This window comes from Callithrix jacchus, chromosome 2 (assembly GCF_049354715.1).
Source record: "Callithrix jacchus isolate 240 chromosome 2, calJac240_pri, whole genome shotgun sequence".
Lineage (NCBI taxonomy): Eukaryota > Metazoa > Chordata > Mammalia > Primates > Cebidae > Callithrix > Callithrix jacchus.
The window spans coordinates 152,619,945-152,764,123 of NC_133503.1; the positions used below are offsets into that span (position 1 = coordinate 152,619,945).

The following is a 144,179-nucleotide window of genomic DNA, read 5'->3' on the forward strand; positions in this document are numbered from 1 at the left end:
AGGGGACATTTGGTTGAAGATAGGGTGACTATATTCTTATATTCTAGAGGACACCACTTATTTTTGTCTTCCTGGAACCCGGTCCCAGTGCAGCTTGCCATCTTCCTTCAGAGAGTCGCCCTTTGCCTCTCTCCAGCCCTTAGAATTCTGGTGGAGCTATTGATCACAGTGCCTGCCTCCCCCTCCACAGCTAGCACATGGCCCAGACCTGGCCAATCAAAGTGCCCCATCCACCAGGCCAGCCACAGAAATTAACTGAGCCAGGACGCTCCGAGACAGAGAACTCCTTGGAGTTGCTAAGCGCCGATGCACTCAAAATTGATTTATTAAAAAACTAGTAAGATGAAAGCTTCAGGGCCCTTGCTTGCATGGGGCCCCTTCTGAGACCCTGAGAACATCCTCACACTTGTCTTCCCATTTTGTGGCAATGAAACAGCTAGAGGCACTTTTGAAATCTGGTGAAGGAGAAATTGAATCAGGGACACATTTAGTTTGGGTTTAGGTTTTACTGGGACATAGTTATGCTAGTTTGGGTTTAATGGGACATATTTACGTTATTCACTGCCAGTTATGTATACAGGAAAATTACTGCTAGCAAGTTACTCCTGATGCCATAGTTTAGTAAGTGACAAAGTTAAGACTCAGACCAAAGTCTTTCCAACTCTACTGTTAATGACCTTAATACTTTCATGATGTTTTTCAGCTGGTTAGGAATCCATCTTGGACCTTTGGGCTCTTTATCTCAAAGCATGATCGCTCTTCAGCACAAAGAGCACCTGGCTCCAATATATTTTTTTGGTCTCATTACCCACCTGCCACCCTGTAGGTTCTCTTCTCAGGCCTCCTGCACTCCCTGCTTTTGCCAGCCCATACCTCTGCAAGGGCTCCTCCTCTGCCTGATCCCATCTATGCATTTCTTGTTCATTTGTTGCTGATTTTACATGAAATACCTACTTAAAGAAAATATACAATTTATAACATATTCCTACAAGAACAGTGGCAACTAACTGGTTAATAAGTGTCATCATTTCAAAGATTATTCAACATTAGTGACTGAACAAGAAAACTTGAAATGTCTAAGACCTAACAGCTCATTTATATGTGAAACACACTTGATAGAGGGTTTCTCAAAGTTAACAATTCTAAAAGTTTACAAGTCATTAAAGTGAAAGAAACTTTTCTTAACTATCAATAATTAAAGATGAATTGAGGTCCATCTTTAGAGGGAAGAGTGGATTGTCATTTTCTATTTTAAAAAATATTTTGGCAGGACATGGTGGCTGGAATCTGTAATCCCAGATATTTGAGAGGCTGAGGCAGAGGCCAAGAGTTCAAGACCAGTCTGGGCAACATAGCAAGATCTTACCTCTTAAAAAAAATAAAATAAAATACTTTTAATACTACCATATGAAAAAGAGATCAGAGAAAATGAAGCCAAAAACTGTAGAGGAAAGAAGTATTATAAAGAATGTCAATTAACCAATTTTTGTTATATTTCTGAATTTTGTGTTTGTAGCATTTGTCATATTTTGTAATTTTTAATTTCCATTTTTAATTCCATTTGTGAGTACATAGCAGGTGTACACATTTATGGGGTATATGAGATGTTTTGATGTAGGCATGCAATAAGTAATAATCACATCATGGAAAGTTAGGTATTCATCCCCTCAAGCATTTATACTTTGTGTTACAAATAATCCAATTGCACTCTTTTAGTTATTTTTAAATGCACGGTTATTACTGACTATAGGCACCCTGTCGTGCTTTCAAACACTAGGTTTTATTCATTCTTTCTATTTTTTTATGCCCATTAACCATCCCCACTGCACTCCCCTCTCCCACTATCCTTCCCAGCTTCTGGTAACCATCCTTCTGCTCTCTAGCTCCACCAGTTCAATTGTTTTGATTTTTAGATGCCACAAATAAGTGAGAACATGTGGTGTTTATCTTTCTGTGCCTGGTTTACTTCACTTAGCATAATGACCCCCAGTCCCATCCATGTCATTGTAATTGACAGAATCTCATTCTTTTTTGTGGCTGAGTAGTACTTCATTGTGTGTAAGTACTACCACATTTTCTTTATTCATCTGATGATGGACACTTAGGGGTTGCTTCCAAATCTTGGCTATTGTGCACAGTGCTGCACAAACATGGAAGTGCAGATGTCTCTTTGATAGATCGATTTCTTTTCTTTGGGGTATATACCCAGCAGTAGAATTGCTGGATCATGTGACAGTTTTATTTTTAGGTTGGTTGGTTGGTTGGTTGGCTGGTTGGTTGGTTTGAAATGGAGTTTCGCTCTTGTTGCCCAGGCTGGAGTGCAATGGCACAATCTTGACTCACTGCAACCTCCGCTTTCTGGGTTCAAGCAATTCTCCTGCCTCAGCCTCCCGATTAGCTGGGATTATAGGTGCCCATCCCCATGCCCAGCTAATTTTTCTATTATTAGTAGAGAGAGGGTTTCAGCATGTTGGTCAGGCTGGTCTCAAACTCCTGACCTCAGGTGATCCACCTGCCTCCACCTCCCAAAGTACTGGTATTATAGGTGTAAGCCACCGTGCCTGGCCCTATTTTTAGTTTTTTGAGGAATCTCTGAACTGTTCTCCCTAGTGGTTGTACTAATTTACATTCTCACAAACAGTTTACAAGGGTTCCCTTTTCTCCACATCCTTGCCAGCATTTGTTACTGCCTGTCTTTTGGATATAAGCCATTTTCACTGGGATAAGATGATACATCATTGTAGTTTTGATTTGCATTTCTCTGATGATCAGTGATGTTGAAGACCTTTTCATATGTCTTTTTGCCATTTGCATATCTTCTTTTGAGAAATAGAGACCTTTTGCCCATTTTTAATCAAATTATTAGATTTTTTTCTTTAGAGTTGTTTGAAGTCAGATGGGTAGTTTGCAAACATTTTCTCCCATTCTGTGGGTTGTTTCTTCACTTTGTTGATTGTTTCCTTTAGTGTGAAGAAGCTTTTTAATTTGATGTGATCCCATTTGTTCATTTTTGCTTTGATTGCCTGTGCTTATGAGGTATTGCTCAAGAAATTTTTGGAGTTTCCCCAATGTTCTCTTGTAATAGTTTCATAGTATGAGGTCTTAGATTTAGGTCTGTAATCTGTTTTTATTTGATTTTTTATATGGTGATAGGGGTCTAGTTTTATTCTTCCTCATTTGGATATCGAGTTTTCCCAACACTATGTATTGAAGAGACTGTCTTTTCCCAATCATGTATTATTAGCACCTTTGTTGAAAATGAGTTCACTGTAGATGTGTGTATTTGTTTCTGATTTCCCTATTCTGCTCCATTGGTCTATGTATCTGTTTTTATGCCAGTACCATGCTGTTTTGGTGACTATAGCTCTGTAATATAATTTGATGTTAGATAATGTGATTCCTCCAGTTTTGTTCTTTTTGCTTAGGTTAGCTTTGGCTATGTTGATACATATAAATTTTAGGATTTTTTTTCTATTTCTGTGAAGAATGTCATCAGTAGTTTTATAAGAATTGTGTTGAATCTGTAGATGGCTATGGTTAGTATGAACATTTTAACAATGTTAATTCTTATAATCCATGAACATGGAATAGCTTTTTCTTTCTTCGTGTCTTCTTCAATTTATTTTATTAGTAGTAGTGTTCTATAGTTTTGTTATAGTGCTCTTTCACGTCTTTGGTTAATTACTAGGTATTAAATTTTGTTTATGGCTGTTATAAATGGGACTTTTTTTTATGCTACTTATTTTTGTACATTGATTTTGTATCCTGCAACTTTACTGAATTAGTTTTTTGGTCGAGTGTTTAGGTTTTCCCAAATACAAGATCATATTATCTGCAAACAAGGATAATTTGACTTCTTATTTTCTAATTTGGATATACTTTATTTCTTTCCCCTTTCTGATTTCTCTAGCTAGGACTTCCAGTACTGTTGAAAAACAGTGGTGAAAAATGGGCATTCTTATCATGTTTCAGATCTTAAAGGAAAGGCTTTCACTTTTTTCCTATTCAGTATGATACTAACTGTAGGTCTGTCATATACGGCTTTTATTAAGTTAACATATGTTTCTTCCATACTTAGTTTTTTGAGGATTTTTATCATAAAAGGATGTTGAATTTTATCAAATGCCTTTTTTAGCATCTATCAAAATGATCATATGGTTTTTGTCCTTCATTCTGTTGATATGATGTATTGCATTGATTGATATGGGTGTATTTAACCATCCTTGCATCCCAGAAATAAACCCCACTTGGTCATAATGAATGATGTTTTAAATGTATTATTACATTCACTTTGTTAGTACTTTGTTGAGGATTTTTGCGTCAATATTCAGCAAAGATATCAGCCTGTAGTTTTTCCGATTTTGTTACATCTTTGTCTGGGTTTGGTTTCAGGGTAAAACTGGCCTTGTAAAATGAGTTTGGCAGTGTTCCTTCCTCCTCTGTTTTTCAGAATAGTTTGAGTAGGATTGGTATTATTTCTTCTTTAAATGGTTGGTGAAACCCAGCAGGAAAGCCATCAGGTCCCAAGCTTTTCTTTACTGGGGACTTTTTTTACAGTTTCAATCTTGTTTTTTGTTATTGGTCTGTTCAGCTTTTTGATTTCTTCATGGTTCAATCTTGGTAGGTTGTATGTGTCTAGGAATTTGTCCATTTCTTCTAGATTTTTCAATTTATTTGTATATAGTTGCTCCTGGTAGCCAATAACGGTCCTTTGAATTTCTGCAATATTGATTGTAATGTCTCCTTTTTCATCTCTGACTTGCTTGGATCCTCTTTTTTTTCTTAGTTAGTTGGACTAAAAGTTTGTCAGTTTTGTTTAACTTTTCAAAAAACCAACTGCTTGTTTCATTGATCTTTTGTATTTTCTTCATTTCAATTTCATTTATTTCTGCTCTAGTCTATTTTTTTCCTTCTAATTGGATTATGGTTTGTTCTTGCTTTTTAGTTCTTTAAGATGCATTGTTAGATTGTTTATTTGAGGTTGTTCTTTTTTGATGTGGGCATTTAAATAGCTATAAATGACCCCCTTAATACCTCTTAGTACTGCTTCTGCTGTATCCTATAGATATTAGCATGTTGTGTTTCCATTATCATTTGTTTCAAGAAATTTTCCAATTTTCTTCGTAATTTCTTCATTGACCCACTGGTCATTAGGGGCATATTGTTTAATTTCCATGTGTTTGTAGTTTCCAAAATTCCTCTTGTTATTAATTTCTAGTTTTATTCCATTGTGGTCAGAGAATATGCTTAGTTTAATTTTGGCCAGGTGCAGTTGCTCACACCTGTAATCCCAGCACTTTGGGAGGCTGAGGCAGGCAGATTGGGGAATTCAAGACCAGCCTGGCCAATATGGTAAAACCCCATCTCTACTAAAAACACAAAACAATTAGTTGGACGTGGTGGCAGGCATCTGTAATCCCAGCTACTTGGGAGGCTGAGGCAGGGAGAATTGCTTGAACCCGGGAGGTGAAGGTTGCACTGAGCTGAGATCATGCCATCGCACTACAGCCTGGGCAACAGAACAAGACTCTGTCTAAAAAAAAAAAAAATTAGTTTAATTTTCTTGGATGTTTTAAGTCTTGTTCTGTGCCAGGTACAGTGGCTCATGCCTGTAATCCTAACAGTTTGGGAGACTGAGGCAAGTGGATCACTTGAGGTCAGGAGTTTAAGACCAGCCTGGGCAGTATGGTGAAATCTCATCTTTACTAGACGTACAAACATTAGCCGAGCATGCTGGCACATGGCTGTAGTCCCAACTATTTGGGAGGCTGAGGCAGGAGAATCGCTTTAACCTGGGAGGTGGAGGTTGCAGTGAGCCAAGATCACACCACTGCACTCCAGCCTGGATGACAGAGCAAGACTCTGTTTCAAAAAAAAAGACTTGTTTTCTGACCTAATATATGATCTATCCTTGAGAATGATCACTGTGCTTAGGAAAAGAAAGTGTATTCTGCAGCCACTGGATGAAATATTCTGTAAATAACTATTAGATCCATTAGGTCTATAGTGCGGATTAAGTCCAATGTTTATTTGTTGTTTTTCTGTCTGGAAGATGTATCCAATGCTGAAAGTGGGGAGTTTAAGTCTCCAGCTATTATTGTAATGGGGCCTATGTCTGTCTTTAGCTCTAACAATATTTGCTTTATATATCTGGGTGCTCCAGTGTTCAGTGCATACAGATTCAAAATTGTTATATCCTCTTGCTACACTGACCTCTTTATCATTATATAGTGACCTTCTTTGTCTCTTCTTATAATTTTGTCTTAAAATATATTTATCTGATATATCTACTCTCTCTCTTTTTTTATTTCTTTTGGCATGGAATATCTTTTTACATCCCTTTATCTTCAGGCTATTTGTGTCTTTATAGGTGAAGTGTGTTTCTTGTAGGCAACAGGTCACTGGGTCTTTTTTAAAAAAAATATATCAATTCAGTTACTCTATGTCTCCTAATTGGAGAGTTTAGTCCATTTACATTCAGTATTATTTTGGTAAGTAAGGACTTACTCCTGCCATTTTGTTATTTGTCTTCTGGTTGTTTTGTGGTCTTCTCTTCCTTTTTGTTTCCTTTCTGTCTTCCTTTTAGTGAAGGTGATTTTCTCTGGTGATATGATTTAGTTTCCTGTTTTTTATTTTTTGTGTCTCCATTGTATGTTTTTTGGCTTAAGGTTACCAAGAGGCTTGCAAATACTATCTTATAAGCAATTATTTTAAGCTAACAATTTAACACCGTTTGCATAAACAAACAAGCAAAAAAAAACTAACTAATAAAGACTGTATGCCTTAACTTCATTGTCCCACCTTTTAATATTTTGTTGTTTCTATTTATATCTTATTGTACTGTCTATATTGAAATACTGCTGTAGTTATTTTTGTTGGTTCATTGTTCAATCTTTCTACCTAAGATAAGTATAGTTTATACACCACAATTACAGTGTTATAATATTCTGTTTTTTTCTGTGTAGTCACAATTACCAGTGAGTTTAGTACCCTCAGATGATTTCTTATTGATATTAACATGTCTTTCTTTCTGATTGAATATAGAGTACAGCCCTACAGGGTCCCGTGAGCTCCTCTCTGCTGGTGGGAGACGAGAAACTGTAGAAATAAAAGACACAAGACACATAGATGGAGAAAAGAGAGTTAGGGCCCAGGGGTCCACTACCCAAATCATGAAGACCAGCAGTGGCCCTGAGTGCCTGGACACTCTGACTTTTATTGAGTAAAAAGCAGGGGGAAGGGCAGGTAGGATGAGGTAATGGTGGTCAGTGGTAGGGTCAGGTAAATCAGGTGTCTTGGAGATAGGGGGCCCAGGACTTTAAAGTAGCCCAGGTGAGGAGAAAACCTAAGGCATCAGCACTTTTTTCATACTTGTCAAGAAATAACAAGGTCACTAAGATTTATGTTACTATTACTAATTCTTATCCTCTAATAAAAAGAGGAACCAGGTGCAGAAGCAGAACTTGAAAGTAGCCATGGAACATGACTGCTGAAGCACAGCACCACATAGAGACAATTAAGTCCCCAGATGTCTGTGGGCCTCCCTGACAGCCGTCAGGGTTACCACAAGAGCTTGGAGAAGCAGAGTTTTCTCATCACTCTCCCAAGCAAGGAGACATCTCAGCCATGTCAGATGTCTCCTTCCCTAGCTGGCTAAACAGTGGGTGCTTTCACAGTGCTGACATTGTCACACAGCCAAGGTGTCCTCCAGCAGCCCTTATGCAGGTGTGAGAGGACTTAGAGCATTTTGCTTTAGGGTCATCACTTTTCCAATGCCACTTCAGTCCCATGCTTCTTGACTTGAGACTTGGTAAGAATAAAGATTATATGATTATATAGATGTATATATTTGTGATTATATATTATTATATATAGGAATAACTATGTAACTATATCTCTAGTTCTTTTCTAATTCTATGTTTATATGAGAACATGCTGAGGCTTCAGACCCTTGCCTTGGCTCTTGTGGGGTTTCCCCCCAACAACTGAAGTACTCCCTTTAGCATTTCTTGTGGGACAAGTCTGGTGTTGATCAAATCTCTCAGCTTTTGTTTATCTGGGAAAGTCTTTATTTCTCCTTCATATCTGAAGAAAATTTTCCCCAGATATACTATTCTAGGATAAAAGGTTTTTTCCTTCAGCAGTTTGAATATGTCATGCCAATCTCCCCTGGCCTGTAAGGTTTCTACTGAAAAGTCTGCCACCAGGCATATTGGAACTCCAGTTTCTGTTATTTGTTTCTTTTCCCTTGCTGCTTTAAAATCTTTTCTTTATTCTTGACCTTTGAGAGTTTCATTTTTAAATGGAGGTAGTCTTGTGTTAAATCCGTTTGGTGTTCTATAACCTTCACGTACTTGGATATTGACATTTTCTTCTAGGTTTGGAAGGTTCTCTGTTATTATCTTTTGAATAAACTTTCTACCCCTGTCTCTTTATCTGCCTCCTCTTTAAAGTCAATAACTTTTTGCCATTTTGAGGCTTTTTTTTTTTAGGTCTTATAGGCATGCTTCTTTTTTTAAATTATTTTTTCTTTCATCTCCTCTGACTGTGTATTTTCAAATAGCCTGTCTTCAAGCTCACTAATTCTTTCTTCTGCTTGATCAATTCTGCTATTAAGACACTCTGATGCATTCTTCAGTATGCCAGTTGCATTTTTCAGCTCCAGAATTTTTGTTTATTTTTAATTATTTCAATCTCTTTGTTAAATTTACCTGATAACATTCTGCATTCATTCCTTCTCTGTGTTATCTTGCATTTTAATTTCCTCAACACAGCTATTTTGAATTCTCTGTCTGAAAGGTCGCATATCTCTATTTCTCCAGGATTGGTCCCTGGTACTTTATTTAGTTCCCTTGATGAGGAGGTCAGATTTTCCTAGATGGTATTGATACAGGTAGACGTTCTTCAGTGTCTGAGCATTGAAAGTGGGTATTTATTGTAGTCTTTGTATTCTGAGTTTGTTTATACCTGTCCTTCTTGAGATGGCTTTCCAGATATTCTAAAGGACTTGATTGTTGTAATCTAAGCTGTATCTGATTTAGGGGCTACCCCAAGCCCAGTAACACTGTGGTTCTTGCACACTCATAGAAGTATTGCCTTGATGGTTCTGGATACAATCCAGAAGAATTTTCTTGATTACAAGTAGAGACTCTTGTTCTCTTCTCTTGCTTTCTTCCAAATGAATACAATACCTCTCTTTTTGCTATGAGCCACCTGCAGCTGTGGGTGATGTGACGCAACACCCCTGTGGCCACCACCACCAGTACTGCACTGGGTCAGACCTAAAGACAGCACAGTACTACTCCCTGGCTATGGCCTATGTTCAAGGCCCTGGAGCTCAGGGCTCTGGGGCTCTACAATCACCAGATAGCAAAGCCAGCCAGGCCTATGTTCTTTTCACTGCAGCAAAGTCCCACAGGCCCCAGGTAGTTCCAGAGGTGCCATCCAGGAGCCAAGGACTAGAGTCAAAAACATTAGGTGTCTACCTGGTATTTTACTGTACTATGGCTAAGCTGGCACCAAACCACAAGATGCAGTTCTTCCCATGCTTCCCTCCGCTTTTCAAAGGCAGGGAAGCCTCACCCCATGACCACCACCAACACTGGCCCAGAGGGAGTACTGCCAGGCCACCATCAATGTCCCAAGATCCAAGTGCCTTTCAGTCAGCTTGTGGTGAATGCTGCCTGGCCTGGGGCTCACCTTCATGGCAGTGGGCTCCACTCTGGTCCAGCATAGGTCCAGAAATGCCACCTAAGAGTCAAGTCCTGAAATCAGAGACCTCCAAGAGCCCATTTGTGTTCTACTCCACTGTGGCTGAGCTGGTATGTAAGGTGCAAGACAAAGCCTGCTTTGCTTTTCCCTGCACTTTTCTCAAGTGGAAGAAATCTTGCCCTGTATCAACCGTAGCTTGGAGTGTGCTCAGTCTTACCTGAAGCCAGCAAGTCTCAGTGGTTCACCCAAGGCCCTTGATGTAGTATCTGGGCATCGCACTAATTTAGGGCACAAGAGCTCTTCAGTTAACAGGTGATAAATACTTCCAGGATTAGATCCTTCCCTTCAAGGCAACACATTCTCTTCTGGCCCAGGATGTGTCTAGAAATGTCATCCAGGAACTAAAGTCTGGAAAGGAGGCCTCACAACTCTGACTAGTACCCTATCCTGCTATGGGTTGAGCTGGTATCCAAGATGCAAGACAAAGTCCTCCCCATTCTTCCCTCACCTTTCCTCAAGTGGAGGGAAGTGGTCTCTTTTGGAAATGCCAACTATGCAGCCTGGGGTTAGCAGAGGGTGATACCAGTACTCCCTTAGCTGCTCTGGCTGGGGTCTCAGTAGGTCACATGCCCCCTTAGTCCGCTGTCTCTGGGCCCAGTTCAACACTATGAGTTTCAGTCCTTGTGGCCTAGACTACCTTTCAAGTTTATTTAGGGCCCCAGAACACTTTAGCCCACAGTGGTGAGGCTTTCAGGAACTCAAGTTCAGATCACTGGGATCAGCAATTCTTCTCTGGCTAGGGCTGGTTTAAATGCTGCCTCTGTGGTGGGCATCAGCTGAGTTTGGTCCAGTTTTGTTTTCTGTTATAATAGTGCAGCACTGAGTTCAATGCCTTATAAATGCTTCAATCTCCCTCTCCCAAGTGCATCAAAACACTCCCCACACCATGCCGCCACTGCCAAGGGTTGGGGAAGGAGTGGCTGTATGAGTCCATTCTTGCATTGCTATGAACCTGAGACTGGGTAATTTATAAAGAAAAAATGTTTAATTGACTCACAGTTCTGCCGGCTATACAGGAAGCATGGCTGGAGAGGCCTCAGGAAACTTACAATTATGGTAGAAGGAAAAGGGGAAGAAGACACATTTTACATGCCAGAGGAGGAGGAAGAGAGTAAAGGGGAGGTGCTAATCACTATTAAACAACCAAATCTCATGAGAATTCTATCTGAGACAGCACTAGTGGAAATATTCTAAACCATTAGAAACCACCCCCATGATCCAATCACCTCCCATCAGGCCCCACCTCCAACACTGGGGATTACAATTCAACATGAGATTTGGGTGGGCATACAGATGCCACTAATATCAGTGGAATTAACGATTCAAGACTGTTTTTTCTATGTTTTCAGTGTCCCTTTAAGTAATACGAAATTAAAACCAGGTATCGTGAGTGCTCACCTGAATTTTTGTTCTTATGAAGGTGTTTTTTTAACACAGATAGTTGTTAAACTGGTGCCCTTGATGGGGAAATGATAGGTGGAGCCATCTATTTTGACTTCTTGCCTGTCATCTTTTTAAATTTTGCAATTTTTTGTGATCTTTCTCATTCTAAATATTCTCTTTCTTTCGTGATTTTGAATTTTCCTTAGAGACCCCCAAAATGCATACATTTTAGGCTCCACAAAACACAAATCACTCCAACAAAGCAGGGATGGCATATTCATTTGATATAGTTGCTTTAACAAACTACCACAACTTAGAGGCTTAAACAATGCATATGTATTATCTCACAGTTGTGTAGCTCAAAAGTCCAACATGGGTCTCACTGGGCTAAAATTAGTGGCAGAGCCACATTCCTTCTGGAGCCTCTAGGGGAAAATTGGTTTCCTTTTTTTCCAGATTCTAGAGGTTTCCCCCATTCCTTGGCTTGTGGCCCCTTTCTCCATCTTCAAAGCCAGCCACAGCAGTTGAGTCCTCACATCATATCACTCTGGCCTTCTGTGACATTTTCCTCTGACTCTCTTCTGCCTCTCTTCTGCTTCTAAGGACCCTAGTAATAACATTGAGCCATCCTAGATAATCCAGGATAATCTCTTTATTTTAAAATCAGTTGATTAACCATTTTAATTTCATCTGCAGTCTTAATTCCCTTTTGCCCTGTAAGGAAATGCATTTACAGGTTTCTGAGATTAAGATATTAGCTTTTTCAGGGGCTTTTCTTCTGCCTATCATGGAAGGTATAATCCTGGATCGGGCATCTCACACCCACACCTGCACCTGTACCCACATCCACTCCCAAACAAAGAGGCCATCAACAGAAGAGAAGGGTCAACTTCAGGAGATAAGGTCAGGTATGACTGCGTGAGAGAAAGAGAGACCTGATGACACTGAGTCCCTGACTCCACCTCCTGCTCTACCTTGCAGTTGATCAATCAACTTCCTTTGCCACTTGGGCCAACTCGAGTTCAGTTCCTGTCACTTGCCACTAGCCAAGTACTGATTAATACAGCAGTTACTTACTGAGAGTCTGCTATGAGGCAAGACTGTGTGAAATAACTTACAAGTACTTGTTGTTTTTAATACTCATAATCACTCTGAAAAATATTATTTTTTGCATTTTAAAACTACCTTGCCCCAGGTCATCCACTAAGGTTCACTAAGTCTTCCCAATGGATGTTAGCAAAGTTTATACAGTTGGCTCTATCCTTGAGTTCTGCATCTGCTAATTCAACCAACCATGGATCAAAAATACTATTTAAGAACCAATGAAGAAACAATAAAAAATAAATTAAAAAGAATAACATAACTATTTACATAGCATTTATATTGTATTAAGTATTATAAGTAATCCAGAGGTGATTTAAAGTATACGGGAGGATTTATACATGTTATATGCAAATACTATGCCATTTTACATTAGTTACTTGAGCATCTTAGGATCTTGGTATCCATGGGGGTCCTGGAACCAATCTCCCATGTATATCAAGGAAGGATATTGAAAATGAAGCTCCTCCTCTGTAGGTTTCTTATATCTAGAAGTCCTCCACTAGCGCTTCAGCAACTGTGGTTGCCTCAAGGTCTGTCCTCTCCTTCTTTAAGCCAAAAAGATTGCAGGTTTTCTGTCGGAGTTTTAGCTGTTCCTGATTAAGGCTTCACTTAGAAGCCATGAAAACAGGAAACTCAGCCAGTTCCATTCATTTCTTCCAGGGCCAACTCCCCTCACAATTTTGCTGGGTGGCCTCTCTCCAGTACACCTCTTCTGACTTCTCCATCTGCATGACAAATTGCAATTTGAATGTCTTAAATTCAACATCTAAAGACAAGCTCTTTTCCCCTGCCCCCCAAAAATACTCTTCCTTTTGGATTTCTCCTTAACATCTCAATGTATTCCCACGACAATTAACTTACGTCTTTTTCATTCCTTTCTAGTATTACTGCAACATTTTAATTGCCTCCCTATTTCTCAGTTTGCCCCCTCCAATCTTTTTCTTTTTTAATTTTTAAAAATAATAGAGCTGGGGTCTCACTATGTTGGCCAAGTTGATCTTGGACTCTTGGCCTCAAGCAATCCTTTCACTTTGGTTTCCCAAAGTGGTAGGAGTACAGGTGTTAGCCACTGTGCCCAGCCCAATATTTTCTTTATACTGTGGCCTAAGTGTAGCCTTCAGTAGTTCCTTGGCCTCCAGGAAAGCATTCCAGATGTTTAGCTAGATTCTCAAGATCTTTACCTCCTTTCTAGCCTTTTATTTTTTTATCTTTTTTTTTTCTTTTGAGACACAGTCTCACTCTGTCACCCAGACTAGAGTGCAGACGTGCGATCTCAACTCACTGCAACCTCCACCCTAAGGGTTCAATTCTTGTTCCTCAGCCTCCTGAGTAGCTGGGGCTACAGGCATGTGCCACCACACCTAGTGAATATTGTATTTTTAGTAGAGACAGGGTTTCGCCACATTGGCTGGGCTGATCTTGAACTCCTGACCTCAAGTGATCCTCACATATTGGCCTCCCAAAGTGTTAGGATTACAGGCATGAGCCACCACAACCAGCCTTCCTAACCTTTATCTATTCCTCCATATGCACTTCTCCAATGCCATTTGCATGCTAGCCCCTCTATTGAAACACCCTTTCTTCCACCATACAGCTAACACCGAATTGTTCTTCAAAACAAGAATCAAATTATTTTCCTTTCCTTTTCTCCTTTTCTTTTTCTTTCTTTTTTTTTTTTTTTTTTTGAGATGGGGTCTCACTCTGTTACCCAGGTTGGAGTGCAGTGGTGCAACTGCAGCCTCTAACTCAAGCAATCCTCTCATCTCAGCCTCATAGGTAGCTGGGATTACAAGTGCATACCACTGTACCAGCATGAATCAGATTCTTCTATTGACTTGCTTTTATGCATGTCATAGCACTCATGATGCTGCCTTGTTAACTTTGCCGTCTCCTCACTAGATGAAGAGCTTCGTGGAGGATAGGGCTCCTTTTTCAATATCTGCGTTCCCAAATACAAAAATATTCCCAGATACACAACAGCTGAAATTATGTATTAGAGTCCATAAATATTTGCTGGGCAAATGAATGAAACAAATGTTTAAATAATGGAAGAGTGGCCATATTATACATCTACTTCCTTGGTGGATGCTTCTACCCGAGACTTTTCCTTGGTCACAGAATTTTAGTTCTTCCAATCTTTACTTTGGTAAACCTCATACACACACAAACACACACACACACACACATATATATAAGAAAAACTGAGGGTGTATATATATATATATATATATATATATATACTGTGAAGTATATGTATATATGTGTATATATATATGAAGAACTGGGGGTGTATATATATACATATATATGAATATGAATATATATGTATATATATATATATGAAGAACCTGGGGCATATATATATATGTGTGTATATATAAATACACCCCCAATTCTTCACATATCCTTGAACCTGAATCGGACATATATATATATACACCCCCAGGTTCTTCACATATCCTTGAACCTGAATTGGACATCCCTAAAGCAAGTATCTCACTCATGGTTCATTCTAATATAGTGGCCATTGATTGAGTCATCTGAAAGTTTTTTTACTTTTATTTTTTGAAAGAGTCTCACTCTGTCACCAGGCTGGACTGCAGTGGCACAAGCTTGGCTCACTGCCACCTCTGCCTCCCAGGTTCAAATGATTCTCCTGCCTCAGCTTCCCAAGTACCTGATATTACAGGCGCACACCACCACGCCTGGCTAATTTTTGTATTAACAAACAGGGTTTCACCATGTTGGCCAGGCTGGTCTCGAACTCCTGACCTCAAGTGATCTGCCTGTCTTGGCCTCCCAAAGTGCTGAGATTACAGGTGTGAGCCACCCACCATGTCCAGCCTGAAAGATTTTTAACAGTTTGGAGAGTAAAAGGAACTCAATACATCTGCACTATGTCATCAGATTTACCAAATTCCTAATCATAATTGGGAAGAGCACCCACATTTTTCATATATCTAAGAGTTCCCTTTGAATCTGGTCACCTTCACTCTTTTGATTACAAGTACATGAACCTACAAATTAACAAAGTAAGAAAAAAACACATCTACTTTGGAAGAGGCATTACAAAAAAAAAAGTTAAACTAAATGCAAATAGAAAATACAAAAATACGTTTCACATTTCTAATACAAAATAAGTATCTGCTCTCAAAAGAAATGCAGATCCATAAGGAAGTAAAGTATATAAAGACTTGAGTTAAAGGTTGGAGATAGCTTAAGAACCCTGCCAGGTATATAACTCATTTCTCTTACCTAAAAACCAACAATGAGAACCACTCAACATTTTATGGCAATGGGAAAGAAATGAAAGAGTATGATAGAATGAATGAATGAATGAATGAATGAATGAATGAATGAAAGGTCAATGAATCTAGTGAAAAATTATATAGTAATTAACACCATAATTTAAACCTGTGCCAAAATAAAATAGGAGATGGAGATGGAATTCATCCAAACAATTTGTTTGACATGTGCAAGATAATTTGAATCAGAAGAAAAGTCTTTTTAATACAAAATGACAACCAAAATCCAAACTGGGCTCAAGATTTTAAACACATGCATTTTTTTTCTAAGTTGCTTTGCAATATAATGCCACCTGAGGGCACCAGAGCATTAAAAATCTTTTTTAATCATACTTTCTGCTGAAATAAAATGTTCAAATTCTTTCAATTAACTTTTTTTTTTTTTCTTTTTTGAGACGGAGTTTCGCTGTTGTTAGCCAGGCTGGAGTACAATGGCGCAATCTCGGCTCACCGCAACCTCTGCCTCCCGGGCTCAGGCAATTCTCCTGCCTCAGCCTCCTGAGTAGCTGGGATTACAGGCACGCACCACCGTGCCCAGCTAATTTTTTATATTTTTAGTAGAGACGGGGTTTCACCATGTTGACCAGGATGGTCACGATCTCTTGACCTCGTGATCCACCCGCCTCGGCCTCCCAAAGTGCTGGGATTACAGGCATGAGCCACCTGGCCTGGCTCAATTAACATTTATTAAGCAGTTGTATATTTTTTGGTTTTGTAGAGACAAGGTTGCCCAGACTGGTCACAAACTCCTGACCTCAAGTAATCCTCCTGCCTCAGCTTCCCAAAGAGCTAGAATTAAAGGCATGAGACACCACACCCAGCCACTGTTACATGTTTTATGGACAAGAGGCTGTAACAAGGACACAAAGATAAATGAATCATGATCACTGGTCTTGGTCAGTGAGCTCAAGATCTGAAGGGGGTGACCTTAGAGCTACAGAGGAGAATGTCATAGTTTGAGTTACTTACTGACATCAGGTATGAGCACATCCAATCTCATTGACAGTTGTTCTCTAAGTAGGGCCCAGACTCCTAGGAGTCTCTCAGATCCTCTTGGGGTTGATTAAGGTAAAAAAAATTCCATTATAATAGTAAAATGTTTTTGCTTTCATTTTTTTTAAGGCATGTAGAGAGGTATTTTCCAAAAGCTGTATGACATGTGACAATGCCGTTGCTATGCTGAGGTATGGTTTGGCTTCGTGTCCCCACCCAAATCTCATCTTAAATTGTAATCTTGTAATCCCCACGTCATTGGAGGGACCTAGTGGGAGGTAATTGAATCATGGGGCAGTTTTCCCCCCATGCTGTTCTTGTGACAGTGAGTGCATTCTAATGAAATCTGATGGTTTTATAAGGGGCTTCACACTTTGCTGGGCACTGATTCTCCTGCCACCCTGTAAAAAGTTGCCTTCTACCATGATTGTTAAGTTTCCTGAGGCTTCCCCAGCCATGCAGAACTATGAGTCAATTAAACCTGTTTTATTTATAAATTACCCAGTCTTGGGTATTTCTTCATAGCATCATGAGAATGGACTAATACAGCTGACTAATGGAATGTATACTTATAAATTGTGTTTTTAAAGAAATCATCAAAAGAGTAAGTTTAGGATATAAATTTGTGTACTTTTAGAGATTAGCTCTGTTTTCTGCACTTCCATAGGGCTCTTAGAAACTATTTTTAGTAATATCACTATGATCTCTATAACCTTTCTTTCCAATAAATTATTTTGAAACTCAGAAATTTTTCTTATACCTCTGTAGAAAAACACTATTAAACAGACTTTGATGTCTTATTTTGCAATATTTTAAAATTCTTTAGAACTTTTCTAAATTTTTATTTTTACCTAAACTATTTCAGTTTAATATTTTATACTAAAATTAGTGGCCAGGAGCAGTGGCTCACACCTGTAATCCCAGCACTTTGGGAGATCAAGGCAGGTGGATCACTTGAGTCAGGAATTCGAGACCAGCCTGGCCAACATGGTGAAACCCATCTCTACTAAAAATACAAAACTTAGCTGGGCATGGTGGTGTGTGCCTGTAGTCCCAGATACTCAGAAGGTGAGGTAGGAGAATCACTTGAACCTGGGAAGCAGAGGCTGCAGTGAGCCAAGATTGCGCCGCTGCACTCCAGCCTGGGTGACAGAGCAAGTAAAACTCCATCTCAAAAAAAAATTAAAAACGAAAAGTATAATTAGCAAAAATATATTTTTACTTTCCTTATAGTTAAGAAGATAAGCTGGCTAAAAATAAAGATTAGAAGACTTGGTTTCTCCATCAATAGCTGCACCATCAACATCTAAAAATGTTCAAAGAATGAAATTGACACCAAAGTATTTTCTAACTCATGGAAAAAGAAAAATTTACTTCAAATAAACTGGGCAAAATTATAAATAAACAAAAAGTACAAAGAAAGCTACTGTGATAGTTAATTTTAGATAATTTGTCAATTTAAAAATTTAGTTGCAAACATGAAGACTCAATTAACAGCTTATTTGCAGACTTGTACTTGCTTTACAAATGGGCAAATCTACAAATGTGGCTGGACCTGCTGTTTTACTTGTATTCATGTGATACCAGCACCAACCAATTAACAAAGAATATCTTATTTTATGCGAATAATTGCCAACAAACATAAGTGATGCTGAAATAGTCAAAGCACTAAATAACCTTTTGGAATTACACGATTTTTACTGAAACAATTGTGTCAAATACTTGCACTGATGGTGCACAATGGATAAAACTGCTGGTATCTTAACATGAATCAAGAATATTCATGATGGCACCAAAGAGTATCAGTAATCATTATATTTCTTAGCTCCAAGGTTTTTAATAGTAAAGAGGGAAAAGTGCCAGCTTTACTTACAGATGTTCTACATAAAACAGTAAAAATTATTAATTTTATTAAGTTTCAAACCTTGAGAACATCTTTTTCATATTCTGTGTGATTGCAATGGGACATACACCTAAAGCTAAATATTCCAGGTCATACTACTCATATTTTGCTATTTAGAAAGCATGAAGCAAATAAATTACACTAGAATATCTAAGGGAGAAGTAGTTTACATGACATGACATTTTGATGAGCTGCAATAAAAAAATGACAATCTTAAAAGCATGAGTCAGCACGGCTGGGCACAGTTGTTCACACCTGTAATCCCAGCACTTTGGGAGGCCGAGGTGGGTGGATCACCTGAGGCCAGGAGTTTGAGACCAGCCTAGCCACTGTAGTGAAACCTTATCCCTACTACAAACACAAAAAAAATTAGCTGGACATGGTGGTACACACCTATAATCCCAGCTACTCAGGAGGCTGAGGCATGAGGATCACTTGAATACAGGAGGTGGAGGTTGCAGTGAGCTGAGATTGTGCCACTGCACTGCAGCCTGGATGACAAAGCAAGACCCTGTCTCAAAACAAACAACAAAAAAGTATGAGTCAACAAATTTCATGTACTTAAAACTATAAAACCAAAATTTAAAAGATCATTACAGTCATCTTGGTCAAGATTTTCCCAAATGCAAGATCCTCCACAGTATCTAGGAAGATTGGTCACACATATCCTGCTGAAACACTACCACTACTCATTCCCTTTGAAGCAAATCTTTTTAAGCATTCTGGTAGAAAGAGTATTTTTCCCTCAGCAAACAGGAATCTGCATCCTTTCAACATGCTTGGATCAGCCCTCATTGCATTCCTCTTCAATGCAACCCACCCTGCATTGAGAGATAGGCAGAGAATGTAACTTCTCCCTATAACAACCTCCAAGTCAAAACTTCTCGATTTGATATAATGGAAAGAACATTGCTATAGACTGAATGTTTATGTCCACCCAAAATTCATACATTGAAACCTTTTCCCCTAATGTGATAGTAGTTGGAAGCAAAGCCTTTGAGAGGTGATTAGGTGACTAATCCCTTTGAGAGGGATTGGTGCCTTTTTAATAAAAGAGACTTTGGAGTGCTTCCTTCACCCTTCCATTATGTGAGGAAGTGATTCCTCTTTGGACGCTAAATCTGCTGAAGTCTTGATCTTAGACTTTCCAGCCTCCAGAACGTGAGAAATAAAATTCTGTTGTTTATAAGACCCAGATGTTATGGAATTTTTGTTATAGCAGACTGAATGGACTAAGACATACACTGAATTAGGAAATTAGACCTCATTCAAGTTCCAGTACACTCACACACCTGCAAGGTGACGACGAGCAAATTACTAACTTCCTTGAGTTTCAGTTTGTGAAAACGGAGAATAGGCTGGGTGCAGTAGCTCACGCCTTTAATCCCAACACTTTGGGAGGCCAATGCAGGCAGATCACCATCCTGGCCAACATGGCAAAACCCTGTCTCTACTAAAAATACAAAAATTAGCCGGGCATGGTGGCATGCGCCTGTAATCCCAGCTGCTGGGAAGGCTGAGGCGGAAGAATCTCTTGAACCTGGGAGGCAGAGGTTGCAGTGAGCCGAGATCACGCCATTGCACTCCAGCCTGGCAACAAGAGCAAAACTCCATCTCAGAAAAAAAAAAAAAAGAAAGGGAGAACAATAACTCTTTCAACCACATCCCAGCAACTGGTGCAAAGATCACTGTAGAATATGTTTAAAACTTCTTGGTAAACATAAAACTAGTGTTCATCCATGCATCACACATTTATTTAGAAAGACACCTTGCTAGATGTCTTTCCATGGAGCCATATGGGAGAATTGTTTAAAGCTACTATTGCTGAACATTGACTGTGTGCCAATGTCTCATTCATGATTTCACCTTTTTTTTTTTTTTCAGTTCTTTCCAACAATTTAATGGGATAGCTCAAAATGGTATACCATTTTATATCTAAGGAAATTGAGGCACATACAAGCCAGGTAACTTAACCCAAGTCACACAAAAACTACCTAGTTGATCCCTCTTTTCCTAACAGCCCTTCAAATACTGGAAGTCAGCTTTCCTACTTACTGTTTACTTGCTTTATCTTTGGGGACCCCTACACACACATTTATCTTTTGCTCAGAACAGCCTTGCCAGAAGCCCGCTCAGAATCCTGGAGTCAATTGGTCACTGGATCTTTTGAGACTCAAGGATGCCTATGCTAATCAGGTTCAGCAAGACAAATGTCTGTGAAATAAATGCAACTCAGCCTGCATTAAGAGATATGCTAGGACAATCTAACCTCTCTTCATAACTACCTCCAAGTCAAAAAGAATGGAACAGCTTGAAAATTTGTCAAAGTTAACAACTGCAATTTCAGCAGAACACTTGTACACCAAAGAGCTAAAGATCAACACTAACAATCAGTGCTTTTTGCTACATTTTTTTTTTTTTTTTTTTTTTTTTGATTCGGAGTCTCGCTGTCTCCCAGGCTGGCATGATCTCGGCTCACTGCAACCTCTGCCTCCCAGGTCCAAGTGATTCTCCTGCCTCAGCCTCCTGAGTAGCTGGGACTACAGGCACCAGCCACCACGTCCAGCTAAGTTTAGTATTTTTAGTAGAGATGAGGTTTCACTCTGTTGGCCAGGCTGGTGTCAAACTCCTGACCTCAGGTGATCCACTTGTCTCCACCTCCCAAAGTGCTGGGATTATAGGTGCGAGCCACCTCACCCAGCCTTAGTGTTACTTTAGAATTTCTCACTAAAGTCACATCTTAATAAACAAATGTGATTTTTATTTTTTAATATGCTAAAACTGGATCATCCAAATGACTACTGGATGACTAGCTTCACAGTAGTCACTTTGGTGGGCTCTGCATTTATTTAATAACACTCAGCATAGGACCAGGCACATAGAAGGCATTCAGTCAATGTAGGAATGATTCTGGTAATGCTGCCATTGCTTAGAGCATTTGTGGAATTATTCTTTTGCTATGTCTTATGAAGTCAAAACATTTTAAATATCTTGTTTGTTTTGGAGGTTTTTTAGTTATTTTTTTCTTTTGTTATATCTTAAATATCTTTAATGGTAGCAGTTCTTGGCCTTAGCGAACATGGCTTGGCAAATTGTAAAACTCTTTCTCCCACTGTGAAACAAACCACAGAAAACTACATTAAACATATAAATTTATTACATTTTTAGAAATGCCAAAAGCACCTATTCAAAATGAAGTATTTTGCTTTTCTGGACACACATTTTCAGGTTCTGAGAATGTGCCTAGGCTACCCAGAAAATACAAGGCTTGTCTTCCCTGGACTTAGTTATATATGGAAACAGACGTAGATGAAATAGAGGATGTTTCTTGAGGCAGGACCACATTTTTTATATGTTTGGGTCTCTTCATTCACTAGCACTACATTTTGTTTATAGTAATTGCTCAATAATTACTCAACTAATTTTCAGTATAAATTACTTTGGAATTTGGAATAGGCTTATTAAAAGAGATACAAATTACTCATTAGAACCTCATATTTAAGAGGTCACTATGTGATAGTGTTATTAAAGGACTGCCATAGGCAATTTTTTTTTTTTTTGCTGTGTAAACTTCCCAGCAACTTTGTTTACAAGGCAATTTCTCTAATTCAGGGCAGATCCTTGTTCAACCTTTCCCCTATCCCAACATGTCAGGAAGTTTGCCTCTTTCCTTACTTACATATACTCCTCTAGATGACTCTTCACTTAAAGTGACACCTGAATGATGTATTTACAAGTTCTCCCTCCTGCCTTATCCTGCAGTTTTAAGAAATCATATGTATGGATCTTAGTGTTACTTAAGGGTCTTTAAATGGAAGAAGCATTAAGTCTGACATTCCAGTTCTGACATCTTTGATGGCTCCCCACTGCTTGCAGGATAAAATCAACATTTGGTCAAAATGACAGAGGATCCTTCATGACCTGGCTCCTGCTGTGTCACCAGCCTCATTTCCCTTTCCTCCCCTTATACCTATACTGAACTCCAAAAGGTTTCCTGAACTCAATGGGTTATAGTGTGCCTATTGTTAATCAATCATTAAAACCAAACGATGACATCCTCCGGAAAGCTTTCCCTGAGCTGTCCTACTCTTCCCTATGCTCTGTACACAGTACATACTGAAAAACTCATTTGCAGTAGTCTGTTCTACAAGATTTTGATCAATTTCAGCACAAGGGTTATCTTTCTTCTTTGTACTTTCAGTACAAGGCCTAGCCTAGCAGGCCCTTATTTACTGACATTATTGCCTTAATTTAGTAAAAGGAGAAGAATTTAATACAATCTAAAGAGAAAGCAAAATATTGTTCTAATTTGGAAAGTTGTAGTTACAAGAAATATTAACTACCAAAGAAATTATTAAACACATTTTAATGTAACTAGTGAAGGCCTTCTCTATTTACTCATCATCATGAATCATATCCTTCTCGTGGAGGTTAGATAGGCTGGGCTGTTTGAACTTTGTTTAGCCTTGCCTCTAGCTAGGTCTAGAAGGGTTCTCAGTGCTTCCTGCAGCAACTTGTTCTTTATTCTTTTCTATGGATTTAGATATCATGTGGTACCTCTGGAGTGGTTTCACTGGCTGTGGAAGGTGTTTCCTAATTCCCAGATCTCAGATCCAATACACTGACTTCACATCTTTACCCCATCACAGAAATTATTCCCTCATCCCCACCCTAGAAAGAATTTGAGTACTGCCCTCTATGCCTAGTTCTGTTAGTCTGAAGCATGTGTTAAGGATAAGATATTAACTTCATCACCTAAAGCGCTCTGCTATCCAAGCTATTGTGTCTCACCAGCACCTATTCAACTTTGAGTACGAACCTCAAAATTATGGCAACCTGATGCCTTATCACAGCAACTTCAATATCAAACCCTACGCTCTTGTTTCAAAGCTCTTATCCTATGCTATTGTTTCCTGCTGCTGGTAAAGTGACGCCTCTAGTTCTCAATTCATGTTCTCCAACAATGTCTCCACTTTGGAGAAAAATAAGCCATAATTTCCACCAAAAGAAGGCAAGGGTCTTCTGTTAAAATACGTGGTCCTTGTTAGTGTTAGCACAATCCAATTGAGGAAAAAAAGAGTTTTTATCTTCAAAAATACTCAAAGCAGAGAATGCTTGCAGAGTGACAGAAGAAATTACATCACTTTTAGAGAAAGGTCTGTCCTTTGAAAGCTGTCTTTACGTTTCACAAGTTTTCTCACTTTCTCAATCTCTATATTGCACTGATAAATTTGCACTTCCTTCCTTGTGATTTAGGACGCCCTATATTTCATCCTGTGTGGACACATTACAATCATGTTTTAGAAATGGGAAAAATATTGTCTTAAAAGTTAAGCTTCCTTACATTCAGAATGTCTGTATTAAAATTAAAAAATTGTAGGCTTTCAAATATTGCCCCAGAACTGGGCGGTATGGGGGAAAGCATTTTGCAAGACTGAAAAATCACAAGGGTAATGGTGTAAAGATCAAATATGACAACCCAACTTTCACTTTCCTTAAGTTTCCAAAGGACTAGTTTTTAATATTTAGAACAAGGACCAGCACTACCCAGTTGGTTTTATTGGAAAAGACACACCTACTGGTTTAGTGTCTGTGGCTATTTTGGTACTATTGAGGAGAAACAAAAATCACATGGCCTAAAATATTAACCATCTAGCCTTTTACAGAAAAAGTTTGCCAACACTCAATTTAGAAAACAATCTTCAAAAAATAAATTGCAGACATCTTAATAGATGACATGAGCCTCTATGTCTCTATTTGGGGATACAGAATTTTCTAGACTCACTTCTCAGTAGCCAGGTTCTTTTCATTCTGTCAAATGACACTCTAACATTCAATAAACCAAAATAACTTTTAAAAAGCTAAACAATGTCAGGACATTAAAGCCAGATTTGAGGGAGAATAAATACCTCTTCACCTCGCCAAGTCAATTTCTCATAATGCAACTGTACCTGCTTATTACAGTACCCAGATTGACATTTCATTGTTTTCCCTTCTGCTAGTTTTCCCTTCTTTCCAGCCATTAAAGAAAACCACATTAGGGCCAGGCACGACGGCTCACATCTGTACTTTCAGCACTATGGAAGGCTGAGTCAGGCAGATCACTTGCGGCCAGGAGTTCGAGACCAGCATGACCAAAATGGTGACACCCTCATCTCTATTAAAAATACAAAAACTAGCCAGGCATGGTGGCGCATACCTGTAATCCCAGCAACACGGAAGGCTGAGGCACAAGAATTGCTTGAACCCGGGAGACGGAGGTTGCAGTGAGCCATGTTCACACAACTGCACTCTAGCCTGAGCAAGAGTGAACTATCTCAAAAAAATAATAATAATTGAAATTAAAATGGCACTAAGTCTATGACAAAATTATATTCCCTACAGAGGAAAGGTACACTCTGGCATCTAAGTAAAAATTACATTACAGAATCATAAACCTCTCACACAAAAACTGACACATACAACATACAATCTAATTTTCTCAAGGTATCAGTGTCTACTAGACAACTAGTTTTAGGTTATCGAGTGCCCAGTTTTTAAAAGATTAAAAAACTGAAGTAAGGCAAAAGAATTATATACTCTTGCCAGGCACAGTGGCTCATGCCTGTAATCCCAGCATTTTGGGAGGCCAAGGCAGGAGGATCACTTGAGCCCAGGAGAGTTTGAGACCAGCTTGGGCAACACAGCAATAATACCTGGTCCCTTTTTTTTTTTTTTTTTCCTGAGACAGAGTTCTCACTCTGTCAAGCAGTGTAGGCTGGAGTGCAGTGGAGCGATCTTGGCTCACTGCAACCTCCGTCTCCCAGGTTCAAGTGATTCTCTTGCCTCAGCCTCCTGAGTAGCTGGGACTACAGGCATGTGCTGCCATGCCTGGCTACTTTTTGTATTTTTAGTAGATACGGGGTTTCACTATGTTGGCCAGGCTGGTCTTGAACTCCAGACCTCGTGATCTGCCTGCCTTGGCCTCCCAAACGGCTGGGATTACAGGTGTGAGCCACAACATCCACCTGACCCTGTCTCTTTAATAAAATTAAAAAGTGTGGGGGGGGGGAGGTTACATACTGTTGTCACAATTCTCCAGCTCATTACCTTTGTTCACCTTTAGCATTCCAAAAAATGAGGGAAAACCTTGAGAGAAATGGAATGCAAGTATCAAGTTAAACCTTTGCTTAATTAATGTGCTTACCTACCTTATTTCCACAAAAAGCATGAAGTGACATGACTAACAAAGGCAATTCTATTTTGAAAGATTTGAAAGCAGGAAAACTCATTCTTGCAATTAAGTTCACAGGACTGTGACTTACCGTTTCAATGATTACATTTCAGACCTCTGATAAAACTCATTTTAACGGCTGAATAAAATCAAGCTTAGATCATAACTGAACATAATACCTAATGAAGCACAGATAAAACAGTGGTAATTTACTGTAAGAACTCAAACAGATATTTCACACTATTTACAACCACTTAGAATAGTAGCCGCCCATTTAACAACAGTTAACTTTTTAAAACTAGGTACTACCTGCTACTGGGGGAGGTAAAGGTCCATTTGAACTAAGTGTCACTAGCAGCGAATTAACAGCTAAATTTATGGAACATCTGTTATGAACCAGGATTTACACCAGGTCCTTTTCATTATTCTTTTCATCCTCACAGCAACACTGTGGAATATATTAAGTTGCATAAAGTCACAGCTAAAGCTGGGCACAGCAGCTCATGCCTGTAATCCCAGCACTTTTGGAAGCCAAAGCAGGTAGATCACGAGGCCAAGTTTGAGGCCAACCTGGCCAACATGGCAAAACCCCACATCTACTAAAAATACAAAACTTAGGTTGGGCTGGTGGTGTGCACCTATAATTCCAGCCACTTAAGAGGCTGAGGCATGACAATTGCTTGAACCTAGAAAGCAGACTTTGCAGTAAGCAGAGATTGCACCACTGCACTCTAGCCTGGGTGACAGAGCAAGACTCAAAAAGAGAGTCACAGCTAAAAAGGGACAAACTGGTTTTAAACCCAAGTGTGACTACTTCCACTATACTGGTTGCCGGGCACGGTGACTCATGTCTATAATCCCAGCACTATGGAAGGCCTGAGCGGGCAGATCTCACTTGAGGTCAGGAGTTTGAGACCAACCTGGCCAATGTGGCAAAACCCCATCTCTAAAAATATGAAATTTAGCTGGGCATGGTGGTGAATGCCTGTAATCTAAGCTACTTGGGAGGCTGATGCTTGAGAATCACTCAAATACAGGAGGCAGAGGTTGCAGTGAGCCAAGATTGGGCCACTGCACTCCATTCTGGGCAAGAGTGAGAGGCTCTGTCTCCCACACACACACAAAAAAAAGCATTGTGGAAACAGGATTTTTAAATATTACAAAGTCAACATAAACACAAGTATTTTTTGAAGGTCCCCAATGATACCAATGGTATAGTTAAGTGTGGGCCCCATCACTACACATGCTCTTATATATATTGCAAGGTGGGACACTGTTGCACTGAACATGCTTCAGCAGTGTCCTTCAACCAGACCTAATGATATAATACACTGTAGCTTCAATTGTGTCACAGTAGTTCTACAAAACAAATACTCCATAAGGGTAGGTGGAATGAATTTAAAGTTTCTACGTTAACTCTGTAAGTGAACAAACATCCACAATTACAAAACTTGTTAAACTAGGTAATTACAATACATTCTCAAGTCCTGAACTACAAATTTTTCGGGTCCACATGTCCTGTAATTACACAAATATATGTATTTTTCCCCCCTTTTGAGACAGAGTCTTGCTCTGTCACCCAGGCTGGAATGCTGTGGTACAATCTTGGCTCACGGCAACCTCCACCTCCCAGGTTCAAGCGATTCTCCTGCCTCAGCCTCCCAAGTAGCTGGAATCACAGGCATGTGCCACCACATACCACTACATTTTGTATTTCTAGTAGAGATGGGGTTTCACCAACTTGGCCAGGATGGTCTCGAATTTCTGACCTCAGATGATCTGCTGGACTTCGCCTCTCAAAGTGCTAGGATTACAGGCATGAGCTACTATGCCTGGACTATCCTCATTATCTGTATCAACTTAGTTTACATAATTATTGAGCATTCAATTATCTAATATCAGATTAAAGACGGGGTGTTAAAAACAAGTTAAGATATTCCTAAATTTAAAATGTCTATATAACCACATTATAATGGTATATATAAACACTAGCAAAAAAAGGACTAAAAGTATTTTAGGGGGAACCAGATCCTTCAACATACTGAATTTCATTAATATAAATCTGATTTTATTAAGTCAATCTGATTTTTTAGATTAACACTACTAAGTTTATTTCAATTCTAACAAATTATCTGTGGAAATTAATATTCTAATCCTTATACTAAAATCAAGCAAATAATTTTTAAAATGCTACTTTAAATCATTAACCCTAGGTAATTTTGCTTAATTATATTTTATACCAAAATAAGGGGGGCTGGTAAAGAATTAGTGACAGGGACTTAAAAGGAACCAAGAAATTTGGGGGAAGAAATTATGTTCACTTAGTTGTAGGTGAAAACACTGTAAATTGTATGCTTTACCTGCTTAAGTCAATTTATACCTCAATAGACTGTTTTAAAAAAAAAAAAAAAGCTACAGAAAAAATAAGCTTTAAAGAGCCAAAATTGCTTTTCAGATTTCCAGGGCCTAGTTCTGAGTTCAGCAAGCCCACAATATATCTAATTTAACTAGTTTCTGTACTTGTAGGCTCCTTTTCAAATATGGTCCAAGCTCTTTATCAGCTGCCCATTAGACAGCAAGCTAGAACTACATTAAACTGTTTTTTTTGTTTGTTTGTTTGTTTGTTTTTTGTGAGACTGAGTTTCACTCTTGTTACCCAGGCTGGAGTGCGATGGCAGGATCTCGGCTCACCGCAATCTCCGCCTCCTGGGTTCAGGCAATTCTCCCGCCTCAGCCTCCTGAGTAGCTGGATTACAGGCACGCGCCACCATGCCCAGCTAATTTTTTGCATTTTTAGTAGAGACAGGGTTTCACCATGTTGACCAGGATGGTCACAATCTCTTGACCTCGTGATCCACCCGCCTCGGCCTCCCAAAGTGCTGGGATTACAGGCTTGAGCCACCGCGCCCGGCCCTAACTGTTCTCTTAAGCTACATGCATGGCTCCAACCCCTCATAACCAAGCTTGTTAATGTCATTAGCTTAATGCATAGAATAACCATACCACTGTACTTTACCATATTTATAAAGAGTAAATTACTAAACACATTCCATATCACAATGTATGAAAGCACAATAAACATGAGTTAACTGCTGGTAAATGGGAATTAAGGCAGAAAAAAAATTGTCTTAATATAAGAAAGATGCCAAAAACCAAAATTACAGAATCTTTCTGAAAGTAGTAAGGTAGATCTCAAATGTAGACCACATTCCTCAGGTTCCTTCTAGCTTGTTTTTGCAAATACAGGTTGTATCTAATAGATTTCATTAATCTATTAAGCAAATAGTACAATATAAGAGTCTCAAAGACATTCAATATGTGATACTGACAGCTTTGTGAAAGCATGCTTTACATTGTCCTGTGGCTAATACTAACTACATTTAACTTTAGCTGATTAGATTGAATTGTGGCAAATTATATAGTAAAAGCTTATTTTAAGAATAAGGTGTATTTAATATTTTATTACCATTCTAACACTTCCTCAAGTTTTGTGGGAGTGTGCTAGTGTGTTGTTTTTGTTTTAATTTCCCCATCACCACCAGTCTCAGAGGGAACAAAAAAATACAGCTTCTGGTGAAAGGTGGGGAGTCCGGGTAGGGTATTTAAGTAGAAATAGCAAAAAAACACTGCAGCCATCTGCGAAAACACCATTTTAAAAAACAACAAACACTTAGGATTAAATCTGACATAAAACCTCAAACATGTTTGCCCTAAGACAATGCTCTTTACAATTAGAATATATTTAAACATGAGGGAGAGCTAAAAGCAAATGAGGGTAAACAAAACCAGAAAAATTAAAATACAAATATACACAGAGCCAAAATATCCTTTCAGTCAGCAGCAAAACAGAAATAATTCCAAAATTAATGTGCAAATGAAAATAGCTGGTTAACAGTCATTCATTTAATAAACTTGTATATTTGATAATGAAAAGGCTTAGCTTTCCTTTTCTAACCTCAGAAAGTAATCACCTTCTTTAATAAGGTATTACTTTGAAAAGTATGACTTCAACAAGTGAATGCATCATGTTTAGAGTGTGTTTATATTTAGAAACAATACCTTGAACACTAAACAACAATATTCTGAAAATCGAGTTTATTTTCCATGTGGACAGATCCAGTCAGTGTGATCAGTTTTTCTGCATGTGTAATAATTTATCAAAATAAGTTTTCCCACAAGACTCTTTTCCATCATCAACTCTGAAAACCCTGGTCTGACAACATACCCAAATAAAGCTTTTGAAAATCACCTCTTAAAATTTGGAAGAAAATGTGGCAAGTCTTTCCTGTGACATTTACTGGACTACAAATGGCTAAAGAGCATTATGTTTTAAAAGGTGAATAGTACAACAGCTGAGTTCAGGAAATTGTTTTAGTGCACTTTGCTCCAGTTTTAGCCAACATGCTACATTTTCCTTTTTGGTTTTTTGTTTTTCTGTTTTTTTTGTGACGGGAGGAGAGGGGGACCACACAAAGGTGGCTTGAGGATTTCCATTGTACGAAAAAGGTAAGACTCTGCAAGCAAAACAGTGTAAGCTGCCTTTTTTCTTAAGACCTGGACATTTTAAGACAGAAGCTTTGCAAAACATTACACAATTTTTTATTATTAAATGAGAAAATCTCATTTGTTACATCGTCACATTGCTAGTCAGAGAAATGTTGCAGTGATGAAGAAAGTCAATGCTGGACCAACCAAAGTCCTCATTCCTACAACATTCATTTACAAAGAAATAATGTTCAACACAGCCCAACAAAACATTCTTGGTTTTCTTCATATTGAAGTCCCCCAAAAAATCCTCTTCTAATGGGGTATTTCACTACATAAATTATAGTTCTTCATTTTTACAATTCACCCCAAACTGTATGAGAGATGTATCACACTAAGATTTCTAAAGCTGTTAGGAAATCTTTCACACATCGTCGTCATCTGATGTGTCACTGCTACTTGTTTCTGTGTCATCATTCTCAACTGTGGGTTTGAAAGTGCTGTTCTTCCAGGGTCCAAACTTGAAGTCACAGATCAGGCCATTTTTCAAAATACCATTTTTTCTAAGACCATTCTTCTGTAACTAAAATGTTAAAAGCAAAATAAATTATCCCTCAAGAGTTGCAAACCTACTGTAATAATTAAATATAAGCATAAAGATAATAAAATTGTATCATATCCCAAAAATTTCACAAGTAATGATATTTCCAAAAAACATTCTGGATCCAGACAAAGTAGATATGAGTAGTAATTGTCACACTGATTAAGGTACTAAACTTTTCCCCATTTTTATTACCTCAAGTGAAAACTAATAAATACCTTCAGGGACTGCACAGAATAAAATCAGAAACCATTAAGCTATATCTGTTACTTTTATTATTCTGACCTAAATTAATACACCCCACAATCTGCTTTATTCACAGTCTGTAAAGTAGAATGAGGTATACAAAGTTACAAAATAACCTCTTAACCAGAGATATAGATACTAGAAAAAATACAGTTCTGAAAATGAGAGATCATAACTAAAAGGTTAGTTGGTAGTAAGAATTCGGTTAAAAGATCATCAAAGAGGAAAAAAAGATAGTTGGCTCAAATTAGAAATGATTTAAAGATAGAAAATAAGCCCAGAGTAGAGGCACAAGCCAGTAGTCCCCACTACTCAGGAAGCTGAGGCAAGAGTTTGCTTGAGCCCGTAAGTTTGAGGATGCAATGAGCTACGATTGGTCACTGCACCCCAGCCTGGATGACAGAGTGAGACACCAACTCTTTAAATAAATAAAATAAAATAAACAAACCAAAAAAAAAGAAAACAAACAAACAAAAAAGACCTAAATAAATAAATAAATAAAATGATGGATTTGGAAAAAACATTTCAACTTCCTAATGCTCTAACAAACATTCCCTATTACTCTTTCAGAAAGGTAACTAGGGAGACATTAAGCAAGATGTTTTAGAATATGAAATGCTCTTGTGCAAGAAAAGGATAAAAGGTAAAGATACTTCAGGAAGCTACTAACACACTCTACTTCTTATCACTCTTGCTCCTCCCGACCCAAACACACACACACACACACACACAAGCCAAAACAAAACACAAAAGGTCTGGAAAATTACTATCATGGACATCACTTACACTAATTCCTATGCACACTCAACAGTTTAAAGTCACTATTGCAGACCTGTAAAAATAATTCAATCAGGCACAGTAGTTCGTGCCTGTAGTCCCAGCTACTCCAGAGGAACACCTGGCACCCAGGAGTTCTAGAGGCCAGCTGGACAACACAGCAAAAGCCTGTCTCTTTTTTTTTTTTTTTTTATTTTAAAAGGCAATTCTGACCTATTGTGATAAATTCCTAAATAAAAATTTTATAATCTTCCTCACTCCATGCTTACATATAACTATGTTGTTCTAAATGAGGGCAATTTAAAAGTGAAATTGTATGATTTAGGTTTTCTTACCTGTTCACTAATAACTTGGAATTCTCTCATTTCATCCTCAGTTAAGGGAGCACATGTTTCATCATTTTCACTGTCTTCCTGCCAGCCCATTTCCTTTAACAATCTGAAAAGGAGAGGATATTAAGTTTAATTTAAAGCTTACCCTGAGCAGGACAGTTTCATTTATATTAGGTATAAGAAAACATGACCCAAGATCCATTATACAAAGTCTCCAAGACACATCAAAAGGATTTTTGAGCTCAGGTTTTGAATATCTTTCTGAATATGAATAAACAGGTAAGATTAAGTCTAATAAACTTTGATAGTAAAATTAGAATGAACTCCTTGACTGCTTAATCTTTGATGTCAAAGGCTCTTCTCAGGCTGGACACTTGTAACAGACCTGAAGCAAGTATGCTAAATTCTTACACTAAAAGTAACAGCAATACCCCTTTCTCTTTTCTTCAGTACCACCAAAATCCACCGTATTTCTGGTTACTCATTAGGTTTTCTACTTGGGTAATCATAAACACTGGAGCAATACAAACTGCATTTGACTGGGAAACCTCCAAGCTTGTTTCTTATATGGCCATATATCTTATATTGACATGAAAGCGTTTGTTTCTTAAAAATGAAATCCCTAAGTACTTCTGTTACTCCTAGGAGGAGTCTTCAAAAAGTTCATTTAAAAATGTGTATCATGGAAAAATTATAAAAGAATTTCAAGAAAAAATTCTGCACCAAAAAAAATTTGTGCTAACTTGTGGTAGATCTAGTTTAAGGCATCATAAAGGGTAAAAAGACATCAGTTTAAGAAAAGCCCCTATCAGATCAACATGAATTCTGCCAAATCGAAGCAAGAACAAACATCAAATTGATGGTGAAACTTGGGTAGAAGAATGGTGAAATCGTTGATGCTTTATGAAAAGTTTATGGGGACAATACCCCAAAGAAACCAGCAATTTCAAATAGATAACCAATTTTAAGAAAAGATGAGGTAATTCTGAAGATGAAGACCTCAAAGAAGCAGCAGTAGACCATCGAGATTGACTGGCAAGGAAAAATTTAATCTTGTTAATATCCCAACTGAAGAGGACCAATGTTAACAACAGAAATAGCCAACACCACAGACAAGACATCTCACTTGGTTCGGCTTACATAATTCTGACTGAAAAATTAAAGTTGAGCAAACTTTCCACTCAATATGTGCCCAGGTCATCTGCAGACAAAAACAGAGCTTTCAATGGAAAGTTTAAACAACTGGAATCAAGATTCTGCGACATTTCTTCAAAGAACTGCACATGATTTTACCAGTATGATCCAGAAGACAAATCACAATCAAAGCACTAGCTACCAAGAAGTGGAAGTGATCCACTCAAAGCAAAAGAGTATGAGCGTTTTGAGAAGAAAAGCTAAAGTTTTAGCAGAAAAATGCCTAAAAAAGCCTCACCAGAGAGTCCTTAACCACAACAATACTCCTACTCATTCCTCTCATCAAACAAGGACACTTCTGCAAAGTTTCAATAAATCATTAGACATGAACCTTTCAGTCCAACTTTGGCTCCTTCTGACTTCCCAGTTTCCTAATCTTAAAACAAGTTTTAGAGGGGGCCCATTTTTCTTCAGTTAGTGTAAAAAAGACAGCACTGACATGGTTAAATTGCCAGGGCCCTCAGTTCTTCAGGGATGATCTAAATGACTGGTATCATTGCTTGAAAAGGAGTCTTGAATTTGATGGAGTTATGCTGAGAAACAGTTAATATTTTTTGGTTTTATCACTTAATTACATTGTTCCACAAACTTTTAATTCCCCTCTTATTTACACCTGCTCATCTTTAATTTGTGCCTGTTACACATTAGTGGCTTATAGACTTTTCTTTTTTTTTTTTTTTTTTTTTTGAGATGGAGTCTCACTCTGTCACCCAGGCTGGAGTACAGTGGCACGATCTCAGCTCACTGCAACCTTCACCACCTGGGTTTAAGCAATTCTCTGCCTCAGCCTCCCGAGTACCTGGGATTACAGGCAAGTAACCACCACACCCAGCCAATTTTTTGTATTTTTAGTAGAGATGGGGTTTCACTATCTTGGCCAGGCTGGTCTTAAACTCCTGACCTTGTGATCCACCTGCCTCAGCCTCCCAAAGTGGTGAGATTACAGGTGTGAGCCGCCGCACTCAGCCCCCTTGCAGACTTTTATGCCTTTTTTCAAAGAGTCTCTCATAATATCTGAGACCCTGAATAAAACATAACATGATATTCACATTTTACAGATGAAGACTGAAGATCACATAAGTAAAATGTGATGCCTACTTGATGGCAAAGAGAAACAGAATTTTGGTTTTCTGCCTCCCAAATTAGTATGTATTGCACAGCACCTTGTTGCTTCTGAACCAGAATGTCACAGTCAGCATCAATCATTTCTTCTTCCATTGCCACAACTTCTTCCAATGCACTGTCTTTACTCTTTAATCTGGATGGCCTCATTTTGGAATAGCATTTCTATTCACTGACACCTGACACAGAGAATATACTAGACTAGCCAAACAATGTAACTGCTCTTTTGCTGGATCCAAACTTTTACCTGTTTTACTTTTAAACTGAATGGTAACTAAGCAATAACACAGGTGGAAAAAATTATGAACTATTATGAAAGAGAATATAACAGAATGCAAGTACTTCCAATTCTCCACCAGAGGCTGTAGCTTTTAACTGTTCCTGAAATAGCTTTCAAAATAATCTAACCAGTCAGGGCGGCTCATGCCTGTAATTCCAGTCTCTTTAAGAAACCAAGGTGGGAGGATCGCTTGAGCCCATGAGTAAGACCAGCCTGAGCAACAAAGTGAGACCCCATTTCTACAAAAAAATAATAAAAATAAAAACAAATAATTTGGGTGTTTCACTTTCCCCCATAAATATGCAAACATGTGCCACATATTTACATTTCAGTCAGATAACTGCACATATGATGCATAATCCCATGAGATTGTAATGCCATTTTTTTACTGTACTTCTGTATATTTTTAGATATGCTTAGATATAAAAATACATACCAATGCATTATAATTACAAATAATGTACAATATTCAGTACAGTAACATGCTATACAGGTTTGCAGTCTAGAATTAACAGTCTATACCATATAGCCTAGGTATGTAGGTTATACCATCTAGTTTGTGTAAGTACACTCTATGAGTTTCACACCATGACAAAAATCACCTAACAACACATTTATCAGAATATATCCCTATCATTAAGCAATGCATGACTGACTATATTACTGTAACACTCATCTGTACTTTGCTTTTTCATTTAAATTATTCTTTCCCACTCTCCTTCAAACTATTGCCAAATCATCCTGATACCTGTTTCATAATTACCATCCTTTGATAAATATTTCAGTGTCTTCTCATTTTCTAGAGAACAAACTCCTTAATTGTGTTTGTGCCATGGTCACAAATACAAATTCCTCAGTAGAGAAAATCTAGGATTAGAAGTTAGAAGACCTAGGCCACAGTTTCTACACTACCACAAGCCAAGTATAAGAGATCTCTTATATAAGTATCTCTTATACTTATATACTCTTCTAAGTCCTGCCTTTTCAATATGATCTTTAACTTCAGTAAGTAAACTGCCTACTCCTGTCAAAATATTCCACTCAACACCCTCAAAACAAACTAAGTAATACACCACTCTAACCATGTCTTCACATCCCTTCTTTTTCCAAAATACTATCTAACACCCTTGCCCTTATTTGTGTCTAACCCCTTCACGATTTAATTTAGGTCCAAAGTAAAACTTTCTGACTAGGGCCAGGCATGATGGTTCATGCTAATCCCAGCAATTCAAGAGGCCAAGGCAGGAGGATTGCTTGACACTAGGAGTTCAAGACCAGCCTGGGCAATATAATGAAACCACGTCTTTAAAAAATAAATATTTATATGAGTGGGTGAGAGGAAGAAAGGAAAGGAAGGATGGAGGGAGGGAAAGAAGGAAAGGAAAGGAAGAAAAGAAAAAAAGGAAAAAGGAAGGAAGGAAAGAAAGAAACCTCTTACTGGTACCCAAGTCATAACGATCTCTATCCCTAAACCCACTGAATTTCTTTGGCATTTATTTCCACTAATTCATTTGGTGCTTGCTTAAACAAGCTGACAACTATATCCCTTTGATGTTGAGGCTACCCTCAATACCCTGATAAAGTTGCTAAAACTTGACATTAAAAATGAGTATTTCGTATTTTAATGTTGGAAAATAATGATCTTTAAAAAGCCTATCACTGTCCCATGATTGTTAAATTCAACTAATATTAGTATTTATATGTATATAACTTAAGAAATCACAATTAAAGTTTACAGAAAATATAAAGCAATGGAAAAGAAATATCATTGCATTTTGACATGGAAAAAAAAAACCCTAAAATCTAAAAGCCATGAACTCTCTTTAGAATGGGGGAAAAGGTATTCATATATGTCTTTGAAACATTTACAAACACATATTCTACTTAAACATCAAGAAAACTCAAGCTAAGAAATTTAAATAAAAACAGTTCCGTATCAACACCTTGACTTCCTCCCTTTATTGTCTTAGGATCTTTTTCAGCATGTGCAATATTTCTTCAAAACGATCCCTCTATTCCAACTAGCTGCTACCAAATCTGAAATATTGAATCCACAATTTTATTCTATTCTTGGCAAATAACAAAATGTTCTTATCGTCTGTCCCCTTCATCTTCATGTTCATACTAATGGTATTCCTATGCATAACTAACTCTCTCTCTTTAACCAAGTTTTTTCCCCTAAAATATACATTTTGTTATAAAATTTCATTATCTAATTTAGATTAGATATAATAAATTAAATATATAAATATGATTGCCTTATTTTATAACAAAACAGGAATAGATGGGGGGGGGCAAAAAACTTGGTTAAAAACTTTCAGAGTAACCTAAATAAAGAGAAGTATCCATTCTTTCAAAAAGACAAAATAATCCATAAAGTCTCAAAAAAATTAATAATCAAGTAGGTTATCACTGATATCATCTCTTCATGCAGTATGGGTTTCTCTCCCTCACTCTAGAGCTTACTCCAATTTAGGATGTTTTGGTCTTTTTTATTTTTTGAGATGGAGTCTTGCTCTGTCGTCCAGGCTAGAAAGCGCAGTAACACGATCTCAGCTCACCATAACTTCCACCTTCTGGGTTCTAGAGATTCTTGTGCCTCAGCCTCTTCAGTAGCTGAAAATACAGACACACACCACCAAGCCTGGCTAATTTTTGAATTTTTAGTGGAGATGGTGTTTCACCATGTTGGCCAGTCTGGTCTCACACTCCTGGCCTCAAGTGACCCACATGCCTCAGCCTCCCAAAGTGCTGGGATAGAGGTGTGAGCCACAGTGCCCAGCCAGATGTTTTCATCTTGATTTGCCTTAGTTTCTAAATCTCATCCTCTCCATTTTCTCCTGTTAGTAGTCACAGAGAACCAAATTCTGTTAAGTTATGAAACTAAAGTCTCTCTTTCCTAAGTCTTCTTGAATGAAACAAGAAGCCACCAAAATGCTTCCTGCACTAAATTCTGCTCTGCAGACTAAAAAGTAAAATAGTTAAAACATTCAATATGTCTATTAGAGGCTGTAATAAATATTTTCTAAAGGTATAAGCCAACTGTTTTTTGCTACTAAGTACTGAAGGGAAATATGAAGATATCAGGTGTCAACTTTCTCACTATGGCCTTAATGAATAGATTCTGTGGGTTAAAACCTCTTGTAACTGTATTCTTTCATTGTCTAATCTCTACCTCCCTAAGCGGTAACTCATCTTTTACTATCACTAGAATATCTGATTTGTGTATTACTCTGCTTTCTACACACAGGCCTTTTTCTTTTCTACCAATTGTGTTACTAGAATTGTTTCAACGATCACTGGTGAGAGTGCCAATTACCAGAATGTTTTTGTATGTAACCGATTATTTTAAATACGTATGTCATTTGACCAATGAAATTCACTCCTAGTAAACTGTTACCTACACATTTATACATATATTCGAGAATATAAACTTATACTTTTCTTTTCTCTTCTGATAACAGCATTATTTGGAATAAGGGGGAAGAGGGGACGGGGACAAAAGAGGAAGAGAGAGGAAGGGAAGAGAAAAGGAGACAAAAGAGAGAGGACGTGAACACACATAAACCTTGATACAGAAAAATAGTTTCACAATTTATATCCATACTATAGAATAGTGGATTCAAATGGGGGATGGGGAGAAACAAGATGATTCACAGAATGACAAAATCATTCTGAAATTTCAATTACTGTTAATCTTTTTAAAAAAAGAATTCACGTTTACTAAATTTTTTCTGTATTTGACTCATAGAATGATGAAATCATCCTGAAATTTCAATTACTGTTAATCTTTTTAAAAAAGAATTCATGTTTACTAATTTTTTTCTGTATTTGATATTTCAGCCATCACTCAGCCTATCAGTCACAAGTCATAAACTTATTATGTGGTAACCTGAAGTTCCATAATTTAGGAGGCAATAAGAATAGGGTCGTTACTTATTCATCCATTCACATTAAATGTACAGTAAGAAATTATATTTTATCTAAACAAGTGAATTTATAAATATCTGGTTAAGTTAGTTATAAATTAGTCTAGCTAAATTAATTTTCAAGTGCATTTATCAACAACCCAATAAATTATTTTAGGAGAAAATTAAGTCCAAATATAAAAATACGAAGATTACAATTTTTCTTTCTTTCTTTTTTTTTTTTTTGTTTTTTTTTTTTTTTTTTGAGACAGTCTCACTCCGTTGCCCAGGCTAGAGTGCAGTGGCACGATCTCGGCTCACTGCAGCCTCTGCCTCCTGGGTTCAGGTGATTCTTCTACCTCAGCCATCTGAATAGCTGGTATTACAGGCATGCGTCTCACCATACCCAGCTAATTTTTGTATTGTTAGTAAAGACAGGGTTTCACCATGTTGGCCAGGCTGCTCTCAAACTTCTAACCTCAAGTAACCCACCCACCTTGGCCTCCCAAAGTGCTGGGTTTGCAGGCATGAGCCACCACACCCACCCTACAAAATTAAAACAAATACCTAAAAATTCACATACAGTAGTTACGGTTACATTTAAGAAGCAAAACAGTACATGATTTGGAGAAGGGGAACAAAAATGATCACACAGATAATATAATGTATGATTAAAGACAGAAGGATAAAGGATTTATTCTGAACCGATCTAAGAAAAAAAAAAAAGCGGGGAGGGAGAAGGGCTGGTCATGTTGGCTTTAATCCCAGAACTTTGGGAGGCTGAGCCAGGAGGATTGCTTGAGCCCAAGAGTTTGAGATCAGCCTAGGCAACATGGCGTAACCCCGTCTCTACAAAAAAAGTTAGCCAGGCATGGTGGGTATGCACCCATAGCCCCAGCTATTCAAATGGCTGAGGAGGGACCATCACTTGAGCAGTATCAGTGAACCATCACTGCGTCACTGCACTCCAGGCTAGACAAAGGAATAAGACCCTGCCTCAAAAAAAAGAAAAGAATGTGAGAAGATCTAGCCAGGTGGCTCATGTCTCTAATCTCAGCACTCTAGAGGCCGAGGCAGGAGTATCACTTGACTCCAGGAGTTTGAGACCAGCCTAATAAACACAGTGAGACCTCATACTTTTTTTTAATGGGGTGAGTATAACTTTTGGCAGTAGAAATATAAACTAAACTATTAAGCATTTGAAAAAATTGGAAATAAAAAGCAAAAGCAAAATATTCCCAGCAGCTGGGCGCAGTGACTCAAGCCTGTAATCCCAGCACTTTGGGAGGCCGAGGCGGGTGGATCACGAGGTCAAGAGATTGAGACCATTTCTGTCAACATGGTGAAACCCCGTCTCTACTAAAAATGCAAAAAATTAGCTGGGCATGGTGGCGCGTGCTTGTAATCCTAGCTACTCAGGAGGCTGAGGCAGGAGAATTGCCTGAACCCAGGGGGCGGAGGTTGCGGTGAGCCGAGATTGCGCCATTGCACTCCAGCCTGGGTAACAAGAGCGAAACTCCGTCTCAAAAAAAAAAAAAATTCCCTCAAAATAAGTACAGATTTACAAAACAGGTAGAAAAATACTGCAATGTTTACTTCACTCATTCATTTAACAAATTTAAGCAAAGTAATGTGCCAAGCACCATTCTAGGTGCTAGATACAGTAGTGAACAAAATGGACAAAATGTCTGGCCTTGGCTGGGCACGGTAACTCATGCCTGTAATCCCAGCACTTTGAGAGGAAAGGCGGGCAAATCACGAGGTCATGAGATCAAGACCATCCAGGTCAACGTGGTGAAACCCCGTCTCTACTAAAAATACAAAAGTTAGCTGGGTATGGTTGTGCATGCCTCTAAGTCCCAGCTACTTGGGAGGCTAAGGCAGGAGAATCACTTGAACCCAGGAGGCAGAGGTTGCAGTGAGCCAAGACCAAGCCATTGCACTCCAGCTTGGGCAACAAGAGCTAAACTCCATTTCAAACAAACAAACAAACAAAAAACGTTTACAATAAAAACTAAACCACAGGCTGGGTACTATGGTTCATGCCTATACACCTAGCACTTTGGGAGGGCAAGGCAGGAGGATCACTTCCACTCAGGAGTTTGAGGCTAGCCTACGGAACACGGCAAAATGTTCATCTCTACAAAAAAAACACAAAATGAGCTGGGTATGGTGGTACACACCAGTGGTCCCAGCTACTTGGGAGGCTGAGGTGGAGGGATCACTTGAGTCTGGGAGGCCAGGATTACAGTAAGCTGATAAGGCACCACTGCACTCCATTCAGCCTGGATGACAGAGTGAGACACTGTCTCAAAAAATAAATCACATACTGGGACAATTAGCTATCCATGTGGGAAACACATGAGAAAGAATAAATTTGGACTCCTACCTCACATCATCCAGAAAACATGCATAAACCATACAAGGAAAAAAATAATGAACTGTACTTCATCAAAATTAAAACTTTCTGCCCTTCAAAGTGCACCACTGAAGCTGAGTGTGGTGGTACAAGCCTGTAATCCCAGTTACTAAGGAGGATTACTCCAGTCTGGGCAACATAGAAAGACCTCATTTCAAAAGGCACCTGTGGGTAGGAGGTGGTTGCACTACTGAGAGAATGAAAAACTCACAAAATGGGAGAAATTATCTGCCAATCATATACATAAGAGACTTATTTGCAAATATATAAAGAACTCTTACAACTTAGTAATAAGAAAAAGTAATTTTTAAATGGGCAAAGTATTTAAATAGGTATTTCTCCCAAAAGAGGATAAATGGCAAACAAGCACATAAAAAGATATTAAACACTATTAGTCATTAGGGAAATGTACACTAAAAACTATAAAAAGAAATCATACTTCATACCCACTAGAAGACTGTAATCAAAGATAGATGGTACCAAATGCTGGTACGAATATAGAGAAATTGCTAATGAGGAAGTAAAATGACAGTCATTTTAGAAAATAGTTTGGCAGTTTCTAAAAATGTGAAACACAGAGCTAACATAAGCCCCAACAATTCAACTCCTAGGTATCTACCCAACAGAAATAAAAACGTATCCACACAAGAACTTATATATGAATGTTCACAGCAGCATTATCCAAAACAGTCAGAGTAGATTATATTGGACTAGAGCCTATTGTTTAAAAAAAGAGGTGAAACAACTGATATTCATCAACTGATGAACAAAAAAGCAGTATAGTCATACAATATACTATTCAATAACTTAAAAAAACCCATAGTACTGACATGTACTTACAATGCAAATAAATCTTGAAAATATTATATTTAGTGAAAGCAGCTAGACATCAAACATCACATACTATATTTTACTACCTATATAAAATACCCATACAAGGCAAATCTATAGAAAGAAAAAGAAGAGGAGCTACCTAGGATAGAGTGCAAATGAAAAGTAAATGCAAATGAACAAAGGGCTACTTTGAATATATTAAAATATCATCTGTACATCAAATGGATGAAATTTTTGTCATAAGATATATCTCAATAAACCTGTTAAATCAAACAAAAACTCTATATAGAAATCCCGAATACAGAAAATGTTGAGGAAAAAGTAAAAACGAATACTAGCCTGTGTTCTGCCTCAAGCGAACTTGAAAGAACATCAGTTTGTGGGAAGGTTGAAGATCGAATGATCTGTTGGGAAATCACCGAGGCATTGCCATTCTCTTGAGGAATTTCATTTTCATCGAAGTTTCGGTTTATATCCCTTTCTTGGTGAGTACTATTGCTGTTATGTAAATTAAATGAGTCGTCATCCTGATTTTTTAGAGGGTTCAAAAAAAAAAAAAAAAAAGAATGAGTTCTAAAGAATACAGTTATTAAAAACTTTTTCCTAACTAAGCTTCCATTGAAAATATATAACCGTGGCCAGGCACAGTGACGCCTGTAAGCCACTTTGGGAGGCCGAGGTGGGCAGATCACCTGAGGTCAGGAGTTCGAAACCAGCCTGGCCAAAATGGTGAAACCCCATCTCTACTAAAAATACAAAAAAAATTAGCTGGGCATGGTGACAATGCCTGTAGTCCCAGCTGCTTGGGAGGTGGAGGCAGAAGAATTGCTTTAACCCAGGAGGTAAAGGTTGCAGTGAGCCAAGATCATGCCATTGCACTCCAGCCTGGGCGACAAGAGTGAAACTTTATCTCAATCCATCAATCAATGTAATACTTTTAATTATTAAGTTTAGAAATGGAAAACTAAGCTGGGATGGATATCCAAAGCTTTCTTGCCCTAAGTATTCATAGGTATACAACAATGACAAAACTTTAAAAGCATGAAGGCAGACAAGATGGGAGAAGCAAAAGAAAACAGAGATAAACAAGAATGTTTTTTAAATTTACTTTTCCATAGGTACTACAGAATGAAGCAAATCTACTTTAGAAAGGAAGTCACAGCCAGGCACGGTGGCTCATGCCTGTAATCCCAACACTTTGGGAGGCCGAGGCAGGCGGATCACCTGAGGTCAAAAGTTCAAGAGCAGTCTGGCCAACATGGTGAAACATCGTCTCTACAAAAAATACAAAAATTAGCCAGGCCTGGTGACACATGCCTGTAGTCCCAGCTACTGGGAAGGCTGAGGTGCAAGAATCGCTTGAACCTGGGAAGCAGAGGTTGCAGTAGGCCAAGATACGCCATTGCACTCCAGCTTGGGTGACAGAGTGAGACTTCATCTCAAACAAACAAGGGGCAGTCGAGGGGAGAGGATAAGTCATTATTTATGCAAATGGATTTCCAATCTTCTTTCCAAGGAGATGATTCTAATGTATTCCAAGGTCCAAATACATGCTCAAGTATTTCAATGACATATCAGTATCACATATTGCTATAAATTAAATTACCTTCTCTGAGCCAGCACGGCTTTCATCTTCATGTTCCTCTTCTACTCTGTCTCTTTTCAGTGCTTTCAAAAATTCACTCTTCTTATCAGTGCGCATTCGTGTCAGTTTGGTTAGACGAGGCTGCTGATTAAGTTTATCAACAGGAGAAGAGGAATTTGAACGATTACACTAAGAGGAAATTCAAAAATAATGATAAATATGTAGTCAAGGAATCAATGTAAGCATAAAATTCACTACTACCACAGCTTCCTATTTTACATTTATTCACAAAACAAAATTGATTGTCCATGTGAAAGTCTAGTTCTTTCTATTCCTATTTTTTCCCCTACTGAATGAGTCAACAAAAGAATTTTCTTATCCCACAAACAATGAAGGTCTGATAATACTCAGAAATACGATTTTAAATTAGGCATCATTATTTTATAAATACATCCTAGAATTATTTAAATTTTTTTATAATACACAAAAGAGCAACTTTTCAAACTGTGTTAATCAGAGTTCTAGAGTTCAGTAACAGCTCCAATAAGATCTATTTTATAATTATTTATACACATATATAGGGTTTATCAGAGTGGATCTCACCTGGAAAGATGTTTGTGAGAGGGCAGGGAGGGGAGGAGAAAGAGAGAATCCTTTTGTTTTTGGTTCTTTGGTGTTTTGACAGTGGAAGAGAAACAAAGTTAGAACTCTGTGTCACAGGAATTATTAGTCACAGAAACAAACCATAATAATGCTTACTTGCTGGCATTAATGTTTGTATATTATAACTAATCTCAGCAGAATTAACCAGCTAGGAGTGCTAGTCCTTCCCTCAAAGTTCAAAAATTCCGTGTCTGAGATCATAAATAAAAAGTAGTATATGAGGGGTTATGATGTTCCAATATGGTACCCAAAGCAATTTCAGGTATAATAATATAAATATTCCGGGTGTCCTTTAACACTAGACTGGTCAGGGAACCCTCTGTTCTGGAGTTTCAAAAGCTTGATCAAATGAGAAAGAAATACTGAACTCCAGGTATTCAGTCAGTACCATAACAATACACACCTTTCTCTCTTGTTCCTCCTCTCTCCTCGCTTCAATGTTAACACTAATAAAGTATCCATCATCCCCAAAAGACATTATACAATACAAATCCTTATTATTAAGTTCACTCCTACAGCATAACTATCACAAGTATCAAATAACATTGCAATCTTCATAATTATTTTCTTTAAAATTACTCTTGGTCCAGGTGTGGTGGCTCATGCCCGTAATTCCAGCAACTTTGAGAAGCTGAGGAGAGAGGATCACTTGATTCCAGGAGTTTGAGACCAGCCTGGACAACATAGAAAGACCTTCATCTCTACAAAAAGTAGAAAATTAGCCAGCCCAGTGGCAAGCACCTGTAGTCCTAGAGGATCAGGAGGCTGAGATGGGGGGATTGCTTAAGCCCAGGAGATCGAGACTGCAGTGAGCCACAAGTGAACCATTGTTCTCCAGCCTGAGCAACAGAGACGCTATCCCTCCCACCACCCCTCAAAAAATTATTCTTTATGTTTTTTAGATGTTTGGAAATTCCTCCCCAACCCCCCCCCCCTTTTTGAGACAGGATCTCGCTCTGTTACCCAGACTGGAGTACAGTGGCACCATCACAGCTTGCTGCATCCTTGACATTCCGAGACTCAGGTGTTCCTCCCACCTCGGCCTCCCAAGATCTGGAACCAACGATGCATTTCTTTTTTTAAAGTAGAGACGGGGTTTCACTGCATTGCCCAGGCTGGTCTCAAATACCTGGGCCCAAGTGATCCTCCTGTCCCCCTTCCCAAAGTGTTGGGATTATAGGCATGGGCTACCACACCCAGCTGGGAATTTTCATTTTGAATATTTAAATGATTCCTACTTTCCCAAAGTGCAAACTGGTTAACAAATGAAGTATATGCATCCAGTTTCTGAAGGAATGAAACTATCTTATTTTAATGTATTCATTTAATGAATTTCTAACTTTTAATCTTTGTTAAATTATCATGATTAAAATGTTACATTCCTCAAGAGTAATTTTTAATGCCATACCTCTTTCACTGAATTTGTTGATGGACTAAAATTCTTGGCAGTTGATTTAAAAGCATTAAAGTTGCCAACACCATATGTAGATTCATGAGGGAAAGAAGTTCCAACTTTATTTTCTTTTGTCTGGCTTTTCCATTGTGTAGGCTAAAGAAACACACACAAACATTAATGGCTATCAAAAACAGGCTATAGGAGAAAGACAAAAACAGTGACTATTATAAAACAAAAATGACTACACTAGACTCATAAAAACAATTATTTTTGTATCACACTGCATTATTCCTACATAGTTCTCTGTCCCTTTCTTTTTCTACAAATAAAATTAAAACTGAGCATTTAGATAACTAAATTGCTATTTTTTCCAAAGCTACATAAACATTTAAGTTTTCAAAACCTAAAACTGAGCACCAGTTAAAACAACGTTATATATTATCATTAATACATCACCAATACATCTAGCAAGAAAAGAAATTATAAGTTTCACTTACTACTACTAAACAATAGAAACACACACACCACATCAAAGATAATTAAGAGCACATATGGGTCCACTCTTGCCACCTAGAACTCAGCACCCCATGAAGTACCTCTATACACACTTTAAATTCTTTAACATTTTCCCCTCTAGTACATAATTTGGTATCAACTCAAAACTTACATTTGTGGTAATTTAGAACTTACTTTTGTAGGTGGAGCAGCAGGTTTAGGGACTAAACCTTTATAAACACTTGGACCAGTTCCATTCTTAACTGGCTGTGACTGAAGATTTCCTACTACTGGGAATCCAGACAGCTGTAAGTCTTTTGTATTACCTTTCTTAATGACCAGCATCCTTGGAGCTCTAGATTTAGGATTCGGAGGATATTCTGCATAAATAAAGCATGACCAAGAGTCACTCACAATTTCAAATTAGTACTGAATAAAACCACCAAAAGAACTGTATATTCCAAACATTTTTTTTTTTAACTAATAGCTGTCCCCTGGGTAAAATAATTAAACTAAATAAGAACAAACTATATTCAAACTTAAGAAGTAAAGCTAAAACATTATCCCAGAGTATAGGACGAATTGGGCAATGTCAAGTAATACAGATAAATTCTGATAGACAGTGGCCCAGAATGTCAAAACCAAGACAAATTACATTCTATCATGCCTTGCATTCACTATAAAAAATTGCACATTTCATCCTAATGACTCTTAAGACTTAGAATATAAAATACATTTCTATTTTACCCTTCCCCATTTGAAAAGAGAATTAAAATTTCAATTTTTTCATGTTTTTACTCAACTTACAAAGTTATTACCAATAAGCAAGAAATTATATTCCTTTTATGTCTAAATACTTCAGTTATGACTAAGAAAAAAGAATTGTATTTCATGATATAAATTCATCCGTGTATTTATTGACCATTTATCTACATTCAAAGCATTATATGAATACAGAGCAACCAACTCAATCCTGATTTCTGAAGATTGTAATACAAATAATTGCTAAAGGCAGACTTTTCTCAAGACTACTGCAGTTGCTAAAAATAAACACTATTCCTGTACTTTAATCAATGTGTGTTATGTAATCAAACAGATGTTGCAGTGAAGTATGTCTTCTCTTACAAAAACTTTGAAAGCATCAGTTTCACAGTTGGAATGCTTAGAATTAAAGAGAGAAATCCCAGAAATTCCAAATTAAAATGAGTTCTGCAAATTACATAAGATCATGTTTATTAGTGGGCTGGGTAGGTATCTGCAATGATTCCTTCCCCAAAACCTACCTAATGCATCATCTCAAAACCCAAAACTAAATATGAACTCCTAGGGAAACCCAGAGGGACTTTACAGTTCATGGGAGGATTCAATCTCTCCAAAAGATAAAGCTAGTATGGTGCTTCACCTACTTGAAATGCTAAAGGATAAAAAGAACAAGGGCTAAAAATAACCTGAGAAAAGGTTCGTATTTCCAAAAACTCAACACATGTTGACTTAATAGATTAAAGATTCAAACTTCCCGACAGTCAAAAAAAAAAAGCCTAGTATCATCTCTGGCACATAAAAACACAGAAAGTATTACTACCAAAGTATAGCTTTTCTGAAGATATTACACAATAAAGTTAACAAAACAAATAACAATCTTAAACAAAGGACAGTCAAGAATTGTACTACACAATGTAAGATTTCCAATTTTTTTGGTAAACAGATGATGATGACATGGATAAAGTACAAAACAAAGATTCTTGAAATTAATTAATAAACTGTAAGAGAAAATCATAGCATGTAACTCAAAAAAGTAAAACCCAGGAATCCGAAGAATGATCAATGCTAACAAAATGGAGAAAGGTGATCTCATCTGAGAGGAATTAAGGTATTAAAGCAGGGGCAGTTCTATCACTGTACACAAGAAAGTCTAAACACGGCCAACAGAGACTTCTAGTTCAATGTAACTGACTAAGCACATAAGTTTATCTTCTTCTAAATTCTTATGTTAAAATTACTGTGAGAGGAAACCAAACACAACTATACAAAGTAAAAGTAGTCAAATCTAAAAAAATAATTTCAACACGCATTTCTAGAGAAGTAACAAGTTTCAATTTACACATAAGAACCTAACAGCCAAGGAAGGATCTAATCTACCATACAACCTTGAGACTGGGACTTAAAATTGACAGATATGGCAGAGGGCAGAAATGCAACTTTGACAAATAAAAATTAAATAATTCAAGACAAGATCCTTATAAATTCTAAAGAATGTACTTTAGGCAGAAGGAAAATGATCCCATGTGGAAGGCTGAAGACACAAGATTTAAAAAAATTTTACACATATGCAAGCAATGAGAAGCAGACTGGTGTGGTGGCTCATGCCTGTAATCCCAGCACTTTGGGAGACCAGGGTGAGAGGACTGCTTAAGGCCAAAAGTCCACCTGCCTGAGCAATATAGTGAAACTCCGTTTCTACAAAAAAATTTTTTTAGTTAGCCAGACATAGTGATGTGCACCTATGGGGGGAGGGCTGACATAGGAGGACTGCTTGAGCTCAGGAGGTTGAGGCTGCAGTGAGCTGTGATGGCACCACTATACTCCAGTCTGGGCCACTGAGTGGGACCCTGTCTCAAAACAAAAACAAGGAAGCAAAAGAGAAACTAGATAGGCAAGTAGATAAACTGTCTGTAAGCCTCAATATAGTTCCCGAGTACAAATTTCACCTTCCCTAAACTGGATTCCTAGACACCTAGGAATAACAAATATTCTGGCTGGTTCCTCAATGAGGTCTTCAGTGCAAAGAATGACGAAATATCCTATAAAGAAGAAAAGTGAATCCTAAGAAATCATTCACAGAAGAGTAGGTAGCAGAGTAAGAGATGACAAAGGTCCCTGAAGAAAGATGACAGGGACTGAGAGGGAAGCGGAGAGATAAGCCAATATTGTGTTTATTAAGAATTCGTATTAGGCTGGGCACAGTGACTCACGCCTGTAATCCCAGCACTTTAGGAGGCCGAGGTGGGCTGATTACGAAGTCAAGAGTTCAAGACCAGCGTGGCCAACATAATGAAACCCCGTCTCTACTAAAAATACAAAAAATTACTCAGTCATGGTGGCGGGCACCTGTAATCCCAGCTACTCAGACAACTGAGGAAGGAGCATCGACTGAATCCAGTAAGTGGAGGTTGCATTGAGCCAAGATCATGCCATTGCACTGCAGCACGGGCGACAGTGCAAGACTCCATCTAAAAAAAAAAAAAAAAAATTCAGCAGGGCGAGGTGGCTCATGCCTGTAATCCCAGCACTTTGGGAGGCCGAGGCGGGTGGATCACGAGGTCAAGAGATGGAGACCATCTGGCCAACATGGTGAAACCCCGACTCTACTAAAAAAAATATTAGCTGGGCAAGGTGGCGGGTGCCTGTAATCCCAGCTACTCAGGAGGCTGAGGATTGCCTGAACCCAGGAGGCAGAGGTTGTGGTAAGCCGAGATCGCACCATTGCACTCCAGCCTGGGTAACAAGAGCGAAACTCCGTCTCAAAAAAACAAAAAAAAGGTGCTCTTTTGCAAGAATTTCAGGTTGCTTAACCTGGAATTAGATAGCAAGGGGGAAAAAAGAATTTTAGGTTGACCTGTAAGAATAAGAAAAACCTAAGACAGACATGATAACAACCAATCTATGTCCTGTATAACAATTCTGAATAATTGACATAAACCTGCTCATTTAAGAAAAAGAAGTGTTCTAAATGGTAACAATAACCTGTAAGAAATGGAAGAAGTGATGTGGCACTAAAAGGCAAGACTTAATTTGCATCACTTTTACCCATTTTATATTATTTATAAAATTGGCTCATCTATTCATAGATTTTCTCCACAAATTCTCCTGGAAAAACCTTACCAAATATTTAAGGTCTTAGAGTCAAACATTATCCAATATTTGCTTTGTTCCTTGGTTAACTATATGAACAAGACCCCAAATGTTTTTATTTTAAAAGAGAAAACTTATATATTGATGAAGGAACTCAAGACTTATATAAAAGAATGAGAAAATAAGTGAATTCCTTCTATAAGTTTCATGTACTTAAGACCTAAAGCTCACCTACACAGGTATTCTCATGTTCAAATTTAAGTTCAGAAACAACTGAAGGCAAATATGATATCCTCACAAATAACTGTAGCCTGACAGTAACTGATCTTTTTATTTTTGTAGAGACAAGGTCTCACTAGCTGCCTAGGCTGGTCTCGAACTCTTGGCTTTAAGTGATCTTCCCACCTCAGTCTTCCAAAGGGCTAGGATTCAAGGCCTCAGCCACCACTCCTGGCCCTATAACTGACTTTAAATAGTAAATATAACTTTAATGTCTTATTATTCATGCTCTCCCCACAGCTATGAATGTAAGAATTAGTTTTCTTCTATAACTGCAGTGGTGACGGGGAACTGGCCCAATTCTCAGGAAGACAAATTAGAATCAAAATAGTGCCACATTTAATACAAAGTAAATTGGCCACACAGATAATTCAGAGCTAACATTTCAATTCTTCATCTGTTTTCTTTCACTACACTCTCCATATAGCTACCTTCTACATACATGAAGTTTCTAACTCAATCACGACATTTAACTACTTCATTCTTTGGCCCACTACCTAGAAATCCATTTTTTTGCCTTTTAACAATTCTACAACTAGAATCTCTTTCATTTATGGGATTTGAACAACATAATTAGCTGATATTTATTAAACACCTGTGACATAACCAAAGATTTTTACATAGTAGACAATTTAACCTTAACAATGCTTTTCTCATTATGATTTTTGTGGTCATCCTCACCTCGCAGATAAGTAAATTCACTCAGATTAAGAAATCTGCCCAAAATCTAAATAATCAATAAGCAAAAGATCTAATGTTAGGGCCACATCTGATTCTAAACTCAATACTCTTAACCATTTTATTAATGAAGAAAATGGAAATTATTCTTGTGCCAGACATTTCAAAATGTTTATCATTCCAACTAAAAATACTAATAAACCTACATTGAATGGTTGGGATAAGAGGCTTTTAAGTGTGCAATACACCAAGTGACCTCAAGAGTCACCATCACATTGATGCCAGTTACTAATTTAGTTTCCTATTATTTTGACACAAAAGGCAAAGTATAAACAAAAGCATGTAGCCAAGTGAAGGGTAATTAGTATCTAAATTAATCAAGTTTTCTCTTTTCTTTCTTTGGAGAAAGGGTCTTGCTCTGTTGCCCAGGATGCAGTGTAGCAGCATAATCATAGCTTACAGCAACCTGGAAATCATGGGGTCAAGCAATCCTCCCACCTCAGCTTCCCAAGGTAACTAGGACTATAGACATACCAAACCACGTCCAGTTAATTTTTTTTTTTTTTTTTTTTTTTTTTTGTAGAGATGAGAGTCTTACTATTTGAGCTCCTGGCCTCAAGTGATCCTCCCATTCCATGCTCCAAAAATGCTAGGATTACAGGCATGAGCCACTGCACCCAGCAAGCTTTCAAATAATTTGAAAACTTGGCTCACAAGTCATAAGACAATAGTATACACAGACCAAATGCAACAAATCTATACCACAGAAATTTAAACAAGTTCCTATTGTAAACACTAATTTTAATACCAAAAAATACATAATCTGTTTAAGATCATTTTTATAATGATTGGTGCTATTTGAATTTTGTTGGTTTTTAATGTGTGGGTTTTTGTTTTCGTTTTTTTTTGGACACAAGTGTTGCTTTGTCACCCAGGCTGGAGTGCAGTGGTGCAATCTTGGCTCACTGCAACTGCAACCTCTGCCTCCCCAGTTCAAGCGATTCTCATGCCTCTGCCTCCAAAGTAGCTGGGATTATAGACATGCCACCATGCCCGGCTAATTTTTGTATTTTTAGCAGAAACTGGTTTTACTATGTTGGCCAGGCTGGTCTTGAACTCCTGACCTCTGATGATCCACCCACCTTGGCCTCCCAAAGTGCTGGGATTACAGGCATGAGCAACGACACCTGAATGAATTAATGTTCTCATTTAATTGGCAAATCTATTTCAGTTTACAATACTATGAGTTTTAGTCAAATGAGTTTCACTTATAATTTATATCAATAGCAATCAATATGGTATTTTTATTTTCCCTTTAATGGGGGTTCCCAACATTATTAATATAAAGAACACACTTAAAGAAATGCACTTCACAAATATAAACAATGTCCATGGTGAACAAGTAGTAATTCTAACTTAGACCAAATAAAATGTATTTGTGTCTAGTTTTATCAAGTTGTCTACTCAAATCCTATTAATTTTCCTTTTTCAACCTTGAACACATGTTGCATGACTTTTTTCTTCTTAAAACACTGTTTTCATAAGATATTTTAAAAAGTGGAAGTCATTTCAATATAAAAACAAAGCAATTCATCAATAGAATACTGTCAAAGAAACTCAATGAAGAATTTTCCCCTCCCTTAATTCTGTTTACCAAAGTTCCTATTAATAAAATCAACCCCACTGGCTTTCATTATAATTTACTTCACTGAATGCTATTATTTCACTCAATCTGTATGCTTGTGGCAAGTATCATCAGAATTCTCTAGAAAACGACCCATCTATATTAACTGGTCACTAATTTGCTTTGATTTAGAATGCTCAACAAACCAAAAGAACTATAAACAATGAACCTTTATGCTCTTAAGCAGTGTATCAAACATGAGCTAATATTGAGAAAGCTCATCAAACTACCAAGGAGCTGAAAAAAATACAAATGCTGAGCTGGAAGAAGACCATGCTTAAGCTAATTATTAGTCACTAAAATTTCTCATTATTTAATATCATAAGTAAATGTTAAGCTCTGCCAGTAATATGTTGTCAACATACTAACACAAAAACAGCCTATAGGACTTCTAAATACACACAATCAGTAGCCACTAATTATTAATGCAACTCAACTCAATTGTAAACAAACACTTGAACGTACATCACTCTTTCCTCCTCATCCAAAAAATGAATCAATCAAACAATTATATTAAATTCTCATGGCAGCTTGAATTTCTGTTTTAAATTATTAAGAGCATGGAAATGGACTATTTAATAACCATTAATCTTATGCATCAAACAGATGATCCTGGTTAAGATAAAAACACTATAGAAATCACAGATACAAGCTGCATGAAGGTGTTTCCAGTAAACCCAACTAGGCTCTAAGCAGAATTCAATTTATGTAGCTATATTATAAATGGCTTAATTACTTTCCCCACAGGGTATTTCTCAAATTGGAGTATCATGTTTAAGTCTGCCAGTTTTTGATCTACAAAATTATAGTTTCTGGGACAAATTGCTTTTTCTTTTTATAAATATTATATTTTCATTAGTAAATTTTTACTTACCTGGAAGGAAGTAGCACTAGAAAAGTTCTATTGAAGTCTTTCCTAAAATTCTCTTGTCTTCCTCAGGAACATAGCTATTTTAAATGTTGCAATAGGGAAAACAATACTTGGGAACCCAGGGGGGAAAGTGAGAGAGGAATAGTAAAGTCTGATACAATGAGAGTTTCATTGTATTCCTATGGGCAGTACTGGGAATTTTAACCATTAACCATTCCACAATTAACCATTTCTTTTTTTGTTTATGCAGACACATTTCTTAGTTTACCTAAACACAGTAAAGAGTACATCTTCCTTTTGAACATCTTTTCAACTAGTACTCAAAATCCTTAGACCAACCCTGAAACAGTAGAACCAAAATCTTTATATTAATACATTTTATTCTTATTATTTTCAAATATGTCTTTGTCTCTAAATCATTTCTACGATTATTAAATCAACCCAGGATCAGTACCAATATTATCTATAGTTTTATATGACAAACACTCACTGGCATTCTTGATTTTTAAAATTTACTTTCATTCTAATCAAATCCAAATTATTCCTAATTCCTTAAGAGATTCTATTTAACACCTTCCAGGTGGTTCTATATTCTTATGCAATCAGCTGTTCCCAGAAAAACTGAATAATAAGGAAACATACCTAAGAGAGGAGCTTGGGAGATTTTTTTGGTTGGGTATGTGTGTGTCTGGGCGTGTAGGCCTGGGGAGAGTGGCAGAAATACTAATTTGCAATACAGAAAAAACAATGCCATTCACATGGTTCTAACAAAAGTGCCTGACCACCCCCACCCCCACCCTCAAAAAGCCCTTAAATAAAGAGGGAGAGCAAAAGAAAACAAAATAATTCCCGAGTTTCACCTCATACATACAATACAGCACAGGAAGTGGCAAAGTTTAAAATAATGCCTTTACTGTTACGACTAGTATGCTGTCATAAGCCACAATCCTTTCATTTTAGTGAGTTGTTGATTTTCAATAGAAAAATACAAATGAGTATGTGTTTAAGTTCCAACATGGATTGAGCACCTCTGAATTTGGTATCAAATAATTAAATTTATTTTTCAGATGTCAAATCTTAGTATTAAAAAATTTTTCCATTATTTTAAACTTCACTTAAATCTTTAAAAACCTGTCTAAATTGTACTATGAGTTCAGTGTAATCTTCTTTAAAATGCTATCAAATTGAATTGTCAGCACTCTTTTTTTTTTTAAATGGGGGGTGGGTTATTACCAGAACTCTCATTAAGTTTTGAAAATCAGAGGCAAATAATTTCAAATATAAACTAACTCCACAAGCAAATTTATTCAATTATCTTTAACAGTCTATAATATACATATAACCATTTTCACAGGTAAAAACATTAACTTCATGTCACACTATGATCAAAAGTACTTTGACAGTTGAAGTTTTCAACTTCAAACAACTAAAAATTAAGTTTTTGTTTCCTTAGGATTATCTGGCTGCTCTCAAAACTTATAATCATTTTTTAAAAGTCATATTCGAGTATGTTTAATGATACTAATATGTGCAAAGCAACTACTTCGAATCAAATTCTTCTATTCCAAATCTCCTTTCTAAAGATGTGTTACCTTTTTTGTAGCTAAGCACATCCAATACAAATATTTTAAAAATAAAGTTTTGTTCTAGCCTATTTTTTAAAATACAAAAAAGTGAAATCTATAAATATCAACATTTTGTGCCCCTCAAATACAGATAAAAAATTACTTACCCCACACACCTGCAGCTAAAGATTTATTGTGATTTGGTTCTCTCTCATATTCAGGATTTAAAGACGGCTGGAAGAAAATTGGAATAAACATTTCACATTTTAAAAATAAATCCTTTAAAAGCAATCTCAAAATCATACATGCTGTAAACTGATGAATCAAATATGACCAACTCTTAGCTACAGGTTCTTAGTACAGAAAAGCTATAAAATCTGAAACTTTTTGAGTACCAGTGTGACATTCTGCCTACTTACTGAAGCACTTGGATTTTGGATTTTCAGATAAAGAACGTTGAACTACTAAATATAAAATCTGAAAAGATCAAAAATCCAAAACAGTTCTGGTCCCAAGCATTGCAGATTAAGGACATTCAGCCTGTATTAAAGATGAAGTATTCATAAAGCTTACTCTCAGCTTACTCTGCTAACCATTAAAATAGTTACTATCTATACTCATTGCTAGCCAGAGGTAACTACAGTGTTTAATATTTTCCATATCCATAACTAAGAAATAAGCCAGAATTTAAAAACAGGCTTCTTCTGTCTATGGAGTAGCCATTGTCTTATTCCTTAACATTCTTAATAAACTTGATTTAAACAAACACACACACACATACTCTTTCTTTCTCTCTTTCTCTCTCTCTCTCTCTCTCTCTCTCTCTCTCTCAAAAGAATGGAGGTCTTTGGATCAGGCTGAGAAATAATCCCTCCTTAGCATAAGGCTGAGATCAGAGAAGAGGAAAATCAGATCAATTTATTTATTTATTTATTTATTTTGAGATGCAGTCTTACTCTATCAACCAGGCTGGAGTAAAGTGATGTGATCTCGGCTCACTGTAACTTCTACCTCCTGGGTTCAAGCAATTCTCCTGTCTCAGCCTCCCAAGTAGCTGAGAGTACAGGCGAGCAGCACCATGCCCAACTAACTTTTGTATTTTTAGTAGAGGCAGGGTTTCATCACATTGGCCAGGCCAATCTCAAACTCCTGGTTTCAAGTGATCAACCTGATTCAGCCTCCCAAAGTGCTGGGATTACAGGAGTGAGCCACTACACCCGGCCTAATAAGAATTTTTAATTTTTAATAAAAATTCTGTAGATGTGGGGTCTTGCTATGTTGCCCAGCCTGGTCTCAAATTCATGGCCTCACTTGATCTCCCCACCTCAGCCTCCTAAAGTGCTGGGATAACAGGCATGAAGAGCCCCCAGTTCTTAAAGTTTTCATCACTAGTTAACACACTCACTATCAAAGCCAAGTCCAAATTTGTATTTCAACAAGTGATGTTCAGGATTAAACTGAACTTCATCTCACTAAAAAGAAAAGTGAGATGAGTACTGAATAGGTACTCTAAAGCGAATCTTGCTAGATGCATTTATCCTCCAAAATCCTAACTTTCTAGTATTCTATCAGTATTTTTCATATTCCTAGCACACAAACTGCCACATTTAAAGAAGGTACTTAATATATATTAAATAAAATGAATTCTAATATATTTTAATCACCTAGAAATGATTAGTAACACTGTACTGAGATTATTATAAAGCAAGTATATACATGCATACCCCTATGATTTCTTCAGAGGTACAAACTAAACAGAAGATTTTGGTTGTAGTTACATGCGCATAGCATCTTTAAAGTATATTATTAAAAATTACACTCTGCCAAGTCTAGGATTATAATAATGATAACTTATCTTGAGAATGGGGGTGGGATATAAAAATCATAGCAGCAATTAGTTTTTACTGAGTACTTACTATGTGTCACACAGTTTTAATTTAATTGTATTACTAATTTAACCCTCACAACATTATAAAAGTACTATTACCATTCACAGTTTGTTTATACAGTTGACCCTTGAACATCACAGGTTTGAACTGTGCAAATCCCCTTATATCTAGATTTTCTTCCAGCTGTGCCACCTGAAACAGCAAGCAAGACCAACCCCTTCTCTTTCTCCTTAGCCTACTGAACATGAAGACAAGGATCAAGACCTTTATGATGACCCATTTCCACTTAATGAATAGTAAACACATTTCCTCTTCCTTATGATTTTAATATTTTTCTCTAGCTTACTGAGAACACAGTATGTATTACACATAAAAAATATGTACTGATCAACTTTATATTACCATCAAGAGTTTGGTCAGCAGTAGGCTACTAGCAGGTTTTGAGAGCAGTCAAGTTATACGCAGATTAGACTCCGAGGGGAGATCAGTACCCCTAACCTCTGTGTTATCCAAGGGTCAACTGTATTGTAAAATTTCAATGTTATGGTGATTACTGACTGGAAAAAGCAGATCACTAACATGGGAATACAGAGTAATTACACAGTTACTTGATAATAGGACCTAAGAGTAATCTTTTATTTTTCTATCACTCATCACTTCCTGCCCTAATCCAATCTATCAAATTTTTCCTTACTGAAACCTTCCGTCCAAACTACTGCTAAATTATATCCAAAAACTATCTATTTTCACTTATCTCAACTACCCAGTTCAAGCCAATATTTTTTCCTGAATCATTCTCTCCTCCTCTCCTACGATAATCCATTCAAGACCTAAGAACTGTAAAAACTAACATAACATCACAACTCTTCTCTAAACAAGCTTCTCATTAACCTTGAAATCAAACTAAAATTCTGTACTTTGATGACCTGCAAAAATTCCATTCAATTTAAATCCTTTCCTATCTCTCTATCCTAACTTTTATCCCTTAAACATAACAAGGTTCACTGTGATGGCTCATGCCTATAATCCCAGCCCTTTGGGAGGCAGGGGTGGGAGGACTGCTTGAGGCCAAAAGTTCAGGACCAGCCAGGCCAACATAGTGAGCTGGGTGTGGTGGTGTGCATCTATCTGTAGCCCTAGAGGGAGTTACTCGAGAGGCTGAGGCAAGAGGACTGCTTGAGTCCAGAAGTTTGACGATACAGTGAACAGTAACTGTGCCACTGCACTCCAGCCTAGGCAAAAGAATACAGACCCTGCCCTGTCTCAATACCACCACCACCACCACCCCAACACACACGCAAACATGAAAAAAATAAGATAAACCAAGGATTCTCCCATCCTGGCATGAGCTCTCCCCTTCTTCCTTAACAAAACTTGCTCCTTATTATGTCCTAAATTAAATGTCACTTCCTGTCTAAATTCGCTAAAAAACATGACTTGCTTAGAGAACAGAAACTCAGTAAACTGAGTAAGGACTTTGCCTATTTTAATCTGGTATGTATTCTGAGTGCCAAGAACACCAACTGACTCAAGAATCACTCAAATATACTGAATAAGAATTGACAATATATAAAAAGATAAAGTGGGAATTCTACCTAGCTTTTAAATTTCATGAGTCACACGATCTAAATATGACTGTACACTACATCAATTTTTCTGTAATTTAAGAAATATACTATTTTGGCCAGATGCAGTGGCTCTTGCCGGTAATCCCAACACTTTGGGAGGCTGAGGCAGGCGGATCACCTAAGGTCAGGAGTTCAAGACTGGCCTGGCCAACAAGGTAAAACCCTGTCTCTACTAAAAATACGAAAAGTAGCTGGGCATGGTGGCAGGCACCTGTAATACTAGCTACTCAGGAGGCTGAAGCAGGAGAATCGCTTGAACCCAGGAGGCGGAGGTTGCAGTGAGCTGAGATCATGCCACTGCACTCCAGCATGGGCGACAAGAACAAAACTCCATCTCAAAGAAACCCAAAAACAAACAAACAAAAAAACAGTATTTAGACAAATCATATGTGAGACTTAGGAACAAGAAAAAAAGGCTTTGTTTTCATACTTATTTTTAGTAGTAGACTTAACATTCATGATGTATCTGACCTCGAATAACAATTTCTTTGCCTTCCTGAGCACAAAAAAAAAAAGAAAGAAAGAAATCTGAATAAAGAAATAGCTGAAAAGACAAGGAGAACAATCTTGGGATGAACTTAAGAGTCATACACAAATAACCAAGTTATTATTTAAAAGCAACATCTAAAATAAAATGTATTGGTAAAATATGCTTTCCAAATCTTGACAGCTTTTTAGAGACATTAGGCACTTGAAAATACAGCACTAAGCTCATCTACTAGTTCTAAGAAAAACTTCAAATTTCTATGAAGAGTAACAAAACATAAATACACCAAAAACTTTTTAAACCTACATGGTTAGGACTCTGGAATAAACAGCAACACAAGGCTTAAAAAGAAAGAATGGGATAAAGAAAATGGGGTATGGGGGTTAGAAGGATAAAAAACAAAAAGCCCTCACAAAATACAAGGATTAAAAATTGGACAAACGGCAAGGCATGGTGGCTCATGACTATAATCCCAACACTTTGGGAAGCCAAGGCAGGCGGATCCCCTGAGGTCAGGAGTTCAAGACCAGCCTGATCAACGTGGTGAAACCCTGTCGCTACAAAAATACAAAATTTAGCTGGGCCCGGTGGCAGGTACCTGTAATCCCAGCTAGTGGGTGGGCTGAGGCAGGAGGATCACCTGAAGCCAGGAGGCAGAGGTTGCAGTGAGCCGAGATTGAGCCACTGCACTCTAGTCTGGGCAACAGAGCGAGACTCCATCTCAAAAACATACAAACGTACATACATAGATACATAAAAATATACATATAGGACAAATACCTACAGGAATGTGATCCCTGCAGAAAATGAGCTATACTGATAAAATACCATAATAGTACCTTGATGGTATAATAGCACTTACGGAAACTTCATTTGTATAGAAGTTACAGGAAACTTACAAAATCCTCAGCTTCAAACTGTTTGCGTTCTCTCTTGTCTTCTTTCCTCCCGGTTTCATTGTCAGGTATGTTGTTTTCATGTAGTCCTTGGCTTTTTCCAGAATGGAAAATACTGCTACGAGAGCGGGAACTCCCACCATGGTATCCCCCACGATGATTTATGTTTTCCGTACCATTTCTTCCATGTGTACGCCATCCATTTTTTTCTTTCCTTCCAAAGTTACCTTTATTTGGTAATAGTAAAGTAATGTAAATTCAAAGAAGAAAGTTAGGCTTAAGGAGTTAATCACATCAAAATATTCTTTAAAAATCATAAAGTTAGCCATAAACATCATTCCTTGGCAAATTTTACCTCCATTAGGACGTCCAATAGCAGAATCAAAGCCATCTGAAGAGTTGTGTCGTCGACGATTCACATCATAACGATTCTCTGTCCATGCAAAGTTTTCAGAATGTTTCTCAAAATTCAATGACGACTGAAACAAATTATAAAAAATACAGGTAAGCATTTACAAAACCTAAATATAACTTTAAAAACCAGTAATACTCCAATTTCACTTATTTCCAAGAATTTTAAATGGTTAAGAGAAACATTTTGCAGTTATTTTCAAGGTATTTGATAATTGGGTAACTCTAAATATGTATGATGGATTCACTGTTGGTCCATTTTCTTCTACCTAATGGAAACAAGCACACGTTCTTAGAAAGAGTTCAACATCTTTTTTTCCAAAAAACATAAAGGTAAAATGCCATTACAATGGAAAACAAGTTAAAATATGATATGCTTCTTGTATAACAAAACGTTAAGTGTAGTGTATCACATACTACTTGATATAAACATTTCCACTGCAGCTCAAAGTTCTCTTCTACATCAGAGATAAACTGTCAAATGAATCTTCAGTTTTAAGTTCCTTAAAGTTATTTCCACATTCCTTTTCCCCAAACCAAATGTATTTAAAAAGGTATCAAAATAAAAGAACGTACAATGCTATTCCAAAATATTAGAAATACAGAAAAGTTCTAACAATGTATAAAAGTCACTAGCCCCAATATCAATCTATTAATCTGATAAAAGTCACAATCAAAACTCCTAACAGTTTAAGAATTTAAACAGATGGACTCAGTAATCTAAAAAGAAAATGCATGAAAATTATCAAAAAATGTTTGAAAAGGGCCGAAACTGTGGCACGCACCTGCAATCCCAGAACTTTGGGAGGCCGAGGCAGGCAGCTCACCTGAAGTCAGGAGTTCAAGACCAGCCTGGCCAACATGGGGAAACCCCGTCTCTACTAAAATTAGCTATATGTGGTAGCACACGCCTGTTGTCCCAGCTGTTCAAGAGGGTGAGACAGGAGAATTTGCCTGAACCTAGGAGGCGGAGGCTACAGTGAGCTGAGATCACACCACTGCACTTCAGCCTGGACAAGACAGAGAAAGACTGTCTCAAAAAGAAAAGAAAACAGAGCTCTATAAGTCAATACAAATAAAGACAACCCAATGGGAAAAATGAGTAAAGGATACAAAAAGGCAATTCTCAAAAATATGAAGAGCCGGGCCACGCACAGTGGCTCACGCCTGTAATCCCAGCACTTTGGGAGGCCAAGGCAGGCGGATCGCGAGGTCAAGAGATCAAGACCATCCTGGCCAACATGGTGAAATCCCGTCTCTACTAAAAATACAAAAAAAAAATTAGCTGGGCATGGTGGCGCACGCCTGTAGTCCCAGCTACTCGGGAGGCTGAGGCAGGAGAATTGCTTGAACCCTGGAGGCGGAGGTTGCAGTGAGCGGAGGTGGCGCCACTGCACTCTAGCCTGGCGCCTGGTGATGGAGCAAGACTCTGTCTCAAAAAAAAAAAAAAAATGAAGAGCCACCAATCACATGAAAACATAGTCAGGTTCTCTTGTAATCAAAATGCAAAATCAGAACAAAGTTGGCAACTCTTGCCCATTGGGAAAAATATAATGATAGTAAAGGTTGAAAAAGACAGATAATTGGTTTTTTTGTTTTTTTGTTTTTTTTTGGAGATGGAGTCTCACTGTCGCCCATGCTGGAGTGCAGTGGCGCGATCATGGCTCACTGCAACCTCCCCCTCCCAGGTTCAAGTGATTCTTGTGCCTCAGCCTTGAGGAGTAGCTGGAATTACAGGCACCACCACCACACCCAGTTAATTTTTGTATTTTTAGTAGAAATGAGATTACACCATATCAGCCAGGCTGGTCTTGAACTCCTGACTTCAAGTGATCACCCACCTTGGTTTCCTAAAGTGCTGGGATTACAGGCGTGAGCCACCACGCCAGGGCCAGACAATTATTTATTACTAGGTTAGAAAACACACACACATTTATATGTATACTTACTTCTCTCTCACTCAGTAGGGACTGAAATGCAAATGTGTATCTGTACTTATGTCATCTTTAAAGTCTTTATAGTTATATTAGTTCTTTTTTTTTCAGTCTTGCCTGTATTTCAGTGGATTCTAGCACCATATAGTATATTTAAGTTTTTTTGTATTATGCCCCAAAAATAAGCAGATGACATTTATACTACAAATATTTTTCTACAGCTTGATTTTTTTTTAAGTTCCTTACAGAAATTTCTCCTGCTGAAATCTGGGTAAAATAAAGAATGAGTTGGGGGGGTGATGTTTTTCCCCTTAGAGACAGAGAAATATTTGCAATATAAATGGCATCTGCACAGTTCTGGGGTGCCATACAAAAAAATTTAAATAAAAAATATAAATGTTAAACATAACCCCTAATATGAAAGGAGCTATAAATCACTATGAAATAGACTACATCATGGGCTGGGCATGGTGGCTCATGCCTGTAATCTCAGCACTTTGGAGGCCAAGGCGGGCAGATCACAAGGTCAGGAGATAGAGACCATCCTGGCTAACACGGTGAAACCCCATCTCTACTAAAAATACAAAAATCAGCCAAGTGTGGTGGCGTGCGCTTACAGTCCCAGCTACTCGGGAAGCTGAGGCAGGAGAATCACTTGAACTCAGGAAGCAGACGTTGCAGTGAGCTAAGATTGCGCCATTGCACTCCAGCCTGGTGACGGAAGGAGACTCCGTCTCAGGAAAGGAAAAAGGAAAAAGAAAAAAGGAAAGGGAAGGAAAAGAAAGAAAAAAGAAAAGAAGAGAAAAGAAACAGACTACATTAACAAGCAATTCTGAGAAAGTTTCTAACACAAAAACATGCTCAATCGTAATTAAGTGATGCAAATCAAAATGAAATACCATCATTCATCTAATTTCACAAAAATGTAAAAATGAAAACATCCAGGGTTGCTGAGACTGAAAAAAACAAAATTGTAATGGGATTTTAGGTAGATTCAAACTATTTGGCGAGCAATTGGGCATTACCTACCAAAATGTACAAACATTCTGACCCAGCAATTCTGCTGCTAGATATTTACCTTAGCATTATATTCAAGAAATGCCCAGGTATTTCTACAGCTGAGTCCATTAATAGGTAATTATATAATTCATGTAAATCCACTCAATAGTTTATACAGCCACTGAAAAGAGATGAATTCCCTATGACTGACTATAGAAAGACGCTAGAGATGGTATCCTTGAAGAAAAGGAAAAAAAAAAAAAAGCTATCTCATCTGTTTATCCAAACTAGGATAAAAACATATTCTGGCATATGCATAAAAGCATCCTAACATTTCACTTCTGAAACCTAGTCTGCTATCCTAATAATCAAGAAAAGAAAGTTATGAAACTGATGAATTTTCAAGTCTGACACATTCAGCTTCCTATTCCAGCTCTAGTACTTTTCAGCAAATTTCTTAATCTCTCAACCTGAGTTCCCTCACCTGTAAATGATGGGCTAGAGGGAGATAAGAGTGTCTACCATGTTAAGATTTTTGTTACCTTTTATAGTGTTTTATTACAACAAGTAAGGCAAAGACCAACTTCCCGCTTACGTTGTCTGTCTTTCTGGATTGTTTTTAAAAAAAAATAGTTTTAAGGCCAGGTGCAGTGTCTCAAGCCTATAATCCCAGCCTGGGCAACATAGTGAGAACCTGTTTCTACAAAAATTAAAAATTAAAAAAACTAACTTTAAAAAATTAATAAAAAATTTTAAGATTAAAATTAGAAAAAAAACTTTTAATATTTTCTCTAAAGCCCAGAATACCCAAATAAACAATAAGCCAAAAAATCTACATGGTAAACCTCCACGGAAGTTTCAATGAACACTGCCTATGTGCCTTCAGAAGAGCAAAAATCAAAATAAAAGTTTCAATGAACTCAACTAGCAATCTGATTGAATTTTCTGATCCTTTTAGGTTAAAAGTACAAATAGCATACATTTTCATCACAAGCTGACATTGCTCACACAGTCAAAGGAAAGTTTTGGTACAATAATACTAATTTTTTTAACACTGCCATAAAAGAATAAAAAATGTTGCTACTACACATTAGAGATAACTACAGATTAGTGAATGCAAATATGAAAATGCATTAATCATAGTAAAGTTTAACCATAACACATTTTTTATTTTGTTCTGTTCTTCTGTTTACAAAGAAAAAAATCCTCCAGATTTCTATTTCATACCATTCATCTACCCTTTTAATACCACACACCCCTGAAACCTTTTATCAAATAATTATGAAAATACAGCATCCTGTTTACAGGGATTATTCTGTCATCCTTCCTAGCATAACCTATGGAATCTGCTACTTATCTAAATTTTTCAGTATCTGTAACTGCTTTCGTTCAATATTCTTTCAGCAATACTTTCAAACTGCTGGTCAGGACTTATTAACGAATTATGAGATCAGTCACGACGGGCATTTTTTTAATGGAATAGAAAAAGAGAAAACCACAGAAGAAAACATTAGTGCACCATAGGTATATGAAATTTGTATTGTGTAAAATATCCTTCTCACTGCAGGTCACAACAGTTTAAAAGTCACTGCTCTAAATCAAAGATTTATAATCAGCCCCATGCAGTTCAAAATTTTACCACATGATGGGGCTAAAGTTCCACACATCGCAAAACTACCACTGTACAGTTCTGAAAACATTTTTACCCTTAATTCAAGTCTTCATGTCATCTTTTCAAACAAAAAATAAATACTACCATTTAATTTAAATAGAGAATGCAATAGTAATTAATGTCTGTTCCAGTTAGGAAGAGATTAAAGAGAAATGATGTGGGTAAACAAGTCTATGGCAGAAAATGAGATTAATTACAAACAGAATTCATAAACAATGATTCTGAAAGAGGAAAGAATAAGATGAGAAGGTATAATAAAAGTATCACTGGAAGGTATGTGTTTGTCAAAACCACTCTGGGCAAAGAAACAAATCTTAAATACTGCTAGTTAAGAGTTTAAATTGGGCCGGGCACAATGGCTCATGCCTATAATCCTAGCACTTTGGGAGGCCGAGGCAGGTCGATCACCTGAGGTCAGGAGTTCAAGACCAGCCTGGACAACATGGTGAAACAGCACCTCTACCAAAAATACAAAATCCAAAAATCAGCTGGATGTGATGGTGGGCACCTGTAATCCTAGCTACTCAGAAGGCTAAGGCAGGAGGATCATTTGAAGCCAGGAGGTAGAGGTTGCAGTGAGCCATGATCAGGCCCCTGCATTCCAGCCTTGGTGACAGAGGAAGACTCCATCTCAAAAAAAAAGAAAAAAGTTTGAATTGTCAACTATTTTCTAAAGATAATTTTCAATTAGAAAAATTCTGCATTTAGAATTGGCAGTTCCAAATTCTAAGAATCAAAATCATCATCATTATGAAGAACTATACAAATTAAGAGTCAGGTTCCAAAAAGCACTAAGAAGTTCAATGCACATTAACAATTATCAGCTAGGCTCAATGGCTCACACGCGTAATCTCAACACTTTGGGAGGCCAAGGCAGAATGATCTCCTCAGCTCAGGAATTTGAGACCAGTGGGCAAGATAGTGAAACCCTTTTTTTTTTTTTTTTAGTTTTAGTTTTTTAAATTACTAATCTTAACCTCAAGTTAACATTTAAATGAAGACAAGAAACATTTACAATTTTTTTAATGTTTTATTTATCTTTCCAGATGCTTTTTTTTTTTTTTTTTGAGACAGAATCTCGCTCTTGTTGCCCAAGCTGGAGTGCAATGGCACGATCTCAGCTCACTGTAACCTCGGCCTCCCAGATTCAAGCGATTCTCCTGCTTCAGCCTTCCAAGTAACTAGTATTACAGGCACACACCATGACATCTGGCTAATTTTGCATTTTTAGTAGAGACATGGTTTCTCCATGTTGGCCAGGCTGGTCTCGAACTCCTGACCTCAGGTGATCTACCCACCTTGGCCTCCCTAAGTGCTGAGATTACAGGTATGAGCCACCACGCCTGGTCTCAAGTCCCTTTTTTACATACAGTCAATGAATTTTTACTTATTTTGCAGAATTCCAAAATGAGTCCTATGGAAAGATCACAGAATAGCAGATGCATTCTGGATTCGAATCTAGGCTCACACTAATCAGCTATGTGAAGACAGTCAATTGAGTTAAACTTCCAAAATCTGTATAAAATAAGAAGGTTTCAATGATTGCTACGATCCATCTTCAAAACCTAAAATTCTATTCTAACAAAGAATTTTGTCATTTCAGTGTATCTTTTCAACACATGGCCAAAATTTATTAGGACCTGGTTAAGTCCTTATTGGAGAAAAAAAAAATCCAAATTACAATTGTTTCCGGGCCAGGTGCCATGGCTCACACCTGTTATCCCAGCACTCTGGGAGGCAGAGGTAGGTAAATCACTTGAGCTAAAACCAAGTTATCAAGTCCCTGTGATAACTCAAGTTTATGTTAATGGCCACTTAGACTGGGGCCCCTGATAGTCTCAGCATAGGGCAGTAACAGGAAAAATCAAGGGATTAGAGGGTATAAACTTTCAGCCCAAACCACAGACCAATTGCTGAACACATGAAAGTACTGGGAGGGTGATATACTCAGACATGGCATGAACGGTCCACACACCACCTCCCGTCACCCAATACGTCACCATATCAATCTATTCACCTGTATTCTTTATAATAAACCAGCAAAAGTCGTTTCCCTGAATTCTTTGAGCCATCCTAGCAAATGGTTCAGATCCAGTGGGGTGGTTGCAGAAACCCTGGTTTGAAACCAGTGAGAAGTAGTGGTGACTACTGGGACTGGCTAGTAGCATCTGAAGTGAAGGCAGTCTTGTGGGACTGTGGGATCTGACACCATGCCAAGCAGACAGTGTCAGTCAGAACTGAAATAAATTATAGGATACCCAGGTAATGTCTGCTACTGCTTTGGGGTGGGGAGCGGGGGGAACTTCAACGTATTTGGCCACAGATATGTTCTGTGTTGAGAGTAGAGAAGAAAAACCGTTTTTGGTGTTTTTTTTTTTCCTTTTGCATAGGTCAAAGTCTAGAAAAGCCAAAACACCTACAGAAATTACCTTCCATCATGACTGAACCAAAAGTATAAATTACTATAAAAAATTTTATAAGTGATAAGAAATTAACTAGTATTTATAAGAAAGATAATCTTTAATAAACTCAATCTGTGTGAAAATTTTCATTTATTTTATTTGGTTATTTACTTTTGTAGAGAGGCAGGGTTTCACCATGTTGCCCAGGCTGCTCTCAAACTCCTGGCCTCAAGAGATTCCAGCTTCAGCCTCCCAAAGTGCTGGGATTATAGGTGTGAGCCATCGCATCTGGCCCAAGAAAATTAATATGCTATTTCTGAAAATATTATTATATTGGCTCTTTGTATTCTCGTATCATTATGTAGAGGCAAATATTTAGACAGTTACAGGTGGATCTCTGATCATCTGCAGTCTACACACTAGATAGTGGTGGAAGGAAGGCCCATCATAAAGATCCCCTACTAACAAAATGACCTAATCAAAAAGTTATTACTTTTTATCAGAATATGCCACTATTTTCCACTTTGTAATCAGACTATTAACTCACACCTGTAATCTCAGCACTTCGGGAGGCCAAAGCAGGCAGGTCACCTGAGGTGAGGAGTTCCAGATCAGCCTGGACAATATGGTGAAACCTCCTCTGTACTAAAAATACAAAAATTAGCTAGGCCTGGTGGTGGGCATCTGTAACCTTAAGCTACTCAGAAGGCTGAGGCAGGAGAATCACTTCCACCTGGAAGGTGGAGGCTGCAGTGAGCGAGTTCTCACCATTGCACTCCAGCCTGCACGACAAGAGCAAACCTCCATCTCCAAAAAAAAAAAAAACGTGATAACCTGCTTTTTTGCCAGCTAAAACTAACTCAGACTAAAAGTTGTTCAGGCTTTATGTTAGCTTTTTGAGCCAGACAGATTCCATCTTAGCTTCTTCATTTTAGTTTTTTTCCCACCATTAAGTATGTAACTATAGTACATAGCTGGAGCAGGCTGACACTGGGCACCTCCAGGAATGCATTTGTTGATAAAAGGCCGAGTTACCAACAGAGCCTGGGAATGCAGGTGCTGTCGAGTGCCCAGAGCCCCCATTATCTGTAAGTTGTATGTCTTTTATGACAACTTTACCCCTTGCACCTGGCACTGTTTTATTTCTCATGTACTAGTTTATTTTTGGACTTTTTGCTTATTCTGCTTTTGTGAAAAATTTGCTTCAGCTAGATTCCTCCCCCTCCCCTTTACGTAGAGTATGAAAGACCACCTAACTTTTTCTTAGGGGCCAGAGAATTTTGGGCGTTAGCCACCTCTTGGTCGCTGGCATAATAAAGGACTCATAATTCAATCTCTGAGTGTGGTGCATTCCTTGACTTGCTCGGGTACAACAAAGAAAAGAAATCACTAGTGGCATATAATCTATCAAAAAAGCCCATTTCTAGCATCTGTTTCAAAAATTTCTTAGCACATCTTAAAAACAGACAATTTTAATACTTTGCAATCAACCACCCTGAATGTCTCTAAATGTATCTGTAAAAAACTATTCTATTTTTATTTATATAAGTAAAATGAACATTCCTTAGTGAGTCCTAATATATAATGATATTACAAAGTTCACATTATTCCTGAAATTTTAGTCATGAGTCATTCATAAGCCTTATTTATGCAGAGGAAAAAGGGTTCCAGATATATGAAAAGGCTTTGAAAAATCTTGATAGGGAAAAAGTAAAGCAGGTTATCAAAAAAAAAAAAGTACAGAAATACAAAGTTTTCAGATTTTCTTGAATAAATGTTTCTTCCTTTGCTATGTGCCCTAAAATAATTTTCAGACTTTTAGTGTTTTTTGTTTTATTTTGTTTCTGAGGCAGTCTCCCTCCACCCAGTGTGGACTGCAGTGGCGCAATCTTGGCTCCCCGCAACCTCGGCCTCCCGGGTTCAAGCAATTCTCATGCCTGAGTCTCCTGAGTAGCTGGGATTACATGCCACCACACCTGGCTAATTTTTGTATTTTAGTAAAGATGGGGTTTGGCCATGTTGGCCAGGCCGGTCTTTTATTCATGACCTCAAGTGATCTACCCACGTCTGCCTCCCAACATGCTGGGATTACAGGTGTGAGCGACCACACCCGGCCACAGTGTTTTGTTTTTTGTTTTTGCCACTTGTACTTGTTTAGAACTACTAAAACTCAATTCCAAGAGTCTGTAGCACTTGAGCTACAATTCACTACCCGTTCCCCCATCTAATTTGGGCAGCTGTGATCAAGAAGACAGGTTTCCATCCCCTCAATCTCCTAAACAAGGGGTACATACCCCTTACTAGGAGAGGCAGGCTGCCAACATTTCTCACCCTCTCCAATTCCAACTGAAGAAGTTACATTCCTGATAACTACAGTCAAGAAATCTAGGGCTACTTTATTTCACCCAAACCCCACTCATAGAATGAAGGCTCTACCCCAGGTTCATGAGCACAAGAACACTGAGGCCCCAAATGCTCTTGCTCCAGCTATCTAATAGGTAGTAGTTTGGCACTTTAACAAACTGAGAAGACTCAGGCTATTGCGTCATCCAATGCGTGGAGTAGTGACTCAAAGATTTTGCCAAGAGTGAGACGCAGTCTCTCAAAGGAACTAGCTTTATTCAAACAGTAAGAGCCCTCTCAAAAACATAGAGATACTGGTAGTAAGAAAATAAGAGGCAGGTAGCTAAGCTGAATAACAGGCCAGCTAGTTCTGAATGAACCTGGGAAAGAGATACTTAAGAAGAGCCCCACTAGGGTCAGAACCAACCTCAGGAGATTGGGCCCAAAAACCTCTCCTGCCATAACTAAAGTGGATCACAGCACAGATCAATTTAAGCCCCTGCGCATTAATGAAAACAATAGAGCAATCAGCTGGGAACTAATGGAGACTAACAGATAGGTCTGATACCAAATGAGGCAAACGGCTTTACAGAAAGATGAGGAAAGACAGAGAACGCAGATAAATCACCCTCATTCCAAAGTGACTGTGCAGAAACCCTTTATACTCTGCACCTCAATCATTTTACTTTACATCATGGATAAAGGAGGTCAATATTTAAAATGAGTACAGCAGGAACTAAGAATAATTCTAAATCACCACATTCATGGAATTATGAACAAATTATATAATGTTCAGCAAAGCACTTTGCGAACTGAAGTACACCATGTATGTTATCAATATTAACAAGGCAATCCATATAAGAGTAAAAAACAGTATAGAAAAAGGTAAGATGCTCTGTTCAAAGTATGTGACTGTTCTAAACTAAAATTTGTGAAAGACTGATTGCCACCAAAGACAACTTTGAAATAAATGGCTTAGTACACTGATGGTATAATTTAAAAAAAAAAAAACTGCCTTTTTAACTAATAGAACGAGTTGGGCATGGTGACACAAGCCTGTAATCCCACAACTTGGGCGAATCACTTGACATCAAGATTTCAAGACCAACCTAGCCAACACGGCAAAGCCTCTATTATTAATAAATACACAAAATTTAGTCAGGCATGGTGGCCCACACCTATTAATCCCAGCTACTTAGGAGGCTGAAGCACACCAACTGCTTGAACCCAGCAGGGGTAGGCTGCAGTGAGCCGAGATTGTGTAAAGCTCTGCCTCAAAAAAAAAAAAAAAAAATTTAATAGAACCAACAAATTAAATAACTTAGATGGTAATATAAATGTTGGGGTTTTTCTTGTTTTTGTTTGAGATGGAGTTTGGCTTTTGTCCAGGCTGGAGTGCAATGGCGCAATCTCAGCTCACCACAACCTCCACCCCCCGGGTTCAAGCAATTCTCCTGCCTCAGCCTCCTGAGTAGCTGGGATTACAGGCATGTGCCACCACACCTGGCTAATTTTATATTTTCAGTAGAGATGGGATTTTTCCATGTTGGTCAGGCTGGTCTGGAACTCCTGACCTCAGGTGATCCGCCTGCCTTGGCCTCCCAAAGTGCTGGAATTACAGGCGTGAGCCACCACACCTGGCCATAAAAAGTACTTCTCTGCAAAGATATTATTACTCCTCCATGACTTAATTACATTTGTATAGAAAATGAATGCAAGAGAAGCACACAGAAAGACAAAAAGAGAGATGCAAAAAGAGTACCTTTGTTGATGATGGTGGAGTAGGGAAATTAAGCCAGGCTGGAGCAAAGTCATGCTGCGCCATTTAGGTCCAGTCTCTCCAACTCAGTGAAACAAGGCTTCAACACCTCATGGCAAGTCCCTGTCACATAAAAATGGAAGGAATTAGACCTGCAGCTCCTGGCCAAAATTATCACCTTTACATTACAATGATCATACTACTATAGGATTCTATTTGTAATGAAAATCTAGAAAAGACAAAACTATAGTGATAGAAAATAGATCAGCTTGGAAGGGGAATGACTGTACGAAACGAGGGAATTGTCTGGGTAACTATTATCTTGATTGTAATGGTTATTACAACTGTACATATTTGTCAAACCCCAAATTATAAACTTAAAACTGGTGTTTTCATAAAGTATACCTCAGTATAGCTTTTTATTAAAAAAATCAAATAGATGACTAGACATCAAGTGTTTACTGATATAACCCAAAATGAAATACAGAGTACCATCTATGATGTAGTCTTGTGCCTACCCAAAACAAAATGTGAAATCTGATTTAACTACCCATTACCAGGACATTCAAGATGGAGAACAAGTCAGAAAACATCTAGGGGAAGTATACACCAAATCCAGATCATGGGGTAAACCTAAAAGTTAAATGAGCTGGTTTCTACAACAAATAGTGGCTTTTAGTGGGCAGATGAACTAAATACATCCTGAACCTTGTATGAATCCTTTATGTGAACGAGCCAACCTTATAAAACACAAAAGAAAATTATGAAACAATCAGAACTTTGAACATAAGCTGGATATTACTAAATAGTACTAAGAAATAGTCACTTTAGATATAATAATGGTATGGTTATGATGTTTTAAAAGGAAGACATAGGCCGGGCACAGTGGCTCACTCATGCCTGTAATGTAGTACTTTGGGAGGCCAAGGTGGGCAGATCACCTGAGGTCAGGAGTTCGAGACCAGCCTGGCCAACAGAGTGAAACCCTGTCGCTACTAAAAATTCAATAAAGAAAAGTTAGCTGGGCATGGTGGCGTGTGTCTGTAATCCCAGCTACTCAGAAGGCTGAGGCAGAAGAATCATTTGAACCTGGGAGATGGAGGTTACAATGAGCCAAGATTCTGCCACTACACCCCAACCTGGGCAACAAGAGCAAAACACCGTCTCCAAAACAAAAACAAAAAAAAAAAAAAAAAAGAAAGAAAGAAATGTAGAAATGTTAAGATGTTGTCACCAGATATAAAAAGTAAATACAACTAGTATAAAATTGACAATGGAAGTGAAAATGTTTAAATGCTCCTATGGCACATGGGAGAAAACCTTAAGAGAAATTCTGAAACAACACTCATGAACAAAATACAAGTTTTAAGACTATGTTAACCAAAATATACTGCACATCACAAAAATTCAGGCATTCAGAGTTCTATTTATTCCTATTTGCATTAAATTTCAAAGTTCTGTGGAATAAAAATGAAAACTAAATGGTGCTTTGTGATACACTTTAACAACAACTTTATGTTGAAAACACTTAAAACTGTAGTTTCAGTAATTCAGTGGGAACGAAAAGCTTGTTCCAAATAAAAATTCATAATAAACTTCAGAGAACTTAAGCATAATTTTTAAAGTTGATCACTTTTCAAAAAGGTATTATACAAAATGATTAAGTAAACAGTTATGTAACAAAAATTATCCCTGGAGGCAAATCACTAAAATCACCTATTCATTTCTGCAATGTCTTTACATTAACTTTAATTTAAATCTAGTTCCTGAAGTATGGGCCTGGTGTGGAGGTTCACATCTGTAATCCCAGCACTTTTGGAAGTGAGGTGGAGGGATCCTTGAGCCCAAGAGTTCAAGGCCAGTGTAGGCAACATAGTAAGACTCCCATCTCTACAAAAAAAATTTTTTTAATTAGCTGGGTGTGGTGGTCCATGCCTGCAGTCCCAGCTAGTAGGGAGCCTGAGGGAAGAGGATTGCTTGAGCCCAGGAGTTCTAGGCTGCAGTGAGCTATGTTCACACCACTGCACTCCAGCCCAGGTGACAGAGAAAACCCTATCTCAAAAAAAAAAAAAAGAAGTTAACTCATGTTCTGAAAAAAGGTAAAAGAGCAATATTAATTGTTATGGCACTTACACAAGTATATAAAGGCAAATTAAAGTTTCACAAGTTCCACACTACTCATCTTAACTGCACTGTGCCATCTAATTTTGTCTCATCTTCCTTCACAGTTCATGTTTGAACTGTGTACCAATCAAAAAGATTTGTATGTTGAACTCATAACCCCCAATACCTCAAATGTAGCGTATCTGCAGATAAAGTTTTTAAAGAAGTGATTACAAATGAGACAATTAGAATGAGTTCTATTCCCATCAGACTGTACCCTTGTAAGAAGAAATTTGGACACATGCAGATAAAAGGATCATTTGAAGAGCCGGCAAGCATGCAGTCATTTGCAAGCCAAGGAGAGAGGTATCAGAAGCAATCAACCCTCTGCTGATGCCTCTTATCCTGAACTTAGAACCTCCAAAACTGAGAAAACAAATTTGTTGTTTAAGCCATCCAGTCTGTGGTATTTGGTTCTGGCAGCCCTAATACAAACAACTAAAACTAATACAAACAACTTTAGAAATAAAACGTTTATGTATTAAATATTTCCTTTACACATCTAACAACCAGGTACATACAGGAGACAACTACCTTCCACCCCAAAAAAGGCAAAATCAACAGTCCCACAAACAATCCATGAGTCAGGGTTCCACAGCTTTTTAAAAATCTTCTACTGGTTGCCCACTGCTAAATTTGACTAGCTTAAAAAAAATTAAAAATAAATAAATCTACTGTAGATTTGAATATCCCAGGTAGACATAGAGTTTAAGATACATAAACACTGCTAGTAGGAAAATCCTAATTTTTTTTCTCTGCCACCCAATTTACAATTTGTTCATGACATCCACGGAGAATAAAAATTTCCCCAGGAGAAAAAGATGGTTCTGAAAAAAAATAAAACCTAAGTGTACATCTCTAAGTGCACATGCCTAACTTTTAATTTAAAAAAAAAAAAAAATTTTTTTTCAGACTTAAAAAGAATACACTTTGACAAAAAAACACACAAATAGATGGGACATTTTCTAAGTCTTGTTATATTTTCTATTTTTTATTTTCTAGTTATATTTTCTATTTCTTTTATTTCTGACCCTACCAAACTGTGCCATGTTATCAAAGAAAAACTTAACTCAAATTTATTCCATCAGAATGAATAACAAACTGTCTTTATAATTTCAGAAAACTTTAAGCTTTAAAATCACAAAGGCCATCAAAAACACCCCAAATCAACCAATAGCTAAGGAATTCTAACCTCAATAAACTAAGGAATACAACCAGAGTACAGAGTAAAAACCCTCAATAAAACACTAGGAAATCAAATCTAGCAGCATATTAAAAGGATCAAACACCATACATAGTATTTCCCCCGGAATGCAAGAGTGATTCAACATACAAAAATCAATAATACACTACACTAATAACATGAAAAATACCAAACGCTCATCTTAATTGATGTAGAAAAAGCATTAGACAAAATCCAGCACCCTTTCATTATATACTCAACAAACCAGAAGGAAACTTGCCCAACCTGATAAATAGCATCTACAAAAAACCCCCCAGCACATCATCCCCACTGGTAAAAGACTGAAAGCTTTCGCCTTAAGATCAGGAACAAGACAAGAATGCCTGCTTTCACAAGCTCTATTCAACACTGTAGTAGATGTCCTAAGCACAGCAACTAGGCAAGAAAAGAAATGAAAGTAATCCTGAGTCAGCACAGTGCAAAGGACCTGTAGTTCCAGATATTTGGGAGGCTGGGACGGGAGGATTCCGAGCCCTGCAGTTTGAGGTTGTAGAATGCTATAATGGTACCTGTGAAGAGAGCACTGCACTCCAACCTGGGGAACACAGTGAGAAAGTTTTTTTTTTTTTTTAAAGGCATCCAAATTGAAAAGGAAGAAGCAATTTGTTCCCTCCTGTTCCTCTTGAATTGCTTGTTTTCAAACGAATAGATGAAACAAAAGCAAACTCTTTGAGGTTTTTAACTTTAAAAAACATGTTATTTCACTGAATTGTCTGCTTCACTGTTTTAACGTAATTAACAAAACTTTATTAATATGTAGTAGACATCTATGGAGTGCTAACTGATTTACAGACTTCCCTTGTTGATTCTGCTTCAGTGGTACTTAAGCATTGCATAGAAATCTGTCTTCAAATAAATACTAAAAGTTATGGTCATCAGATAAGGATGGTAAATGCCCTACTATTTAAAAAAGAAAAAAGGCCGGGCGCGGTGGCTCAAGCCTGTTATCCCAGCACTTTGGGAGGCCGAGGCGGGTGGATCACGAAGTCAAGAGATTGAGACCATCTTGGTCAACATGGTGAAACCCCTTCTCTACTAAAAATACAAAAAATTAGCTGGGCATGGTGGTACGTGCCTGTAATCCCAGCTACTCAGGAGGCTGAGGCAGGAGAATTGCCTGAACGCAGGAGGCGGAGGTTGCGGTGAGCCGAGATCGCGCCGTTGCACTCCAGCCTGGGTAACAAGAGCGAAACTCCGTCTCAAAAAAAAAAAAAAATAATAAATAAATAATAAAAAGAAAAAGAAAAAAGAAAAAAACACCTGACTAAGGAACACAGCCTCTAAAGGGTAGTAAAAAAAAGTCTATTGCTTCCCTATGTTTTAGATTTTTGGTCCAATGTCTTATCTGTTATCAAACGATCTGCTTAGATACAGATCAGATTATCTGAAATATGAACTGCATTCATAAATTTTTAAGAAATCTGGGTTATCAGTTTAAAAACTTCCATTTTAATGTTCCTCTAATCTGAAGTTTGTTAGACCCCATCCTCTTCAGTTCACCTCTTAAGTTGTCAGTACCTTTCTATGCTTTTTTTCTCTTTTTTGAGACAGAATCTTGCTCTTTCACCCAGGCTGTACAGTGGTGCAATCTTGGGTCACTGCAACTTCTCTCCTAGGTTCAAGCAGTTCTCGTGTCTCAGCCTCCCAAGTAGCTGGGATTACAGGTGTGTACTACCATGCCTGGCTAATTTTTTTGTATTTTTAATAGAGTCAGGGTTTTGCCATGTTGCCTAGGCAGGTTTTGAACTCCTGACCTCAAGTGATCTGCCCACCTCAGCCTCTCAAAAGTATGAAAAGTACAGGTGTGAGCCACAGCACCAGACCCTTTCTATGCTTTACTTAGACTTTTATCATAAAAATCAGAGCAAGAAATTAAAAAAATTATTCTATTTGTTAAATTATTCCATATGAAATTGCTATACATGTAAGTGCATATACACATATACATAAATATGGTATGTTCAGCCTCCTAAAAAGAAAAAAAAATAAGCTGAAAAAAGCATGATAATCTGGAAACAAGATGCTTTTAATTCTCAATTTTTGAGACTAATAATATTAAAGATGCAACACAAAATATAATTGAACTTCAAAACTTACAATGAACTTAACTTTCATATAAACTTCACTACCACAAAAAAATAAGCTTGACCCTCCATAAAGTAAACAAATATCTACTTATTGAGCTGTTCTTTCCTCATAACACTGAAGCAGGCTGAGTCATTCCTGAAATGTATTCTAATCAGCCTATGAAATCTGTTTTTGTTTTAGATTGGCAAGTTTTAGTTTGGAAATATACTGCAAACAATATGAACTCATTGGGATAAAATTTAAATCACCTTATTTATTGAACAGCTAATAATAATATGAGCAATACGGCCTAAGCACTGGAAGCTTGATTCAAGGCTCAAAAGAGGGCATTCCTGCCTCTAACAGTTTACAATCTAATAGAGTTAACAAGTAAATGTAGGCCAGGCAAGGTGGCTCATGCCCGTAATCTTAGAACTTTGGGAGGCTGAGGCGGAGTGGGGGATGACTTCAAGCCAGGAGTTCAAGACCAGCCTGACCAACATGGTAAAACCCCCTTCTCTACAGGCGTGGTGGCACACACCTGTAATCCCAGCTACTCAGGAGGCTAAGGGCAGAAGAACTACTTGAACCCAGGAGAAGGTTGCAGTGAGCCAATATCGCCCCACTGCACTCCTGCCTGGTGACAGAGCTAGACTACATCACAAAAAAAAAAAAAAAAGGTAAATGTAATACAAGATTGCTGCCTCAAATCCTCTTAGAAATGTAGACACAAGCAACATTTTCTCTGAAATATTTACCAAAAGTCATCACTTCAAGGGTTCAAATGATATAAACAGATGAGCTTAAAAAAAAAAATGCTGCCAGGCACAGTGGCTCACGCCTGCAATGCCAGCAACTCTGGGAGGCCAAGGTGAGCAGATCACTGCAGGTCAGGAGTTCAAGACCAGCCTGGCCAACATGGTGAAACCCCATCTCTACTAAAGATACAGAAAATTAGCCAGGCATGGTGGCACTCACCAGTAGTCCCAGCTACTCAGGAGTCTGAGGCAGGAGAACTGCATGAACCCAGGAGGTGGAGGTTGCAGTGAGCCAAGATTACGCCATTGCACTCTAGCCTGGGTGACAGAACGAGACTCTGTCTAATTAAAAAAAAAAAAATTATTTGCTCAAGACACAAAAACTACATGCTTTTTATTTTGTGTTAATAAAATATAAAATAATATAAAACATAAAATGCTTTATATTTTGTGTTAATTAAGCAGAAAATGTACCTTCTCAAGCACTAACAAAGAAAGAACATGGAATTTATCACTGTTTCTCCCTGCCTGTATCCATGCCTTGGCCAGCAGATAATTGTAAAATTAAAAAAAGAAAAGAGAAAGGAAAGGAAAGGAGAGGGAACAGAGGAGGAAGGGAGGCAAAGAGGAAGGGAGAAAGGCAGGAAGGCTGGCAAGAAGGCAGGCAGGCAGGCAACAGTCACTTTGTCTTAAGAATTTCAAGTTAAGGGCCTGGCTCAGTAGCTCACGCCTGCAATCCTAGCACTTTGGGAGGCAGAGGCAGGTAGATCACTTGAAGTCAGGAGTTCCAAAAATAAAATACCATTCTGTTATAAATACATCTAACACCACTAGGGCTAGTCACTAAACTCTCAACGTACCGTCAAGCCAGGAACAAATATGTCAACCCAATACCACTTAATAATACAATCCAGGTCTATCTAAATTCAAGTAGAGAAAGTAGTATGGGGACAGTACAGGGTCTTGAACAGCACACAGCAGCATGAGAAATCAGAACTCAATGCAGCAGGCCAGGGAAGTACTTACAAGTTTTAAAGTTACAATTACATGTCTGGAAGTATGCTTTCAGAAAATAAATCTGATAGCAATGTGTATAATGAAGGGGATTATCAGCTTTAAATTCTTATCTCATTCAGTTCACTGAATAATATTTGACACCTATGGCCACTTTTCTTTCCAGTGCTAACCCAATGCACCACATTACTGGTTCCCCCCATATCCCTATGGCTACTCCTCCTCAGTTTCATCAGGCTCTGCCCAACCCTAATATTCATATATCCCAATGTCTAGCCCTAGTTCTAATACTAGTAATATAAAACTATAAATAAAACTATTAAAAAAAGTCAGAAACCAAATAAATACTATGACACAGCTGAGTTTTGTTGTATTTACAACACAGGAAGGAGTATGGTTACATACAAGTATTCTATATGTTAAAAGAACATAAATACTGTGGAATTGATATAGGATTCTGAAAGAACACAGAAAAGAATTGTACTGAATGTACCCTGCCATTGTAAATGTACTCTTTCATTCTGTTTGAGAAATGTTTGTTGGAGTCCAAATCATGATCAACTCATATCAAATCCCACTTTATCATCATGAGATAAAGTAAGATTTTTCCTGTTTAACGGATGCCTATTACCTAAGGAAACAAACACTTTAAGCATAAGATTGTCGCAACTGCAAAGCCAAACAATATATTGATGACTGGATAAAAACCAAAATGTGAAGCAACTGACATTTGGAGTACCAAAAAGAGGTATATAATTACTAATATTCATTTATGTACTTTGAGATGGAGTCTCACCGCACCCAGGATGAAGTGCAATGCCACAACCTCAGCTCACTGCAACTTCTGCCTCCCAAGTTCAAGCAATTCTCCTGCCTCAGCATCCCTAGTAGCTGCGATTACAGGCACGTGCTACCACACCCGGCTAATTTATGTATTTTCAGTAGAGATGAGATTTCACCATGTTGGCCAGGCTGGTCTCGAACTCCTGACCTCCAGCAATCTGCCTCATCGGCCTTCCAAAGTGTTGGGATTACAGGTGTGAGCCACCTCACCTGGCCTAATAAATATTTGTAAAGAACTACAGAAAACTAAGCAAACTATGATGATTACTAACACAATGGAAATTTTAAAATACTCGATTTACACAAGATATTATACTTGCTTATTCTGTTCATTAGTATTCACTACAAATATAACAGGATTTCAAGTTCATGATGGCATCCTGACTTGAAAGATCCTATTAAAAAGGCAAAAAAGTATTAATTAATGTTAATTTTTAAAAAGTCAAGAAGAACAATGGAGTTAAAGGATAATAAAGAAATAAAACTGTGATAATGAAAAGGCCATGAGACACTTCATGAAATTTTTGGAATGAGGTAAATGGAAGCATAACTGATAAAACAAAACAATGAAAGCCAAGGCCTAGAATACATGTGGGAGGTAGAATACAGTGGGAAACTGATTGGCTCCCTAGAATGCTGAAATTATCTAGGACTGTAAAACTGCGGATACAAAAAACGGCAGAGTGGGAACTGGGATTGAAAAGAAGTAACTGAAAAATCTGAACGCACAATAGTCTACATGAGTAAGAACTAACACATAAACATAACACCACCAAAACAAAAAGGAAAGGTAGATTCTCTCAAAAACATAAATAAGGAGCAAATATGGGTTCTGGCACCAAAAGATATTTGGTTTTTCAAGGTCCTACTACATTAACAGCCATTCAATAAGCACTGTTCACATACACGTAACTCTCAAACAACTTTTTACTGCATCATTCTTAAATATTAATAATCATCAAACATTTTAAGAAAAGTAGCGAATGAAAGATCATTTTTAAAAACTATGAACAAAAAGGAAACAAAGAATTTAAGAAATAGCAAGATAAATGTGTTCTTCAGAAGCAAGGACAAAGAACAACTTCTAGAAAGAAAACAATACCTGCCTACAAATAAAGAAAAAAATGAGACATTAAGCAAAAAAAAAAAAAAAAAAATTTAAAGCAAAAAAACTGAAGCAGGCCAGGCATGGTGGCTCCCACTTGTAATCCCAGCACTTTGGGAGGCTGATACAGGCAGATTACCTGAGGTCAGGAGTTCTAGACCACCCTGGCCAACATGGCAAAACCCCATCTCTACCAAAAATACAAAAAACTAGCCAGCCATGGTGGTGGGCACCTATAATCCCAGCTGCTTGGGAAGCAGGGGCAGAAAAACTGCTTGAACCCAGGAAGCAGAGGTTGCAGTGAGCTGGGATAGTGCCACTGCACGCCAGCATGGGTGACAGAGCAAGACTCTGTATTTAAAAAAAAAAAAAAATTGAAGCAAAAGACGTGTTTTTTGGTTTGTTTTACCATTTTATGAAGCCTCATCACCCACCCTCAAAAAGCCCACTAGCCTGCTTCCTAAGAGTTCCTGCTCTGAGCACGGAAACAAAGATTCTAAAATGATTCCTTCTCCTCAAATGAAGGAGGATAATGTATAGGGAAGCCCTGTGAACTGTAAGGCTACTAAATAAATTACTTTAAAAAAAAAAAAATGAACTGGGGGTGATGGCCAGGCTCACTTGAGGTCAGGAATTCAAGATCAGCCTGGGCAACATAGTGAAACTTGTCTCTACTAAAATTCAAAACAGGCAGGGTGTGGTGAGTCACACCTATGTATCAGCTCTGTGAAGAGTCTGAGGCCAAAGTGAATCACTTGAGGCCAGGAGTTCAAGACCAGCCTGGCCAACACAGTGAAACCCCATCTTTACTAAAACTACAAAAATTAGCTGGGTGTGGTGGTGCATGCCTGTAATCCCAGCTACTCAAGAAGGTGAGGCAGGAGAATCGCATGAACCCAGGAGGCAGAGGTTGCAGTGAGCCAAGATCAAGCCACTGCACTCTAGCCTGGGCAACAGAGAGAGACTCCGTCTCAAAAATATATATAAAATAATAAAATTCAAAACAATTAGCCAGGCATGGTGGCACACGCCTGTGGTCCCAGCTACTTGGGGGGGCTGAGGCAGGAGAATGGCTTGAGCCTGGCAAATCAAGGTTGCAGTGATCTCTGATTGTTCCACTGTACCACTGCAGCCTAGGCGACAGAGTGTAACCCTATTGCCAAAAATTAAAAAAATGATTATGACAATTTTGTTAAAATCCTAGTCCTTTTAGCACCATGAAGGCAAATTTGTTCAGTGGTTGTCATTTATAGCATCTGATGCTATACAACACAAAATAGGTAGAAAAGCAAAGGTGCAGTAAGGTAATGCTTACCCTGAAATTATCAAAATGTGAAATCCACAAGATTAAGTTTGCTCTAATATGAATTTGATAACAAATTAATTTCATAACTGGTTACTTTCTGTTGAAACTCCACATCAGTAAAGAAATCTTGACTCTGAAGCCAGGCATGGTGGCTTACACCTGTAATCCCCCCACTTTAGGGAAGGTCAGGACAGGAGGATCACTTGATGCCAGGAGTTTGAGACCAGCCTGGGCAAACAGAGAACCCATGGATCTACTTTTTTTTTTTTTTTTTTTTTTGAGACGGAGTTTCGCTCCTGATACCCAGGCTGGAGTGCAATGGCGCAATCTCGGCTCACCGCAACCTCTGCCTCCTGGGTTCAGGCAATTCTCCTGCCTCAGCCTCCTGAGTAGCTGGGATTACAGGCACGCGCCACCATGCCCAGCTAATTTTTTGTATTTTTATCAGAGACGGGGTTTCACCATGTTGACCAGGATGGTCTCGATCTCTTGACCTCGTGATCCACCCGCCTCGGCCTCCCAAAGTGCTGGGATTACAGGCTTGAGCCACCGCGCCCGGCCGAACCCATAGATCTAAAAAAAAAAATTATGTAAATAAAAAAATAAATCTTGACTTTGAAAACCAAAGTGGGTAGTCAGAGATAGAAAATGCTGACAAAAAGTAACCACCATACAGAAGGAAAAGGAAATACTGAGAGCCTATGTGCAGATGTCATATTGACTTTTACGTCTCAACCCTTGCCTTTTTTTGGGCGGGGGGTGGGGGAGATAGTTTTTGCTCTGTCACCCAGGCTGAAGTGCAATGGTACAATCTCAGCTCACTGCAACCTCTGCCTCCCTGGTTCAAGAGATTCTTCTGCCTCAGCCTCCCAAGTAGCTGGGACTAAAGGCGCGTACCACCACACCCAGCTAATTTTTGTATTTTTAGTAGAGATGGGGTTTACACCACATTGGCCAGGAGGGTCTCAAACTCCTGACCTCAGGTGATCTGCCAACCTCGGCCTCCCAAAGTGCTGGGATTACAGGGGTGAGCCACCATGCACAGCTGAAAAACTTATTTTAATATTAATTTCACAAATAAAAAACCTTTGGGCTTAAATTGGTTGTGGCTAAGACATCACAGCTAGCTCCTAATGAGCTTCAATTCAAATATAAGCAAATACATCTTACTCCAGTCTTTTTTCAGCTACATTATGGTACAAAATTCAGTTTTAAAACTGTAACTTCAGTATCAACAACAAAATAGGCTTTATAATTTGCATGTCCAAGGCTAATCAACTTCCTAGAATTAAAAAATCATACTTAAACAAAATGTTAATTATAAAATTTCTGCTGGGCATGGTGGCTCATGCCTTTAATTCCAGCACTTTTGGGAGGCCAAGGCAGGTGAATCACCTGAGGTCAGGAGTTTGTGACCAGCCTGCTCAGCATGATGAAACCCCGTCTCTACTACAAAAAATTTGCCAGGTGTGTGGTGGTGTGTGCCTGTAATCCCAGCTACTTGGGAGGATGAGGCAGGAGAATTGCTTGAACTCAGGAGGCAAAGGTTGTAGTGAGCCAAAATCGCGCCACCGCACTCTAGCCTAGGAAACAAAGAGCGAAACTCTGTCAATAAATAAATATAAATTAATTAATTAATTTTCTAGGCCAGATGTGGTATACCTTGGGAAGCCAAAGCAAAAGATCATTCATGCCCAAAAGTTGGAGACCAGCCTGGGCAACATAAAAAGACCCCATCTCCATAAAATATACAAGAAATTAGCCAGGCATGGTGGCATGTGCATATAGTCCCAGCTGCTCAAGAGGCTGAGGTGGGAGGATCGCTTGCACCCGAAAGGTCAGTAAGCTGTGACTGTGTCACTGCACTCTAGCCTGGGCAACAGACCCTATCTCAAAAAGAAAAAAAAAAACTCACTAGAAAAATAGGTAAAGGATACAAATAAAGTTCAAAGAAACAGATCTTTAAATTTCATTCTCATCCCCCACCCCCCGCACCGGCCAAAAAAAAAATCATCTTCAAAATCCTAAAAACAGAACTACTATATAATCCAGCAAGCCCACTGCTGGGTATATATCCAAAAGAAAAGACATCAGTATATGGAAAAGACATCTGTATTCCCATGTTTACTGCAGTAATATTTCCAACAGCCAAGATATAGAATCAACCTTACTGTCAATCAACGAATGAATGGACACTGAAAACATGGTATGTATATGGCAATGGAATATTATTCAGCCATAAAAAAGAATGAAATCCTGTCACTTCCAACAAGGATGGAACCAGAGGACATTATGTTAAATGAAATAAGCCAGACACAGAAAAACAAATACTGCCATATTCTCATATGTAGGAGGTTAAAAAAAAACAACACTGAACTCAGAGATGGAGTAGAATGATGGTTACCAGAGGCTGGGGAGTGGGAAGGTTGGAGACAAAGTGGGTACAAAAATACAGTTAGATAGAAGGAATATGACCTAGTATTTAGTAGCACAACAGGGCAACTACAATTAACAATAATTATATATTCCAGAATAATTAAAAGAATGGAGTTGGAATGTTCCTAATATAAAAAATTATGAATGCTTGAGGTGATATTCCAATTACCCTGATTTGATCATTACACACTGTATGTCTGTATCAAAATCAGATGTCCTCCTTAAATATGTGTAAGTATTATGCATCCATAGGGAAAAATATTTTTTTTTTACAAAAGGCAAAATGCCAAAGAAAGAAGTCTGATACCTCATTAGTACTAGAAATTTACATTGGTATACCTCCCCCAAATTACACTCAGGAATTCACTTACAAGAATTTGCCTTTTATTTACAAGTATACACTAGTGCTACTCATAATAGCAAAAAAGAAACAAAAACAAGAAACAGCCAAATGTACATCAATAGAGGTCTAGTCAGACTACCATGCAGCCACTAAAAAGAATGAGGTAACTTTACACATATTAATATGGAATAACTTTCTAAGTTCCTTAAGTAAAAAAAGACTGTAGAGCAAAGTAGTCATGATGCTATAACTTGTATTAGAAAGCAAAAGAATGTGTTTTTACATTTATCTCTAAAATACATAAGTAACTAAAAACAGTCTTCTCAGAGGGGAACAACTGCTGAGCAATAGGATTAAAGGGATGACTTTTACCTAAACCTCTTGCAGTACACTTTTTCTAATTTGTACTGTGTGCATAAATTCAAAACAACTTTAAATCTTTTTTAGTCTGACTCCATTTTATCGTTTCCTGAATACTTAAACTGTTTTGGGCAGGTTTTTTTGAGAGGAAGTTTCACTCTTCTTGCCCAGGCTGGAGTGCAATGACACAATCTCAGCTCACCACAACCTCACCTCCCAGGTTCAAGCAATTCTCCTGCCTCAGCCTCCTGAGTTGCTGGGATTACAGGCATACACCACCTCGGCAGGATAATTTTTTATTTTTAGTAGAGAAGGGGTTTCTCCATGTTGGTCAGGCTGGTCTCGAACTCCTGACCTCAGGTGATCCGCCTGCCTTGGCCTCCCAAAGTGCTGGGATTACAGATGTGAGCCACTATGCCCAGCTTCCCCCGACCTAATCCACAACCGAAACTGAGTTAGGCTGAAGAACAATCATCCCAAGAGCAGGAAACAAGTTTCAACCAGTTAATTTTTTAAATGAGCCTAATCCTACGAACCACACAGACAGAACACTTTTTTTTTTTTAAGCTGTTGCCTCTATTGCCCAGGCTTGAGTGCAGTGGCATGATCTTGGCTCACTGCAACCTCCACCTACTGGGCTCAAGCAATCTTCCCGTCTCAGCCCAAGCAGGTGGGACTACAGGCACATACCACCACACCCAGGTAGTTTTTCTATTTTTTTGGAGAGATGGGGTTTCACCATGTTGCCTAGGCTGGTCTCAAATTCCTGAACTCAAGTGATCTACCTTGACCTCCCAAAGTGCTGGGATTACAGGAGTGAGCCACGGCACTCAGCTTAGGCAGTTTTTTTTTGTTTTTTTTTTTCCCCCTGAGACAGTGTTTCACTCTTGTCACCCAGGCTGGAGTGCAATGGCATCATCTTGACTCACCGTAACCTTCACCTCACAGTTCAAGAGATTCTCCTGCCTCAGCCTCCCAAGTAGCTGAGATTGCAGGCGCCCGCCACCGCGCCCACCTAAATTTTTGTATTTTTAGTAGAGACAGGGTTTCACCAAGTTGGCCAGGCTGGTCTCAAACTCCTGACTTTAGGTGATCCACCCACCTGTGCCTCCCAAAGGGCTGGGATTACAGACCAGCAGTTTCTTTAGAATTCATCTCATTTAGTCCTTTCATCCCATCCCCAGAAAGTTAGTATTACCTTCTTTTTAAAACAAGAAGTGTCTATATAAAGTCCATTTTAAAGTTCCCAAGGTCACAATACTAGTCAGTAGTAGCTGACGCTCTTAACCACTATGCATATATATGCATACTATAAATAACATAGGATACATTAGGCAGAGATCTTACCTAATACAAAACATGAGCCTTCATAATAGACATGTAAGTAACTCCTAAATTTTAAGTTTTACTCAGGCAGTGGCTTGTGCTACTGTTATGCCAAACAGTACAAAATACAGGTCTCAATCACCTAGACAGGTAAAGATGAGCAGTGTGACCTACCATGGCAATCCTCAAACAGATTACTGTCCTCTTGGCAAATTAAGTACTCAGCCGTACTTAATAGGACTAAAGTGAAAACGTTTGCATTCACTTTTCACCATTTCCATTTGTTCCTAGAAAAGGAACTCATTTCAACCAGAGATAGACACAAGAATAATTCATGTGAAAAATGTGAAACTACCAGTCAAGTTAAAAGGAAAAAAATTAAGGCAGCTCAGGTGAGTGCATTTTTCAAGTAGTTTTCAATCTACCCAGTGTTCCAGAAACAATTTCATCACTCTCTTGAGAATACTCACCTGTAATAGCCTCAAATTTAGCATCCTTCTAAGAGCTTTAGTAAATAAGGTCCATGGTAAAGGATCTGTGGCATGCTTTTCTTATACAGTACCAAAACAAGATCACACAGGTAAACTTTGTAATACCAAAAATAATTAAAGCTCTGTCGACATTTATCTGACTTAGTTCCCTCCTCAAATAAAGACATAACTACAAATGAACTACCATGGCCTTTCTGATAATTAGAAGTCTTAAATTCTGTTCACTCATGTATTTCAAAACCGCTCCTTAAAACTTAAAGATAAATGTATTTTGTTTGTTTCTTCAAAACTGAGAGGAAAAATTACCTAAGTTACAAGCGTTTTGACTCCACACTTCAAAATTAAGGAGAATTTTTAAAAGGCAAGGGTCACAGCAAACAAGTCATTATCAGGCAGTCCCTTCAAAAAGCTAAGAGAGAGGCCAGGCAAGGAGGTTCACACCTGTAATTCAACCACGTTGGACAGGTGGTGCAGGCAAATCACTTGAGGTCAGGAAGTTCAAGACCAGCCTAGCCAATATGGCAAAACCCCACCTCTACTAAAAATAGAAAACTTAGCTAGGCATGGTAGCAAGCACCTGTAATTCCAGCTACTTGGGAAGCTGAGCCACAACAATCACTTGAACTGAGGATTCAGAGGTTGTAGTAAGCCAAGGTCACACCACGGCACTCCAGCCTGAGTAACAAAGTGAGACTCTGTCTCCAAAAAAAAAGAGCAGCCTGGCACAGTGGCTCACACCTGTAACCCGAGCACTTGGAGGCCAAGGGAGGCAGATCACTTGAACCTAAGAGTTCAAGACCAGTCTAGGCAACATGGCAAAACCCCATCTCTACCAAAAAATACAAAAATTAGCCAAGCATGGTGGTATGCACCTGTACTCCCAGCTACCCAGGAGGCTAAGGTAGGAAGATTGCTTGAGTCCAGGAGGTCAAGACTGCAGTCAGCCATGATCACAGACCGCACTCTAGCCTGGGTGACAGAGCAAGACCTTGTCTCAGAAAAAAAAAAAAAAAATGCTAATAGCAAATCCAAAGCCAGTCTTGAATCCAGCAGACAAAAAGCTCATATAACAAATAATTTAAGTCTAGGTACATAAAATAGTTTTTTGTTTTCTTAATTGAGATGGAGTCTTGCTCTGTCACCTAGGCTGAAGAACAGTGGCAGGATCTCAGCTCACTGCAACCTCCATCTCCTGAGTTCAAGTGGTTCTCCCACCTCGGCCTCCCAGTAGTTGGGATTACAGTCACTTGCCACCACACTCAGCTAACTTTTGTATTTTTAGTAGAGACAGGGTTTCCCCATGTTGGCCAGGTAGGCTCGAACTCCTCACCTCAGGTGATCCACCTGCCTCAGCCTCCCACTAGGCCTCCCAAAGTGCTGGGATTACAAGTATGAGCCACCACGCCCAGCCGATAAAAGAGCTTCTAAATGACAACAAATCAACTCCCCTATAATTCAATAGCAAATTCCACCTAGTCCCCAAGCAGTTAAAAATAGCTCTATAATAGAAACAACCACATATACCCAATACCCCCCTTAAAAAAATGCAAGGCTAAATTATTTAAAGATGTTAATAGTTCTCTTTTACTATGCAAATAAGTGCACTGAGACCACAACAATAAACAAATAAGACAAGGTCCCTGTTCTCAATGAGCTTATGCGACAAGACAGGCGCAGAGTAAACAAGATAATTATAGACTGTGCTTTAAATGAAATAAGATGATATAGAATAGTAAGAGAAATCAAAGAGTATTGAATAGAGCTGCCCACTTTACACAGAACGATAAGAGAAATCTCAGAGAAGCTAAGGTTTGAGCTAAAATTGAGCTAACAAGGGATGAACAGAGGAAGAAGGAACAAATATAAAGAAAAATGCTTTGTGTGTTCAACAGAAAGAAAGCCAAACACCAATGGGCCAGTAAGACAGTAAGTAATGTGCCAGAGAAAGAGAAGGAACAAATAAACAATGCAGATCCTGGCGGGCTATAGAGTATGCATGTTATTTTTAGAACCAATAGAAAGACATTAAAACATTTTAATCACAAAAATCAAACAATCTTGAATATTTTTTTTTGAGACCGGAGTTTCTTGTTGCCCAGGCTGGAGGGCAATAGTGCAATCTTAGTGATTCTCCCGCCTCAGCCTCCTGAGTAGCTGGAATTACAGGCATGCACCACCACGCCCAGCTAATTTTGTATTTTTAGTAGAGACAGGGTTTCTCCATGTTGGTCAGGCTGGGCTCGAACCCCTGAATATCATTTTTAAAGGATCACTCTGCTCCGTGGATAATAAACTAGAGTACACGATGGTACAGGAATAAAGTTAAAGGCTACCACAGTTGTTCTAGTGAAAAAAGAAAGTTGGGCCAGGCATGGTGGCTTATGCCTCTAATCCCAGCACTTTGGAAGGCCAAGGTGGCTGGATCACCTGAGGCCAGGAGTTCGAGACCTCCCTGACCAACACAGTGAATCCCTGCCTCTACTAAAAATCCAAAATTAGCTGGTCTGGGCATGATGGCTCACACCTATAATCCCAGCACTTTCGGAGGCCAAGGTGGGCAGATCACCTGAGGTCAGGAGGTCGAGACCAAACTGGGCAAGATGACAAAACCCCATCTCTACCAAAAATACAAAAATTAGCTGGGTGCAGTGGCAGGCACCTGTTACTCAGGAGGCTGAGGCATGAAAATCACTTGAACTGGGAGGCAGAGGTTGCAGTGAACCGAGATAGCATCACTACACTCCAGCCTGGGGAACATACAGCCCAGCAAGACTGTCTTCAAAAAATTAGCCACGTGTGGTGGTGCATGCCTGTAATCCCAACTACTTGGAAGGCTGAAGCAGGAGAATCGCTTGAACCAGGAGGTAGAGGCTGCAGTAAGCCAAGATCACACCATTGCACTCCAGCCTGGGCAACAAGAGCAAAACTTCGTCCAAAAAAAAAACAGAAAACAAAAGGATTGGACAGTCTAGTAGCAGTGAGATAGAAATAAATATTTGGGATATTTTGAAGGTAGAACAAATAATTTGGATTTTTTTTTTTTTTTTTTTGATTTTTTGGTAGAGATGGGGTTTCATTATATTGGCCAGGCTAGTCTCAAACTCCTGACCTCAAGTGATCCACCCACCTACTGAGATTACAGGCATGAGCCACTGAGCCCAGCCTCAATAATTTTAAATCATATATACATATATACATATACATTATATCTATACATATGTTACATATATATAATGTATATGTTTCTGCTTATTCTGTCCCTTCAATTTATATATACCTATCCTCCAATTCATAATCTCTCCCTCCTGGTTGATCATATAGTTAGTCTTCAAACACTATCACCTGTGACCAGCCACAACGCCACTATCTGTATTATTTTACAATTTCAAAACATTTAGCATCCATTATTTCACTTTAATAACAACTCTCTGAAGCACTGTTTTAAAGAGTAAGAATTAAGTCAAAAGACTATGTTAATCAATATCACATTGCTATTATATTATGTAACAGATGGCATGAAATCATTAATTCAAATTCAAGGACTCTCTTTATTCTCTATTCACAGAACTTCACAGCAAACTACATAGACAGAGGAATCTTACATTTTTGCCTTCTTCACTAGAAAATGCCCAGCACCAATGATACCACAGACACTCAAAACATTTGCTGAGGCAAAGGAAATCTCTAGCACATAATTAGCACTCAAGAGAGAAGAGTCCCAAATCCCGCTGTTGAGATAATATATTACAGTAAATAAGTTGATACTTTTACATCCTTTCTCATTTCCAATATAGAAATGTTGTCATTTTCTAAGTACCTGCAAGTATGAATTAGATATCTAACATTTCAAGCCACTCAAAAGATTGATATATGAATTCAAGATGACATTATTTTGCAACAGTCTTACTTCACACACCCACAAAAACAATTTCCCTATTACTACAAATTTCCTATATAAGATTTTAGAAAACGTAAGACATTCTATGTTAAAGCAAAAAGAAAATGTCAAATACTATTTTATTTACGGACTAGTATTCCATGGAGTTAGCATAAAACACACACACACACACACACACACACACTTGTCTCTCAATGAGTACAGAAATAGACATAATTCATTTCAAAATAGGAATTTCAAGTTGATTCAGTGAGAAACGAAATCTTTTCAACAAATGAAACTTGCACAACTGGACATTTATATGAAAAAAAATTGGGGCTGGGCACAGTAGCACCTTAAATTCCTGAACTCAAGTGACCATCCCACCTCAGTCTCCCAGGTAGCTGGGAATGCAACAAAGAACTGGGCTAATTTTTAAGTTTTTTGTGCTGGATTACAGGTATGAGCCACAAGCCAAGCCCAGGTTCTCACTTTCAAAAAAAATATGAGTCTTAAAAACTTATTTTTGCACCAAAAGCGTAGAAAAAAATTTAAATATGTCTTTAAAATATAATTTGAAAATTGAATTAAGAATTATAGGGGTCTGGGCACAATAGCTCATGCCTGTAATCCCAACAGTTTGGGAGGCCAAGACAGGAGGAACACAGGAACCTAGGAGTTCAAGACTAGCCTGGTAAACACAGCAAAGCTCTGTCTCTATAAAACATTAAAAAAAAAAATTAGCTGGGCATGGTGACATGTACCTGTAGTGAGGACTGCTAGGGCCTAGGAGGTTGAGGTTGCAGTGGGACGATTGCACCACTGCACTCCAGCCTGGGTGCCAGAGTGACATCCTGGCTCAAAAATAAACAAACAAATAAGAATTAAAGAGAACAAGCCGGCACAGAGGCTCATGCCTGTAATCCCAGTACTCTGGGAGGCCGAGGCAGGCAGATCACTTCATATCAGGAGATCGAGACCAGCCTGGCCAACACAGTGAAACCCCATCTCTACTAAAAACATGAAACTTAGCCGGGGGCATGATGACAGGCGCTGGTAATCTCAGCTACTCAGGAGGCTGAGGCAGGAGAATCGCTTGAACACAGGAAGCAGAGGTTGCAGTGAGCTGACATCATGAGGGAAACTCCGTCTCAAAAAACTAATAAAATAATTAAAGGGAAGAAAATGAAAAGATCAAAAGCACTGCACCCACCAGGCTGTGAAAAAAAAAAAGTGAAGAACAAGAAACTGAATGACATATCCTGTATATAGAAAGATGCAGAAAGGGCTGGGCGCAGTGGCTCATGCCTGTAATCCCAGCACTTTGGAAGGTGGAGGTGGGCGGATCACCAGGTCAGGAGTTTGAGACCAGCCTGGCCAATATGGTGAAACCCAGTCTCTAATAAAAATAGAAAATTAGCCAGGCGTGGAGGCACATGCCTGTAAGCCCACCGAAGCTGAGGCAGTTGAATCGCCTGAACCCAAGAGGCAGAGGCTGCAGTGAGCTGAGATCGTGCCACTGCACTCCAGCATGGGCAACAAGACTGTGTCTCAAAAAAAGAAAGATGCAAAAACTAGCAATTATTTGCAGAGTTATACAGCAAGAAGTCTGTTAACTATTCTGATTGGTGGGGAGCTGATAAAATGGGAAAAGCAAAGCAAGCAGCAGGTAAAACTGAAAAACATTCATAACCATAAAACAGTTTATCAGTAACTATTAACATTTTGTTTTTCAACATTTCTGTTGAAGATAATGGACCTACTTTCCAGAAAAATGCATTGAAATGCCCACAAAATTACCAATTTCAAAGAACTCTCAGAAACCACTGTCTCGGTCGGGCGTGATGACTCACACCTGTAATTCCAGCACTTTGGGAGGCTGAGGCGGGTGTATCACCTGAGGTCAGGAGTTCAAGACCAGCCTGGCCAACATAGTAAAATCCCGTCTCTACTAAAAACACAAAATTGGCCAGGCATGGTGGTGCACACCTGCAATCCCAGCTACTTGGGAGGCTGAGGCACAAGAATCGCTTACGCCTGGGAGGTAGAGATTGCAGTGAGCCAAGATCATGCCACTGAACTCCAGACTGGGCAACAGAGTAAGACTCCATCTCAAAAAATAATAATAATAATAATTAAATAAATAAAATGAATGAATGAATGAATGAATGGAAACCACTGTCTCCCATTCCATAAAACGAAATAGAATTTCTGTTAAGAACCTGTGACAAGCCGGGAACATGGCTCATTCCTGTAATCCCAGAACTTTGGGAGGCCGAGGCAGGTGAATCACCTGAGCTCAGGAGTTCAATGCCAGCCTAGCCAACATGGGGAAAACCCCATCTCTACTAAAAATACAAAAATTAGCCCGGCGTGGTGGCGCACACCTATAGTTCCAGCTACTTAAGAGGGTGAGGAGTGGCCGGGCGCGGTGGCTCAAGCCTGTAATCCCAGCACTTTGGGAGGCCGAGGCGGGTGGATCATGAGGTCAAGAGATCGAGACCATACTGATCAACATGGTGAAACCCCGTCTCTACTAAAAATACAAAAAATTAGCTGGGCATGGTGGCGTGTGCCTGTAGTCCCAGCTACTCAGGAGGCTGAGGCAGGAGAATTGCCTGAACCCAGGAGGCAGAGGTTGCAGTGAGCCAAGATGGAACCATTGCACTCCAGCCTGGGTAACAAGAGCGAAACTTCGTCTCAAAAAAAAAAAAAAAAAAAGAGGCTGAGGAGAAAGAAAAAAGAACCAGCTGGGCGAGGTGGGTCACGCACATGATGTCAACACATTGGGAGGCCAAAGTAAGTAAATCACCTGAGGTCAGGAGTTCAAGACCAGACTGGCCAATGTGGTGAAACCCTGCCTCTACTAAAAATACAAAAATTAGCCAGGCATGGTGGAAGGCACCTGTAGTCTCAGCTACTCAGGAGACTGAAACAGGAGAATTGCTTGAACCCGGGAGGCAGAGGTTGAAGTGAGCTGAGATCATGCCACTGCACTCCAGCCGGGGCGACAGAGCAAGACTCTGTCTCAGAAATAAAAAATTAAAAAAAACCTCTAACATACAAAACATTAATTTTAAAAAGGAGGGCGACAGGTCATAGAGGCTCATGCCTATTATCCCAACACTTTGGGAGCCTGAGGCACAAGACTCACCTAAGGCAGGGGTTTAAAACATCCTAGAGAACATTTTAAAAAGAGGGTGAGGGGCAGGGAATACACCTCTTTTCAACCTGCTCTAAATACCCCAAATATGTGAGCCTATGGGCTGTTAAGTAACACAACCAAGATCTACATTGTAGGCAGGTTTCTCTGGCCATGGAAGAGACTTTGGAAAGGGGAGAATGGGACTGAGGGCAAACACAGGTGAGTTAATAGCTTGCTTCCTGAGTCAAGGGCCAAGCTAGTATAATAAATTAAACTAGAAATGGCAAGGCATAGATGTATTCATAAACATAAAAGAGAAGAAGTCAACAATGCAATCTTCAGGTTAGCATAAATGGGATGCCGGTAATACCAACAGCAGAAATGATACAGAAGGAAGAAATCAAGCCTGACACAGTGGTTCACACCTGTAATTCAAGCACCTTAGTAGGCTGAGGCAGACAGATTGCTTGACCTCAGGAGTTCAAGACCAGCCTGGGCAATATGATGAAACCCTCTCTCTACCAAAAACACAAAAAAATAGCTGGGCATGATGGTGTATGCCTACAGTCCCAACTACTAGGAAGGCTGAGGTAGGAGGATCGCTTGAACCCTGGAGGCAGGCAGCAGTGAGTCAAGACTGGCCACTGTACTCCAGCCTGGGCAACAGTTAGCAAGACTCCATCTCAAAAGGGAAGAACTCATTTGAGAGAGTATGCTAAGTATTGGTCTGACATGTAAAATGTACTAAACAGAATCTTAATACACGATTAAAACTTTACATCTGGCCGGGCATGGTGGCTCACACCTGTAATTCCAGCACTTTGGGAGGCCAAGGTGGGTGGATCACCTGAGGTCAGGAGTTCAAGACCAGCCTGACCAACATGGAGAAACTCTGTCTATACTAAAAAATACAAAAATTAGTTGGGTGTGGTGGTGGGCACCTGTAATCCCAGCTACTCGGGAGGCTGAGGCAGGATGATCACTTGAACCCAGGAGGCGAAGGTTGCAGTGAGCCACTGCACTCCAGCCAGAGCGACAGTGAGACATTGTCTCAGAACAAAAAACAAAACAAAAAAAATCTTTACCTCTGTATTACACTTCACAATTTTCAAAAATCCTCCATATACATTTCCATCAGTTTAATGAAGAAATCAAGGCCAAAAGAGGTTAAGTGAATATACAGTCACACAGGCCTTTTTCTAGATATTCCATATCCTAAACCAAGTCCCCTTTCAAACTCTAAGCCGTTACCCTTTTTCTACATCACTGCCTTACCTGGTTCTAAACCATTACCTCAACACTCAACACTGATAGATCTAAAATGCCTAAGCATTTGATTAACATTTTTATCAAAAAAGAAACAGAAAAGATGGTTTGGTTAAACGAAGTTAAATAATCTGACCAGGCACAATGGCTCACACCTATAATTCCAGCACTTTGTGAGGCTGAGGCAGGTGATCACCTTAGGTCAGGAGTTCAAGATCAGCCTGGTCAAAATGGCGAAACTCCGTCTCTACAAAAAATTAGCTGGGTGTGGTGGTGAGTACCTATAATCCCAGTTGCTTGGGAGGCTAAGGCACAAGAATGGCTTGAACCTGGGACACAGAGGTTGTAGTGAGCCGAGACAATGCCACCACACTCCAGCCTGGATGACAGCGAGACTCTGTCTTAAAAAAAAAAAAAAAGTTAAATAATCTGGCCTGGTTTTAGAATCTTTCCTCACTTGCTTATTTTACTTTCAGATTAGAAGTCCTCCTCAATTATCCCTTTCTTGCAGCTCGCCTGAATTTTTTCTTTCTGCTCAGTCTTCCTGTTCTTTCTCTATTAATCCTCTCCATCAATTTTAACATATCAGCAGCTCCAAGCAAAAAAATTCATGTTAACTATTTCAATTCAAAAACAGACGTAAGGGGCCAGGTGCAGTGGCTCACACCCGTAATCTCAGCACTTTGGGAGGCCGAGGTAGGCAGATACCTAAGGTCAGAAGTTCGAGACCAGCCTGACCAACATGGTGAAACCCCATCTCTACTAAAAATACAATTATTAGCTGGGGCTGGTGGCACATGCCAGTCATCCCAGCTACTTAGGAGGCTGAGGCAGGAGAATCACTTGAACTGGTGAAGCAGAGGTTGCAGTGAGCCATGATCAAGACATTACACTCCAGCCTGGGCAACAAGTGTAAAACTGTCTCAAAAAAAAAAAAAGACAAAAAACAGAGACACAGTAAAACAAAGCTATACATATACTCCATGCCTGTGGAAAGAGGCTATGGGTGAAAGAAAAATACAGCAAGGCCAGGCACTGTGGCTCACACCTGTAATCCCAGCACTCTCGGAGGTCAAGGCAGGAGGAATCCTTGATCCCAGGAGTTCAAGACTACCTGAGCTACAATCACGCCATTACACTCCAATCTGGGTAAGAGAGCCAGACCCTGTCTCAAACATAAACACACACACACACATCCACATTTAATTTTAGCTAACCAAAGATATCACCCAAAGTTACTAGCAAATAGCAAAACAGCAGTATCTCTTAAACTATTTCCAAACTCCATTAGTAGTCTGTAATCAACATCAACTAGAGAAAAGCAGTACATAAAAAAAAAAAACAAAAATATCAAACATGTTCAAATCAAAGAATTAATAAAGTAAAATCCTAAAGAAAGCAGTGTAAGTATAGCACAGTGCTGGGTAATGTGCTCTGGAGTCAGACTGCTTGAACATTTATTTGGTCAAGATGACAATTCTTTTTTTTTTTTTTTCTGAGACGGAGTTTCGCTCGTTACCCAGGCTGGAGTGCAATGGCTCGATCTCGGCTCACCGCAACCTCCGCCTCCTGGGTTCAGGCAATTCTCCTGCCTCAGCCTCCTGAGTAGCTGGGATTACAGGCATGCACCACCATGCCCAGCTAATTTTTTGTATTTTTAGTAGAGATGCGGTTTCACCATGTTGACCAAGATGGTCGATCTCTTGACTTCATGATCCACCCGCCTCGGCCTCCCAAAGAGCTGGGATTAAAGGCTTGAGCCACCACGCCCGGTCCAAGATGACCATTCTAACAAAGTTAACTTTCTTTCAGTCTCCACCTCCCTAAATGCTCATTTTCTCATCTATACCACAGTGACTATAATAGTACTTTCCTCATGGGATTAAGAATTAAGTAAAATATGCCACATAAATTACACAGCAAAACGTATGAGACCATCATCATCTAATAAATGTTGGCCACTATTATTTTTAGATCTACCATTTAGAAAAGGAGAAAAAAGGAAAATATAAAGAGTAGGGAAGATAAAAGAAAATGTGATGTGACTTTTGGGGAAAAGCAGCAGTCCAGCAATAGCTCCAGTTACTAACAGGTGGAACTATTTATTTCAATCTCCAGCAAATAAAATACTGAAAATAATCTGTCAAAATGTTCAAATAAATCTGTCCTTGAAGAACTGTTCACAAATGTTATGGACTATTTATGGATTAAATTTAATTGTTAAAAACTCTGATCTCAGCTGGGCATGGCAGTTCACGCCTGTAATCGCAGCACTTTAAGAGGCAAAGGTGGGCAGATCACTGGAGTCAGGAGTTTGAGACCAGACTGACCAACATGGAGAAACCCTGTCTCTACTAAAAAAAAAAAACTGAAAAATTAGCCAGGCATGGCAGCACATGCCTGTAATCCCAGCTAATCGGGAGGATGAAGCAGGAAAATTGCTTGAACCTGGGAGACAGAGGTTGCAGTGATCTGAGATCCCACCATTGTACTCTAGCCTGGGCAACAAGAGGGAAACTCCATCTCAAAAAACAACTATGTCTGGAGTAATCTTTATCCTGACACTACTGTTTAAGGTAACTATTTCAGTAATGGCAATTTAGAAGAAAAGAAGGCCGGACGTAGTGGTTCATGCCTGTAATCCCAGCACTTTGGGAGGCCGAGGCAGGCAAATCACCTGAGGTCAGGAGTTCGAGACCAGCCTGATCAACATGGTGAAATGCTGGCTGTACTAAAAACACAAAAAAGTAGCCGGGTGTGGTGACAGGCACCTGTAATCCCAGCTACTTGGGAGGCTGAGGCAGGAGAATCACTTGAACACAGGCGGAGGCTGCAGTGAGCAGAGATTGCGTCACTGCGCAGTAGCCTGGGTGCAACAGAGTCAAGACTCTATCTCCAAAAAAAAAAAAAAAGAGAACAATCACAAATAATAAATGCTATATGGTTTTCTAGGAATAATGATCATTGGACTCCAGTTCAACTTCTTAATCATATTTAAGATGCAGTCTTAGACAAGTAACTTGAAAGGTCATTGAATTGAGGAATGCACAACATACAGGCTCTCCCAAATGAAGGGGAGTAGAATCTTCTCACAAATTTTATAAATCAAGGTAGACATTTAGAATTACTACACACAGGTCTGACAGAGAAAACACATCATACCTAGTCTATTATGACCAAGGGAATTACTGAACTCTCTAATATCAATTTCAGAGAAGAAAAATGCTCTATTTTACACTAACACCTCTTTGGCTCTATTGCTAGCAGAATTTCAACAGTTAAAGCAAAAAAAAAAAATTCAAAATAAGCAACTGACAAGTTACTATGTTAGGCCACCTTGGCAAAGGTTCAAAAATTATAATCTTGGCCAGACCCAGTGGCTCACACCTGTAATCCCATAATTTTAGGAGGCCAAAGCATGGGGATCACCTGAGGTCAGGAGTTTGAGACCAATCTGACTAACACGAAGAAACCCTGCCAAAAACACAGAATTAGCCGGATGTGGTGGCGCAATGCCTGTAATCCCAGCTACTGGTGAGGCTGATGCAGGAAAATCCCTTGAACCCAGGAGGCAGAGGTTGCAATGAGTAGAGATCGTGCCATTGTACTCCAGCCTGGGCAACAAGAATAAAACTCCATCGCCCCCCCCAAAATAATTACAATCTTTCATCTCAGAAAAATAACTAATTGAAATACACTCTAATTTTAGTTATACCGATGTGTTCACTAGTATTAACTGCCTAAAAATTAAATTTTGTCATTAGAGAAAAAAAATTAAATTTTAGTGTATCTCTTCAAAAATACTCCTGAATGCCTGTGATTCACTGAAAAATTAAATGTCGTAATTAATGGTAACTGAAAACACCATTTAATCCTGAAAAATACAAACACTAAAGATTAACTCTCCCACCTGTCAAAACAATTTCTATTATAGCAATTAATATTCACAACTTTTTTTTAAAAAAGCTTTGTTTATAAACTTAGGCCACCATTACCACTTGAGTGAAAAAAAAATAATGTATACTCATATTTTTTTAAGTTATTTTAAAGGTTCTTAATTTAGTTGCTCAGTTCCTCTCAGCTTCTGGTCCTGGTAATACCCGCTTTTTTTGAAAGTAATGTCTTAAGGAATAATTTGAAATACAAAACCAACTGTTTCAAAAGCTTAATTTCTGTAATGGATTAGTATGTTAGGAACAGTTATGCCTGAAAACAAGCTGGTTCATGAAATACATTAAAAGCCACTACCTGTAATATAACCAACTATGTGACTCCAAATGCAACACTACACTGCATTTGGAATGCAGGCTAAACTCACATTTGAAAAGTAAACTGGCTATCAAGACACATATATTTAGAATGCAAATTAGCTAGAAAGACACGTGGTGAATTATTTGTTGGATTTTTTCTACCTTTCTACCACTATGAATGAATCTATCAAAGTCTAAGGCGAATACTGGCCATATGAATTTAGCTTTTTACTCAAAAAGCACAAAAACTTGTAGCTTAGGACTGTTTCAATCTGAAATATTCCTAAGCCTTAAAAGTTTTTTCTGAATTTCAGTTTACTCAGACAATGGTTAATAGCTGTTTTCAGACTCTCCAGGAAACTGAAACCAAGCAATACTCCTTGCAAGAAACTGAAAGGCTTCCAAGAAAAACATAGGATATACTCGACTCTCATTACAGTTTACAAATGAACATTTGATTTGCCATAATAGTACTTACAAATTCCAACAGGACTGCACAGGAAGGTGTTGGTTTTTTCTCTGTAATCTTTGTTTTCCAGTTTGTATTTTTATTTTGTATCCTCTGAAATAATATCGAAGTTCTTTGAAGATATTTAACCTACGACTATTTGACATAGAGTTACTTCAAGTCAGCTACCCATACTTCTGTTTTAAAGTTTTCATATGGCTATTTCCCGAATTAGCCAAGTTCTTTAGATTTAAGAACAGTCTTTGTATTATTCCATGTACTTGCCACTGTTGTACTTGTCCACTCTAGATGAAATATCCAATTTATGAGCCAAAAAGCAGAAACAAAAAGAAAATTTCACATCTGAAGAGCATTCCTAAACATCAGCATTTACAGAGACACACATAGCTATCTCAATACTACCATGCTGTTGGGAAACTGCAGCATCTTAAATTTCCACGTAAGTAAAAGATAAAAGGAAAAAAACTGTGGATTCTTTCAATGTCTTCATTTAGAAAAAGTGTCCCATTGTGACATGACAGAGCTGAAGTCAAAAAATCCTAAAATTTTCAATAAAGGTAAAAATAAACTGCCATGAAACTTCAGTAACACTCAGGCATTTGAAACTGCTGCAACTACTCAGTACACAAATCAACGTCTCTCACAGTTTCGGCTGAAGAACCCCAACAACGGAGTGGGGGAGGGGGAGGCAAAAAATTACCACCAGCTGAAATACTGTAACCAGTTATATAATCCGTTTGAACCAAAATACTGAAGAAATGCTGCCCGGGTCTCTAAGTGGCTTGCTGAATTGTTCACTACTATCAATTCACTTCATAGACGATTCTTGCCAATTTTAATAAACTTCTGGGGCAAAATTATCCAAAAACATTGTAAATCCAAAATGGCCACTTAAAATATCCGGGGCCTTTTACACAAAACCTAGAAGATGATCTTCATATCTGAGTAATTCAATCACCTGTAAAAGTCATAAAAAAAATTATATATTGAGTTTTGATTTTGAGCTACAAAAAAATCAATACCCACCTTAAAAAGTCAACCTCTGGAAAGAAAATCACTTCTGTACAACCCTGCAGGAGAGAAAAGCGCTTTGCCCAAGCAAGCACCCGATAAAAGTCTACTGAATGAACAAGACATCGGAGTAGAGGGAGGGAAAAACGGTAGGTGACGGTATTCCGGAGGGCAAAGGCTGATTTCACCTGGGAAGGGGTGTAGACCCAATATTGTGGGATTACATAAGCAAACCTTCTTACACTTCTCGAATAAATATTAAAACTATGAAACTGGCACACAATCTTCCAAAAGACCTTCTCCAACCCTATTCGATGTACCAAGGGAAAACGAATAGACAGGTGTGCTGCCACGGAGCATTAGTAAACGTAACTCAGAGAATGAGAAGTATAGAGACGCTCCCTCCAAATCAGAACGTCTCTAAGAGGAGGCATATTTCCCCCAGTAAGGCCAGTAAGGTGAACGAGAAGTAGGGCAAACCCGCTTCTTAAATGCTCCTGAGGAGACTTCCCCACCTCTGAGGGAGCAGGGGGCTAAAAGGTGTAGGTTCCCACTTCCTCGAATAGAGAAAACAGATTTCTCTCCCCGAACTGTGGGGGTGGAAGGTACCGGGCCCTTTTCATAAACCACAGAAAGAATGGTTCTTTCCCAAAAAAGCCCAGGTCCCCCTCAGACCCCACAGGACTTGGAGAAACAAAGTAGCCTTCTCCCCAGTCCAAGGCAAGTGCCACGGACCTGGGAGAGGCGGGGAAAGCTGAGGCGCCGCTGAAGAAACCGCGGAAGGCCACAACTCGGCCTCGACTCCCTCAGCCCTGAGAGGGGTAGTGGTGCAAACGCAGGCGAGCGTGTGCGAGAGGCTGGGGGAAAGAAGGCCGAACACCGAGGGCGTCGGACCCGCTCCCAGCCTCCGCCAAACGCCAAACACCCCCCCCAGCCAGCCGCCGGAGCTAAGCCACCCACCCCCTCCTCACAACCGCCACCTCCCCACTCCACCCGGGCCGAGTCAATAGCTACAGGGGCCTATCTGCGCCTCCCTCTCCTCTCACTCCCTGCTCCCCGCCGCCCCTCCGTCCGTGGGCAGCCTCATACCTCGCGCCGCCAACGCCGCTCCCGACCCCTCAAACCCCAACACGGACACAGGCACCCCCCTCCTACCCCGGACTCGGGCGTGGAGCCTAGAGGACGCTGTTACCTTCTGCCGCACCAGAGGTGCCCCTGGCCTGGGGGTGCCGCCGCGCTCGATCCCGGGAGAAGGTTTTCGGTACTTTGAATAATCCCCTTTTGCCGCTTTTCCCTCCCCCACAACCAGTCTCAGTCCCAAAATGGCGCCGACCCGATCCGCAATGTTCTGCGCCAAGTCTCGCGAGATTGTGGAAGGTGGCGAGGCGGGGAAGGAACTAGAGGGGTTGAGGGGACCGGGGGAAGGCGGGGCGAGGAGAAGGAGGGAGAAAGGGTGTGGAAGAAGCGCTGCGAACGAACCTACTGGGCGGGACAGCAGGAAGAGCGCCTCCACCACAGAACCTTCTGGCCCAAGTAACCGCTCACGCCGCGATCAAAGAAGCTCCGCCCTCTACGTCGGGCGCCTGGGGGGGGGGGGGGAGAAGGCGTGGCTATGCCTGGAGGCGGGGCTTCGAGGAGGCCCCGGAGCAGCTGCGCGCGGGGGGTGGTGGCTCCGCGCGGTGACGTCAGGAGCAGCTGGAGTCGGGGATTACCCCCTGCTGCTGACGTGAGGACTGTGAACAATCGGGAACGTTCGGTGGAAGGGGGAATTCCCCGCCGCTCCCTGAGGAGCCCCCTCCTCCCGCACTTCCCCCCGCCCGGACTGCCTCAGAGCCGGGGCTGGTGGGGCCGCGGGAAGGGCGAGAGGGGGGCGCTGCGCCGGGAGGCCGCCGCGCGGGCTCGGGTGGCGCGCGCCGCAGTATCTTCCCCCGGGTCTAAGCTCCCGAAGCCGCGCTGCAGCTCCTCCGAGCTTTGAGCTGCGGAAGACGCTGCGGCGAGCGCCTCTCGCCGGGTACCGCGCTCGGGCCTGGGTGAATCTGCGCTCACACCGCGCCTATGCCCAGCCGTGTGCCGGCGGAACGTCGGCCAGGTCGGCGCCGGAGCGATCGGGCGAGCTGAGGGGAAGCTCCACCGCGGCAGGCGAACGCGGACTGTGTCTGGCCTGAGAGGTGCACACGAGAGGCCTGCAGCGGAGGAAAGCCGACCTGCTGGGAACCAAACCCAGACTCTCTTGAGGATAGAAATGGCTGCTAAATATAATTGTGCTATTTTTCTTTCTACTGCATCTCCGCGTAGGCGAATTATTTCGACGGCCAGAGTCTCAGACCACCACATAGCCCATTCGAGTCTCTAAAATAATCAATGATGTTCACAGTTGTTTCTCTAATTGTGACACCTTTTCGCCTTATAACCAACCGTAGCCTCCCTTTTAAACCTGGGAAGTTGGCATTTCAGGAGAAAGGAAAGTCACATTTGTTTAGAGGGAAGGTGTGGGGAGGTCATCTCAAAGAGAGAAAGTCTGAAAAATAAAAAATATTTGGATTTTGACTCTCCCCTAAGCCACAAGGACTTCGTAACGTAGAAACTTCATGGTATTTGTACATGCATTATGGGGTTTGTAGTTTAATGGAATGTTTCTAAGAGATACCTGAAAAACTGGTGGAATGTAAACTCACTAAAATTTACTGTCCCCAACCTTTTGTTTAAATCTTTATTGGGAGTTGACCACTTTGAGCAATTAATAATGCTCCTCTGGGGAGCAAAGGAAAGGGGATTAACACTTGCTAGATGCCTTCCCCAAGCCAGGCATTTTAATCCTTATAGCACCCTCTGAGGTGGGTACTATTTTGCTCAGTTTGCAGGTAAGGAAACTGGTTGGGATTGACGTATTTAACTTACAGAATGTGGAAGGTGGGCGTCACAACTTGGCTGCACCATTTAAACTCAAGTCTGTTAGGGGCTTGATCCACTTTTTTTTCTCTACACCACATTGTTTTCATAGAAGCAACTTATGTATTAGGAGAGGAACTGCTCGTGCATTTATTTGTAAGCGTGATGTCAAACCTAGAAAAAATAAAGGAAACAAAACAAGGAAAAAACTGCTAACTTGGACCCACAATTTGTGCCTTTCGTGTGACAGAAGACACTATAAAGTTGAACAGCTAACAGTGAAACAGAGGAACAATTGTAATATATCACAAGCAAGTTTATATATATATATATATATATATATATATTCGGTTATTTTTAGTATATATTTTATTTGCATAATAAAATAAAAAGAGCTCTTACAAATTATTAAGGAAAAGATAACCAACACCCATTCTTAAAAAGTTAACGGCAGGCCAGGCACGTTGGCTCACGCTCATAATCCCAACACTTCAGGAGGCTGAGGCAGGAGGATCACTTGAGGTCAGGTGACCAACACTGCAAAACCCCCTCTCTACTAAAAATACAAAAATTAGCTGGGCGTAGTGGCAGACCCCTGTAGTCCCAGCTACTCCATAGGTGCGATCTTGGTTCACTGCAAATTTTGCCTCCTGGGTTCAGGTAATTCTCATACCTCAGTCTCCACTGCACTCCAACCCGGGTGACAGAGGAGACCTTGTCTTGATACAAAGTCAGCCAGGCGCAGTGGCTCACACCTGTAATCCCAGCATTGGGGAGGCCAAAGCCGGCAGATCACCTGAGGTTGGGAGTTTCAGACCAGTCTGACCAACATGGAGAAATAAAATTACTAAAAATACAAAATTAGACTAGATGTGGTGGCTCACAGCTCTAATCTCAGCACTTGGGAGACCAAGGCAGATGGATCACCTGAGGTCAGGATTTCAAGGCCAGCTTTACCAACATAGTGAAACCTCATCTCTACTAAAAATACAAAAATTAGCTGGGCATGGTGGTGCCCAGTTGTAATCCCAGCTACTCAGGGGGCTGAGGCATGAGTATCGCTTGAAACTGGGAGGCAGAGGTTGCAGTGAGCTGAGATTGTGCCAGTGCATTCCAGCCTGGGAGACAGAGTGAGACTCAATCTCAAAGAAAAAAAAACAAACAAAAAAATGCCAAATTAGCTGGACATTGTGGCCCATGCCTATAATCCCTCAGGAAGCTGAGGCAGAAAAATCTCTTGAACCTAAGAGGCGGAGGTTGCAGTGTGCCAAGATGATTGCAGTGTGCTGAGATGGTGCCATTGCACTTCAGCCTGGGCAACAAGAGTGAAATTCCGTGTTGGATATGGGTTCTCGGTATTATAAAGGATCAACACTGAGACAAAGGGACCAGTTTTACTTTATGCAGAAAGAGTGGGCCCTGATAGCAGTCTTGCCACAAGAGCATGACAGCACACTTGGACAAAGGAGTCAGGATTATTTATAATCTGACACGTCCACCCTGCTGCTGTGTCTGGTTTCCATTGGCTGGAATGGGACCTCACATTCTATTCTTGACCCCATTGATTAACAGCTTGAGACTTTCCTAAATAGGCTAGGGAAACAGAGAACAAAGAAAAAGGAAGTTGCTCACTAGATGATCAGGGAAGTGCTTCCAAACAAGGAATGGCATGAACTATGGGCTGGAACTCGCCCGGGCCTGTCGAGGCTTGCCTGAGTAGGCTAAAGCAGCTAACTGGAAAAGTATAGGGGCTTTTAGGGGCTAATAGTGGATAGAGAGTTTTGGAGTGAGAAATTATTATCCTTTCAGACCTTAAGATGGAAACTTTGAAGAAAAATTTCTCCACTTCTCACACTCCATCTCAAAAAAAGAAGGGTATGGTGGTTGGTGCATCTAATTTCAGCTACTAGGGAGGCTGAAACAGGAAAATCACTTGAACCTGGGAGGTGGAGGTTGCAGTGAGGCAAGATCACACCATTGCACTCCAGCCCGGGTGACAGTGTGAGACTCTGTCTCAAAAAAAAAAAAAAAAAAAAATGGTTATAAGGACTAGGCACTTATTTGCATTAACCATATCAAGAATGAAATTCTTAATATGAGCATGCCTTTCTGGAAGATAATTTGGCTTTCATAAAAATGTTAAAGTCTTTAAGATACCCTTTAAGCAGTTATTTTACATCTTGGAATTTATTTTAATAAAAGAATAGGAAAGGTGTCCAAGAATTTATGAAGCTGTTCATTGATAACTTGTTTAAAATCTGACACAAAAAATAGGCTGGTCCAAGTGCAGTGGTGTTTTCAACTAATTAATCACAACTGGTTACAGATTTTTTTGTTCCTTCTCCACTCCGACTGTTTCACTTGACTAGCCTTACCAAAAAAAGAAAATGAGAGAAGAAAACCACACACAAAAAAAGAAACAACCTAAATGTCTATAAATAAAGAAATTGACAAAGTAAATTATATCCATAAAGTGGAATATGAAGCCATTAACAATGATATTTATAAACAGATAGTCACATGTAAAGATGCTTACAACACGCTATTAAGAAAAATGGGCCAGGCTCAGAGGCTCACGCCTGTAATCCCAACCCTTTGGGAGGTCAAGGCAGGTGGATCACGAGGTCAGGAGTTCAAGACCAGCCTGACCAACATGCTGAAACCCTGTTTCTACTAAAAATACAATAATTAGCCAGGCATGGTGGTGCGCGCCTGTAATCCCAGCTACTCAGGAGGCTGAGGCAAGAGAATCGCTTGAACCCAGGAGGCAGAGGTTGCAGTGAACCAAGATCAAGCAACTGCACTCCAGCCTGGGTGACAAAGCAAGACTCCATCTCAAAAAAAAAGAAAAAAGAGATAGATTACAAAACTGTGTATGTAATATCCCATTATTGTCAAATAAAAAAGTATTATCAAAGGAAAAGTTTTGACAGACTAGACACAAAACGTTAACAATGCTTATTTCTAGGTGGCGGACTAATAGAAGTTCTTTATTCTTCATACTCGCTAAGAGCATGTATTACTTTTTTTCAAAATGGAGTCTTGCTGTCACCCAGGCTGGAGTGCAGTGGCGTGATCTTGTCTCACTGCAATCTCTGCTTCCTGGACTCAATCCAGGATCAGGTGATCCATCCACCATGGCCTCTCAAAGTGCTAGGATTACAGGCGGGAGCCACTGTGCCTGGCTTACTTTTCTAATTATAGGGAAAAAAAAAGCTATATCCATGTCCACTCTGAGGAGACTAAAAAAAAATTTTAAGAAACAAAGCACACCTGTAATCCCAGGACTTTAGGAAGCCAAGGAGGGTGGATCAGGAGGGCGGGAGTTTGAGATCAGCCTGACTAGCATGATAAAACATCATCTCTACTAAAAATACACAAATTAGCTGGGCATGGTGGCGTGTGCCTGTAATCCCAGCTACACAGGAGACTAAGGCAGGAGAATCGCTTGAACCCAGGAGGCGGAGATTGCAGCGAGCCAAGATCATGCCACTTAACTCCAGCCTGGGTGACAGAGCTAGACTCCATTTAAAAAAAAAGAAAAGAAAAAAAAAAGCTACTTAATAAATACAAGGACCTGTCTCCAACCAGTAACATGTTTTCCATTACTTTATTTTATTCATTTAGTGAAATCTAAACAAGGGACTTATCACATAATAGATTATTTTAATCTGTTAATGCACATAGCGTTATAGTAGTTTAAGGGAAGAGAACTAAAATTGCTTTAGCCAATGAATTTTTGTTCATTTGTTTTTTATTTATGCAGGGTCTCATTCTGTAAACCAGGCTGGAGTGTAATGGCATGATCGCAACTCACAACTCATGGCAGCCTTGACTTCCCAGGCTCAAGCTATCCTTTTTTATTTATTTTTTTTTTTTTTGGTAGGGACAGGGTCTTGTTGCCCAGCTCAAACTCCTGAGCTCAAGTAATCCTCCTGCCTCAGCCTCCCAAAGCGCTAGGACTAAAGGTGTCACCCACCACACCCAGATTTACTACATGCTTCTTAATCCAAAGAGATGCATGGGTTGACAAATATTCCTCCCTGCTCCAGTTATGGGTGGCCCAATTTCCCTAACTGGCACTTCCACCTCTGTGCCACTCCCTCTGTACTAGGAGGTATGCAAGAACACCAACATGTTCACAATTACCAGCAAAATTTTTAAATTTTCTTTCTAATATGTTACTTTCAAAACACTGCCTCTGTAAGTGGGTTTATTATTTTGAACCTACAGCAAGAATATAAACATGTAAATTCTTGTAGGCAAGGTGAAGAATACATTTTATAGTGTTTAAAAGAGTTGTGGTCTATTTCAATAGGTTATATCTTGCATCTCTGGAAATGGAACAGAATACAGGGAACTCTGGAGATGTAGCTGACTCCCTGAACCTTGCTAAAGACTGGGTGACACAAGGAGAAACCCAGTCCAGCACTGGGCTACTTTACTCCTTCCTGACTCTGTGTACAATAAACATGTGGAGCAGATATTAGGGGTGTTCTGTTTGTTATGTCCTCTAGATACGGCAACATACACTGCAACCCCAACTTCCTGTTTCTGTCTAATATACTCTGGAGTGAAAGGAATGAAGTATGGCCAATGAACGATTGAAGAGAAGGGCAAACACAGGTGGTAGAATTTCCCTATTATTTATTCTCTTAGGTTTCCAAGTTCAGTTTTGCATAGCATCCTCCACTTTTAACTTTGGTTACCCATTTTAGGAAAGGAAATCCATCATATCTTTCAGAAATTTGATTGAATTCGTAGCTTCCCAGTGCAACTAAGTGGCAACCCTCCCAACGACTCTACTTAAATGGATTAATATTTCTTAAAATATTGAGTCTAATTGCCTAATGAGCATATAGGGATACAGACAGGAGAATCCCTTGAGTCCAGGAGTTTGACATCAGCCTGGGCAACATAAGACCCCGTCTCTATTCTAAGAAACATTTTTTTTTTTTTTTGAGATGGAGTCTCACTCTATCGCCAGGCTGGAGTGCAGTGGCAGGATCCCAGCTTACTGCAACTTCCATTTTCTATTTAAAGCAATCCCTAGTAGCTAGGACTACAGGCAAGCACCACCACACATGGCTAATTTTTTGTGTTTCTAGTAGAGATGGGGTTTCACCATGTTGGCCAGGATGGTCTGGATCTCTTGACCTCGTGATCCGCCTGCCTCAGCCTTCCAAAGTGCTGGGATTACAGGCATGAGCCACCACACCTGGCCTCTAAGAAATATTATTTTTAAAAAGATTTCTCATTTTGGTATCTAGTATTGAGGTTTAAGTTTCACAACTAGTGTTGTCATAGATCACTTCAACTTTAGTGAGACTAGGACTTGTTTTCACACTAACCAGCTTTTTAAAAACTTCAGTCCAGGTGTAGTGGCTCATGCTTGTAATCCCAGCACTTTGGGAGGCCGAGACTGGTGGATGACAAGCTCGGGAGTTTGAGACTACCCTGGACAACATGGCAAAACCCTGTCTTTACACAAAATACAAAAATTAACAGGGTGTGGTGGCCTGTGCCTGGAGTCCCAGCTGCTTGGTGGACAGAAACAGAAGGATTGCTTGAAATTCAGAGGTCAAGGAAGCTGCAGTGAGTGGATATCACGCCTCTGCACTGCAGCCTAAGTGACAAAGACCCTGTCTCAAAAAAAAAAAAAAATCAAGAAAAAGCATATGTTAGAAATAAGATCCTACTCTACTTCAAAATTAAACTTTTAAAATTATTATTATTTTGAGACAGAGTCTCACTCTGTGGCCCAGGCTAGAATACAGTGGTTTTTGTATTTTTATAAAGTCTGGGTTTCACCATGTTGCCCAGGCTGATCTCAAACTTCTGGGCTCAAGTGACCCACTGCTCAAGCTACCCTACGGTTTGTCTTAAGAATGCTACTATTTTCACTTCAACAGACTTAGATTAATATGGTTTCCACATAGTAGTGGAAAGAGCATGGGCTTGGAGTTAAACAGACCTAGGCTTGAATCCTATCTCACTTCAGTTCAGATTTATTTCATGTTTGGTGCTGCTGCTGTGCTCTCTGTTGTGGATACAGAAGTGATTAGGATATAGTTCCTGCCTCCAAATTCCTACCACCTGAGGGATAAAACTGACATAATATCTATGTTCACTGCTGTACCCTACAGTACATAGCAATAGTAGCCACTCAATAAATATTTGTCAAGTGAATACATTTCAAGATGTTTTGCTAGGTGATATTATAGAGGCGTGTACAGGTACTGTGGGATGTCTTTTAAGAAAAGGTTTTCAAAGCTAAGTCTGGCAAATTGAACAGAATTCTAGGAGGCAGGGGCCTTCAGGGCAGAAACTGTTGCATAACTAGAAGCACAAGGATGAAAGTATGCCACAAAGGGGCTGGGCAAGGTGGCTCACACCTGTAATTCCAGCACTTTGGGAGGCCGAGGCAGGCGAATCACCTGAGATCGGGAGTTGGAGACTGGCCTAACATGGAGAAATCCCATCTCCGCTAAAAATACAAAAAGTATTAGCTGGGTGTAGTGGTGTGCTCCTGTAATTCCAGAAGAATCGCTTGAACCTGGGAGGCGGAGATTACAGTGAGCCAAAATCGTGCCATTGCACTTCAGCCTGGGTGACAGAGTGAGACGCTCTCATAAAACAAAAACAAAACAAAAAAAAAACCCAGAAACCCACAGCAAAGCATTTTCAAAGATGAGAAGTAACTGTTACTACCCAGGCTGCTGGTAGCCCAGAGAGGGTTGAGATAGCATCACAAGGGCCTCAACACTGGGCTACGAAGACCAAATGTTTATCCTAAAGGCTTTGGAAAGTCTTTTAAGCAGGAGAAACTCATGACTGGATTCATGCTTTCAAAAGAGTCTTCTTGTGATCCCCTGGAAAAATGAGTCTACAGGAAGAGAAAGAAGCTAAGAACCTATTGCAGTAATACAGGTGAAAGATGATGGTGGCTGGGACTGCTCTGGCCTCCTTTCCGTTTTCCCCACACACCATGATTATCCCTGATGAAAAAGATCATGCACACTGTTGCTTCTGCCTGAAACACATGTGCTCTTCCACTTTGTGTCACCAACTCTTACAAGCTTTTAGGTCTCAACCTAAATGTCACTTTTATAGACAGCTATACTGACTATCTAGTTCCCCTGCTCTCCCTTATTGCACTGATCATAATTATAAGTTAAAGTTATTAATAATTTGTAAGTTTACTTAGCCAGGCATGGTTGTTCACACCTGTAACCCAGAACTTTGGGAGGCCAAGGCAGACAGATTACCAGAGGTCAGGAGTTCAAGCCCAGCCTGGTCAACATGATGAAATCCTGTCTCTACTAAAAATACAACAATTAGCTGGGTGTGGTTGTGGGTGCCTGTAATCCCAGCCACTCAGGAGGCTGAGGCAGGAGAACCACTTGAACCTGGGAGGCAGATCGAGCCATTGCACTCCCGCTTAGGGAAGAAGAGGAAGCTCCTTCTCAAAAAAAAAAAAGAAAGAAACATTTTAAAATAAGATTATTGACTGGGCGAGGTGGCTCACGCCTGTAATAATCCTACCACTTTGGGAGGCCGAGGCAGGCGGATCACCTGAGGTCAGGAGTTCAAGACCAGCCTGGCCAAAATGGTGAAACCCCGTCTCAAAATAAAGTAAAATAAAATAAAATAAGATTATTTATTTAATAGTTGCCTCACCCACTGCACTCTAGGTTTCATGGGAGTTGAATGAGCAAATAAATGAATGAGCAGAGAGTGGTGGAGCAACATGAATCTATTCAAGAATAGGATATAGAACTCAGAAAATGTGATGTTTCAAACGTTTGTGAAGACAAGGCAGAAAAAAAAATGTCAGTGATGATACTCAGTTCCTAATTTAGGCACTTGGGTGGCTGTTAATGGTGAGTTAACTGAGGCCCAAAAACAAGTTAGATGGAAGACAGAAATCCTGAGTTCAGTTTGGGACATTGTGATATTATGAAATACATATATGGTCTTGTCCCAGCTTCCTGGCATGCAACTCTAAAAATCCGTGAAATCTCTAAACTGGTACATGACTTTTTGTATGCTAGTAAATTGACTGATGGCTGGGTATTCCTGGGTAGCCTTAGTATAGGATTGGTTGCAGAGAGAACCCACCTTGTAATTAGAGGGTTGAGATTTTCCAGTCTCACCCTTCAACCTCTGGGAAGGCTAGAGGTTAAGCTGATCACCAAAGCACCAAAAGCCAATGATTTAATCATGCCCATGTAATGAGGTCTCCACAGAAACCCAAAGTCTCACTCTGTTGCCCAGGCTGGAGTGCAGTGGCACCTCGGTTTCGGCTCACTGCAACCTCCACCTCCTGGGTTCAAGTGAGTTTCTTGCCTCAGCTTCCCAAGTAGCTGGGATTACAGGCGCTTGCCACCATGCCCAGCTAATTATTGTATTTTTAGTAGAGATGGGGTTTCATCATATTGGCCAACCTGGTCTCAAACTCCTGACCTCAGATGATCCACCTGCCTCAGCCGCCCAAAGTGCTGGGATTACAGGCATGAGCCACCATGCCTAGCTGACAAGTTTTTCGTTTGCTCTTTTTATTTGTTTTATCCAAAAGGACAAGTTTTTAAAAGCTTATGAATAGCTTAACATGTGGAGGCTCCTGGAGAGTGGTGTGTTCAAAGAGGTCTCAGAAGCTCCTTCCCCCTTACTGATTTCCATGTAATAGCCTTTATAATAAACCGGTAAACATAAGTAAGTGTTTCTCTGAGTTCCGTGAACCACTCTGGCAAATTAATCAAACTCAAGGAGAGGGCCATGGGAACTCAGATTTATAGCCAGGAGGTCAGAAGCACAGATAAAACAACCAGGTAGGGTGAGAATTGAATGGAAGGGCACTGGTGTCCTCTGAAAATTCCACAGCGGAATTGATTGGTTGTTGGTAGGGGGAAATCTCCACACACTTTTTCATGACCAGAGGTCACAGAAGTCTTTAGTCATGTTGAGTGAAACAGTAGAAAAAACACCTTGGTTTTGTTTAGTTTTGTTTTCCTATATCGATGGAGACACATAGTGTGAATCTCAGATCACAAACTGAAGTCAGCAAGAAATGAAACTCGGCAAAATTTTCACAGTAAGCTGTATACTCCAGTGTTAACCTCAGTCAATTTTAGGAGGTTTCCCTTTTGCCTCCAGTTGTCTTATTTGGAAATAGGTAGCTTATGTAGTGCTAATAATTCAGGAAAGGATAAGGTTTCACATCATCTTGGAGTCAAAGTTCGGATCTGCTGAGAGATCTTTCTGCTGAATTAATGCTGATCATTGACTCAAAAAAGTTCTACCCTTGGCTGGTCGAGGTGGTTTACACCTGTAATTCCAGCATGCCTGTAAGGCCAGGCCAAGGCGGGTGGATCACAAGGTCAGGAGTTCGAGACCAGCCTGGCCAATATGGTGAAGAAACCCCATCTCTACTAAAAATACAAAAATTAGCCAGGTGTGGTGGCAGGCACCTGTCATCTCAGCTACTCAGGAGGCTGAGGTAGGACAACCGCTTGAACCCGGGAGGCGGAGGTTGCAGTGAGCCGAGATTGTGACACTCTACTCCAGCCTGGGTGACAGAGCGAGAATCCATCTAAAAAAAAAAAAAAAGTTCCACTCTTGAGTCATCCCTTCATAGTGGCCCCGGAAATTAAGATTCCAATAACATACAGTGGGAAAATTTGGAAGAGAGAACAGCAGTAAGAGGTTGAGTCTAGAGACAGAACAAAGAACAGAGGAGAGACACAGTCAGTAATAGCTTACAACGTGGATGGTGGTAAAGGTAAAACAGTGTGGGTGAGGTCCTGGTCTTAAGGCGTATTTATGCTATTAGAAGTTATGTTGACTTTTTTTCTGTACAAGAGAAGAAACCTTTGATTAATTAATTAATTTATTTATTTTTGAGGTGAAGTCTTATTCTGTTTACCCAGGCTGGAGTGCAGTGGCATGATCTCCGCTTACTGCAACCCCCCACCTGGCTCAAGCAATTCTCCTGCCTCAGCCTCCTAAGTAGCTGGGATTACAGATGTGTGACACCATGCCCAGCTAATTTTTGTATTTTTAATAGAGACAGGGTTTCACCATGTTGCCTAGTGGTCTTGAACTCCTGACTTCTGGTGATCTGCCCACCTCGGCCTTCCAAAGTGCTGGGATTACAGGCAGAAGCCACTATGCCCGGCTTGCCTTTGGCTAATTTAAATGGAAAAGTGATACAATCAGATTTACATTTAATAAAAGTACTATGGAAATAAATTGGAGGATGAATTGAAGAAATGGAGACTGGAATCTAGGAGATTGCTTATGAGGTTATCAAAAGAGTTCAATTACCTGGGTGCGTTGGCTCATGCCTATAATCCCAGCACTTTGCGAGGCTGAGGCAGGCAGATCCCTTGAGGCCAGGAGTTCGAGACCAGCCAGGTCAACGTGGTGAAACCCCATCTCTACTAAAAATACAAAAATTAATTGGGCGTGGTGGCAAGTGCCTGTAATCCCAGCTACTCAGGAGGCTGAAGTAGGAGAATCGCTTGAACCTGGGAGACAAGGTTGTAGTGGGCGGAGACAGCACCACTGCATTCCAGCCTGGATGACAGAGCAAGACTCTGTCTCAAAAAAAAAAAAAGTCCAGTCAGAATTCCTTTCATAACAAGTATATCCATCTAGATGAGTGGTGTCAACCTGGGCAATTTTGCTCCCCAGAGGATATTTGGTGATGTCTAGAGGCATTTTCAGTTGTTCAACTGGGTGGATGCTGGTGAATAGAGACCAGTGATACTGCTAAACATCCTGCAATTTTCAGCACAACAAAGATTGGTTAATCCCAAACATTCTGTAGATCATGAAACTCTCATCTACATGGGTAATATAAAATTGAGATTATGGTCAAATAACTCTTAATTTTTTTTTTTTTTTTTTTTTTTTTTTTTTTTTTTACTTAGCAATATGCTGTTACCATCTTTGCAGGTTAATGATTATAAATCTGGCCAGGCATAGTGGCTCACACCTGTAATCTCAACCCTTTGGGAGGCCAAGGTGGGAGGATCACTTGGGACCAGAAATTCGAGACCAGCCTGGCCAACATGACGAAAACCTGTCTCTACTAAACATTCAAAATTTTGCTGGGCATGGTGGCATGCTCCTGTAATCCCAGCTACTCAGCAGGCTGAGGCAGGAGAATCACTTGAACCTGGGTTGCAGTGAGCCAAGATTGCACCACTACACTCCAGCCTGAGCAACAGAGCTAGACTATCTTTAAAAAAAAAAAAAAAAAAGGTAGGGTAGGGTGGCTCACATCTGTAATCCCAGCAGTTTGAGAGGCTGAGCTGGGCAGATCACTTGAGGACAGGAATTCAAGACCAGCTTGGCCAAAATGGTGAAACACCATATCGACTAAAAATATAAAAATTAGCCAGGCATGGTAGCATGCACCTCTAGCACTGGCTATTCAGAAGGCTGAGGCAGGAGAATTCACTGAAACCAGAAGGCAGAGGTTGCAGTGAGCCCAGATCGTGCCAACATACTCCACCCTGAGTGTTAAAGTGAGACTCTGTCTCAAAAAAAAAAAAAAAAAGCCAAAATATGATTGTAAATCTGCATTATTACTTGTAATGGATACCTAGTATTCCGTAGTACAATTGCATCAATATTGATTTAAATAATTGATTTCATGTCAATGGACATTTAGGCTGTTTTAAATTTTTTGCAATTAAAGCTAATATCATGATGAATATCCTTATACATAAATCTTGTACAAAAAAGAAAAATAATAATAAATTTTGTGTGTAACACTACCTAATTATATATAAAATAACCTATAGATCACTAAATCTCTACTTTATTCCAAGTATTTTATAGTCATCTTACCCTCCCCCATCTACCTCCCTATTCTTTTTTCAGCAGTGATCCATTTCGTGAACAGTAAAGGTTCTTAGCTTTTCTTTTTTATTAGCACTTTTGTCGCAAAACTGGCAGGGAAAAAACAGGAACTGAAACTCAAATAGAATATTTTTTGTGCTTATCAAAATGTTGTTTAAAGACTTGGGAAAGAAGCTGGAAGCATTATTAAAATGAAATGTTTGGATTATCTGTGGATTTCCTATTCCTATTTTGGGGTTCTAGTGGATAATAAAGGATTGCTTCCTTTGTTCATCAGTATTATTCAGTATTACTATGGAAGTCTTTGTCCTACATTGCCGGCATTTACCCCAATAATAACTAAGACTACTGATTGTCACTTCTTTATTTTTACAGCTACTTGGCCTCTATTTGTGTCTCTTCCTTCCTTCTTTTTCCTTTCTAGTTTTTTGTCTTTCCAAGCCATAAAGTTACTAAAGTTTGTCCCAACTGTTTGATAGCTCCATCAAGATTCCAGGCTGGGCATGGTGACTCATGCCTGTAATCCCAACACTTTGAGAGACCAAAGTAGGAAGATCACTTGAGCTAAAAAATAAAAAAGATTCCAAAAAAAAGGGAAATGTTTAAAAGTGCTTATAGGCTGGGCGCAGTGGTTCACACCTACAATTCCAGCACTTTGGGAAGCTGAGGCAGGTGGATTACTTGAGGTCAAGATTCGAGACCAGCATGGCTAGCATGCTGAAAGCCTGTTTCTACTAAAGATACAAACAAACAAAATTAGCTAGGCATAGTGGTGCTTACTCCGGAGGCTGCTCAAGAGACTGAGACAGGAGAATTGCTTGAACCCGGGAGGTGGAGGTTGTAGTGAGCCAAGATCCTGCCACTGTACTCCAGCCCAAGCAACAGAGACAGACTTGTTTCAAAAAAATGAAAAAATAAAAAATAAAATAAGGCCTGGCTTGGTAGCTGACACCTGTAATCCCAGCACTTTGGGAGGCCAAGGTGGGCAGATCACTTGAGGTCAGAAGTTCAAGACCAGCCTGGGCAACATGGAGAAACTCTGTCTCTACTAAAACTACAAAAATTAGCTGGGCATGGTGGCAGGTACATGTAATCTGTGCTATTTGGGAGGCTGAGACAGGAGAATAACTTGAAATCAGAAGGTGGAAGCTTCAGTGAGCTGAGATCTCACCACTGCACTCCAGCCTGGGCAACAGAGCAAGATCCTGTCTCAAAGAATAAAATATAAATAAAATAAAATAAAAATAAAAAGTGCTTGTAAATCAGAGTATTAGTGATTTTTATTAGAAATAGATTATTTCTTTCTTTCCCTTCTTTTCTTTCCTTCTCTCTCTCTCTCTTTCTTTTTTTGATTCAGGGTCTCAAGAATGCAGTATTTCAATCACAGCTCACTGCAGCCTGGAACTCCTAGGTTCAAGCAATCCTTCTGCCTCAGCCCCTTGAGCATCTGGGACTACAGGTGAACACCATCCCACCCAGCTTATTCTTTTAAAACAATTTTTAGTAGAGGTGAGGTCTTCCTAAGTTGCCCAGGCTGATCTCAAACACCAGGCTCAAGTGATTTTCCACCTTAAAAATTGAAGAATTAGGCTGGGCACAGTGGCTCACGCCTGTAATCCCAGCACTTTGGAAGGTGAGACAGGAAGATCACTTGAGCTCAGGAGTTGAAGACCATGGTGAAACCCTTTCTCTACCCCCACAAAATATACACATTAGCCGGGCATGGTGGTGCTTGCCTGTGGCCCTAGCTACTCAGGAGGCTGAGGTGGGAAGATTGCTTGAGGCTGGGAGGTGGAGGTTGCAGTGAGCCAGTACTCTAGTCTATATGACAGAGTCAGACTCCATCTCAAAACAAAAAGTGCTGGGACTACAGATGTGAGCTATCGTGCCTGGCCCAGAGGTGATTTCTGATAGAAAAGAATTTATTAAATCTTTTTTCCTTTTTTTTTTGAGCCTTCTCAAAGGTCTAGACCTCCAAAGAGAGGAGAATATATTAAATATTAAAATAAGGCTGGGCATGGTGGCTCATCCCTGTAATCCCGGCACTTTGGGAGGCCGAGGCAAGTGAATCACTTGAGGTCAGGAGTTTGAGACTAGCCTGACCAACATGGTGAAAACCAGTCTCTACTAAAAAATATGTATGTATAATTAGCTGGGTGTGGTGGCATACACCTATAATCTCAGCTACTTGGGAGCTGAGGCAGGAGAATCACTTGAATCCAGGAGGTGGAGGTTGCAGTGACCCGAAATCGTACCATTGCACTCCAGCCTGGCAATAAGAGCAAAACTCCATCTAAAAATAAATAAATAAATAAAAATTTATAAATGGATAACAGAGCAGTCTGAGGAATTGCCGTCTTTTAAATCCTCAAACTTGGAAGAAGTTTAAAGTGTAGACTTTACAAAAAAAAAAAAAAGAACTGGGGGTGCTGACCAGTATGTCTTTGCTTCTTCTGAAAACAGAATGCTGATTTCTTGAGAAAATCCATTTTGTGTATTAGTGGGACTGACTCCACCTGACTACTAATTTCTCCCCCACCACTCCAATTCAAGGTGTTGACATATGTACTAGACCTGCCTAATGAAAATCCACCATCTTCATGGCCACGGTGTCAATTTGAGGATGTGACTCAAGCTTGACCAATTATAATTTTGTCTGGGACTTTGCCACAGATGCTATCAGGAAGACACTCTCTTTCTACTGGTGTTACTAAAACTGAGAGGATGTAAATTGGGGATCGCCAGCGGACAAAATCTGGGGTTTCTATTCTGTCTGCCATGTAGCTCTCAGAAACAAAAATAACCAGAGCCCTGACATCCTTTTAGTCCTTGAATCTAGTCCTTCCTTCTTGAAGCAGTCATCGTCTCTGGACTTCACAGTAATGGAAGCAAATAAATTTTCTTTACTTCTTCACTAGTTTGTATTGGGTTTCTGTTATTTTCATTCTAAGGAGTACCTATAAATTCCGGGCCTTTGTCCTATAAAGTGACTGATACAATGCAGTGTTTTCTTTCATCCATGATCTCCAAAGTCTATTGAGGAAGACCTTCAGCTTTTGGTCAAGAAACTGGCCATTGCAAACAACCCATAAGGTTAGTATAACAATTCTGGTTTTTTTCTTTCTTTTTGTGTCAACAGCATGGCCAGGACAAAGAAGATTCAGATTCACTTACTCTATTTATAAATAAGTTTCCCTTAAAAGCAGGATCCCTTTTGTGGAATATAATTGAAAAGGAAGCAATTTATTTTATCCAGTTTTCCTCTACTGCCCAGAGCAGAAGCTCTTTTCACTTCAGCATAATGAAAGGGAATCTGAGAAAGACTCTGGGACGTCTCCTTGCAGTTAGCATTCTTTTCTACTGTAAAAGATAAATCCAGCCAGACTTCTAGAAGTGTAAAATGAATGGGTGAAAAAAGACTATCACTTTGAGGAAACAAAGTTGAGAGAATCAAAGGTTGAGAGAAAAGTAGAATTGGAATGAAAAGTAAAATTGGAGGATGAGAGAAAGAAAACGAAAACAGAAAAATTACCTAAGATTTTTCTGTGTTGTTTTTTGCTATAGTTTACATGCAGAAAACTTAGTTACTAATAGCATAGTAATTTGTCCATTAAACAATTACTCATATACAACCTACTCTGACTTAGGAACTGGGCTAAATGCTGAGGATGCAATAAGGAATAAGACACCCACGGCCTCATCTCTGTTTATAAAAGTCAAAATTGGGTTCTAAGAAGGAACGATATGAATCTCAAACACACACTGTTAGTGTGGTGATATTCTCCCCACTAGCCAAATGCCCTGGGCAATGGGGAAGGGGAGGCTAGAGCTTAGTCCTTCTCTAGCCAAGCCTCCTGTTTAAAGGGCTTTAGAAGAACAAGTGAGCTAGGTTCACATTTGCCTCTGAAGCTTGGAAGCCAAACAGCACCTGACTCAGCAAGGCTGTGTTGACCTGCTTTTCTGACAAAAGAGCTAAGGGTGAGGACTGTGTTGGGAACAGTCTGCACCCAGTGGTTAGTGGGGTAGAGGATGCATGAGTTACCTGTAAGCCAAAGCCAAATATGGACTTGGGTAAGGGAGCTGGATTTGCACCAAGAAGACCGCTTGTAAGGATGTGGTGACTCCAGCAGAGAGATAGGTACAAAGAGGAAGGTTTTTAACATTAGAAATTCTCAAAGTGGCTGGGTGTGGTGTCCTACCACTGAAAAACCACGGCTACGTGGGAGGTTGAGTCAGGAGCATCCCTTGAGCCCAGGAGTTCGAGGCTGTAGAGCACCAGGATCCCATCTACGAATAGCCACTACAGTCCAGCCTGGGTAACATAGAGAGACTTCAACTCTACAAAGGAATTTTCAAAGTGGGAGAGTATCCAGAAGAGCTCTTTATGGGAAAGAATCAGCATTTAAAACCTGTTCAATCTAGAGGACACCAATACTAGACTATAACTGTGTAAGACCTTTCTGTTCCTTATCTCTGCTTCCTCCCTTACAACCAATAAAACATGAAATATATTTGAGCTTGAGGCAAGAACTTGAATTGGTGAGAGATTGGAATATGGATTAGTTGACTAGACTGGCTTTTTTCTTGTCTGAAACTGACAGTAAAAGAAACTACAGAAAATGCCTAAGATTTTGTCCTGGGACAGACAAGAACCATTTTAGAGAAAAGATTTAAGTGTACAAACTGAGAAAGAATGAAATAATTGGCGGGGCTTGGTGGCTCATGCCTGTAATCTCAGCATTTTAGGAGACAGAGGCGGGTGGATCACTTGATGTCAGGAGTTTGAGACAAGCCTGGCCAACATGGTGAAAACCCATCTCTACTAAAAATACAAAAATTAGCCAGGTGTGGTGGCATGCGCCTGTAATCTCAGCTACTCCAGAGGCTGAGGTAGGAGAATTGCTTGAACCAGGAGTGAGACTCCCATCTCAAAAAAAAAACGTTTTCTGTTATTAAACTATTTATATGCCTTCCTTCATTAGCCCATCTTCCAAATATCCCCACTAAGAGTGGGCTCACTTGCACATAATAAAGCACAGTTTATGCAAAGGTTTGTGCTTATGTGTAGATGGGATTGCTACCAATTTTCATTCTGTCCTGAAAGAAGTCTATTGGTCCCAAAGTGAAAAGCTGTTACTCTAGGCCAGTGGGTCTCAACTCAACAGATCTTTTTTTTTTTTTTTTTTTTTTTTCCTGAGACGGTGTCTTGCTCTGTCACTTAGGCTGGAGTGCAGGGGCTCGATCTCAGCTCACTGCAACCTCTGCTTCCCGGGTTCAAGTGATTCTCTTGCCTCAGCCACCTGAGTAGCTGGGATTACAAGCATGTGCCACCATGCCTGGCTAATTTTTGTATTTTTAGTAGAGACAAGGTTTCACCATGTTGGCCAGGCTGGTTTTGAACTCTTGGCCTCAAGTGATCTGCCTGCTTCAGCCTCCTAAAGTGCTAGGATTTCAGGTGTGAACCACCGGGCCCGGCCAACTCTACAGATCTAACACCTCCCTTTTCTTTAAATAATAAACATTTGTGTTGTTCCCTTTACTATAGTAAATAAACTGGAAGTGATTGATAAAACACACAGTTCAATGTGTAAAGGCTGAGTCATAGTTTCACTAAATGTATCATGGGGGCTGGGCACAGTGGCTCACGCCTCTAATCCCAGCACTTTGGGAGGCCGGGTGGGTGGACTGTCTGAGGTCAGGAGTTCGAGAGCAGCCTTGCCAGCATGGTGAAATCCCATCTCTACTAAAAATACAAAAATTAGCCAGGCATGGTGGCAGGCACCTGTAATCCCAGCTACATCGGAAGCTAGGGCAGGAGAATCACTTGAACCCAGGAGGCAGGGGTTGTAGTGAGCTGAGATCATGCCTTTGCACTCCAGCCTGGGCAGCAGAGCGAGACTCCATCTCAAAAAAACAAAACACGCACAAAAAAAGAATGCATAATGGGATAGTCATACATCTGTACACATATGTGGATCATTGAAAAGCTATGAGTGCACAAAAGCAGGTATACTGGACTGTGAAAAGTAAAAAAAAGTTCCTCTTCAAAGTTTCCCTTTTTGTTAAAGAATAAATAATACGTGTTAGAAATAATAGTTTATTTTAAAAACTAGTTACCTTCAAGCTTCCTTGCTTTTTGCTAACAACTCTTTGTTAAGCTCTATGTAGCTGTTAAATACAGTAATGGAATAAGTACATTCTATGTCCTTGTACTTTAACCAAGTTATTTGTTCTGGCCTATAGCCTGCTCAGACATGTCTGAACATGGTCAGGCATTTCCCGGCTTACAGCCTACACCTCTTCCTTATTTGGAAATGTTATTATTCTCCTAGTTTCCCAGAAACAACCCCCTTCCTTTCTTTGTTCTCCATTGAGTTTACCTATTTAGGAAAATTTTAAGTTTTTAGCCAATCGTAATCAGTCTAGATTGTGCAGTCCAGCTCCTGCCAATGGAGATAGGACACAGCAGTAAGAACTCAATGTGTCAGGAATAAAACACCTCTGCTTTGTGTTAGTGGTGTTCTTGTGACAATCAGCCTTCTGAGAAGCACCCTTCTTGCAGAAAGTAAAATTGCCTTGCTGAGAAAATTCTTTGTTTGAGTGTTAGGTTTTTTTGGCACCAAGGAACAAGCATTTGCTTCTAACAGTATGGACTTAAATAAAATTAGGTGACGTTATTACTGGTATTCGTTCCTTTTTTTTTTTCTTTTTTTTGAGATGGAGTTTTGCTCTTGTTGCCCAGGCTGGAGTACAGTGGCATGATCTCGGGTCACTGCAACACCCACCTCCTGGGTTCAAGTGATTCTCCTGCTTCAGCCTCCTGAGTAGCTGAGATTAAGGCACACACCACCACATCCAGCTAATTTCTGTATTTTTAGTAGAGAAAGGGTTTTACCATGTTGGCCAGGCTGGTCTCAAAATCCTGACCTCAGGCAATCTACCTGCCTCAGCCTACTGATATTATTTTCTGAAGTTCTGAATGTTTCTTGGTAAAGTTTCCCATAAAAGGAAGTACAGTTCTTCAGTTTTATTCAGTAGTCACATTCTTAGAAATTTCAATGTACATTTAGGGCATGCAAGATATACTTACTGTTTATATATTAAACAAAATTAAGTTGACTAAATTTAGATTCCCTGTCCTTGTAACAATCAAAAACACCCTCACAGAGTCTCAGATTACCCTCAGGGGAAGTTTCTACCACTCAGCACTGGGTAGGTCTATCAGATCATCCGTTCCCACTTCTCTCAGGCTATCTCAGTTCCTGCTTATCCCTTCTCTTACCTTTCCTCATTGCAGGGAATTCCTGGGCTGATAAGAACTCTCTTTACAGGATTTTTCTTTTAGAAATGCTAATGAATTGAGAAGATAACTAAATCTGATTATCTCATAATAACCAAATCTTGATTGAATTTGGATATTCTAACACTCCCTGATCTATCACATACTTATTATTATAAATGACTGTTCTCAGCCATTCCTTAATAATGGTTTTGTTTTCAGAGATTTTTTTCTGCAGAAAATCCCAGAATCATGCTGATTGGCCTTATTCCACATTTACAATCTCCAATTTCAGCTTTCATGGATCTGTGTACTTTCTCTATTTTTTTTTTTTTGTTGTTGTTGTTGTTGTTGTTTGAGACAGGGTCTCCTTCTGTCACCCAAGCTGGAGTGCAGTGGCATGAACACAGCTCACTGTAGCCTTGATGTCTGAGGCTTAAAAGATGCTCCTGAGTAGCAGGGACCACAGGTGTGAGCCACTACATCCAGCTCATTTACAAATTTATTTGTAGAGATGGGGAACTTGCTCTGTTGCCTAGGCTGGTCTCAAACTCCTGGGCTCAAGGGATACAACTGCTTCAGCCTCCCAAAGTGCTGGGAGTACAGGCATAAGCCACTGTGCCTGGCCTCTCTTCAGGTATTTGAAGGGACTTGGGTGTTGCTATTACGTTTTTGGTTATTGCAGCTATATCTGTATTAGGGGGCACACCAAGCCCAGTAATGCTGTCATCCTTGCAGACTTGGAGAGGTACCCCCTGGGTGGTCTTGAATAAGATCTAAAAAAAATTCTCTTGATTACCAGACAGAGACTCTTGTTCACTCCCCTTACTTTCCCCTAAACAAAAAGAATTTCTCTCTCTTTGCTGAGCTGCCAGGAGCTGGGGTTGGGGTAACACAAGCAGCCATATGGCCAGCACCACTGGGACTGTACTGTGTCAGACCTAAAGTCGGCATAGTACTGGATCTTGCCCAAGGCATGCTGTAACCGCTAACTGACTACTGGCTATGTTGGCTCAAGACCCTAGGGCTCTACAATCAGCATATTTGTGTCCTTCTCTTCAGGGCAACGAGTAGTCCCAGGCCATGGGTGGGTTCGGTGATGCCATTTGGGAGTATGAAGTTTGAAACTTCAGGAAGGAAATTTAGGAATCTACCTGATGCTTTGCTCTACTATGGCTAAGCTGGCATCCAAGGCCCGAGACAAGGTCCTTCTCACTCATCCCTCCTTTTTCCCTAGGCATGGGGGTTTCTTGCATTGTCCACAACTACCACAGGCACAGGGTGAGTACTGTTAGGCTACTGCTGATGTAGAAGTTGGTATTCCTTTTTTATTTTTTGACAGAGTCTCGCTTTGTCGCCCAGGCTGGAGTGCAATGTTGTGATCTTGGCTCACTGCAACCTCTGCCTCCTGGGTTCAAGCAATTCTCCTGCCCAGCCTCCCAAGTAACTGTGATTACAGGTGCCTGCCAACATGCCCAGCTAATTTAAAAAAATTTTTTTAGTGGAGACGGGGTTTTACCATGTTGGTCAGGCTGTTGTCGAACCCCTGACCTCACGTGATCTACCTGCCTCAACCTTCCAAATTGCTGGGATTACATGCGTGAGCCACTGTGCCTGGTCAGAAGCTGGTATTCCTATGAAGACAATCAATGGAGGCTTCTGTTCAGCTATCTTGCTCTGCCTCCCAAGAGATAATTTTATTACTAATAAAGAAGGTGAAGCCATAAGTTTACAAAAAGTGTTCTGCCATCTATACACCTGAAGGAAAACTTTATTTGTTTATGCAAGTGGATATTTCTTTTCCTTTTTTTTTTTGAAAGAAAGAAAGAAAAAGAGAAAGGGGGAGAGAGAACAGGAGTCTTGCTCTATTGCCCAGGCTGGAATGCAATCTAGAAATAGGTATTAAAAACCCCTTTTATGCTGATAATTGTACTTAACAGCAGAGACAGGGAGGAATAAAGGAAGAAAATAACAAACAAACAGTCAACCAATATTTCATTTAAGTCTGTGAAATGCTATGCAAATGTTGAAGGGTGATTTACTTCCAATTATGTGGTCACTTTCAAAATAGGTGAATGTGATACTGAGAAAAATGTATGTTCAGTGGACCTGTGTTGAAGAATTCTATAAATATTCACTGAGTTTACTTGTTCCAGGTCTGAGTTCAAATCATAGATGTCCCTGTTAATTTTCTATCTCGTTGATCTGTCAAATATTAATAGTGTGGTGTCAAAGTCTCCCGCTACTATTGTGCGGGAGCACAAGTCTCTTTATAAGTCATTAAGAACTTGTCTTATGTATCTGGGTGTTCCTATATTGGGTGCATATATATTTATGACCATTGACTCCTGTTGTTGCATTGATCCTTTACCATTATGTAATGTCCTTCTTTGTTTCTTTTAGTCCTTGTTACTATTAAAGTCTATTTTGTCAGAGACAAAAGTTACAACTTCTGGGTTTTTTTTTTTTCTCTCTTTTGATTGGTAAGTTTCCACCAACCCTTTGTTTTGAGTCTTTGTGTGTCCTTGCTTATGAGATGGATCTGGATACAGCATACCGATGGGTTTTGACTTTTTATTTATTTTGCCTGTCTGTGTCTTTAATTGGGGCATTTAATCCATTTAAATTTAGGATTAATATTGATATTTGCGAGTTTAATATTGTCGTTTAATGCTAGCTGGCTATTTTGCCCATTAGTTGATATAGATTCTTCATTATGGAGATACTCTTTACCTTTTGGTAAATTTTTGTGATGACTGATACTGGTTATTCTTTTCTGTGTATAGTGCTTCTTTCAGAAGCTCTTGTAAAGCAGGCCTGGTGGTGATGAAATCTCTGAGTGCTTGCTTGTTCATGAAAAATTTTATTTTTCCTTCATTTATGAAGCTTAGTTTGGCTGGATATGAGACTCTGGGTTGAAAATTCTTTTCTTAGAGGATATTGAATATTGACCCCCACTCTCTTCTAGTTTGTAGGGTTTCTGCTGAGAGATCTGCTGTAAGTCTGATAGGCTTCCCTTTATGGGTGACCTGATGTTTCTCTCTAGCTGCCCTTAGAGTTTTCTCCTTTATTTCAACCCTGGTCTAACAATTATGTGTCTTAGGGTTGGTCTACTTGAGGAATAGCTTTGTGGTGTTCTCTGTATTACCTGGAGTTGAGTATTGTCCTGCCTTACTAGGTTAGAAAAATTTTTCTGAATAATATCCCAAAGAATATTTTCCAATTTGGATTCATTCTCTTCATGGCATTCAGGTACACCTATCAAACATAAATTAGGTCTTTTCACATAGTCCCACATTTCTTGGAGACTTTGCTCATTCCTTTTTACTCTTTCTTCTCTAATCTTGTCTTCTCGTTTCATTTCATTAAGTTGGTCTTTGACCTCTGATATCCTTTCTTCTGCTTGATCAATTCGAGTGTTAAAACCTGTGCATATTTTGCAGAGTTCTCGTATTGTATTCTTCAGTTCCATTAATTCACTTATATTCCTCTCTAAGTTGTCTATTCTCGTTAGGATTTCTTCAAATCTTTTTTCAAAGTTCTTAGTTTCTTTACATTGGGCTACAACATGTCCTTTTAACTCACAGAAGTTTCTTATTATCCACCTTCTGAAGCGTAAATGTGTTAATGGAATGCACTTGTTCTCCATCAGGCCTTGTTCCCTTGTTGATGAGGAACTGTGATCCCCTGTAGAGGGAGAGGCATTCTGATTTTGGGTGTTCTCAGCATTTTTACGCTGGTTTCTTCCCATCATTGTAAATTTATCCATCTGTTGTCTTTATAATTACCGGGTTTCAAATTAGGTCTCTGAGTGGACGTCCAACTTGCTGATTCCCAGCACCGGAATCTGAGCAACCCACTGCACCGGCTAAAACAGCGGTGTTAAGATTGATGGTGCTTTTCTGCCTTGGAATCTCCAGTCTGGCTTCCTTCTTGAGTCGCTTTTTCAATCGGCTGAATAGGCGACTCTGCCTTCCTGGAGCTCCAAATGTCGACCAAAAGAGGACCCAGTCCGGTTTACTCTCTGCACCAAGAACCACCGCGCCGAGGCACCAGCAAAACTGCCGCGCCGGCCACGAGAGTTGCACTGGTGACCCGCGGAGCTCCTCTGCTGGGAATTTCCTGGTCCATGAGCAACAAAAATTCATCTGAAAGTGTGGCGTCCTCTTGTTCTCTGCGCTACAATCCCGAGCTGCTAGTTATCAGCCATCTTGGATCTCTCTCCAGATATTTCATAAAATGAATGGTTCTGCTAATTCAAAAGGCAAAGTTCTGAAGCATTTATATGAAATTAAAAGTGTGCTGTATATTATTACTTTTGTGTTGTAATGTTGTGATTTGTTCAGAATTTTGCTCTTCTGCCTCTGTGCTAATTATCCCATTGTGTCACCTGACTTAATTTGAAGGATCTGATATCTTTTTTTCACATGCCCTGTATTAAATAAAACTTAAAGGAGGTCATTGGATTGGACGGAGCTTCCATACTAGGCCCATCAGACCAAATCAAAATGGAGTTACTCGTGCTCAAGTTCCATGGCACTAACCTGAAACTAAGTTGTTTATCTGGTCTTCTGAGAAATCAGGAAAGAGAGAAATGCTGAATCCCCAAGCAAACCACTTTTAGCAAGATAAAGTTATCTCTGATTTAACCTTTACAAGAAAAGCAACTTTGAAATGGCCTATCTCCTTTTTATCCTATGTTTCTCTTTTCTTCTGCCCTTTTCTGCTTTTAAGAACAATCTCAGCCACATGCAGTGGCTCACGCTTGTAATCCCAGCACATTGGGAGGCAGAGGCAGGCAGATCACCTAAAATCAGTAGTTCAAGACCAGCCTGGAAAATATGGTGAAACCCTGTCTCTACTAAAAATACAAAAATTAGCCAGGCATGGTGGTGGGCTCCTGTAATCCATGCTACTTGAGAGACAGGCAGGAGAACCACTTGAGCCCGGGAGGCAGAGGTTGCAGTGAGCCCAGATTGTGCCATTGCACTCCAGCCTGGGCAACAAGAGTGAAACTCTGTCTCAAAAAAAAAAAAAAAAAAAAAAAACAATCTCCTCTGCTCAGCTCCTCAGAGTACTCATTCTGTTTTCTAGAATTACAAGTAAAAGCCAATGACATCTTTAAACTAAATTCGTTGTAATTTTGTCTTTGGACAAATATTTTCCCGTGCTTTCAGATGCCACTGTTTCAATCTTCATAAAATCTCTGGAAGATCAGTACATTTTCCCCTTAATATGAAGCTGATACTGACATTTTACTATTAATTATCTCCAGGCTGTGAAATTATAGGTAACTGTTTCACTGTTTTATATTTCCCAGATTTTGAATAATAAATACATATTACATTTTTTACTTTTTTAACTTTGAGAGATATTAAAATACAGAAATGTGCAGAAAAAAGCATAAACTACCTGTGTCATGTGTTCCCACAATGCAGAGTTCATCTGTAATGTTCACAATTAACAAAATAATACAAATTCTTTTTTTTTTTTGAGATGGAGTTTCACTCTCGTCATCCAGGTTGGAGTGCAATGGCAAGATCTTGGCTCATTGCAGTCTCCACCTCTCGGGTTCAAGCTATTCTCCTGCCTCAGTCTCCCAAGTAGCTGGGATTACAGATGCCCACCATCATGCCCAGCTAATTTTTGTATTTTTAGTAAAGACAGAGTTTCACCACATTGGCCAGGCTGGTCTTAAACTCCTGACCTTGTGATCCCAAAGTACTGGGATTACAGGCATGAGCCACCATGCCCAGCCGTTATCTTCTTCAACTTTGGCAAAATATTATTGTCATTATATCCCTATTTTACAAATAAAGAAACTGAAGTATAGAGAGTATAAGTGGTTTGCATACAGTCATACAACTGGAAGGTAGTGGAACTGGGGGTCTTAATCATGATAGTATAACTCCAGCATCTATGTGCCTAACCACTATACTCTACTGACCTCTAATAGGTAGAAATGGTAGAACCCCAGCCCCACATCAAATCTGTCTTTCCCTCAGTAGAAGTCAGGGAAGTGTATTATCTGCTTCCTCATAACAAAATGTGAAATTCAGTGACCTTAAGCAACGATCAGTTACTTGATGCTTAAACTTGCGATTTGAGTAAGGTTCAGCAGGGAGGTTCATGTCTGTTCCATGCAGTGTCAGCTGGGGCAGCTCAGCCAGAAGCTGAAAGATCCACTCCATGATGGCTCATTCACATGGCTGTTAATATGGTACAAACCATTGCTGAGAACTCAGCCAGAGATGAACTGGGGGACATAATTCCTTTATGTCCTTCCCTCCCTCCCTCCCTCCCTTCCTTCCTTTCTTTTTTTGATGGAGTCTGACTCTGGCACACAGGCTGGAGTGAGGTGGTGCAATCTTGGCTCACTGCAACCTCCGCCTCCTAGGTTCAAGTGATTCTCCTGCCTCAGCCTCCTGAATAGCTAGGACTACAGGCATGCACCACCATGCCAGGCTAATTTTTGTATTTTTAGTAGAGATGGGGTTTCACTATGCTGGCCAGGCTCGCCTTGAACTCCTAACCTTGTGATCTGCCAGCCTCCCTCTCTCAGAGTGATGGGATTACAGGCGTGAACCACCATACCAGGCCATAATTCCTTTCTATGTAGCCCTTTTTCCAATTGCTTCAATTTCTTCATGGCATAATAGATAGATTCCAAGGACCACCATCTCAGAGGGACAGAAAGTAGATCCTGCTAGTGTCTTAATGTGTGGGGGTAGAAATTGTTGTAGCGTCACTTCTGCTATATTCTTTTTTTTTGTTTTTGAGATGGAGTCTTGCTCTGTTGCCCAGGCTGGAGTGCAGTGGTGCAATCTCAGCTTACTGCAACCTCTGCCTCCTGGGTTCAAGCAATTCTCCTGCACTGGTTTCCTGAGTAGCTGGGACTACATGTGCATGCCACCATGCCCGGCTAATTTTTTGTATATTTAGTAGAAATGGGATTTCACCATGTTAGCCAGGATGGTCTCAATCTCCTGATCTCATGATCTGCCCGCCTTGGCCTCCCAAAGTGTTGGGATTACAGGCATGAGCCACCGCACCCAGCCCACTTCTGTTATATTCCATTGGTCAAGCAAACCCAGAATCCAAATTCAGAGGAGCCCCCTCATGCTCCTCCAGTGTCAGTAGTGGTATTGGGCCCTAAACCTTAGATCATGAGCTTCCCGCCATTTATAAGAGTCCTTGTGTTGTATGACTTTTCTGAACCACTCTTTTAGTTTCTCATGAAGGCTCACTTGGAGCCATCATCTTGTTGGCCTGGTCAGAAGGCACTAGATTGGACACAATACAACTTTCAATATCAAACTGCCCTGCTGACTATCTCCTGTCATTACTTGCCTCTGTGCTCTCTAACTCTCCTACCTCAGGATGTGTCCCTTTGGCAGTCAGGACATTATGAAGTCTATAAGGTTAAGAGGAGCCCCTAGGTCCCTGCTCTACCCATCTTCCTTTTTTCCTCACTGCTCCCCTCTTTCCTAAAAATGCAATTTGTTTGAAAGCTTCCATTCGAGGCAACACAGCCTACATCATCTAGGAGGCTAAATGGTACAAAACGAAAGTTGGGATTCCTTTTTCAAAAAGTAAGAAAAACATACCCTTAATGACACAAAAATATGGTTTTTTTTCTTTTCTTTTACAGTTTTTTTCTTTTTATTCTATTTTATTTATTTTTGAGATGAGGTCTTGCTCTGTTGCCCAGGTGGGAGTGTAGTGGTATGATCTCAGCTCACACCTTTGCCTCATGAGTTCAAGCAATTCTGCTTCAGCCTCCCAAGTAGCTGAGCCTATAGGCGCCCACCACCATGCCCAGCTAATTTTTGTATTTTTAGCACAGATGGGGTTTCACCATGTTGGCTAGACTGGTCTGGAACTCCTGATCTCAAGTGATTTGCCAGCCTTGGCTTCTCAAACTGTTGGAATTACAGGCATGAGTCACCATACTCGGTCTTACAGTCTCTTTCTTACTTCTCTTGGTATTTTGTTGCTTTAAGTAAAGAACAATAGACCAGGCATGTCACAGTGGAAAGCAGACTGGGCTGAATTCAGCTGCTACCTGAGAGGGAGCATTTAGATAAGCCCTAGCCAGAGGGGAAATCACCCACCCCAGCAGTTGGAACCCGAGTTTTAGCAAGTGTCACCGACATGGGATGAAGTGCTCTGAAACCCTAAATGAGCTTGAGGCAGTCTAGGCCATGAGGACTGCCACTGCTAGGCAAGTCCTAGTGTTGAGCTGGGCCCAGAGCCAGTGAACGTGGGGGGAATGCAATCTATTGAGACACCAGCAGGCGTGGCTAAGGGGTTATGCAACTCCTCCCCCAACCCCAGGCAGCACAGCTCACGTGTCTCTGAAAGACATCCCTTCCTTTCACATGAAGAGAGGAAAGAAAGAGGAAAGAGGACTTTGTTTTTCAACTTGGATACCAGCTAAGCCACAGTAGGATAGGGCACCAGGCAGTCTTGAGGCCCCCTCTCCAGGCCCTGGCTTCCAGACAAGATTTCTAGACACACTCTGGGCCAGAAGGGAAACCACTGCCCTGAAGGGATGAATCAAGCAGGAGCCATCACCTCCTAACTAAAGAGTCCCTGGGCCCTTGATAACCAGCAGTGATACCGTCATGTGCCATGGGTCTTAGGAGACACTCTGAGATGTGTTGGCTGCAGGTGTGACCCAGCACATTTCCAGCTGTGGGGGCTATGGTGAGAGACTACTTCTCCCTGAGAAAAGCAGAAGGAAGAGTAAAAGGAACTTTCTCAGCTGGGCATGGCTGCTCACGCCTATAATGCCAATACTCTGGGAGGCTGAAGTGGGCGAATCACTTGAGCCCAGGAATTTAAGAGCAGCCTAGATGACGTGGTGAAACCTCATTTCTAGAAGAAAAAAAAAAAAAAAAAGACAGACATGGTGGTGTACGCCTGTGGTCCCAGCTACTTAGGAGGCTGAGGCAGGGGATCACTTGAGCCCAGGAGGTCAAGGCTGCAGAGGGCCATGACTGCACCACCACACGCCAATCTGGGTGTTGGAGGAGACCCTATCTCAAAACAAGGAAACAAACAAAAGGTTGCAGGGAAGAACTTCATCTTGCAGCTTAGGTACCAGCTCTGCCACAGTGGGGTAGAGTGCCAAGTGGGCTCTTGAAGTCCCCAATTCCAGGTTTTGGCTCTTGGATGGTATTTCTGGATCTGCCTTGGGCCAGAGGGGAGCCCACTGAATGGTGAATACCAGGCCTGGCAGCATTCACCACAAGCTGACTAAAGAGCCCCTGGGCCTTAAGTAAGCATCGGCAGTAATCTGGCAATACTCCCCATAGGCCTGTGGTGGTGGCAGCCATGGGGTGAAGCTCCCCCACCTATGGTAAAAGAGGGGACAAGTGGGAAGTACTGTGTCTCACTGTTTGTGTGCCAGCTCAGTCACAGTAGAAGACCAGGTAGATCACTAAGGTTTTTGACTCCGGTCCCTGGTTCCTGCACAGCATCTCTGGATGCCCCCCCACAGGGTCTGGGGCAATTCACGGCCCTGAAGGGAACAACACAAGCCTGGCTGGCTTTGCCATCTGCTGACTGTAGAGCCCTAGGGTCTTGAGCAAACATAGCCAGTAATCAGGTAGTGGTTGCAGCATGCCTTAGGCAAGATCCAGTTCTGTGCTAGCTTTAGGTCTGACCCAGTGCAGTGCCATTGGTGGCGGCTGCGGGGCTTCTTGTGTCAACTTACCCCCAGCTCCAGCCAGCTCAGCACAGAGAAACTTTTTTTTTTTTTTTAATTTTGTTTTGTGACAGAGTCTCTCTCTGTCACCCAGGCTGGGGTGCAATAGTGCTATCTCGGCTCACTGCAGCCCGCACCTCCCAGGTTTAAGTGATTAGTGAGTGATTCTTCTGCCTCAGCCTCCTGAGTAGCTGGGATTATAGGTGCCCACCACCATGGCTAGCTAATTGTTATATTTTTAGTCGAGATGGGGGTTTTATCACATTGGTCAGAATGGTCTGGAACTCTTGTCCTCAAGTGATCCACCTGCCTCAGCCTCCCAAAGTGCAGGAATTATAGGATTTCACTGCACCCAGCTGAAACTTTTTTGTGTGTGGGAGAACATAAGGGAAGAGAGCAAGAATCTCTGCCTGGTAATCTGAAAAATTCTTCTGGATCTTATTCAAAACCACTGTATTAGTCAGTTCTTCCATTGCTATGAAGAAATACCTTAGAGTCGGTAATTTATAAAGAAAAGATATTTAATTGGCTTATGGTTACACAGGCCGTACAGGAAGCATAGCAATTTCTGGGGAGGCCTTAGGAAACATACAGTCATAGTGGACGGCAAGGGGAGAACCAGCACTTCACATGGCCAGAGGAGGAAGAGAGAGAGAGAAGTGGTTGGTGCCACAGACATTTAAACATTCAGATCTTGTGAGAACTTACTATCATGAGAATAGCACCAACTGGGAAATCTGCCACCATGATCCAATCACCTCCCACTGGGCCCCACCACCAACACTGGGGATTACAATTCAACAGCAGATTTGAGTGGGGACACAAATCCAAACCATATAAACTATCAAGGCAGTACTTCTACGAGTCTGCAAGAAATTTAATGTCACTGGGCTTGGGGTGCCCCCTTATGTAGATAATGCTAAGATCACAACACCAAAGTCTTTTCAAATACCTGGAAAGTCTTCTCAAGAAGAATGAGTACAAACAGGCTCACTCTGTGAGGACTAAAATGTATACCTAATTTTCAATCCCCAGACACTGACAAACATCCATAAACATTTATATCATCCAGGAAAACATGAACTCACCAAATAAACTAAATAAGGACTCAGGGACCAATCCTGGAGAAACTGAAATATGTGACCTTTCAGACACAGAATTCAAAATAGTTGTTTTGAGGAAACAAATTCAAGGTAAAAGAGATAAGGAATTCAGAATTCAATCAGATAAATTTAATGAAGAGATCAAAGTAATTATTTAAAATAATCAAGTAGAATCAAAGTAGAATCAAAGCAATCAAAGTAATTTAAAAGAATCAAGCAGAATTCTGGAGCTGAAAAATGCAATTAACATACTAAAGAATGCATCAGAGTCTTTTTTTTGTTTTTGTTTTTTCTTTGGGATGGAGTCCCACTCTGTTGCCCAGGCTGGTGTGCAGTGGTACCATCTTGGCTCACTGCAACCTCTGCCTCCTAGCCTCAAGTGATTCTCCTATCTCAGCCTCCCAAAGTAGCTGGGATCACAGGTGCCCGCCACCATGGCTGGCTAATTTTTATGTTTTTAGTAGAGACGGGGTTTCACCATATTGACCAGGCTGGTCTCGAACCCTTAACCTCAAGTGATCCACCCGCCTTGGCCTCCCAAAGTGCTAGGATTACAGACCTGAGCCACCGGCCCGGCCTAGTTTTCTTTCGCTTGTTTGATTGTGTATGCAGGAAGAGTTAAGTTGTTATCAGCTGAAAATAATGGGTGATAAGATAATATTTGCAAGTCCATTGGTAATTTCTAATTAAAAAAATACAATGGAAACACAAAAAATGAAAAGCAAATAGTTAAATTATACCACCAGAGAAAATCTTTTACTAAGAGGAAGGAGGAAAAGAAGAGAAGACTACAAAACAACCAGAAAACAAATAAAATGAATGATAGGAGTAAGTCTTTACTTATTAATAAGGACATTGAATGTAAATTGAGTAAACCCTCCAATCAAAAGACACAGAGTGGCTGAATTGATTTAAAACAAAAAAGACCCAGTGATCTCTTGCCTATGAAAAACACACTGCACCTATAAAGACACACATAGAATAAAAATAAAGAGATATAAAAAGATATTCCATGCCAATGAAAACCAAAAAAGAGCAAGAGTAGCTATACTTATATCAGACAAAATAAATTTCAAGACAAAGGCTTTAAGTAGGAACAAAGAAGGTCATTATATAATGATAAAGGGATCAATTAAGCAAAAGGATATAAATAACCATTGTAAATATATATGTACCCGGTACTGGAGCACCAAGATACATAAAGCAAATATTATTAAACCTAAAGAGAGTGATAGACACAATATAATAAAAGCTGGAGACTTCAACACCCCATTTTCAGCATTGGACCGATCTTCCAGGCAGAAAGCCAACCAAGAAACATTGGGCTGAATCTGTACTATAGACCCAATGGATCTAATAGTTATTTATAGAGTATTTCATCCAGCGACTGCAGAATACACTTTCTTTCTTTTCCTAAGCACATAGATCATTCTCAAAGATAGGCCATATATGGGGTGACAAAATAAGTCTCTTTTTTTTTTTGATTCGGAGTCTCACTCTGTTGCCCAGGCTGGAGTGCAGTGGCACCATCTTGGCTCACTGCAACCTCTGCCTCCTGGGTTCAAGCTATTCTCCTGCCTCAGCTTCTCGAGTAGCTGGGATTACAGGGGCCTGCCATCATGCCCAACTAGTTTTTGTATTTTTAGTAGAGACAGGTTTCACCATGGTGGCCACGCTGGTTTTGAACTCCCAACCTCAGGCTATCTGCCCTCCTCAGCCTCCCAAAGTGCTGGAATTACAGGTGTGAGCCACCGCGCTTGGCCTGACAAAACAAGTCTTAAAACATCCAAGAAAATCAAAATAATATGAAGAATTTTCTCTGGCCACAATGGAACAAAACTAGAAATCAATAACGAGGAATTTTGGAAACTACACAAATACATGGAAATTAAACAATATACTCCTAATGACCAGTGGGTCAATGAAGAAATTAAAAAGGAAATCCTAAAATTTCTTGAAACAAATGGTAATGGAACCACAACATACCAAAACCTGTGAGATACAGTGAAAGCAGTACTAAGAGGGTAGTTCAAAGCTTTAAGTGCCTACATCAAAAAAGTAGAAAAATTTCAAGGCTGAGTGCAGTGGCTCAGGCCTGTAATCCTAGCACTTTAGAAGGCTGAGGTGGGCAGATCACCTGAGGTCAAGAGTTTGGTCAGCCTGGCCAAAATGGCAAAATCCCATCTCTATTAAAAATACGAAAATTATCTAGGCATGGTGGTGCCTGCCTGTAATCCCAGCTACTACTCGAGAGGCTGAGACAGGAGAATCACTTGAACCTGGGAGGCAGAGGTTGCAGTGAGCCACAATTGTGCCATTGCACTCCAGCCTGGACGACAGAGCAAGTGCAGTGACATGAGACAGATCGTCTCAAAAGAAAAAAAAAGAAAAGAAAAAGTAGAAAAACTTCAAATAAACAATCTAATGATGCATCTTAAAGAACTAGAAAAGAGCAAACCAAACCCAAAATTAGTATAAAATAAGTAATAATAAAGATCAAAGCATAAACAAATAAAATCAAAATGCAGAAAAAAATATAAAAGATTAACAAAACAAAAAGTTAGGTTTTTTTGTTTTTTGTTTTTTTGGGTGGGGGGATGGAGTTTTGCTCTTACCCAGGCTGGAGAGCAATGGCACAACTTCGGCTCACTGCAACCTCTGCCTCCCAGGTTCAAGCGATTCTCTTGCCTCAGCCTCCCAAGTAGTAAGGTTAACAGGTGCATGCCACCATGCTTGGCTAATTTTTTGTATTTCTAGTAAAGACAGGGTTTCACCATGCTGGCCAGGCTGGTCTTGAACTCGGGCCTCAGGTGATCTGCCAGCCTCAGCCTCCCAAAGTGTTGGGATTACAGGTGTGAGCCACTGTGCATGGCCAAAAAGTTAATTTTTTAACAGGTGAACAAAATTGCCAAATCTTTAGCCAGACTAAGAAAAAAGAGAGAAAATTCAAATAAAATTAGTGAGGAAAAAGGAGCCATTACAACCAATACTGCAGAAATTCAAAGGATCTTTAGAGGCTACTTAGAGCAACTATATGCCCATGAACTGGAAAACTTAGAAGAAATGGATAAATTCCTAGACACATGCAACCTGCTAAGGTTAAATGATAAAGAAATCCAAAACTGAAACAGACTAATAATAATTAATGGGATCAAAGCTGTAATAAAAATTCTCCCACCAAAAAAAAAAAAAAAAAGCCTGGGACCCAATGGCTTCACTGCCAACTTTGACTTTTACCAAACATTTAAAGTAGAATTAATATCGCTCCTACTCAAACTATTCCAAAAAATAGAGGTGGGAGCACTTTCAAACATATTCTATAAGGCCAGTGATACCTAAAGCAGACAAAGACACATTAAAAAAAAAAAAACTACAGGCCATATTACTGATTAATACTGATGCAGAAATCCTCTACAAAATACTAGCAAATCAATTTTTTTTTTTGTTTGAGACAGAGAGTCTCACACTGTCGGCTGGGCTGGAGTGCAGTGGCATGCTCTCAGCTCACGGCAACCTCCAACTCCCTGGTTCAAGTGATTCTCCTGCCTCAGCCTCCCAAGTAGTTGGGATTACAGGTGCCTGCCACCATGTTTGGCTAATTTTTTGTATTTTTAGTAGACACAGGGTTTCACTATGTTAGCCAGGCTGGTCTCGAACTCCTGACCTCATGATCCACCCGCCTCATCCTCCCAAAGTGCTGGGATTATTGGCGTGAACCACCGTGCCTCACTAGCAAACCAATTTCAACAACACATTAGAAAGATCATTCTTCATGACCAAGTGGGATTTATCTTGGGAATGCAAGGGTGGTTCAACATACTCGGATCAATGTGATATAGCCTATCAACAGAATAAAGGACAAAAACCATATGATCATTTCAATTGGTGCCGAATAAGCATTTGATACATTTCAATATACCTTAATGACAAAAACCCTCAAAAAAACTTGGCTCATAAGGAATGTACTTCAACATAGTAAAAGCCATATGCAACAGATCCATAGCTAGTATCATACCTGAACGGTGAGACACTGAAAACCTTTCCTCTAACATCTGGAACATGACAAGAATTCCCACTTCCACTACTTTATTTCACATAGTACTGGAAGTGTCAGCTGGAGCAATGAGACAAGAGACAAGAGGAAGAAATAAAGGGCATCCAAATGGGAAAGTGCTGGTGCAGTGGCTCACAGCTGAAATCTCAGCACTTTGGGAGGCCAAGGAGGGCACATCACTTGAGCCCAGGAGTTCAAGACCAGCCTAAGCCACATGGTGAAAGTCCATCTCTATTAAAAATACACACACACACACACACACACACACACACACACACACACACAATTAGCTGGGTATGCCGGTGCACCCCTGCAGGTTCAGCTACTCAGGAGGCTGAGGTGGGAGGTGGAGGCTGCAGTGAGCCAACATTATGCCACTGCACCATAGCCTGGGAGACAGACTGAGACACGGTCTCAAAACAAACAAAATAAAAAAAAAATTGGAAAGCAAGGAACCAAATTATCCCTATTTGCAGAGATCTTGTATTTGGAAAAACCTCAAGACTCCACAAAAAAACAATTAGAACTGATAAACAAATTCAGTAAAGTGTAGGATACAAAATCTACATACAAAAATCAGTAGGATTTCTACATGCCAATAGCAAACAATACGAAAAATAAATCAAGAAAGGAATCCCATTTACAATAGCTACAAATAAAATTGATTGCATAGTAATTAACTTAATCAGCCAGGCCCAGTGGCTCACACCTCTAATCCCAGCACTTTGGGAGGCTTAGGCAGGCAGATCACCCGAGGTCAGGAGTTGGGACCAGCCTGGCCAACATGGTGAAACCCCGTCTTTGCTAAAAGTACAAAAAAATTAGCCAAGCAAGATGGTGTGTGCTTGTGGTCCCAGCTACTCGGGAGGGTGAGGCAGGAGAATTGCTTGAACCCAGGAGGTGGAGGTTGCAGTGAGCCAAGATCACATCACTGCATTCCAACCTGGATGACAGAGCAAGACTGTCTCAAAAAAAAGAAGAAGAACAAGAAAAGAAGAAGAATAATTAACCAAAACCAAATAAGTGAAAAATCTCTACAATGAAAACTACAAGATACTGATGTAAGAAATTGAAGAGGACGCACAAAAAAGGCAAAACATTCCAGGTTCATGGACTGAAAGTATCAGTATTGCTATTCCAATATTCTATGTTCATGAATTGGAAGAATCAATATTGCTGCGATTTACAGATTAAATGCAATTCCTATCTAAATACCAGTGACATTTTTCACAGATATAGAAAAAAGAAAGACCTAAAATTTGTGTGGAACCACATAAGACCCAGAACAGTCAAAGCTATCTTGAGCAAAAAGAACAAAACTGGAAAATCACATTACTAGATGTCAAATCATACTACAGAGCTATACTAACTGAAAGAGCATGGTACTGGCAGAAAAACAAACACATAAATCAGTGGAACAGAACAGAGAATACAGAAACAAATCCATACATCTATAATGAACTTACTGTTGAAAAATGTGCCAAGAACATACATTGGGAAAAAAATCTCTTCAATAAATGGTGCTGGGAAAATGGGATATAATATGCAGAAGAATGAAATTTGATCTGTATCTCTCACCTTATACAAAAAGGAAATGAGGCCAGGTGAGGTGGCTCACTCCTGTAATCCCAGCAATTTGGGAGGCTGAGGCAGGTGGGTCACCTGAGGTCAGGAATTAAAGACCAGCCTGGACAACATGGTGAAACCTCGTCTCTATTAAAAATACAAAAAATTAGCCAGGTGTGGTGGAGGGTGCCTGTAATCCCAGGTACTTGGGAGGCTGAAGCAGGAGAATCACTTGAACCTGGGAGGAAGAGGTTGCAGTGAGCCAAGATTGCGCCATTGCACTCCAGCCTCGGCAACAAGAGCAAAACTCCATCTCAAAAAAAATAAACAAATAAAGTCCAGGTGAGGTGGCTCATGCTTGTAATCCCAACACTTTGGGGGGCTGAGGCGGGCGGATGATGAGGTCAGGAGTTTGAGACCAGCCTGACCAACATGGTGAAACTCCGTCTCTACTAAAACACAAAAATTAGCCTGGCATGGTGGTGTGTGCCTGTAATCCCAGCTATTCGGGAAGCTGAGGCAGGAGAATTGCTTGAACCCGGTAGGCGGAGGTTGCAGTGAGCCAAGATCAAGCCACTGCACTCCAGCCTGGGTGAGAGTGAGACTCTGTCTCAAAAATAAATATACAAAAATTAGCCAGGCATGGTGGCACAGGCCTGTAATCCCAGCTAGTGGGAGGCCAAGGCATGAGAATTGCTTGAACCCAGGAGGCAGAGGTTGCAGTGAACCGAGATTGTGCCAATGCACTCCAGCCTGAGCAACAGACCAAGACTCTGTCTCAAAAGCAAAAAAAAAAAAAAAAAAAGTAGTAATAATATATATAGATATACAGATTTTTTTTTTTTTTTTTTTTTTTGAAAGAGAGTCTCCCTCTGTCACCCAGGGTGAATGAGTGGAGTAGCAAGATCAGGGCTTCCTGCAGTCTTGACCTCCCAGACTCAAGTGATCCTTTCACCTCGGCTTCCCAAGTAGCTGGGATTACAGGCATGTGTCACCACACCTGGCTATTTCTTAAAATTATTTTTTAATGTTTTGTAGAGACAGGGTCTTGCTATGTTGCTCAGGCTGGTCTCAAACTCCTGGACTCAAGCAGTCCTCCTGCCTCAGCCTCCTCAAGTGCTGGGATTACAGGTGTGAACCACTGCACCTCACCAGAAAAAAATATAGATATTTTAAAAAATTATAAAAGATAAAAATTGGACATGTCAGAATGATGTGAGAAATTATATTTTTAAAAAACTCTGAGGTATTTATTAGTGGTTATGGCACACAATCTACATGTGAAATTTTTAGATAAGATAATTGAATAGATAGTGCCAGATAATGTTATCTGTTTTTATTGAGTTTGCTTAAGGTTTTATTATCCGAGAGGCCTCAGGATTTCTTTTTTTTCTCCCAGAAAATCTTCTTTGTTGGTAAAATAGCTAAAACATTTAAAAGACAAAAATATATATGCTGGCTGGGAAGGGTGGCTCACGCTTGTAATGCCAGCACTTTGGGAAGCTGAGGTGGGATAATCACTTGATTCCAGGAGTTCAAGACCAGCCGGTTTAACATAGTGGGACTCATCTCTGCAAAAAATGAAAAAATAAAAAATTAACTGGGTGCATTGGCACATGCCTGTAGTCCAAGCTACTTGGGGGGCTGAGGCAGGAAGACAGCTTGAGCCCAGGAGGTTGTATTTATAGGTAAAATAGCACTGCTCAGATCCTATGGTAGCAGTAGAAGAAAATCAAGCTGTACAGCTGTGATGGTCCCACCAGTCCTACCTAGCTCACAGGCAGGGTGGGACCTAAAAGGGTTGCTGGTCAACAGGAATGGGTGGCTTGGAGACCTGATCCCAGAAGAGGGCAGCCAAGAGCTGCCTTAACGACTGAGGAAAGACTCAGAGGAGTGCTTCAAGAGTGACTTTAAAAGGGGTTCTAGGTCGGGCGCGGTGGCTCACACCTGTAATCCCAGCACTTTGGGAGGCAAGGCGGGCAGATCACGAGGTCAAGAGATTGAGACCATCCTGGCCAATATGGTGAAACCTTGTTTCTAATAAAAATACAAAAATTATTTGGGCCTGGCTGAGCACACCTGTAGTCCCAGCTACTCAGGAGGCTGAGGCAGGAGAATCACTTGAACCCGGAAGGTGGAGACTGTGGTGAGCCTAGATCATGCCACTGCACTACAGCCTGGGGAACAGAGTGAGACTCCGCCTCAAAAAAAAGTGGAGGGGTTGGAAGCTCTGGTTCATTGTGGAAAGTCAAACTTGTGCTCAAACTTGTGCCCCCCTTGGGAGGCTAAGGCAAGAGGATCCCTTGAGCCCAGGAGTTTGAGGCTGCAGTGAGCAATGGTAGTGCCACTGCACTCCAGCCTGAGCGACAGAGTGAGACCCTGTTTCTTAAAAAAAGAAAAAATGTGTGTATGTATATATAATCAAGGTCCACAAAAGGAACTTTTGCCTATTTAAATTTACACAATAGTTATGATACACTTGAAAATACAAGAAAGGTATGTTCCAATGATGAGTTTTAGGACACTTTCAGAGCTAGAAGCTAGAAGGAAGCTGTGATATATCATTGTACCACAGCTTAAGCCTCCCTTGGAGCATTCTCAGAAGTAAGGGCTAAAGTTTAAATGTTACCCAGGTGTTATCGGAAGTCTCCTACAAATGACATCTAGACAGGATTGGCTTGAATGCTAATTACTTACTATGGGAAGTTCAAAGCCCTCCCTAAGGTTTGTGACTCTCTGGGAGGGCGGAGGTAGGCGCTGGGGAAGGGTGACATTCTCGTAGTCACCCTTACATGTATAAACAAAGCATTTAGGACAAATCCTCGCACGCCTTGTAAATATTAGCTATTTCTGTCTCTTCATTCTTCTTCTTCCTTCTCCTTGTCCTCCTCTGCCTCTGACTTCCACTGAGCATGGATTGTCACCTTATTTCTTACACAAGTATTCCATTCTGCACCATGTAAATCCATTGGTTAATTTCATTACCTGTTTCAATTTATACATGCTTATAACACCACTACTCACCCACCCCACTGCTCACCTCCCACCCCATGCCCACTTCCACAGATGTTAGTATCTGTTAAAATGAAGCATTTTTTTGTTTGTTTGTTTTTGAAATGAAGTATCACTCTGTCACCCAGGCTAGAGTACAGTGGTGCAATTTCGGCTCACTGCAACCTCTGCCTCCCAGGTTCAAGCAATTTTCCTGTCTCAGCCTTCTGAGTAGCTGGGACTACAGGTGCACACCACCACACCCAGCAAATTTTTGTATTTTTAGTAGAGATGGGGTTTCACCATATTGGTCAGGCTGGTCTTGAACTCCTGACCCCGGGTGTTCCACCTGCCTCGGCCTCCCAAAGTGCTGGGATTACAGGCATGAGCCACGTCACCCAGCCAATATGAGGCATTTTTGTTTTTGTTTTTTTTTTTGAGATAGGCTCTTGCTCTGTTGCCCAGGCTGGAGTGCAGTGGCAAGATCATGGGTCACTGCAGCCTTGACTTCCTAGGCTCAAGTGATCCTCTCACCTTAGCCTCCCAAGTAGCTAGTACCATAGACACATGGCATCATGCTCAGCTAATTTTTTTAACATTTTTTTTTTCTACAGACAAGGTCTTATCATGTTGCCCAAGCTGGTCTTGAATTCCCAGCCTCAAGTGATCCTTCCACCTTGGCCTCCCAAAGTTTTGGGATTTAACAGGAGTGAGCCACTGTACCCAGTACATTTTTGTTTTTTATCAGACTTTGGTGAAAATTTGGGGAGTGAAAATGAATGAGATATGGATATTCACAGCTCAACAATGTGAACCCTTCCGCTTGAAGACTAGATACTTCTTTTTGTTTTCGTTTTTTTTTCAGAGTCTGGTCCTGTCACCCAGGCTGGAGTGCAGTGGTGCGAACTCAGCTCACTGCAACCTCTGCCTCCTGAGTTCAAGTGATTCTCCTGCCTCACCTTCCCAAGTATCTGGGACTACAGGCTCATGCCATCACGTCCAGCTAATTTTTGTATTTTTAGTATACAGGGTTTCACCATGTTGGCGAGGCTGGTCTTGAACTCCTGATCTCAGGTGATCTCCCTGCCTCAGCCTCCCAAAGTGCTGAAATTACAGGCATGAGCCACCGCTCCCAGCCAGATACTTCATATTTATTTTTATTTTTATTTTTCGAGACAGAGTTTTGCTCTTGTTACCCAGGCTGGAGTGCAATGGCGCGATTTCGGCTCACGGCAACCTCCGCCTCCTGGGTTCAAGCGATTCTCCTGCCTCAGCCTCCCGAGCAGCTGAGACTTCAGGCGTGCTCCACCATGTCCAGCTAATTTTTGTATTTTTAGTAGAGACGGGGTTTCACCATGTTGACCAGAATGGTCTTGATCTCTTAACCTCATGATCCACCCGCCTCGGCCTCCCAATGTACTGGGATTATAGGCATGAGCCACTGTGCCCGGCCTACATATTTCTTAAAATCTCTTTTCCAAGGAATTTTTCTATTGGCTTCCAGCTCATATAAGTACTCAGCAACACACTGGCTAGCTTGTTTCTCTTCTCTGCTGGGTCTTGTATTATTCCAGCACTTTCTCCTTCCTAAACTACAGCCCCCAAATGCAAATTCTTGTTCTTTATACAGAACACGGCAGTTCACACACTGCTGTCTACTTCCCAGCTAAGATCTGGAGCCAGTTTTGCATATCCAAACACATCCAAATGTTCAGTAGACAAAAAGGCTTTTATTTACCAGCCTCTACCCTCCTTTGATAGACATTATGGCTGAAAATTTGATTTTTATCTCATCTTTGCACAGGCAGGTAGAGTGAGAGAGATTTAACAGGGACCTCTCAGAAAGAAGACAAACTGGGAGGGATGTGGAGCTTCCTAGTGAG

General features: G+C 39.9%; 1 protein-coding gene across 23 annotated transcripts; it reads right to left on the minus strand.

Annotated features, from left to right (window-relative positions):
* Positions 1-29,752: 29,752 nt before the first annotated feature.
* Positions 29,753-102,405, minus strand: GPBP1 (GC-rich promoter binding protein 1). Of its 23 annotated transcripts, none has more exons than XM_078365910.1 (15): positions 102,024-102,150; positions 99,830-100,778; positions 77,810-77,907; positions 75,840-75,962; positions 71,362-71,481; positions 60,194-60,317; positions 59,842-60,065; positions 55,106-55,172; positions 54,016-54,075; positions 46,205-46,389; positions 45,527-45,667; positions 43,477-43,644; positions 42,210-42,397; positions 32,117-32,219; positions 29,753-30,740 (listed from the first exon to the last, which is right to left on the minus strand). In XM_078365910.1, the coding sequence occupies exons 5-15, from the start codon at positions 71,422-71,424 to the stop codon at positions 30,582-30,584; spliced, it is 1,482 nt and encodes a 493-aa protein (XP_078222036.1). In that variant the 5' UTR covers positions 71,425-71,481; positions 75,840-75,962; positions 77,810-77,907; positions 99,830-100,778; positions 102,024-102,150; the 3' UTR covers positions 29,753-30,581. The 23 variants fall into 23 exon arrangements, with proteins under 23 accessions (XP_078222036.1, XP_078222033.1, XP_078222034.1 ...); XM_078365907.1 differs by having other exon boundaries at positions 77,810-77,931; XM_078365908.1 differs by lacking the exon at positions 77,810-77,907.
* Positions 102,406-144,179: the final 41,774 nt, after the last annotated feature.

What these genes read in the sequence shown, in the direction of transcription:
- GPBP1 (XM_054252244.2), bottom strand. Translation starts at nt 71,424, where the DNA reads ATGGCGCAGCATGACTTTGCTCCAGCCTGGCTTAATTTCCCTACTCCA. An exon ending in CAACAAATTCAGTGAAAGAG is followed by an intron (nt 43,645 to 45,526) that starts GTATGGCATTAA and finishes ATTTCCTCTTAG; the next exon opens with TGTAATCGTTCAAATTCCTC. An exon ending in TCCAAGTTATTAGTGAACAG is followed by an intron (nt 30,741 to 32,116) that starts GTAAGAAAACCT and finishes TTAACATTTTAG; the next exon opens with TTACAGAAGAATGGTCTTAG.